The sequence below is a fragment of the Erinaceus europaeus genome, chromosome 12 (assembly GCF_950295315.1).
Source record: "Erinaceus europaeus chromosome 12, mEriEur2.1, whole genome shotgun sequence".
In the NCBI taxonomy this organism is placed as follows: domain Eukaryota; kingdom Metazoa; phylum Chordata; class Mammalia; order Eulipotyphla; family Erinaceidae; genus Erinaceus; species Erinaceus europaeus.
The window spans coordinates 51,425,891-51,554,045 of NC_080173.1; the positions used below are offsets into that span (position 1 = coordinate 51,425,891).

A 128,155-nucleotide genomic window follows, 5' to 3' on the forward strand; every position below is an offset into this window, starting at 1 on the left:
CAGTGGGTAAGCACACATGGCATGAAGCAGAAGGACCGGCTAAGGATCCCGGTTCAAGCTCCTCCTTCACAGGCGGTGAAGCAGGTCTGCAGGTGTCTGTCTTTCTCTCCCCCTCTCTGCCTTCCCCCTCCCCTCTCCATTTCTCTCTGTCCTATCCAACAACGACAACATCAATAATTACAACAGCAATAAAAAACAAGGGCAACAAAAAGGGGGGGAAAAAGAATACAGGAATAGGAACTTGGGACACATGAAGCCCTGGGGACCTCATATTTGTGAGCCAACAATAACTTTAGCCTGGGAATTGGCATAGTGGGTAGGACACTGGGCTCATAAACATGAGGTCCTGGGTTGGATCCCCAGCATCTAATATGCCACAATGATGCTCTGGTTCTCTCTCCCTCTTTTTCTCATTAATAAATAAATCTAAAACAAAACAAACACCACTCACTTTAGTTCATTTGTCAAACAAAAGTAATCTGCAGGGCCGAGGTGAAGGGAGGAGAGAGATTCAATGAGACTGAGCTCTTCCTGGACTCCCTCCCAAGTTGGGTGACCATCAGCTGTTTTTCCATCAGGTGAAGCAACTTGTATGCTGGTAGAAACAACTACAGACATACTAATAGTTAGAAGGCTATAGGAATGGTTGGAAAGGAATAGACGGAAAGGTGTCTTACCCCTGTTCAAGTCCCTGGTTCCCACCTGCAGGGGGGAAGCTGCACAAATGGTGAATCAGTGCTATAGGTATCTTTGTCTCCCTCTCATTTTTTTCCCCCTCCAGCGCTATCCCTGGGCCTTGGTGCTGGTACTATGAATCCACTGCTCCTGGCAGCCATTTTTTCCCCATTTGATAGGACAGAGAGAAATTAAGAAGAGAGGGGGAAAGATAGACACCTGCAGACTTGCTTCACTGCTTGTGAAATGTCCCCACTGCAGGTGGGAGTGGTGGCTCAACCCCAGGTCCTTGGCACAGGTCCTTGCACATACTATGTGCACTTAACCAAGTACACCACTGCCCACCTCCTCTCTCTCCCTTTCTACTTCCTCCTCCCCCCTCAATTTCTCTGTCCTATCAAGTAACAATTAAAAAAAAAAAGGCTGCCAAAAGTGAGTGGTGGAGTCATTGTGCAGACACCAAACATCAGTGACAACTCTGGTAATTAAAAAAAAAGACATCTACCCCACATTGTAAGCTTACACATGCAAATAAGAGAGTAGACAAAAAGCTCCCAATTCTCTCAGGATATTACCTGGGCACAGAGCGCCTACGATGATGGCTGACTAGGATGGGCCTTATCAGTGGCCTTGGCCTGGCCTCTTGTCTGCCAAGCAGCACTTCTCAACCATTCTGGAGGTGCAGGAAAGGCTGAGAAGGAAGGTAATGGTGGCCTTCCCTGGGCTCTGCTGCAATACAGAGCAGTGCATGGGAACCTTCTGTGATGATCAGGGTCAAGTGCCCTCTGATCTCATGTTCTGTGACTGGGTCACCTGTCCTCTCCCAGGCCATCTACAAAGTTAGCAGGAAGTGTAGGTTTGCTTTTGCTTGGCCACACCTGGTCCAGCTCCCAGTGCCCCCTTCAGGCCTTCTCCTCCCTCCAAAACAAGTGAGACAATTGACTCGAGCCTTGAGGAAGTCCGTTTATTTCCAAGATATAGACTATACTTTTAAGACAGGACTTTTCAGAAGCAGGAAATCTTAGTTGTTGCCTAGGGAGGCATGTCAAGGACACAGTGAAAGGAGACATGCGGACTTGGGGTCAGGAGGCTTATTCAACACTGTTACAACACTTTTTTAAATGAGCAAAACATCTTTAAAAATCCTTATAAATTCTTTATAATATGTTACACATTTGGCGACAATATTTACAGTAAGGTGGTAAGGAAGGAGAGAGAAATCTACTTTACAGCAAATCTTTGCATAAACAAGAGGACTGAGTGATGTGAGAGTGGGGCACACAACCCCAGTGGGCTTCCCTGGAATGAGTGAGGATGTGAGGGAAGGCCTGGTGATTGGGGGTCTATTTACAATGTGTAGGAAGGAAGTGGGGCTGGGTCCTGCCCAAGGTAAAGGAACAGCCCAGCTCAGAACTTAAAAGTCAGTGTGTGTGAGAGAGATTGAGAGACAGACAAAAGGAGATGCTTTCCTAGGCCCCTCCTCCCCCAAAAGGGAAGAAAGCAGGGGTGTGTGTGCCCAAGTTACAGAAGGAGCAGGCACCTCTGGAAGAAAGAAAGGAGTAAGAAGAAAGAAGAACAAGGGAGACCTAGCAGAGTGTATCCTGACTTCCCAAGCTGTCTGAGAACCAGGCAGCTCCCCATGGTCAAAGCACTCAAGAGGGGGTGATTTGAAGGCTGCCACAAGGTTGGGGGCGGGAGCGGGTAAGCCTGCTGAGAATCTCAGTCCCGCCTCTGTGCTCCCGCAGCGACCCCCACTACTTCTCTGAATGGGTTGGGGAGGAGCCTTGTGTGCACCGAAGACAGGGGTGTGTGAGGGGAGGGGGCACAGGAATGGCAGAAGTTTTGGGGAAACAGGCCTGGACAGTGACTACACACACAACCCCGCCCCACCCCCGCACTTCCTCTCCCACCCACACTGTCCAGTTCCCGGGTCCCCCCCAATCAGCGCGCTGGGCACCGGGGTCACAGAAGAGGACGTGCAAGCCAGCGTGACACCCAATTCCTCCAGGAGCGGGTGAGGGCCGGTCACAGACACTGGTGGAGGCGGGGGGCGGCGGGGCGGCGCGGGTGCTGGCTCTGCAGGGCCCCGGGGTCCCCGGGCGCGGGAGGCAGCGAAGCCGCGGACGACGGGGCCCGCGCCTTGGTGGACTCCAGGCTGCTGAGGCCCGAGTCCTTGTTGTCACTGTGCGCCCGGGGCCCCGCGGGCTCCGCGACGCCCCCTCCGCCCAGCTCCTTCCACTCGTTGAAGTTGAGGTCGGTGAGCGGGCTCTGCACCACTACCGTGTGGCGCCGCCAGCTGCTCCGGCGCCGCCGCGTCTCGGGCGACAGCGGCCGCCGCAGCCTCACTGCCAGCATGTCGTCGGCGGTGCCGCGGAGGCGCAGGCGCAGAGCCTCCATGCGCGACGGCCGCGAGCTCAGCGCCGCCACCGCCGCGGCCGCCGGGGGGCGCAGCGACTCCTGGCTGCTGGACGACGCCGAGCCCGCGCCGCCCCCGCCGCCGCCGCCCGCGCCCTCGCCCGCGCCGTCGGGGCGGCTCCGGGACAGGCGGCGCCGCGCCAGCGTGTCGCAGGGCATCAGGTGGTGCGAGCTGAAGGACGGCCGCCGCGCCGGCCGCCCCCCGGGCCCCGCGCCGCCCTCCGTGTCCGTCTCCACGTGGCTCAGCTCGCTGCGCTCGTCGTCCGCCTCGTCCCCCGCGCCCGCCCGCCGGGCCCCCGCGCCCGAGCACACGCTGCGGTCCATGGTGGACAGGGTGGAGTAGCCGGAGACGATGGAGCGCGTGTCCGCGGCCGGCCGCTCCTCCCGCGCCGTCGGGGGGCTGAGGCGCCCGGGGGGCTCGGGGGCAGCGGCGCCGGGCAGCTGCCCCTCCGGCGGGTCCAGGGTCCCCGGCGCCGGCGCCACCGCCCCGGGCTTGTGCGCCTCCTGCTCGGAGTCGTCGTCCGTGCTGCTGCCCAGCCCCCGCGCCTCCCGCCGCTTCTTCCGCTTGCGGTTGACCGCGGAGATGAAGGAGATCGCCAGCATCTCCCGGGTGTACGGCTCCTTCTTGGCGGCCCACGAGCCCTGTGAGGGGGACAGGTCAGTATCAGGGGGCGCCCAGCCCCGGCCGAGGCCACACCGAGGTCAGTCTCAGCGGGTCCAATCAAGCCAGATGATCACCGCCTTCCCCGCTGTTAACCACTCTCTCCTCTGGCACCACCCCGTCCCACCACTCAGTCCATTCCCGCTCCCCACCCCAGCCCCTTTTAAATTGTACTTGTTTTTTTAGGAGATCAGAGCACCACTCAGCTGTGGCTTATGGTGCTGCTGGGGACCGAATGTGAGACACCTGGTGCCTCGAGCGGATGTCGTGTTCCAGTATGCTGAACTATCTCCCTGGCCCTCCCTGTACCAGTCACAGAAACAGAGGGAAGGGGCCGGGCGGTGGCACACGGCTTAAGCGCACATAGTATGAAGCGCAAGGACCCGTGCAAGGATCCAGGTCCGAGCCTCTGGTATCTCAAACCTGCTGGGGGAAGCAGGTCTGCAGGTGTCTTTCTCCCTCTCTGTCTCTCCGTTCTCTCTTTCCTATTGAATAAAATGGGGGGAAAACTGGCCGCCTGGAGCAGTGGATTCGTAGTGTCAGCATGAGCCCCAGTGATAACCCTGTAGGCAATAAAAAGAAAGGAAGAAAGAGAAATGAACAGAGAGGGAGAGAGAGAGAGAAAGAGAGAGGGAGACACCACAGCACCACTCCACTGTTTGTGAAGCTTCCTCTCATGCATACTGCTCCCATGTGTTATCAGAGATTTTAACCTAGGTCCTCAGGCATGGTAAAGTATGCACTCTACCCAGTGGGCTAGTTCCTGCCCTTCCCTCACTGTGATCTTAATTTAGACTCTTAGTTCTTTCCTGAGAGATGGGAACTGGTCCCTCACCTTTTCCCCAACTTCCATTCTCCATATGTAGCCCTAGACAAATCCTCTGAGATGCAGCTTTGGCAATGACTGCCCTTCACTAGTGAAGGGCACATGACAGTTGAACCCATGGCAAATTTCTTTCTTTTTTAATTTTATTTTTTTAAATTTTTATTTGTTATTTATTCCCTTTTGTTGTCCTTGTTTTATTGTTTTTAGTTATTATTGATGTCATTGTTGTTGGATAGGACAGAGAGAAATGGAGAGAGGAGGGGAAGACAGAGAGGAGGAGAGAAAGATAGACACCTGCAGACCTGCTTCACCGCCTGTGAAGCGACTCCCCTGCAGGTGGGGAGCCCGGGCTTGAACCGGGATCCTTACACCTGTCCTTGCGCTTTGCACCACCTGCGCTTAACCCGCTGCGCCACCGCCCGACTGCCCCCATGGCAAATTTCTATCCTAAGTTGTAACATCAGCACAAGGTCCAAACCACCTCCCTCTCCACTACCAAGGAGGCTGGGGACACCTCCTGCTCCATCTGCTCAGTGTACAGCAGCCTTTGCAGGTCAGACCTGCCTGAGTTCAGTTCCCTTCCCTATGGCACCTTATATGTCACCAGGCATTCCAGCTGCCCCCAGAATCCCACCCTGACTGACCCCAAGAACCAGCTCTGCTGACCAAAATGGCTCAAGAATCCCATACAATCCAATAGTTTTGGATTGGAGCTGTTTCTAAATCATGCTTTCCAAGCCCAAGTGGGGCAACTTCCCATGGCTATTCTCACTGCTGACCACATGGGTGATTTTCCTCCTGGCTTCCCACTGTCTCCCAGCAGAACCCAAGCTGCCCAGCTCCGCCCCCTCCAACCTGTCTTTTAGTCCTTCCTTCCTGTCTTTCTGGCCTTTATTTGGCCTCTTAGGGGCTCTTTCTTCTCTTCTAATCCATTAGGAAGTCATGTTCCTGAGGCTCTGTGCTCAGCCCTTCTCCCTTCTCTCTGTCCATGTCCCATGGAAAAATGTTCTTCGCCAGGAAGTATCCCCCAAACATTCCTACAACAAACTCTCCATCCAACAATAAACTGTCTCATGAGCACCAGAATATTCTTCCCAGGGGGGAATCCATCTCTACCCAGGAGTCTTCAGGCACCAGGAATTTACCTCTCTGGACCCAGACTATGCCCTGAGGCCCTCCCAGTCTCTTCCCTTGCACCCTCTCCCCTGGCTCCTGGAATGCCTTCCAAGGTCAGCACATCCTCATTCTCTCCTAATAGGACTCCCTACCTCCATCTTCCTTCACTCCAGTTCTGCCTCTTTTGGGAGCAGGCCTAAGGCAAGGCAGGACCTGTCCAACTTTGGACTCTGCACAACCCCATACCACCTGGGCAGAGCATAAGTCCCCTCCCCAATACAAATGCCCTTTATGAGTTGGTCTGAACTCTCCTAGCCTAGGGCCCTACCTACCCTAACCCCAAACCCACACCCAACTGTACTCTGGCAGTGACGCTATAGCAATACTTCCCTTAAGGTGACTTGTATCCTCAACATAAAGGGCAGCCCTGGATTGCTGGGTGAGCTCTAGATCATCCTCCAAGGCCTACCTCAAAAGAAACATGGCAACCTCTGTGCATTCAACCCTTTAGATGTGCTGGGGCCTCCCTGCTCCATTCCTATCACCCTCTGAAAATACCCGCACACCCGCTCTTCTCACATCAGAATAGCTTCACTCCCACCCCCTGGCATCTATATCCAACTCAGTTCATCAAGAGAAAGGGCTGTGACTTATTCGTGCTTGTATCCACGGCTCCTGGCCCTTAGTGCCTGGCATGGAACAGGCGCTCAGTAAAGGTTAAGTGGATGAACAAGTAGGTAGATGAGTCCTCTAGAAGTAGGGGGCCTTGGAGAAGCACAAGCTGGAGCTGGGCCCATGCTGAGCTGGAGTGATCTGCTCCCCACCCTTCCTCCTACGTCACTTTGTTTCCACCACAGTGTCATGATGAATAGAGACAGAGCTGCCTTGCGTGGCTGCCCCAGACTATGATCCAGCCATATTTATCTCGCTCTTTCTTTCTCAGCAGTGGACTCTGAGAGCAGGCTCACGTCAGCAATGCCAGCTTCCCAGCATGTGTCTCCTGAGCTGTGGCTGCCCACGCTGCATGACTCCAAAAGGTGCTCTGGGCTTGTGGGCATGTCAGCACTGCCAGGATCAGAGGAAAGTGGCTGGAGCCCTTTCTATTTTTTGGCCAGCACTCTGAAAGACACTTGTATTAAATTCCCCTCTCGTCCTAGCTAGTCACAGAAGCAAGGAGGTCATTGGTCATCCAGGGGGAGTGGAGGTTAGCCAGTTCAGCAAGAGGTTGGGTGGCTACCTGGGAGAGGCCATAGGAGACCAGGATCAGTGAGTGGAAATGATGAGCTCAATTCAGGTCACAATCACCAACATGCTCCCTGCCTTAGCAGTTCTGTGCTGGATCGAGTGCCCTGCTACTGGCAGTGTGCAGGGAGACCCAGGGAGAGGCTGCAGGGGGCCTCTGCAGTCCTTTCTGCCCAGTGCACTAGGTTCAGTGGAGCATGGCCAGCCAACCAGACACCCAGAAAGGGGCCCAGTCCCATCAGCCAGCTCTGGGGAACTTGAATGTACCTCTAGCGAAATCCACATGTCCAAGCCCTGACTCCCAATGGGACAACACTAACAGATGGAATATTTAGGAAGTGACTAGGTTGAACTAACCAATACACCTGCTCTGGCCATCTAACCTAACAGTAAGACTGGGTCCCCCTGGTCAGGCTCCCCCCCCCGCCACACACACACACACACACCAGATTCTCCCAGAAAGGGAAAGCTTGGTTCCAGAGACTAGCAGGAGCCAGGGTCTTACAGAAGACCCTCCAGCCTGCATGGCCTCGGCTGCAGAGTGAGGGCAGTGCTGTCTCTAGTGCACAAGGCATTTGTGAAAATTGATAGTTCTGAGCATGGTCATGGTTGCATTCACAGCAAACGCTCAATAAATGCTACTGATAATATTACAATATGGTTGGGGAGTGCAGCAGTAGAATGTTCATGCAGGCACTGATGCCCAGCAATGAATCTACCCACTGGGAATGTCCGCCAGCACCCACCACCAGTTGCCTGCAATTATGCCCTGTCTCTTCCCTCTCTTCCTCTCACACCTTAGGAAGAGGCTTCTAGGAGCATGGGATCCTCCTGCCTCATGGGCCCAGGTCCCAGCTCTTCTTCCCACTTCCTCTCTCCTGGATCACTCCTGCTGGCAAATGAGTGTGTGCCAAAGGGATCCAGCTTTTAATAAACACTTCCTTCTTTCCATGTATTTTTCCATCCTTGCTACATCCTTTCATAGTCAGGCTTCTCGGAAGTGTTAGCTACACACGCTTCTCCCCTCCCTTGTCAGGGTGCCAGTTTATTAACTCATTCTGTCTGGCACCTGCCTCCACTGCACACACTCCCCCCACCCCCCACCCCCACACAACAACCTTACAGAGTCTTTCATCTGTTCAGTTGCTCAATGTCTGTCTCCCATTAGATGATGAGCTTTGTGAGGGCAGGAATCCTTCTGTGTGGCTGATCATATCTCCTGTGCCCAGCGTGGGACTGCTGTTGAACACGTGTGTCGTGGCGGGTGGTAGCCCACGGGGTAAAGTACAAGTGTTACCATGGGTGAAAACATAGATTCAGATGCCTAGTTCCCACCTGCAGGGTGGGTAATGCTGCAGAAATCTCTCCTCTCACTCTCTATTTCTTTACTTTTTTAAATATATTAATTTTCCCTTTTGTTGCCCTTGTTTTTTATTGTTGTTGTTGTTGTTAGATAGGACAGAGAGAAATGGAGAGAGGAGGGGAAGACAGAGAGGGGGAGAGAAAGACAGACACTTGTAGACCTGCTTCATCACCTGTGAAGCGACTTCCCTGCAGATGGGGAGCTGGGGGCTCGAACCGAGATCCTTACATCGGTGCTCGCACTTTGCGCTACGTGCGCTTAACCCACTGGGCTACCGCCTGACTGACTCTCTCTCTCTCTCTCTCTCTCTCTCTATATATATATATATATGGTCTTTCACTATAAAAAAGGAAAAGAAAAAAAAGTGGCCACCAAGAACAGTAGAGCCATAGTGCAGTCATTGAACTCTATGAAAACCTTGGTGGCAAAATAAATAAATAAATCAGTAAATGTGTGATGTGGTCAAATGAGTCAAGAAAAAAGAAAGAGAAGGGACATTTTACAGCTTGTTTTATAAGGCCAGCATTACCTGATACCAAAACCTGGCAAGGTCTCTGGGAGCTACTCGCTTCCCTGATCCAGCTCCCCCCCACCCTTTTCCAAGTATGACACCATCTTCCCAGACAATAATCTGGGTCCACCTGCATATCAGATGTCAGGTTCAGGCAAAAATGAGTAAAGTCAATGGGCCCCTTGGAATATACCTAAAATAGACCTACTAGCCTTTTCCAAAACGGAGACCCCAAATCTTCATCTGCAGTATTCCAGTCTTTAGGTTCATCATTAGTCAACAATTTGCTCTGCTTTATAGCTTAATTTTTTTTCAGCCACCAGGTTCCAGATGATACCATGATGCCAAACTGACTTCCCTAGGAAGATGGCCCCGCTTCCCCAGAGCTCTGCCCCACTAGGGAAAGAGAGAGACAGGCTGGGAGTATGGATCGACCTGCCAACACCCATGTTCAGTGGAGAAGCAATTACAGAAGCCAGACCTTCCACCTTCTGCACCCCACAATGATCCTAGGGCCATACTCCTGGAGGGATAAAGAGTAGGAACGCTATCAAGAGAGGGGATTGGATACAGAGTTCTGGGGTTGGGAATTATGTGGAAATGTACCTTTCTTATCCTATGGTCTTGTCAATATTTCCATTTTATAAATAAAAATTAATTAAAAATTTTTTTAAATAAAAAAAAAGAATTGGTCTAGTTCATCTATACTGTGGTGATGATTTTCCTATCTGTGGGGTCTGTGGTCAATGGCCTTTTTTCATCCCTGTTAGAATTTGTATTTGAATTTTTCTTTTTATTCTGTCAGTCTGGCTGGAGGATTTTTTTAAAAAAATATTTATTTATTTCCTTTTGTTGCCTTATTTTGTCGTTATTATTATTGTTATTGATGTTGTCGTCGGTGGATAGGACAGAAAGAAATCGAGAGATTTGTCAGAGAGAAGACAAAGGGAGAGAGAAAGATAGACACCTGCAGATCTGCTTCACCAGCTGTGAAGCGACTCCCCTGCAGGTGGGGAGCTGGGGGCTCGAACCGGGATCCTTACGCAGGTCCTTGCGCTTTGCACCATGTGCGCTTAACCCGCTGCGCTGCCACCCGACTCCCGTTTAGAGGCTTCTTAATTTTACTGATTTTCCCCCCAAAGAAACAACTTTAGTTTAGTTGACTTTTCCAGTTGCCTTGATTTCTACTTTTTATTGTTTCTTCCCTTGTGTTTGCTTGAGGTTCTCCAAATACCTTAAAGAATAATCATCTCTGACATGTTTGTTGTTAATCCTATTTGAGGGCATAAATGGTATGCATCATTCACATATAAGGGAGCTGAGGGCTAAAACAAATAAATGAAAGTAGGACCGGGTGGCGAGCTTAGCCTGTGAACCTAGACCCTCCACGTGTAAGGCCTCAGGCCAGGCTTAGTCTCCGGCACCAACTTATGTCAGACCTGAGCGGTGCTCTGATCCTCTCTCACTGTCTTCTTTTTCATTCTCTGATAATAAATAAATAGATTAACATTTGTTTCTATTTTATTTTATAGAATAAAGAGAAATGAGGGAAAGGGCGGTAAGAGAGGAAGAGGCAAAGACACCTGCAGCACTGCTTTTATCACTTACGAAGCTTTCACCCTGCAGGTGGGGGCCGAGGTAACCATCAGCTCTATCATGTGCATCATCGCCCTGAGCCTTTTATTTATTTGTTTGTTTTTAAATGTTTTGCCAGTTTATTTTATTATTTATTTACTGGAGCACTGCTCAGTTCTGGCTTATGGTAGTGAGGGCAATTGAATCTGGGACTTTAGAGCGTCAGTCATGAGAAGCTCTTTGTATAACCACTATGCTATTTCCTCTACCACACCTGACTTCTTTAAATAGATTCTTTTTTTTAAAGTAAAGTAATAGGCCCAATGTTCTAAAACTACTAGTAAGTGATGGAGCCAGGATGCAAACCTAGGATTACTCGTGCTTCTAGCCACCAGGAGTCACTGCCTCCTGGCTCCCTGACATTATCCTGATACCACACCAGATCCTTCTGCTACACCAGGTCCCTCACCAAACACGGTCATGGTGAGTGACCTCTCAGCTGACCTTAAACACTCAATATTTCTCACTGTCCTTCCCAGTGACCATCAACTTGACTCAGGCCAATAGCAAGTCTCCCAACTCCCTTGCTCAAAAAGCAAACTGGTCTGACTTGCACAGAGATAAAACCTTCAGAATTGCCTTGACACTTACCTTGGACTTGGCTGAACTACAGGCAGTGGAATCTGTTAGTAAGAAACAGGAAGAAAAGTGAAAATTGGGTGAGGGCAGGGCAAGGTTGTGTCTTGTGAACACAATTCCCTCTCAATGGCTTCAGAAACCAGGGAGTTCAAAAATCTGAACTCTTCCCCCAGGGCCCAGAGGTGCTATGGGCCTCTGTCATTTTCTAAGGAACAAGGACTGAGCAAAAAATGCTAATAACCATTTCCTTTTGAGGCCACAAATGACACTGGGCTACCAGTCACTGAACCATTGTTTGCCCATAGTTTGGGGCAAAATGGTGGCACTTCTTGGGGCTTAGTATCCCTCCCCTCTCCTGCTGTCCCTGTTACTCTGAAGCACAGGAGAGGAAATGCCAAATATCAAAGGCACTCCACAGAAACCACAACAGTGAAACACAGCAAATCACAGATGCTCTGGAGAAATGGAGACCACACAGTGCATAGAAGTGGCGCCCTACATCCAGCAAGAGGGACCACATGAGTGACACGAAATGGGCAGGACACAGGAGGCAGACAGCTGATGACTAGATAGGTTCCACCTCCAGATGGGACGTGCTCAAGAGAAAAGGCCCTGCTTGTGAGTAAAGTTCTGAAGGGGACCAACAGCATTAATTACATCTATAGGCCCCAGGTTCCATTCCCTTAGCATCACTGGGGTGGACAAGGTTCCTCTCCAGGGCTGGGGAGGGAGCAGGCTGATCCAGGAACATCCCTGAGTCCAGGGGGCTGTGGGTAGGTGCGGTTAATCCACACTCTCTGGCAAGCACGTTAGATGCTTCCACCCCAGCCCACGCCCCCCACGCGCCCCTGCGCCCCCCACCCCCACCGCACACGGTGAGAACAGCAGATGGGCTGACCACAGAGCAACACACACAGGGCAGGGGGTGGCAGCAGGTGATTAGAAGAGACAGGGGGCTCCTCTCTGCTCTCCCAGCCTCATGTTCCCTGCCCCCCTCCCTCAGTTTGCCTGCTGCAACTAGGGGTGCTGTGGTATGCCTCTGTCAGAGGCAGGAATGCAAGAGACTAATGGGCCTGGCACCCACGGGCTAGAGAGCTAGTGGTGGAGCCAAGAAGGGGCTGGCCTTTCCTCTGTCCTTGAGCTGCTCTGCTCTGAGGCTAAAAAGCTCAGGAAACAGGACTTGGAGGTTAAGTGACAAGGGATTCTGGTTTCAGAAGTCCTTGAAGGGACAGTGGCAGGAGTTCTAGTTAGTAAGAGCGCCTTTGGGGTAACAATACTGGGGCCAACAGGGGCTGGATCAGAGGATAACCAGGAGTAGCTGGTCTCAGAACAGAGATGGTAGCAGAGCGGGGTGGGGGCGGAGGTGGGGGGGCTTTGGGGAGACAGTTGTGGGGCACCTGGATCTCCTAGCAAGAGATCTGGCTCCAGTGAGTACCTCCTTCCTCCTAAGGAGGGGCCTTCAGAAGGAGCTGGAATGGGCTGGGGTTAGGGCGAGCTGCCAGCCAGGGTGGGCAGCTGGCGTGTCAGGTGAGGCCATCACAGCCCCGTGCCTTCCCTGCCTTCTTATAATCACCCGCCACTGTTAGTGACCGAGGCCGCAACAGCACACTGTACCCTTTAAATCTCCAACAGGTCCGCTGGAGGAAGAGAGGGGAGGAGAAGAGAAGGGTCAGGGTCCAGGGGGAGGGAGGAATGCACAGGGAGAAGAGGGATGCAAGGAGAAAAGTAAGACAAATTAAAAAGAGGAACATGCCCAGAAGAACATAGCCCATTAGAAATAAAGAGCTTGGGAGAGAAACCAGTGAAGGAGGGAGAACAACGCTCCTACCCAGCCCCAGGATGGGGGCAGCTGAGCAGCCACGAGAGGGGGTGCGCAGGCAAGCTGGTGCTCCTCAAAAAGGGAGAAAGCCCTGCCTCAGTCAGGTGGTGACGGTGGCTGGGAAGCTGGGCATCTGGGACCCTCAGGAATGCAGAGCCCACCTACCCCCAACCCCTCACAGGCTCTCACTCACCTGAACCTTGGTCACCAGGAGGCACTGTCCTGCCAATGTTGGGCAGGAGGTATTCAATGTTGGGCACTGACTGAGGTTCCTTGTCATCCACAGGGGTCTGCAAACAGAAGGGGGGGAGAGTCAGCATGCCTTTGGATGGCAGGACAAAGACCCCTCAGAATGCGATATCCTGAAGACAGCATGCTGGCTCACTGGGGCAGGGCCTGCCTTCCTGTCAGCCAGGCAGTCAGAGGGCCAGGCCTACACACCTGTGCCACACTGTGGGAACCTTCTCCCACAGCCTTGGTGGAACCCCAAAGGTCAGAGCTCCTCCCTCAGTTGAGGGCTGGAGTCCTGCCCATCACACTGGGCCCAGCAGACTCCGCACTATTCCGGAGGATAGAGACCCTTTTTGTCACTGGACTCAGCTTCCTTATGGCAGAGCCTCTACCTGCCCCTTCAAGTGGGGTAAGGGGCTCGAGGACACAGATGATGCCTCCCACCAGAATGGAGGCTCCTAGGGAGTGAATCCACATTTCCTCCAGTAGACTGGGTATGCTCCCAAACAAGCGCTGTCCCCTGCTGAAGTTTTGCTGGCACCCACGCCCCCGACACACACACCCTCACACACACACTTGGGGCGAAGACCCAGCCTAGGCCAGACTCTGTGCCGCCTGCCCTCTGCATCACTTACCCGCTCTCCCTTGTCCTCCTTGTCACTGAAGAACCAGTCTGACTGCAGGGGAGACAAAAGGAAGTGATGAAATCAGCATGGAGAGGGGCTACCCAACCTTCCCAGTCCATGGAGCAGGGCAGAGGGTCCCAAGAAGAGAGAATTCCCCACCCTAACACCCCTCCAGGCTGGCCTGACTGCTAGAGATGGCTTAAGGGGATGTTGATGGATCCTGGATCTCAATTCCACTGACTATGAGAAGCCCATGGGGAAATGCAGCCTCAGTGAGGAGAGGACCTGTGTGCAGACAGGTGCCTGCTCAGGGACAGCTTCTCTCTGCCTGATTTCACACAGCATTGGTCTTGCACACATCTCCCCACTACAAGTAGGAAGGTGGGGGCAGCAGCACCATCTAGTGCCAGCCAGGTGAACTGCAGGGAGAAGGCCAGTTGTGGCTGCTGGAAGCACATACACACAAGATCACTTACCCTCACCTCCTCGACCCCAGCCCACCCACTCCCCAAAAAGAAAAGACTATATCTGGAGACAGGTTTTAGAAGGCAAGTAAGAGCTTTCTCATAAATGTCAAGTGGAATAGGAAATAAAATAACCCCCTGCCTCCCACCCACACAAATAGGTTTTGTAAAATTTGAGAATCTTGGGACTCGGAATTAGCTCACATGGTAAAGCACATATTTTACCATAAGTGAGGACCTAGACATCACATGGGAGCCCCATGGACTTGGGTGGGGGCAGAAAACCAGAGCATCACTGTGGTATTTGCTGTGTTGGGAATCAAGCTTGGGAGCTTGTAAGTGCTATGTTCTACCACTGCACCACTTCCCACACACCATAAAGACTCTCTTAAGCGAGTATCTAAACAAGCAGAGAAATGAACCCAGGAGAGAGCAACAAGCTCTGAGAAGTAGAGATGAGTAACATAGAAGAGTCCATTGCAGGGAGTCGGGCGGTAGCGCAACAGGTTAAGCACAGGTGGCGCAAAGCACAAGGACCGGCATAAGGATCCCGGTTCAAGCTCCCAGCTCCCCATCTGCAGGGGAATCGCTTCACAGGCGGTGAAGCAGGTCTGCAGGTGTCTATCTTTCCCTCCCCCTCTGTGTCTTCCCCTCCTCTCTCTATTTCTCTCTGTCCTACCCAACAACGACAACATCAATAAAAACAACAATAATATCTACAACAATAAAACAAGGGCAACAAAAGGGAATAAATATTTTTTTAAAAAGAATCCATTGTTATCAAATTAAGCAAACACATACACACACCAACAGACACACATACATTCAGAAAAGTCTGGAGTTCAAATTCAGAGGGAAAAGCCAGAGATAGGAGAAAGCACACTAAGTCACTTAACTTTCAGATGTGGTAGAAACCACGAAAGGATACTAATAAGCTTTGGAAACTGATAGTACAGCTCAGTATCAAAAGGGATTTTATACGTACATGATAAATTTCAGGAGAATTAAACCAGGATGTATACTTTTCATATCATGAAATAAATCATTTTATCAAAAACTGGGTGGGGGGAAAAAAGAACATGAAAATGTTGTGAGCAGGAAATGACATTTCAGATGGTAAGGCAAGTCCCAGAAGTACAGACAGTAGAATAAAGTAAAGGAGCTCTTCTCACTAGTAGGCATTCAGATTACATTTTTTTAAAATAGTAAGTTCTTTTTTAAATTATTTAATTATTTATTTATTCCCTTTTGTTGCCCTTGTTTTATTGTTGTAGTTATTCTTGTTGTCATCGTTGTTGGATAGGACAGAGAGAAATGGAGAGAGGAGGGGAAGACACAGAGGGGGAGAGAAAGATAGACACCTGCAGACCTGCTTCACCTCCTGTGAAGTGACTCCCCTGCAGGTGGGGAGCCGGGGGGGGGGGGGGGCTCGAACCAGGATCCTTAATGCCAGTCCTTGAGCTTTGCGCCATGTGCACTTAACCTGTTGCACTACCGCCCGACTCCCCACATTACATTCTTTAAGTAAAAATCATGGAATCTCATAAAACAACCTTTTAAAAAAATCATAGAATCTGGGAGTGGGCAGTATTTTTATTTTTTTTGTCTTTGTAAATTACTGCTAAGCTTATTGTACCTAAAGGAAACACTGCCTTATGGCTGAGGTAGTGCACAGGGTATGTACCTGCACATAAAGCAGCCCAGATGGCGCAAAGCACAAGGACCGGCATAAGGATCCCGGCTCGAACCCCGGCTCCCCACCTGCAGGGGAGTCGCTTCACAGGCGGTGAAGCAGGTCTGCAGGTGTCTATCTTTCTCTCCCCCTCTCTGTCTTCCCCTCCTCTCTCCGTTTCTCTTTGTCCTATCCAACAACGACGACAACAATAACTACAACAATAAAACAACAAGGGCAACAAAAGGGAATAAATAAATAAAATAAAATAAAAAAATTAAAAAAAAAAAAAAAAACATTATTTCAAAGGTCTCATTCCCAAATCCCCCCAGACCTGCTCAGTTTCATATTTTTCTCCAATGTTTCAAGGACTATGTAATAACTATTTTCACAAGTCATTCTAGGATATAGAGAAAGAGGGAAAGAAAGACATCAAATTCAAATTTTGAGGCTTATAATTAAGGCTAGATGAGAGCAAGTTTAAGAAAGTGAAATTAGAGGTCAATCTGGTGCTTAACGTTAAATATAAAAACCTTCAGAAAGTATAATAATGGGGCTGTTGGTGGCACACCTGGTAGAGCACATTCATTACCATGGGCAAAGACCCAGGTTCAAGCCCCTGGTCCCCACCTGCAGAAGGTATGTTTCATGAGCAGTGGTGTAGTGCTGTAGGTGTCTCTCTCCCTCTCTGTTTCTCCTTGAGGTCAAATAAGGAAAAGGGTAACACTAATCAGGGACTGGAAGTCTCAGCTGACATAATAACACAGGAGAAAGAAATAAAAGTAACAGACTAAGATAAATCAAAATTCAAATAAGAGACTATAATGTTCCAAAGGGAACCCCATGGATAAGGAAGCCATGACTGGTGTTTCTCCCTCTTCCTCCTTTCACTGTCTACCTCTCCCTCTCTCTCTACCCCCTCTAAGTACAGAGAATTTGAAAATTGAGCCTGGGAGACTGCCTGACCATACTGTCTAGAGATGAGGCTCTCATTCATTCTCTGGTGGTATTTTTTTTTTTTAAGTGAATATAGGAGACCACCAGATGGTGAAATTATTCCCTAACAAAGCCCTAAGTGACAAATCAAATGAGACTGGGAAGTAGGTTTGGAAACCAAGAACCCATAAAAGGGATAGTGGCCCAAGGCTCTCTGGAAGAATTCACAGGGAAGAACATTGTAGACAAAGTAACAGGTGACAGACGGGAGAAAAATATTGGAAATCAGCAAGAGATTATTCAGTAGATGTCTATATAGAAGGAAGTCTAAAAAATAGCACTGAAAAGGGCCCCCTTATTCCCCCCTCCACCTCATGTGGAAATAATGGAAATAGATAATTCACAATCTCATTTAATTTACATAGAAATTTAATACTATATAAATTTACAGACACTCATCTATTTAAGATGAGTACCTAGAAGTGGATTGAAAAGACATCAATATTGTGGTCCGGGAGGTGGCACAGTGGATAAAGCACTGGACTCTCAAGCTGGAGGTTCTGAGTTCAATCCATGACAGTGCATGTACCAAAGTGATGTCTGGGGCAGGGGGTAGATAGCATAATGGTTATGCACAGAGACTCTCATGCCTGAGGCTCCAAAGTGATGTCTGGTTCTTCTTTCTCTCTCTCCTCCTATCTTTCTCATTAATAAAATATTTAAAAAGAAGAAAAAAAAAAGTAAAGAAAAGACATCTATTAACCTAGTAGAGTACTTAGGAGAAGGGCCAGGCAGGGTGGAGTCAGGAATGACGGAGAAAGCACGGAGATCTTCAGAGTTGATTATAGCCATGTTCCCTGAACCACAATTATTATCAATAATAGTCAGGCATATGGTTAATTCTAATAAGTGGCACAGAAAATACAGATGAGTAATTAAAAAAGAGAGAGAGAGAGAAATGAGAGGAGAGAGAGAGAAAGAAATGAAAGGAGAGAGAGGATTAGTCAGAAACACAAGATCTGGAACCAGCTGTCTTGAATCCAAGTTCACCTCAGGCACATCACCTCTCTGAGTCCATTTTTTCATCTGCCAAAATGGACAGAATATGAGTATCTATTTCTAGGACTTCTGAGATGAAGAAAATAAAGTGCTTTTGTAAAACAGTACAACGCATCTAAGCGTCTGATAACTATTAGCTATTGTTAGAAGGTGTGGTCCCAGGGATGGGTGAGAGCCCAGGGGTCAGAGTAAAGCCAGCCCTCAGTATGGACCTGAAAATATTCTAAAGAGGGTAGGAGGAAGATAACATAGTGGTTATGCAAAAAGATTTTCCTGAGGTATGAAGGGTCCCAGGTTCAGTCTCAAGGACCACCATAATCCAGAGCTCTGGTTAAACATAAAAAACAGGGAGTTGGGTGGTAGCGCAGCGGGTTAAGCACACGTGGCACAAAGCACAAGGACTGGCCTAAGGACCCTGGTTGGAGCCCCCAGCTCCCCACCTGCAAGGGAGTCGCTTCACAAGCGGTGAAGCAGGTTTGCAGGTGTCTATCTTTCTCTCCCCCTCTCTGTCTTCCCCTCCTCTCTCCATTTCTCTCTGTCCTATCCAACAATGATGACAGCAGCAACAATAATAATAACAACAATGATAAACAACAAGCACAACAAAAGGGGAATAGCCTCCAGGAGCAATGGATTCTTAGGGCAGTCACCAAGACCCAGCGATAATCCTGGAGGTAATAAAATAAATAAATAAATAAATAAATAAATAAATAAACAAACACCAAATTAAAAAAAAAATTATCAAAGAAATACCCCAAAGAGCTCTGATAACCTGGAAGTCTACAGAAAGTGGTTAGGTGTCCCACAGTTCTCTGGAAGAATCACCACTAGCTCATCCTACCCTACCTTTGCCAAGAAGGTGGGGGATGGAAGACCACCAGCTCAGTTCCCAGAAACATATCCCTGAATGCGAGAGCCCAGACTGGCATAACCTCACCATTTCTTCATTCATTCACTCATTTAACAAAGACTGAGTGTTCACTATGTACCAGGCACTAGGCTCATGCTGAGAGAACCTTTGAAAGAGACAGATACCTGCTCCCTCCTTCCTTACTGTCCAGAGGAGGGATCTGAAGTCACAGGAGGACACTCAGGGAGACAGTAAGTAGATGCAGCCTGACCCCTTCTCCTGCCCTGAAGGCTGCTGTTACTGACACCCCAGCTAAGCATAAACCTTAAGCTCCCAGGGCTTTCTCCAGGAGTCAAGCAAGGGAGGAAGGGTTAAGGGGGTGGTAGCCTCCCTCTCTCTCTCTTCCTCATGGACCCTCCCCCCCCACACCCACACAAAGCACACAGTCATGGGGTCTCCAGAGACTACCCATTGAGCTGGGAGATGACCTTTCCCAGGGGAGCTAAGTTTCCCTAGACCAAGACCTCACCAGAACCCCTGGCTCTGGAGTCAGTGTTGGGCTGGCAACCCCCAAAGCTGGAGTGAGAACTGAACTGGCTCCAGTGCTCTCTCCTATGACTCAGAGCCCTGGCGGCACATGGAAGGAAGCAAGCAGGCTGGACCAGTCAGCATGACTCAAGTCTATCTCACCGCCTCACTTTGCTGACCCTGGCCCAGCATCTTGAGCATGCTCTAGCGTGGGCCCAGGAATCTGCCTTCCCACTAGGTAGGCGGGAAAGCACAGGCGTCGTTAGACCACTCTGCGTCATTCTGCAAAATGGAGGTATCGTGACTCAGTTTGCCTTCCCTACAAAGTCTGTGAAGAAGGGAACTTGAGACTTCCCTTCTCTTGGCCAGCTGTCAATCTTCTATCTCAGCAGGAGGGGATCTGGTCCTGTCTTTGTCTTTTGTGGGTTGGACCACATGTCACACCAAGATTTAAAAATGGAAAGTGCAAAAGATAAAATAAATACGTACATCGGTGATCACCCCAGAAGGGGGCATTGCTGCTCTGGCTTTGGAGGACAGGGATGTACTGCTCCCTCTGCTGGCAACAATGTGTTCTCACCAGTCATGGAAAAAAAACCAAGAACCAGAAACACAGGTCTCCTGACTCCAGCCAGCAGCCACCAAAGGGGAGGTGACCAGCCCAGGGCAGCATTCTGATTCAGCACAGTCTCTTCCCTGCCCCTCCCCAAGCCTCACCATTCTCTCCCTAAAACCTCAGTGAGGGCAACAAAGCAGAACTCTGCTCCCACCCCATAGCAGTCTGCTACCTCCTCCCAGGCCACCTCTCTTGGAAGTCACCTCCTGAAGGCGCCCTTACAGTACCACCTGTACTGCTTCCGCTCTCTGCCCAGCAGCCCTGGAGTCAGTGTTGGGCTGTCAGTGTTTGCCTGACCGCCCCCTATTTCCTGTGGTTCTCACACGAATCTTAGCAGCCCAGGGGTCACTTGCTTCTCCTTTGGGGGACTTGAAGATTCACTCCTTTATGCCCTCAAGGGGGCGTCCACTATCTCAGGGTGTTGAGCTAAGCAGGCCCCCTCCCTCCCTGAGCACCCCGCCAGGTGACCAGGAGCAGGGCACCCAGGCAGCTGCTTACATGCTGGATCAGCGTCTCCACGATCTTGTAGCGGTCGGGCATGTGTGTCACCATATCTGCCATGTTGTCCTCAGAGGTCCTGACCAATGTCGGTCCAAAGACCAGGGCCAGGTTGCGAGGTTCCATCTGGGCAGGGGAAGGAGGGAGGGAAACAGGTCAGCGCTGACACCTCTGTGAGCTTGAACATCCAGTCCCCAGGCCTTATACAAGGCTACAGGCCCCATCCCCACCACATTCTAAACTGCTCCTGGCTAAATAGTCAGGCACCCCTTTGGAGGTGCTGGCTAGTAGAGCTCAGGCCAGATTTCTTTTTTTTTTTTTTTTGACTTTCTTTTTATTTTTTATTTTTTATTTCTCTATTGGGGAATTAATGTTTTACATTCAACAGTAAATACAATAGTTTATACATACATAACGTTCCCCAGTTTCCCATTTAACAATACAACCCCCACTATGTCATTTATCATCCTTCATGGACCTGTATTCTACCCACCCACCCACCTCAGAGTCTTTTACTTGGGGGCAATACGCCAATTCTCAGGCCAGATTTCAACTCCACTCACCCCAAACCTGGCAGCCCTGGGCAGTGCACAGACTGCATATCCATACTGCAATAGCCTGTGTGGTTCACACAAGCCAGTGTGTGATTCATTGAAGGGATACAAGGGTATTTTAGCACAGAGAGAAATCCTACAGTGCTCTTAAGTTTCCCCCTTACAAAACTATAAGCTCTGAGATGTCCAATTAGGAGAATACAATGCAAGAGATGTGAGCTAGATCAGAGGGTAGACTTCCATCAGAGCTAGGAGATTGTGGCTTTCTGGCCCTAGAAGACCCTTCAAAACCCAGAAGAGAGTTCTTCTGCAGGGGAGGACCACTGGCTGGCATGCTGGATGGAGTAGGAGGACATGACCCTTAGTGTGGAGAGGTGGTTAGAGAATCCTGGGGTTAGTGAGTCCACGGAGTTGAAAGCTGTCTCTGTGGACGCCCCCCCCCCCTCCTTCCCATGATCCTGGGGCCCCTTGTACCTTGTTTTTCTCCGAGTGGTCAGCAATGGTCTTCAAATGGCCCACAAGGAATTTGAGGGTTTCATAGTAGTGGCCTGGGAGATCCCGGATCTGGGTGTGAGAGGAAAAGGGCAAGGGAGTAGGTTGTGATGGTCCTACCTCCTCCCATCCCCCCCAAGTCTCTGAGAATCTGAATCTATTTTCTAATCGCCTCCCTTGTATAAGTAGAGAAACTGAGGCCCAGAATGGAGGAAGGCCTGTTAGCACTGGCCTCCCCTCTGCCTTCTACCTGGCAGCCCCTCTCCTTCCTTACCAGCTTCCGCAGCGTCTTCATCCGCTCCCTCGAGTCTTCAATGCGATTGGCCTCAATAAAGTCATTGTATTTGTCTAGAGCACAATAACAGCACTTTAGAGAAATAAGTGGCATGGGGGAGTGCCGGGGAGAGGATTCCAGGCTGAAGGCCCACCTGGGCAAAGAAGGCCCCTTGCAGAAGGCAATGTTTGCATCCACTTTAGTCCAGATTAGTAGGCACAGTAACCCAACCCAGCATGCAGCACTATTGTGCACTTGACATGGAGGAGCCAGGTGCATTTGAGAAGAGCTAAGACCTGAGCTGCCTGCTACCACGGAGAAGGGGCTCCTGCCTGCCTCCAGGACAAGGACACCACAAGGTGAGAAGAGAAGGTCACAGAGAAAGAGGAAGGGGCCTTTCAGCCTCCAGACATCCCTCCTCATTTGAGTTAGGATTCCCACAACTTCCTGCCAAAGAAGTCCATGGAGAGACTGGAGGATGGTTCACTAGATGGTGTGCTTGTCTTGTCATGTGAGTGGCCTTGGTTTGAGCCCTGGCTCCACATGGGGAGTGCTCTGGCCCTGGGGAAGCTCTGGTGGTCTCTCCCTCTCATTTGTTTGAAGGAAAAATACAGCTGGGAGCAGTAAAATCACATAGATGTGAGGTCCCAGCACACACACACACACACACACACACACACACAGAATGAGAAAGAGGAGGAGAAGGAGGAGGAGGAGGAGGAGGAATCATCAGTGTCCGTTTGGGAACACTGTGATACTCTGATCCTAAATCTAGCTAAGAATAATTTTTCAAAGGAAGAATAATGGAAGGTTTGCCTTAGCAAGAATAGGAACATAAACATCTTTTTTAGTAGAAAAAAAAATAATAAAACATAGCATAGCAAGATAGTGGGAAATATCGATAGTTCACCTGTGCATGGCCCCTGTCCAAGCCCTGCCCTCACTGCACTGGGAGAGGTTTCAGTGCTGTGGTGGCTTTCTCTCACTCCCTCTATATCTGTCTCTCTGTTTCTATCTAGAAAAGCAGGCCTAGAGCAGTGAAGCCCCAATAGTAACAACAACAACAACAACACACACACACACACACACAAAGAAAGCAAAGATAGCTTAGCTTAGGCAGTATGGAACTAGAAAAGAAAGTTGACCAGTTAAGGGCAGAAAGATGAAAAGCAGGCTATTTATGTTAGACTTTACTATCTGATAAAGACTGCGCTTCAAACCAGTGGGAAGGATGGAGCCATCAGTAGATGCCCCTGGGGGCAATTAACTACCTTGCTGAGGGAAAAAAAAATCCATTTGTAGCTTACATCATACACAAACAAATTTAATTGCATTACAGAATCAAATAGAAAAGTTATTACATCAGAAAAATAAGCAAGCACTTTTATAATCACTAGGACTTCCTAAACAAGAGGTGCAGAATCCATGTAAGGAAAATTAACAGCTTTGACTACCCTGTAAAAATCTGTTTTAGAGCTGGGGAGACAGCATAATGGTTAGACAAAAGACCTTCATGTGGGGAGCTGGTAAGATAACACAGTGATTACAAAAAAAAAACAAAAAAACTTTCATGCCTGAGTCACCAATGGTCCCAGATTCCATACCCAGCACCACCATAAGCCACGCTGAGCAGTACTTTGGTCTCTCTCTCTCTATGAATCTTTTTTTCTGCATCTCTCTTGTTAAAAAGCAAAAAGCAAATTGAAAAAAAAAAACAAACATCTCTTAATTGTTTAAAATTTCCAGACTGAAAAGCTAAAAGGCAAATGGCAACCAAGAGCAAATATTTGCAAAAACTAACAAAGGGTTCACATACATGATATACAAGGATGTGGACTGAAAGGTGGCGCAGTGTCTAAACACACTGGATTCTCAAGCAAGGGGTCCTGGGTTTGATCCCGAGCATCAAGCATGTCAGAGTGATGCTCTGGTTCTCTCTCACTCTTTGACACCTTTTCTCATTAGTAAATAAATAAATATATAAAACAAACATACAGTGGTCTAGAAGGTGGTACAGTAGATATAGCATTGAACTCTCAAGCATGAGGTCCTGAGTTCAATCCCCAGCAGCACATGTACCAGAGTGATGTCTGGTTCTCTCTCTCGCTCTACTTATTTTCTTCATGAATAAACAAATAAAATATTTTTTAAAAAATAATAAAATAAAAAATAAAATATTAAGCATACACTGACATATCTTTAACAAATCAATATAATAATAATAATTCAGTGGAAAAATGGGCACCTAGTCTAAACAGACTACTATAGAAGAAATAGACAAGATCAACAAACTAATAAAAGGATAGTTAAATTATTTTAGTAATGTGGAAAGTTAAAATAAAGACAATAGTGATAGGGCCAGGGAGACTGCAAAATGGTTATACAAGACTCTCATGCTTGAGGCTCCAATGACCCAGGTTCAGTCCTTAGCAGCTCCATATGTCACAGCTCAGCAGTGAAAAAAACAAGAAACAAAACACACTGGCCAGGTGCAGAGTCAAGGAAAGTCACTCGCACTGTGCTTAACAGCAAAAGTCCAAGGCAACCTAAATACCTGTCAATCGGGAAGCAATTAAAGAAATCATCACATTCTATGGTTTATAGATACTGGGTCTCTCAGTGCTGGCACAAGTGAATCTTAAAATTACAAGCCTGCTTTTGGGAAGAGCCCCTGAACCTGGATATGCTGGGGCAGCTTGAGCTGGTGGCTGAGAGACAGCTGTGTTCCTCTCGCCCCAGCTCCACAGCTGTGATGGTGTGTTGGTAGCCTGAAACAAGCCACGGTGCAAACATCTGCACCATAGAAACTAGAAAATATGATTTTCCCCTGAAAAGCCAGGTGCTAAGCATCTGTCAGTGCTGACCTCATCCAGCTCCAAGCCCTCTGAATGCCGATGTGTCTTTGTCATGTGTGTAAGAAGGTCCGCAAGGACCCAGCAGGGTCTGCTACCACACAGCTCAGCACACAGTCAAGACCAGGCCCCGGGGGAATGAGCAGTGGCACACCTGGATAAATGTACTTGTTACCATGTGCAAGAATTCTGGTTCAAGCTCCCATCCCCACCTGCAGGGAGAAAGCTTCACAAATAGTGAAGCAGTGCTGCAGATGTCTCTCTGTCTCTCTCTCTCCTTCTCTATCCCCCTTTCCCTCTCAAGTTCTCTCTGTCCTATCAAACTAAACAAATAAAGCTAAAAAAAAAAAAAAAAAAAAGACTAGACTAATACCTACAGTGTGAGCTGGGGCAAGTCATGTAAGCTCTCTGTGCCTCAGTTCCTCATCTGCAAAGTGGAGGCTAGAGCTCTCTCAAGAGAGCAGTGGTGCTTGGCACACAGGACAGGCTCACCAAGTGTTGGGACATCCTCCAGGGCCAAGGTGGGAGGATGCCAGGGATATTCACATTCATATCTGTACTAAGCTGTTTTTTTTTCTGCATTAAAACAAAATCTCCCAAAGTAAAATCAACCAAGCACATCTTCAGTTGCCAGATGAGCAGCCCAAAAAAGGGGGGGGGGGGTGTAGTCTCAAGCATAAGCTCCTGAGTTCTATCTCTTGGCACTGCATCACTCTGGTTCTCTCTCTTTCCGCTCTCTATATCTTCTCTCTTCTCCCTTCTTCTTAATAAATGATTAATTTGAGTGAATAAATAAAGTTGCCAGTTATACACAGCCCAGGTTTGAGACTGACTGCCATGGCACTAGAGGAAGCCTTGGTGCTGGCCTTTCCTGCACTCTTCTCTCTCCCTCTCCCTCTCCTTCTCCCTCTCCCTCCCCCCACCCTCTATCCCTCTCCCTTTCTCCCTCTCCCTCTCCCTTTCTCCCTCTCCCTCTCTCCTTCTCCCTCTCCTTCATCCTCTCTCTCCCCCTCCCTCCCTTCCTCCCTCTCCCTCTCTCCCTCTTCCTCTCCCTCTCCCTCCCCCTCCCCCTCTCCTTCTCCCTCTCTCCTTTTCCCTCTCCTTCTCCCTTACCCTCTCTCTCTCCTTCCCCCTCTCCCTCCCCCTCTCTATCTGAAAAAGTTGATGTGGAACAGTGAGGCCATGGTGGCAACAAAAGAAGAAACCCTCTTCAAGTCAGCAGACAGGTGTGCCTCTTCCTCTCACCTGCTGACCCCAGTCCCTCTTGCACCCTGACTCACCGTCGGTGAAAAGGGGCTCTGGTAGCTTTCGGAAGAAGGACTTGAGCAGGCTGCTGATCACATTGAGGTCTTGCCAGCGCTGGGGAGGAAGCAAAAGCATCAAAACACAGGCGGTTCTGACCCAGGTGCCCCTTCCCTCTCCCCCCAGGGCAGGAGCGAACCAGCCCAGCCCAGGGGCCACACCTCCGTGTTAGCCCAGCCCAGGCTCTCCATCAAGTATACTCAGTCTCTGTCCAGGCCAGAGATCTCTGAGCTGAGAAGACTCATCAGGGTGTTGGCAGCAGAACAGAGTCCCCAGTTAAGTCCTTGGTCACCTGTCCCCAGCCCCTCCCCGCTCCAGCCAGCCCTGTGTGCTCCAGTGCTGACCCATGTGTCTCCTTTGGTGCGGGCAGCCCCCACCACCAGAGATGTCTGGCAATGTCTAGAGGAAACACTTTGGCTGCCACTGGGTCTAGCAGCCAGAGGACTGGGATGCTGCTAGCCTTTCTCCACTGAGCATAACAACTTCCCACAACAAAGAAATATCCTCCCCAAAACAACAAGACTGAACCAGAGAGAGTGCCAGAGAGAGTGCCAGCGTTGCCTTGGTGCCACGTAACTGGTCCTGTGGCGCCAGAGTTTCAGTGTTGTGGTGTCTCTCCCTCTCTGTCTGTGTGAGAAAGTGACCTGGTGCAGTGAGAATGCACATGCATGAGGCCTCATTACACACATGTGCATATGCACACACACACACACACACACACACACACACACACACACACACACACACACACACGCATGAGTCAAAATTGAAAAGCGCTAATCTAAATAAAATGGGTGTTGACTACAAGAATGAAGCACGCAGGGCCACTGTCCATTTTGTCCACTAGGGGGCACCATCACTCCACACAAAGTCAATGACAACCACCTGCATAGAAACTGCTCAGAACTCTAGGCCCAGAGAGCAAGACTCCCTAACAAAGACAGACAGCTCCAGGACTTTACTGCTCTGAGCTGACATTTTCAGAAATGACAACGAAAGAGACACAGGGCAAGAGGAAAAGATGCCACAGAGCCAAAGCTTCTTCCAGTGCAGTGGACTTAAACCTGGATCATATCCATGACAAAGCCTCCAGGTGAACTAGCTTGCTGTCCCTGAAGCCAGCTCCTGTGCCCCTCCCATTCTCCCCATTCCTGGGGGCACCAAGGCCTCCTGATCCTGGTACCTCCCTCATCCATATCCATATCATTTGTGCCTCCCCAGCTGCAGAGCCAAGGATAGCTTCCTAGTGTCCATAGAATCAAGGTCAACGGTTTCAGCGAAATCATCAGAAGGCCTCTGGCCCCTGCCCTGGACTCCACCCTCACCACCCCCCAAGCCCAGCAGCTGGGTCCATGCTGTCTGTCCTTACACTCAGATTCTCCTGGATAGTGGGCAATGCCACCACTGCCTACTGGGGCTGCCTTCCTGCTCCCTCCTGCTCCTCCTTCAAAGATTCAGACATAAGCTCAGCACCCGCTCTAGCCACGGTGCCCTGTCACACAGTCCAGTCCTGGACAGGAGGTCAACCCTTCCTCCCATCTAGTGCCATGTGTCCCTCTCTGGTCTTCCGTCTTCCCAACAGCAGGAAGACTCTGCCATGTAATACAGGAGGCTTCACAGTCTGTCACTCATGAGACTTCACACTCTCACTTGTGGTTTTCCAAGATTTTTTTTCCTCCCCAGCAGGGCCCCTTTTGTCAAATAGAATCATACACAATTAAGCTGGAGTGACAGAACAGAGTGGGGCTGCCCTCATCCCAGTGCCCTCACAGCCCACCTCTGACCTCCACAGCACCTCTGACAGCACTAGGAGTCTCACAAAGCAGCGCTGGGCTCGATGCTCACTGAAATGAGTGGTGGTGGGCGCCCTTCAGAAGGGGGCTTGTGCCATCTGTTCAGGCTCTTCTATTCCCAAACTCCTCACAGCTACCCACTCTGCGAGCTGGTCTTCAAACCACTGCCCATTAGCTCAATCTAACCAGTAGGATTTCTATATGGCCCTTGAGCTAGGAATGGTTTTCACATGTTTCCGGACTGTGAAGGAACCAGAAGAGGTGGTGTCCCAGCAAGGGGAGAGGCAAGGCAGAAACTAGATGGCAACCAAAGCTACCTGGTCCTCGGCTGCTTCGAGCCTGCACCTGCACCCTCACCTAAGCTGTTCCTTCTCGCTGAACTGCCCTCGCCGGGCTTTCAGTGGCAATGAAAAACTGTTGCGCTTAGCTGGTGAAATAGCTTACTTGGGGGAGTCGGGCTGTAGCGCAGCGGGTTAAGCGCAGGTGGCGCAAAGCACAAGGACCGGCATAAGGATCCCGGTTCGAACCCCGGCTCCCCACCTGCAGGGGAGTCGCTTCACAGGTGGTGAAGCAGGTCTGCAGGTGTCTATCTTTCTCTCCTCCTCTCTGTCTTCCCCTCCTCTCTCCATTTCTCTCTGTCCTATCCAACAACGACAACAACAATAATAACTACAACAACAAAACAACAAGGGCAACAAAAGGGAATAAATAAATAAAATAAATATTAAAAAAAAGAGAAAATTATTTAAAAAAAAAAAAGAAATAGCTTACTTGGGTAGTGCGCTATTTAAATAGCTCACTTGGGTAGTGCTTTGCCGGGTGTGTGACCCAAGGTTAAGCCCAGCCCCCGCTACATCGAGGGAAGCTTTGATGTTGTGGTGTCTCTCTTTATCTCTATCTCTCTGTCTCTCTGCTTCTCTGTCTCAAAAAAAACCCCTGCTACCTGCAAGCTTTTGCTTGGGGCCCCCAGACTATCTTGTGCGGCTCCAGATGGGGCACTGCTTGGCACCCGCACCCAATCGGGCCACATTGCGGGTGCAATGAATACAGCACACTAGGACACACACAACTCTCCCCAGCAAAGCACCCCTTGCCCCTGCCCCCCCGACCCCATGCCACTCAGCTCCCCTTTGACAGAGCCCCGCCCACCTCATCCTGCAGGTTGATGTCACTGGGTCCTCGGTTGAGCTGCTCCTGCAGGCTGGACACGACCGCGTTATTGCCTGGCACTCGGTAAATGCCTGTGGACTCCAGTCCCCGGGTCTCCACAATGCGACAACATGCAGCCACAATCAAGGGGACACGCTGTGGACACAGGCAGGACATGGATGTCACAGAGGTTGAGGGAAAGGATTCACCCCAGTGGGACAGAGGAAGTGGGGAGGTGAGAGGGGAGCAGTGCAAGCCAGAGGGGTCACTAGGATGTCCCTGGTTATGGAGGCGGGGCCTCACTGCTTCCAACCTGGACCCTAGAAATAACTGCCAAGTCTCTGAATGAGGTGGGCAGGGGTTCTGGGGTCTGCCTCGGGAAGACCCAGGGTGGCGGGGGTTTCCCCTCTCTGGGCTGCCTCCTCAGCTGGGTTCTAAGACAACGCACAGAGCTGGTCTCAAAGCCCCTTGTGTCCCTGACTCTGTGCCTCAGCTCCTCCCCTCCCACTTTTTCTCGACTCCAAGGGGTGGGGTGGCTCACCTGGTTCTCAGTGGCCGGCTGGCACTCCTCTAGCCGAACCCCAAATGCCCTGGGGGGTGCCTTTTTGTTCTTTTTGATGATGTTAATGCCCCATGGAGTTCTGTGGGCGGCAGCATTGTCATCTGTAGAGGAGACAGAACTGGGGTGAGTCAGGGGCTAGGTGGCGGTGACAGTCACCCTGGTCACACACACCCACATACCCTAGTCACACATGTTTGGCTATTGAAGGACTCCATCTGAGGACTGACTAGGATGCTGAGGATGGATAGGAAATCCTACCCCAAGAGAGAAAGTCTCAGGGATGAGGGTGTTTAGCTCTGGGGAAAGAGAAGCTAACAACCAAAGGAAGATTCTTTCTTTCCTTTTACTAGAGCACTGCTCAGCTCCAGCTTATGGTTATGCTGGATTGAATCTGGGACTTTTGGTGCCTCAAGCATGAAAGTATTTTTGCGGGAATCGGGTGGTAGTGCAGCAGGTTAAGCACATGTGGCGCAAAGCACAAGGAATAAGAATCCTGGTTCAAGCCCTCGCTCCCCACCTGCAGGGGAGTCGCTTCACAGGTGGTGAAGCCGGTCTGCAGGTGTCTGTCCTTCTCTCCCCCTCTCTGTCTTCCCCTCCTCTCTCCATTTTTCTCTGTCCTATCCAACAATGATGACATCAACAATAATAACTACAACAGTAAAAACAACAAGGGCAACAAAAAGGAAATAAATAAATAAATATTTTTAAAAATCTTTAAAAAAGTATTTTTGCAGAAGTATTATGCTATCTCCCAAACCATCTTTTTTATTTAAAAAATATTTTATTTATTTATTAATGCAAGATAAAGAGGGAGGGAGGGAACCAGAGCATCACTCTGGTACATGGGATGCTGGAGACTGAACTTGGGACCTCATGTTTCCAAGTCCAGAGTCTTATTCACGGCACCATCTCCTGAGCCCAAGAAAGAACTTTCTAATAGTCAAAAGTATGTAAAGATGGAAAAGGGCGGTAGCGCAGCGGGTTAAGCGCAGGTGACGCAAAGCGCAAGGACCAGTGTGAGGATCCTGGTTCAAGCCTCTGGCTCCCCACCTGCAGGGGGTTGCTTCACAGGTGGTGAAGCAGGTCTGCAGGTGTCTGTCTTTCTCTCCCCCTTTCTGTCTTCCCCTCCTCTCTCCATTTCTCTCTGCCCTATCCAACAACAATGACATCAATAACTAGAACAATGAAAAACAGCAAGGGCAGCCAAAAGGAAAAAATAAATAAATATTTTTTAAAAATATGGAAAAGGGCATCTCTAGGAAAGACGAGACTCTTGCAGAGACTGGAAGACTGAATAAGGGATGTTGTGAAGGGAAATCCAGGTTCTGGGACCCTCTATCTCTGAAATACTGAGATCTCCCAGACCCTCACAGGCACACACACAGGTGACAGACACCCAGAGTTACCATGGTTGAAACTCAAAAGCATGCCACACAAATATACACACTCATGTGTGCCCTTTTCTCTCACACATGCCCACAGGGCTGACCCCCCTCACACACACACACACACACAACCTTAGCAGTCACAGTCCTACCCTTGCTCCCTGCAGACTGGTCCTGTGTCCAGAGGCCACGTACTGCGCTCTGTTTGAGGAACTCAGACTTGAGGCCCCCTAGACCACGAGAGCCTTTGGGGGAGGAATCAGCTTTGGGCCCAGAGCTATGGCTGTGAAGAAAAAAGGGGAGAGGAGAAGTCTTCATCTGAAGTGAGCCAGGATCTGGGACCTCCCCTCTATGCCCTTCTGGAGACAGGGGGCCTCAGAGACTCTACTACCTCTCCCAGTCCCCAGCACAGAGCAACCTAGGGAACTGCCTGCAGGCCTGGAGGCAGACCAGAAGACTACGGATGGGAGCACCTGATCGGGCCTCACCTCACTTTGCGGTAATCATTAAGCTTCTTGCTGATCAGAGCTTGGTTGGCATAGCCGGGGTCCTGGAGCAGAAGAAGAGAAGACAGACACCATTAGCACCCACAGCCAGTTCAGCACAGGACTCTCCGCTACACCCTCCCTCTTCTCCTTTCCTCTCTCCTCCACCTAATAGTTGGAGGACACAGACCCTAGAGCAAAAGGGACCAGGGCTCCCAAGGCCCCTCCACCAGCTGTGTGATTTGGATGGTCCACTTAACCTCTATGAGCCTCAGTCTCCTTAGCAATATCACAGGGAGAGAATTTGGGCAGCCTTAGGGTTAGGGTGCAGAACTATGCACACAGCACCTGTCACAGACCTGAGAGGCACAGCTACTGTGATAATAAAAGAGAGCTGGAACCTCCTGACTGGGCCAGAAGCATTACCAGACCTCCCAAGCAAGGGTCCCCAAATTCCTGTTACTCTCCTCCCAGAGCGAGGGAATAGATGTGTCCTCAGCCAGAGGCCCTGATCCAACTAGTCTCCCTCCTCCATGGCTGGTGCAGGCCATGTGTGGCCCAGAGCCCAGGCCACTGTCCTCGTGGTAGAGACCAGCCACAGATAACTTTATGATGCAGGCCTATCAAGAGGAGTTTGTGTGGGCACCTGGCAGAGGAGGAAACTCCAGCCCAGAGCCATGGCAGCAGCTACCCAGGAGGGGGCGCCATTTCTGCACATTCCCCCAAAGTCCCTGCCAAGGAGCCTTGGCTCAGCCAGTCCAGTCAGCTGCCAAAGGCCAAGCTTCCTGGTCGAGCGCCAAGGTCAACATGTTCATGCCCCTGCAGACAGGGCAGTCCTGCCAGAAGGGTCAGGCACAGTGCTGGCACAGGCACCTTTATTCTGTAATACATGCCATAGGAGACACTCCCCCCGCCACAACTGCCCGTTTCCAGCAAGAAGTTGAGGCTGGCCTGGAGCTGACCCCCATGCAGAGTCTACCCAGGACAGCCTCAGCAATAACCACAGCAACAGTCACAATCAGGCTATTGCCTATCACCCAACATGGGGGTGTAGGTGCGTTTTCTATACCCTAACCCTGGGTGGCTGCAGTGGCCAAGTGCCTTCCTGTTAGCCCATCTCCTGGGAGGGAGAACTGAGGCTCAGAGGGTAAAAGGAGGTCAGCAGTGGTGAGAGGGCCCTGGGGCCACTCTGCCCTCCCCAGCCCTGAAGGGATGGCAGACGCCATGAGCACCCAGAGCCAGTTCTGCACAGGACCACCCTCACCTCGCCCTCGGCCCTGCTGTTCTCTCGGATCGCTCTGATCCAGCCCAGCATGTCATCCCGGTCCTCAGCCTGAAAGAGATATTCACAGAAGTCAGCGGTGGTCAGCCGGAACACGTGCCTCCTTTTGGTCTCGCTGTAGGAGATGTCCACCAGGCAGGAGCCGATGCAGACGGGCGCCGCCTCGTCCTCACCTGCCACTGCGGCTGCAGCAGCCCCCGCAGCCGCAGGCCCGGGCTCCCGCCGCTCCTTGCTCAGGGAGAGCGAGCGCGCCCGCAGCGCGGCATACACCCGCTTCCACTGGCGCAGGCCGCCGCCCGCTTTCTGCAGGGAGACAGGAGAGGGGAGACACAGGAAGGAGAGAGTGTGAGAGATCAGGCCTCACCTAGGGCCCCAGAGGCCTATACGCGGCAAGCATTGGGCTGGCTGGAGACCCCACCCCATTGCCAGCCAGGAGCCCCCTAGCTCCATCCCTTTTGGAACCTGGATAGCTTCCAACCCTCAGCCCCACCCCAGCTCTCTCACCACCTCCCCTGGCGGAACTTAAACTCCAGAGGGTGTCTATTTTTCTCACACTCCACTTTCATTTTGGTACCCCAAGACTCACTATGGAACCCAGGCCTCACACCTGTGGAATATGCACTCAAGCATGTGCTCCGCTGCTGAGCTATATCCAAGCTACAGCCCCGGCCATTTATTCATTTGTCTGTTGGTTTATATTTTTATGTGGCACCAGGGATTGATCCAACCACTAAGCCAACTCCTTAGCCTCACTCTTTCTTTTCTCTTTCTTTCTTTCTTTCTTTCTCTCTCTCTCTCTCTTTCTTTCTTTCCTTTCTTCTTTTATTGTCGTAGTTATTGTTGTTATTGATGTCATCTTTGTTGGATAGAACAGAGAGAAATGGAGAGAGGATAGACACCTGCAGACCTGTTTCACCGCTTGTGAAGCGACTCTCCTGCAGGTGAGGAGCCAGAGGCTAAAACCAGGATCCTTACACTGGTCCTTGCCCTTTGTGCCACCTGCACTTAACCCGCTGTGCTACCATCTGACTCCCTTTTTTTAAAAGTTTTTATATATTTATTTATTTTTCTCTTTTGTTGCTCTTGTTGTTTTTTATTGTTGTTGTAGTTATTTTTGTTGTTATTGATGTCATCATTAGGACAGAGAGCATTGGAGAGAGGAGGAGAAGACAGAGAGGGGGAGAGAAAGATAGACACCTGCAGACCTGCCTCACCGCTTGTGAAGCGACTCCCCTGCAGGTGGGGAGCCGGGGGCTCCAACCGGGATCCTTAGCCAGTCTTTGCACTTTGTGCCACGTGTGCTTAACCTGCTGCGCTACCGCCCTAGCCCCCTCGCTTTTACTTGAGAAAGAAGAAGAGAAGTAGTACTACTTCACTATCCACTGGAGTTCCACCTAGTTTTGTTACTTTCTCTCTGACACTTGCCAGTGGTGGCAGGTTTCAAACCTAGGACTTGAGGCAAGGGCTTTATCCACTGAGCCACCTCCCTAGCCCTGTCTCCCATTCAATCAATACTATCATTCACACTCATCTGGTGTTGGCACTGCCTCCAGAGAGTGGTGGAAGTCCTGGGAGGGTAGTCAGGCACCCCAGCATGACCTGCCTAAAAAAACTCCTTGTGAAACTACTCTTGGTCCACTCCCACATGGTACCCCTTCATAGCAAAGCTGCCCAGGGTTGTCACATTGGCTCTCCTGACTTCTTTGTTTAGCACTCAAGTTCCACTCAGCATCTCCTTCCTGGGAAGCAGCTCTCAGGCTCACCAGATCCCTATGTTGCCAAAGCCAGTGGAAGCTTCTGGACTTTTCCCTTAATATCCTGGTGGCATCTGACCCCAGCGAACTGCCCCTTGCCTCTCCAACCCATCTCTTGGCACCTGGCCTCTGGTATCCTCTTAATTCTAATCCCTCCTTTGCAGCGCAGTCCTTCCACCCAACGTCCTTTCACACCAGCTGCTCTCAACTGGGATGAACTGTCTCCCCCCCCCACACACACACACACACACTCCAAGACACTTTTGTCATTTTTGGTTGTCACAGCTGGGGAAATGCTAGGGCATCTAGTGGACAGACATCAAGGATGCCCTTAACTACCCTGCAAAAGTGACCCAGGAGGTAGTACAGTGGTTAAAGTTCTTGACTGAGTTCGATTCCTGGCATCACATGTATCAGAGTAATGTTCTGGTTCTCTCTTTCTCTCCTATCATAAATATATAAAGCCCCCAGAATGCCTTTTAGAGCAGAGGCTGAGGCCCCACCTTACGGGAGCAGGAGCTCCAGAACTTTGTCTCAGGCTCCTCCTCCACCTGTCTCCCTCATGATGTCATCCATACCTTTAAACCACCCATAGGGCCTTTAAATCTCACCTAGTATTTGTGATGACTCCCCAACATATCCCTGGCCGTGGTCCTAAGCCTCCCACTGCCTGCTCAGCACTATCACGGGCACGGCTCACATGCCACTCACTCAATTTTTACCATCAAATCTATTCTCACCCCCAACTTTCCAGCACAGTAAATCAATCATCCAGTTTCCCTCCATGCCTCTGCTTTCCTCATCCTTGACACCTGACCTGCCAGGAGGTCATGACTGGTATGCTGCCCGAGTGTCACCTGTCTCTCCAGCTCCTGCCCTTCAAAGGCCAGGCCATTGGCAGTCCATGCCTGTAAAGCTGCACAGACCTCTGCCTTTCCCCGGGCCCAGAAGCCACAGATTTCTTTTCAATTGGGACAGAGAAACGTCTTGCCCTCAGCAGCTTCTTTTGGGCTTCCAGTGCCCTTGGAATCAAATCCAGTGTCTTTTGTAACCTGGGTCCTGCTCCTCTCCGGCCCCCTCTTCCCGCTCCTCCTTCCTCGCTATTCATACACTGTACCACTGTGACAGTGAATGAGTCAAGCCCTTCCTGCCTCTGGGCCTTTGCACCTGCTGTAGGAGGTGAGGGTTGGGGGTTTCTCTCACCTCCTTCTCACCCTTCAGGTCTGAGCTCAGATGTCACCCACATCACCTCCTCAGCAAGGACTTCTTTGTACTTTCCCCTGCCTGCTCATTTCCCAAAGTGCTTACTGAATTCCAGGGTATGTAGGTGGTGGACTTCTCCAAGAAATGGCACCCCACAGGCAGAGCACTCTGTCCTCTCCCACCCCCAGAGCCTGAAGCCCCCAGGCAGGCAGAGTGCTTATTACTAGCTACTGGATCAATGGATGGAGGTGCTCAGAGCACCCAGCAGCCCCTGCCCACTCCTGGGACTCAGCACACCCCTGAAGGCCCCATCTTCCTTGCTCTGGGGACCTGGGCAGAGATGCTCAGACCATGAGAGAGAATGTCATTATCCAAGAGAGGGAGAGATAAGGATGCCCCTTTGAGACTTGAGCCAGCTTGGTGGCACTAGACACATCAGCCCCCTTCCCCTGGTATCAGTATCCCTAGTGATAAGAAGTGAGCTATGGGTGGCATTCCAGGTTGCAGCCAGTTGCTATAAGGTCCTGTCACACCTACAACATCCCTGCCAGATAGCCAGGGGTTTCTGTCAGCAGTTGAGATTGGACTCACTGAAGCTGTCACCTGGCTGACACCAGGACAGACTAAGGGCCTAATGCTGGTTTCAGGGTTCCTCCTAGTTCCTGAGGGGACAAGTGGAATCAGATTCTGGTCTATGGAAGTCAGAATCTCCATCTTCATGAACAGTGAGCAGGAGGGGTCGGCTTTTCTGGTCCAGGGACTGGACTTTGATAGAGCCCCAGAGCAGAGGACAGGCCACTGCTGACTAGGCTTGGCTGTAATCACCACACCTCCCAGAGGCTCAAAGGCTGGGCTTATCTCCACCTGACTCCCCTTACTCAATTCACACAGCTGGTCTTGCCTCCCCACCCCTACCCCACTAGTCACCCCTTCTTGGGTTTGCTGCAAGCTCTCTGTGGCCCCCTCCCCACCTCCTTTCATGGTTCCTCCCCTGTACCCTGCACCCAAGGCTTCAGATGTGCCTGGTGGGCAAACACATCCTCTGAGGGACACCCTTGAAGTCTGTCCCCACAACACCTCCATCAGAGTGTGTCCAGGGCCTCAGACTTCACAAGGCCCCAAAGGACCCCTTGGAAGAGCTTAGAAGAGCCCCGTACCCAGTCTACAGAAGGAACCCAGGAAACAGCATGGCCTCCTCTATCCTCCCTGACCTCCCAGCCAGTAGCAAGGCCAGGCTTCCCCTTGAATCTCTAAACTGTGCCTCCCCTTGGCCCCGCACCATGGCCTGTTTCACCTCACTAATAGTAGTGGATAGTAATAGTGCTGTTTTTGTCCTACTACAAAAGCAACTCTTCCTCTTGGGCTCACCACCCCCCCCCCAACACACACACACACACACACACACACACACACACACACACACACCCTTTGAAGCCTTCCCTAATGCTCTCCCTGAGAGACAAGGCCCAGCGTGGGCAGTGGGCACCTACCCCAGCTTCATCAGTGGCCCTGGATTCATAGCATTCATCCCCACCACCCTACTTCTTCTTCTAGCCTACTTCTTCTTCCACCCTACTGAGGTCAGGGTCATCCACACCACATGCTGCTGCCCTGAACACCCCCTCTGGAAGAGTCACCTGTTTGTTATAACATGTTTCACTATATTGGTCATGAACAGGGAAGGACCCAACCAGCTCCTGCCTCATTTGTTCAAAGCTTTAACTGAGAGCCGAAGCGGGGCTCCTGGTCACTACCCCTAAAGAAGGTGAGGGCACAGATGAGAGCCAACCATGCCTGCATGACTCACCTTACCTCACCCCAGGCTAGCCCTTGAGCAAAATAACCCTGTCCCCATCTTACAGATCAAAAAAGCGAGCCTCAGAAATGAAGGAGGCTCCCCAAAGCCATATGCTTCAGAGTGACTGGGCAAGAGCTTCAAGTCTGTCTATCTTCAAAGTTTATGGTCTTTCCAGGTACAAGACCCATAGAAGGTAGTTGAAGAGGTGGCTAAGTGGGTAGAGCCATTCCTTACATGTATGAGGTCCCAGGTTCAATGCCCAGTATTGCACATGATGATGGAGGGCTGATCTTAATTAACTTACTTCATCTCTCTTCTCTTCTCTTCTCTCTCTCTCTCTCTCTTTCTCAACATAAATAAATCTTCAGAAGTCAGGGGAGTTGCTTCACAAGAGGTGAAGCAGATCTGCAGGTGTCTATCTTTCTTTCCCCCCTCTGTCTTCCCCTCCTCTCTCCATTTCTCTCTGTCCTATCCAACAATGACAACATCAGTAACAACAACAATAATAACTACAACAATAAAACAACAAGAGCAAGAAAAGGGAATACATAAATATTTTTAAAAATTTTTAAATCTTTAAAAAAAAATTCAGGGAGGTGGGGCAAAGGAGCAGCAGCAGCTGTTTTTCTCTCCTCTCCTCTCCCAGGTCAACTAGGAATACCAAAGGAGAACACAACAAGACAAGACTAGAACGACTTCAAGAACCCACCAAATCACCGGTGAGTGCAGACACGTGAAATGGCACAGAGTAGGAAGATGGATCAGAAAACACAACCCAACAATATGCTGTCTACAGGAAACCCACCTAACTCAACAAGACAAACACAGACTCAAAGTGAAAGGATGGAAAACTATCATACAAGCCAATGGCTCACAAAAAAGGGCAGGAACAGCTATTCTCATATCTATCTGACAATAGACTTTAAAATCAATAAAATTTAAAAATATAGGGATGAATACTATTTAATGCTCAGTGGGTCAGTCAATCAAGAGGACTTAACAATTATATTAACATCTATGCACCCAATGAGAAGCCATATAAATACATTAAACATCTACTGAAAGAGCTACAGCAATATATTAACAGCAACACAGTCATAGTAGGGGACTTAAACACCCCACTCTCTCAACTTGACAGATCATCCAGGCAGAAAATCAATAAAGACACGAGGGAGCTAAATGAAGAGATAAACTAGAACTATTGGACATTTTCAGAGTCATTCATCCCAAGAAACTGGAATACACATTTTACTCAAGTCCACATAGGTCATTCTCAAGGATAGACCATATGTTAGGCCACAAAGACAGCATAGCAAATTCAAGAGCATTGAAATCATCCTAAGCATCTTCTCAGACCACAGTGGAATTAAACTAACACTTAACAATCAACAAAAGATGAGTAATAGTCCCAAAATGTGGAAGCTCAACAATACACTTCTTAACAACTTCTGGGTCAAAGAGGAAATCAAGGAAGAAATCAAAATGTTTCGAGAGTTCAATGAAAATGAAGACACAAGCTATCAAAATATTTGGGACACAGCTAAGGCAGTCCTAAGAGGGAAGTTCATAGCTATACAAGCACACATTAGGAAACAAGAAAAGGCACAAATAAACAGCCTGACTGCACATCTTAAAGACCTAGAAGAAGAAGAAGAACAAAGGAACTCTAAAGCAACCAGAAGGACAGAAATCACTAAAGTTAGGGCAGAAATAAATAACATTGAGAATAAGAAAACCATACAAAAGATCAATGAAAGTAAATGCTGGTTCTCCGAAAGAGTGACCAAAATTGACAAACCTTTAGCCAGACTCACAAAACAAAAAAGGGAGAAGACCCAAATAAATCGGATCATAAATGAAAGAAGAGATATCACAACAGACACCGCAGAAATTCAACATCTCATGCGAGGCTTCTATGAACAACTATATGCCACCAAGCTAGAGAACCTGGAAGAAACGGACAATTTCCTAGATACCTACAAACTTCCAAAATTAAGTAAAGAGGAAGTAGATAACATGAACAGGCCGATCACAGCTAATGAAATTGGAACAGTTATCAAAAATCTTCCCCAAAATAAAAAGTCCTGGACCAGATGGTCTTACAAAACCTTCAAAGAAGAACTAATACCTCTACTTTCAAAAGTCTTCCAGAAGACTAAAGACACTGGAATACTCCCTTCCAGCTTCTATGACACCAACATCACTTTGATACCAAAAGCAGACAGGGACACAACCAGAAAAGAAAACTACAGACCAGTATCTCTGATGAACATAAATGCTAAAATATTGAACAAAATTCTAGCCAACTGGATACAGAAATATATTAAAAATATTGTTCATCATGACCAAGTGGGGTTTATCCCAGGGATGCAAGGTTGGTTTAATATATGTAAATTAGTCAACGTGATCCACTACATCAATAAAAGCAAGACCAAAAACCACATGGTCATATCAATAGATGCAGAGAAAGCCTTTGACAAAATACAACATCCCTTTATGATAAAAACACTACAAAAAATGAGAATAGATGGAAAATTCCTCAAGATAGTGGCGTCTATATATAGCAAACCTACAGCTAACATCATACTCAATGGTGAAAAACTGGAAGCATTTCCCCTCAGATCAGGTACCAGACAGGGCTGCCCACTATCACCATTACTATTCAACATAGTGTTGGAAGTTCTTGCCATAGCAATCAGGCAGGAGCAAGGAATTAAAGGCATACAGATTGGAAGAGAAGAAGTCAAACTCTCCCTATTTGCAGATGACATGATAGTATACATAGAAAACCCTAGGAATCCAGCAAGAAGCTTTTGGAAATCATCAGGCAATACAGTAAGGTGTCAGGCTACAAAATTAACATTCAAAAGTCAGTGGCATTCCTCTATGCAAACACTAAGTTAGAAGAAATTGAGATCCGGAAATCAATTCCTTTTACTATAGCAACAAAAACAATAAAATATCTAGGAGTAAACCTAACCAAAGAAGTGAAAGACTTGTATACTGAAAACTATGAGTCACTACTCAAGGAAATTGAAAAAGACACAAAGAAGTGGAAAGATATTCCATGTTCATGGGTTGGAAGAATTAACATCATCAAAATGAATATACTACCCAGAGCCATCTACAAATTTAATGCTATCCCCATCAAGATCCCAAGCACATTTTTTAGGAGAATAGAAAAAATGCTACAAATGTTTATCTGGAACCAGAAAAAGACCTAGAATTGCCCAAAACAATCTTGAGAAGAAAGAACAGAACCAGAGGCATCACACTCCCAGATCTCAAATTGTATTATAGGGCCGTTGTCATCAAAACTGCTTGGTACTGGAACATGAATAGACACACTGACCAGTGAAATAGAATTGAGAGCCCAGAACTAAGCCCCCACACCTATGGACATCTAATCTTTGACAAAGGTGCCCAGACTATTCAATGGGAGTCTCTTCAACAAGTGGTGTTGGAAAAAAAAAGGTTGAAACATGCAGAAGAATGAAACTGAATCACTATATTTCACCAAATACAAAACTAAATTCCAAGTGGATCAAGGACTTGGATGTTAGACCACAAACTAGCAGATACTTAGAGGAAAATATTGACAGAACTCTTTTCCGCATAAATTTTAAAGACATCTTCAATGGAAGGAATCCAATTACAAAGAAGACTAAGGCAAGCATAAGCCTATGGGACTACATCAAATTAAAAAGCTTCTGCACAGCAAAAGAAACCAATACCCAAACCAAGAGACCCCTCACAGAATGGGAGAAGATCTTTACATGTCATACATCAGACAAGAGGCTAATAACCAAAATATATAAAGAGCTTTCCAAACTCAACAACAAGAAAACAAATAACCCCATCCAAAAATGGGGGGAGGACATGGGCAGAATATTCACCACAGTAGAGATCCAAAGGGCCGAGAAACACATGAAAAAATGCTCCAAGTCTTTGATTGTCAGAGAAATGCAAATAAAGACAACAATGAGATACCACATCATTCCTGTGAGAATGTCATACATCAGAAAAGGTAACAGCAGCAAATGCTGGAGAGGTTGTGGGGTCAAAAGAACCCTCCTGCACTGCACTGTGGAAATGTAAATTGGTTCAACCTCTGTGGAGAACAGTCTGGAGAACTGTCAGAAGGCTAGAAATGGACCTACCCTATGATCCTGCAATTCCTCTCCTGGGGATATATCCTAAGGAACCCAACACACCCATCCAATAAGATCTGTGTACACATATGTTCTGAGCAGCACAATTTGTAATAGCCAAAACCTGGAAGCAACCCAGGTGTCCAACAACAGATGAGTGGCTGAGCAAGTTGTGGTCTATATACACAGTGGAATACTACTCAGCTATATAAAAAAAATGGTGACTTCACCGTTTTCAGCTAACTTTGGAGGACCTTAAAAAATTCATGTTAAGGGCAGGGGTAGATAGCATAATGGTTATGCAAAGAGACTCTCATGCCTGAGGTTCTAAAGTCCCAGGTTCAACCCCCTGCACTACCTTAAGCCAGAGCTGAGCAGTGCTGTGGTAAAAAAAAAAAAAAAAAAAAAAAAAAAAAAAAATGGAAAAAAAAATTCATGTTAAGTGAAAAAAGTCAGAAACAGAAGGATGAATATGGGATGATCTCACTCTCAGGCAGAAGTTGAAAAACAAGATCAGAATAGAAAACACACAAGTAGAACCTGAACTGGAATTGGTGTATTGCACCAAAGTAAAAGACTCTGGGGTGGGTAGGGGGGAGAATACAGGTCCAAAAAGGATGACAGAGGACCTAGTGGGGGTTGTATTGTTATATGGAAAACTGGGAAATGTTATGCATGTACAAACTATTGTATTACTGTCGAATGTAAAACATTAATTCCCCAATAAAGAAATAAAAAAGGGGGAATAAAAAAATCAAACAGTAGCAAGCAGAGGAATGAGGCCCCTTCACCCCCATGTCGGGTAGTGGGCAAATTCTTTACTTAGATCATTTCATTTAATTCTCATCAACAGATGACTGAGGTGTAGATCGTTATTACCCCTGGTTTCAGATAAGTAAACAGACACACCCCAGCTCCCTGTAAATAGTAGTGCAGTCAAGAGCCAAGCTCCGGGCTGCTACTGGCAGTCCTACTCAGCTTGGCTGGGGCTGCTTGGAGGGATCCCAGTGTGCTGTTTACCATCTAGGGGCCCCAACGTTCCCCCTTGGGATTTTGCTTGTTTCCACCAGTCCCCTGGAGTCCCCAGGCCCAAGATCCCTTCAACTCTCACCTGCATCTCAGTGGTGGCTCTTAACTGGTCTTCTTGCCCACTCACCTCCATGACCCCTCTAGAGGCAGGAAAGAGGTCCCCAGGCCTTTCAAGGCTTTTCAAGCCTTTCATGATAAAAACCAAAAGCTTTGCTGACCCTAAAGGCTGACCTTTGCTTTCCTTTGGGTCCTCAGCTCCCCCAAAAGAATCATCCTGGTCTTGTTGCCTCATTTTCCATGTGCTCCCATGACCAGTTTGGGGGATGATCTGCCAAGTGAGGACTGATTCGGAATACAACGTGGTCACATCCACACCCAGCAAAGACCACCGCTCTGGTGGACCTCTTTAGGCCCCCAAGGAAGCTGTACCCAGCCTCTAACTTCTTTCTACCCCTTGTGCCACAGACGCAGCAGGCTCTCTGGCTCCAGACGACGTGGGGAGGTGGGGGGAGTGGAGGAGCCACTAAAGAGTTCCGCCACAGCCAGCTTCCGTCCACCTCCACAGCGTTCCTCCCACCATCTTACCTTCCCCTTCTTGGTGAGGACCTGCTTATAATGCAACCAGCCTTCTCTCCTGATATCGCTGAAGGTTGCATCCGAGAGGTCAGAGGTCGAGTGGCGCTTGGAAGGAGCATCGGCATCTTCAGAAGTGCCCCAGCTATCTAAGGACTGCAGCGAGACAACAGTGGGCAGCTTAGGGTGGCTCCCATAGTGCCAGCATCTAAGGAACCCCATGGGCTACTCACTGCCCCACTGGCCTGGCTCCAGCCTATGCTACTCATGGCTGTGCTGTGTGGCTTCATGAGCCTGGCTCGCCCTCTCTGAGCTGCCAGTGCTAAGGTCATGAGACCTTTGTGATGGGGAAGCCAGAAAAGAGGGAAGGCTATAACCAGCAGACGCATGCCTCACCATCACACTGAAAAAGCCAATCTGGAGCCTCCTACAACTTTTATAGACTTGAAGGAATTAAGGAAATAGGGGAAGTGATTGTGTCAACACGGAGCTAAATAAACAGGGGAAGTGTGAACATCAACAAAGAGCGAGCGAGTGGATCAGGTAGTCATGTCCACAAGGAGCTACACAGAGGAAGCAGCATGTCAACAGGACTCCAGTGACAGAAGTGATAGGTGGAGGGAGAATTAAGTAAACAGAAGAAGTGATAAGGAGCGAGCCAGGTGACAGTGTCATCGAGGTGTTAGACTCACCAAAGACACCCAGAGTTGGAAACCGAGACTGCTTTCACAGTCTATCCATAATCAAAAAAGGTGAAGAGCACCTCACAACAGGAGACTGTGTCTCCCCAGGCCCTGATGCTGCCAACCAGGGAGCTTCTCCGTCACTCCCAGACCCATGCCTCCCCACACCCTGCTCCCCTCTCTTCCCTTTTTAGGTATCCAGGGGACCAGGCAGTGAGCAAAGCCAGTGAAACCTCTGCTCTCAGGGAGCCAGGCAAGCAAAGAGACACAGGCACAAAGAGAACGACCTGAGAGGTACTGAGGAGGGAAGCACAAAGCGGCAAAGGGAGGCAAAAAATGCCAGGGCTGGGGAGGGGGCTGCATTGTCAAGGCAGAAAATGAACATGTGAGTGGTGTGGCTGGGAGAACGAGTGAGCATGCAAAAGGCATTCTAGACTGTGGCAGAAGGTCCTTGGGTGGGTGGGTGCAGCTTCTTTAGAGGGTGGGTCACAGGGTGGATATGAGGGTGGGCAGAAGCTGGGAGGAAGAAGACATCGAAGAAGCCACAAGCTTAGAACCCTCCACCAGGGCTGTGTGCCCCAGCTGAGGTGTTGGCCCTCCCTGGCCCAGCAGACATCCTCACTCTTGCCAGCACACAATGACCACTCACCCCATCGGTGAAGAAGCTTCGAAGCATCCGAAGGCTGGGTACCCGGTTTGGTAGGCGCCTGGGAAAGAAGGTGTGGGGGTCAGGAATGTGAGGAGCATGGCCTGGACCTCACACTCTCATCTCTCCTCCCCCAGAGGCCCCTAGACTCAGAGCTTTTCCAAGGAGGTCCTCATGTCAGAGGACCCAGAACATGAGCCTCGCCAGGTAGCCCAGGGAACAGGGGGCCCCACGTGGTTGTGAGGACCCCAGCCGTCACTCAGACAAGGCCTCACCGCAGAGCCCTGCCCTCGTCCCGGAAGGTGTTGAGCCCATCGTCACAGGACTTGGAGCGCTCCGTGGTAATGGCCAGCAAGTAGGAGGAACGGCGGCTGGCCTTGATGCTGCCTGCAAAGTCGCCACATAGGGCCCAGGGTTAGTAAGGCAGTGAGTAGGGGGGGCTTCCCCAGAGCCCTCCCATCCCAGTAGGCCCAGGAGGTGACTCCCCCAAAGCACCCCAGGAGGAGCAGCAACCACACACAGAGCAGCAGACAGCTGGGGGAAAGAGTTAGGAGGGGTGCAGGCAGCACTCACTGCAGTCCTGGGAGTAATGGCGGCTGAGGGCAAAGGTGAAGGTTGGGGAGGATGGGCTGGTGCCCAGGACAGGGGCTGAGTTCATGGCGCTGGAGACCACGGCAGAGGCAGGGACGTGCTTGGCTTGGAGATCAATGCTGGGGCTGGTGGGCTCATCTGCGCAAGCGGAGTGGGGTGAGGGTGAAGGTGGCAGAAAGCAGGACCTGCCTGCCCTCCCCCCCCCGTCTTGCCACCCCCCCCAACTCCAGACCCAGACAGCAGCCTGAGACTCCCCACCCCTCCTCCCAAGGCCCTCAGACAACATGCCCAGCAACCAGCTGGTGGAGGCACTGGACTGCAAGCACAGAGGCTCCAGCTCTGCCCATCAGAGTCACTCAGAGGCTGCTCCCAAGGACAAGGATAGAGTCATCTCCTCAGACTGAGGAGTCCTCAGTTGTAGGCTCCCTGAGGATGGGTGCTATCTCCCCGTCAGACTAGGAGTACACTGAAAGTGAACACTTCACCCCCTCCCTTTTGACTGTGTCTGTCTGCTTCTAGGCTGGGGGAACCCAGGCCTCACACCCCAGCTCATGACATCAGCTCTACTTCCGGCTTCTCAGGGCCTGGCTCCCAGCCTATATGCTTGAAATCTGGGCTTTCTCACAAGGTCTTGGGTCTCACCTGAAGGACCCTGCCCTTTCATGGGTGCCTCCTATTCAACAAACCCCAAACCTGCTCCCTCTCAACCCTGTACAGATGTGGGGCTGCATCTCCCAACTGAGCCAAAAAGCTGGGATCACCCAATCTCTCCACTATCTTGCCTCTCCTTTACCCATCATCTTTTTTCTTTTCTTTTCTTTTCTTTTCTTTTCTTTTCTTTTCTTTTCTTTTCTTTTTTTCAGATAGAGACAGAGAAGCAATGAGAGAGACCACATCACTGAAGTTTTCTTCAGTGCAGTGGGGGCTGGGCTTGAACCTGAGTCACACACGGCAAAACGATGCACTATCAGAGTCAGCCCTAACCCTGCCCATTCTATTTTTTGCCTCCAGGGTTATTATCGGGAGTCAGTGCCAGCACTAGGAATCCACCACTCTTGGCAGCCATTTTTTCTTTTATTTTTCTTTTCCCCCCTCTCTATTTTATTTGACAGAACGGAAGGAAATTGAGAGAAGTGGGGGAGGAAGAGAGAAAGAGAGATAGTTGCAGGCTTGTTTCACTGCTTGTGAAGCATCCCCACAGTAGGTGGAATGTGAGCTTGAACCTAGGTCCACGTGAGGGTCCTTATGCACAGTACTATGCATGATCAACAGGGTGTGCCACAGCCCAGCCCCCCTCATGCCCACTCAAAAGGCAGCAAATCTTTAGTTTTTCCTCTACTCTTGGGATAAATATAAACTCCCCAGAAATTGACCACGCTGCCTGGATGGATCCAATGATCTGGAAAAACATCCTGTCTCTTGATTTGGGGCTTTACAGTCTTGTCTCTCCCCATGAATAACCCAGCATTATTCTTTCTCTAACTCCTCAGCCTTCATGTCTTAGCTGAAATGCCCTTCCCCCAAGATTACCATTTTGGCCACAATGCCCTTCTAGGCCAGGCCCTTCTCTGTTTCCTAGGGTTCTGTCTTCCTACCACACCCTTCCCACTGAATCACTCTTGTCGGATCCTCTATCACTGAAGCCACATACTCCCACCCATTGGATAATACACTCCAGGAGAAAATGGGCTTACCAAGGGCCTTACACAGACACTTGTTGGATGGTGGGGGGATGGAAGGAACAAAGAGGGAAAGGAACAAAGAAAGGGTAGGAGACAGAATGCAAAGATGGATGAGAAGAAGGAGCAGTGAATTAATTAACAAAGGGAGGAGGGAGGTAGGAAAAGGAAAGAAAGAAAAAAGGAAGGGAAAAAACCAGATAAGTGGAAAGAAAGAGGAAAGTGGGAAGAGACAGCTAGAAGGATAAGTGAATGAGAGAAATGATCGGAGAGAAGACAGAAGAATGGGGGCCAGACAGTGTCGTAACTGGTTAAGTGCACATTACCGTGTGCAAGGACACTAGTTAGAGCCCCCATTCCCCACCTGCAAGGAGGAAGCTTCACAAGCAGTGAATCAAGTACTGCAGGTGTCTGTCTCTCTCCCTCACTATCTTTACCTCCCTTCTCAATTTCTCTCTGTCCTATGAAATAAAGAAAAGGAAAAAAAAAAATAGCTGCCAGGACCAGTGGATTTTTCATGCAGGTACTGAGCTAATAAATTAAACAAAATAGATCTTGAACAAGAGCTAGAAATAGAGAAGACAGAAGAATGAATGGGCAAATGGATACACAGAAAAACAGGCTGAGAGCCAGGTAGTGGCCCGCTTGGTTGAGTGCACATGTTACAGTGCATAAGGAACTGGGTTCAAGCCCCTGGTTCCCACCTACAGGAGGAAAGCTTTGAGAGTGGTGAAGCAGTGCTGCAAGTGTCTCTCTGTCTCTCCCTCTCTATTACCCCTTCCTCTTGATTTCTGGCTGTCTCTACCCAATAAATAAATAAATATAATTTTAAAAATTAAAAAAGAAACAGGCAGGAGGCCAGGCGGTAGCACAGTGGGTTAAGCGCACATGGCATGAAGTGCAAGGACCGACATAAGGATCCTGGTTTGAGCCCCCAGCTCCCCACCTGCAGGGGGGGTCTCTTCATAGGCAGTGAAGCAGGTCTGCAGGTGTCTGTCTTTCCCCATCTTCCCTTCCTCTCTCAATTTCTCTCTGTCCTATCCAACAATGACATCAATAACAACAACAATAATAATAACCACAACAATAATAAAACAAGGGCAACAAAAGGGGGAAAAGATGACTTCCAGGAGCAGTGGATTCATGGTGCAGGCAACAAGCCCCAGCAATAACCCTGGAGGAAAAAAAAAAAAAAAAGAAAGAAAGAAAGAAAAAAGGAAAGAAAAAAAGAAAAAAAGAAATGGGTTGTTCTTGTCAACTCTGAGATTCAAGTTTTGCCCAGGGAAGATGGGTGTGTGGAGAACAGGACACAGACAGGCCAATCTCCTAGACAGTCACCAACACCACCACTCACCAATAAAGGGAATGGAAGCCAGAGAGTCTTCAGTGGTGGCCAGAGGAGCCACCTTCTTGCCCAGGCGTTCTCCTCGCCCACTGGCCTCTGGCTCTGGAGACTCATCACCAAACCCCAGGTTCATCTGTCTTGCAGGGGGCAGTTGCACCTTGCGGCCCGTTGGTGGCTTCTGCCTCAGGACCACCTCCTCACGGCGATCCTCAGAGGGCAGGTCCAGGGCCTGGGTGCTGGGCTCTGGCCGGACAACCCTAGGTGCCTCAGAGGCTTCCGGTGGGAATGGTGCAGAGGACTGGGCCAAGCTGAAGGTTGGCAGCCCCCCAAAGGGTGAGTCCCGGAAGGAGAGTGCATGCAGGAGGCCAGTCCGGCGCTGGAATGATGGGCTGTAGCTCCGGTATCCAATGTACCCAATGTCATCCAGACCCTGAAGGCCAGGTGCAGGTGTGGGCTGGGGCCCGGGCAGGTCCCTTGGTGGGCAGGCAGAGGTTCGGGCTGATGGGTGCTGGGAAGCCCAGCCACAGCGCTCGAAGCGGGGTGACACCAGGGCCCCTGGCCCCAGTGCCTCAGCTGAGCGGGTGGCCCTGCTCAGGTAGTCATCGGAGCGAGCTCGGTGCCAGCCCTCCTGGCCCAGCTGGCTCAAGGCACCCTGAGAGGTGGAGCAGGGCCAGGGCCGGTGGGCAGTCACATCCTCCAAGCGGTCCTGGGAGGCGCTGCGGACCCGGGGTGGCATAGCAGGGCACCGTTTCTCCCCCGCCCTGCGGGGGACCTGGTTTGACAGCCAGTGTGACAAGGCCTGCTGGCACTCCAGTCTGCTGGGGGGCACCCGGCTGCCAGACTCTGGGAAGGCACGGGGTGTCCGGGGCTCCGAGGACAGGTGGGGGAAGGCACCAGGGCTGGGGCGGGGCTGGCTCATCCCCAAGGAGACGCTGTCCAAATGGGTGTGGGTAGTAGCTGGAACTCGAGGCCCTGGGTCGCTCCAGGCAGCAGGACTCCGGGGATCGATGGGTAGTGCTGAGAGGGGCTCAGGGACCATAGTGGCCCAGGTGGAGACCCGTGTTGGAGGGGCGTAGCTCTTCCGAGGGTAGCAAAGTGGGGGTGGCTCTGGGATGCTCCGGGCCTCTCCAGAATAAGGCTCGTTCCCCTTCAGGTAAGCATCCTGGGAGTAGGCCTGGCCAGGGACACAGAGGCAGGTGAGCAGGGCCAGGCAGGTCCTCCAGGACAAGGCTGCTCCAGGACCAAGAGGCCAGTCTGCCCCGAACAACCCCTCCCCCACCAAGAAGGAAGGAGATGGAAGGGAGATAAGAAGCAAAGGAGTCCTGAGGGGGGTGGAAGTGAGCCCACAGAGGACAAAGAAGGAACAAGAAGCCTCTGAGACACACGCATATGACATTCACACCCACCCACACAGACAGACATATTTACACACTCACATACACGCTCACATGCTGGAAAGCAAACCAGAATTTCTTTAAGACTTATGACAAGGACTGCCTTTAGCCACAGATAGTCTAACATCTGTTTTCTGCTCCACCCCCCCAGTGCCCTCCACACACACACACACACACACACACACACACACACACACACACACACACACACACTCCAGGCTGGCCTCAGCCACCTCCCTGCTCCTTTCTGGCAAAGATGTCCACAGGCCCTGGGGTGGAGCTGGGAAACCCCTCCAGAGCCAGTCAGGGTGGCAGATGACAGGGAAGGAAGCCGGCTAAGGGGTGTGTCCAGGGTGGGGTGGGCTGGGGGCGGTGGGCAGGCTGGGCTCTCCCAGCTGTTCCTCCATCTTTTAGAAGAGGGAGCTCAGGGCCTGGCCCTGGGCCACTGGGATGAGGAGGAACCTGCCCACTTCCTACCCCCCATAGCCTAAATGGGGAAGGGTCCAGACCAGGTGAGTGATCTTGGGCCCTCTTCTGCCACCCCAGGCCTGGAATTTGGGGCTGGGAATTAAGGCTGACACTGCATTGCTCAGAACTGACAGGGCTGGTGCCCAGGCCTGGCCAAAAAAGGAGGCAGCCCCCAGGGACAGTGGCCTTGTGGCCCTGGCCTAGTCTGGCCCTTGCTGGGCTGGCCCAGGGGCCTATCTCTGAGTAGAGAATCAAGGCTGTGGGAGTGTTGAACCAAACACACACACACACACACACACACACACACACACACACACACACACACCATGAGACACAACAAAACATAAACCCAGAGAGACAGAGAAACACAATGAGATGCGCTCACAAATTACTACACCTCCGGTCCCAGGCACACACATCATGTGATGAGGACAAACGACACCACACCCCACACACTCAGCCCCCATAGGACCCCGAGCTGAGCCCGGGACACTCACATACCTCTCTCTCCAGCCATCCTGCCAGCTGCCCAGGCTTCACAGCGGTGAGGGCAGCCTCCCGCTGTCCCTGTCCTCCCCACTCGCAGCTAACCCCAACTGGCCGAGCCCCCCACCCCACCCTACCCAAGGCAGCCTGGCCCCGACCAGCGCGCTCTCCCGGCGCCGCCAGGAGGAGGAGGGAGAGGATGGGTGTGGAGGGGCCTCGCTGTGTCAGCGGTGGCGTCAGCAGCTGCTGCGGTCCCATTGGCCTCCAGTCTTGGCTCCCAACCACAGGAATGCCTGGGCCCCACCCTCCAGACGCCGAGATGGAGGGGCCAGTGCCAGCCCCCAGATGCTGACATCTGCCCACCCCAGCCTGAGTAGCAGAGCTGGAGGCTGAGACCCTCCCCACTCCTTGTCCCTTTTCAGCTGGAGAGAGTAGGGACACTAGGTCCCGCCCATTCCTCCCCCACCCCCCAAAACCTGCCTCCCTTTGGCCTCAGAGGAGATGTATGAGCAGGCCTCAGAGATTTAGGGAGGCTCTCTACCTCTCTGGATCCCCATGGTTGCCTCCCCAGCCCCTCTCCCTCCCCAGGATGGGCAGGGGAACAATCGAGGTCAGGGGTGGAGCTTCCCAGGGGGGGCAGGGAGCCAAGCATGGCACTATGATTACAGTGATTACGTGATTACGAGGGCAGGCACATCCAGTGCAGAAGCCAGCACAGTGGGTGCTCCCTCCCAGGGCCTCCTGCTCTTGGCCTTCAGCCTTCCCCTGGGATGGGATAGGGGGCAGTTGCCTTGGGGCCAAGGAGGCTGGCATCTGGCTGGGACCCAGGAGGCCAGGGAGCTGGGCACTGGGCAGTGAGGACTGCCCTAGGTGCTGAGCAGAGCATGGAGGGAATTGAAGAGTGAAAGAGAGAGTTTGTGTGTGTGCGTGCGGACAGTGTGTGCAAGGTAAAAAGTGCACAGCTGTGTGAAGTGTGCTTGCTCTGTGCCCATGTGGCAGGGTGAACAATGGTTTCCAGGTGGGCTGGAGTGCTCGTGCCTCTTGGCTGTTGCCACGTGGGGCTGTAGTGCGATGGGAGCTCACAGAAACGGGTTGGGGAAACAGAGAGCACGTGTGACAGCAGTGAATGTCCACACCATGGCAGTTTCAAGTCTGAGGGTGGGTATTGAGGACCATGGTGGTGTGATATGCTGTGATGCCTGGGTGTCTGTGACATGTGATGTGGGAGAGAGTATGGGGTGGTGGGCACTGTGTGTGCAGGTATGCCGTGTGGTGTGCTGCATGCAATTGGTGTGTTCTGCTTGTGTGTTAGTGAGGTTTGGCGAGCCCTATGAGCAGGCACACAGGAAGTGGAGTGGGCTGGGGGCTGGGTGGTGGTGCACCTGTTTGAGCGCACATGGCTGAGTACACAAGGACCCAAGTTCAAGCCCCCTGGTCCTCACCTACAGGAAGAAAGCTTCACAAGTGGTGAAGCAGGGCTGCAGGTGTCTCTCTGTCTCTCTCCCTTTCTATCTGCCCTTTCTCTCAATTTCTGGCTGTCTCTATCCAATAAATAAATAAAGATTTAAAAAAAACTTTACAAAAAAAAGAAAGTGAGGTGGACTGTGTGTGCTGTGAGTTTATATACATCTGCAGGAGATACACTCTTGGGACAAGGTTGGTGAGAGGAGTGGGGGTTCAGCGAAGAGGCATCTTACTATAGCTAACAAAAACATGCAAAGCAGCAGGGCCCACTGAGCTACTATCCTTCCAGATACCCCAGCAGGAATCTTGCCTGCAAGGGCCAGGGCCTCCCCTCCCCCAGCACAGAGTAGCCTTGAATGAAGTACCCACCAATGCCAACCCAGGGATGGGCCTGGCAGCTCCAGTTGAGCAATGCCAGACTGGCACTATACCCCTACACACACACACACACACACACACACACACACACACACTCTTTACTGCCCAAGAAGGGATGAATCCTGTCCCACAGACCCAGTTGTCCTCCCCATCTGCCAGCAACCAGAACTCACCAGCTGGAGGATGTCCTCATCCTTGGGCATGATGGAAAGCTCCAGGGTGTCATCACTACAGAGACAGGGCAGGGGGTCAGGCCAGGTTGAGGCAACAGCCCCAGGGGCTGGGGCCAGTAGTTGAGGGATGGGGTGTCTGCTGGAGGAAGGGCAGCAGGAGGGGCTCACCTATTCTGGATCAGAGCTATGACCTGGGAGTAGGTCTTCCCAATGACACTCTCTCCATTCACCTTCACCAGTCGGTCTCCTGAGGACAAAGGCAGGGCCACGTGTGAGCAGTCCAAGGGATATCAGTGGCCCCACCCCAGAACCCTTGTCCCAGATACAGATGACACTGGGGGAAGAGGACACTCCCCAGCAACTGTAGCCAAGAACCTCCTCTTAACTCAAAAGTGGGGAAGAGACCACTGAGGGAGCAGAGCTCACCTGTCCGCAGCCCTGCCCTATGGGCAGGGCCATCATCCTTCACGTTCTTGACAAAGATGGTGTCCATGGGCTCCAGCCGGTGCCGGGGGGAAGATCCTGGTGGGCATCAGCCAGGTTAGCTGGGAGTGACTGCTGAAGGTCAAACCCACGCATGGCTACACATACAGGGGATGCACACTCAGGGAATGATCGGACACACACAGATTCAGACCAGATGACACACTGCTGGCAGAATGAAAGGCTATATGGACAAAAGCCTACCGGGACCGAGTGGCACCTGACAGTCTCCTGCATCCTGACTGTGTTAGAATGATGACTTACAGGGACTCAGAGGTGCTCCCTGCCCTTCCTGAGCTCACCATCTATCACACACACACACACACACACACACACACACACACACACCTAGGCAGAGAGGCAGAAAGGCCCTCAAATTCAGCTGTCTTCCACTCACACCTCCCACCCACCCCATTCCCTTTTCTAGAGTTGGGGGGGCGGCTCCAAAGGTCTGGAGATGGGCCCTCATGACATCTTGACATGCCCCAGTGATCTGTGCAGCTAACTGTTTGTATCAGAGAAGACTGCCTGTTCTAAGTCTGCCGGTTCCCCTCATTGTAGGCCTCTGAGATGGGGTTTCATAAAGCTGTATCCCCATGGCTGCCCAGAATAGCTGGAAGGCAGCCTGTTATTTTGAATTATCAGGGGACACCCTGGACTAGCAAGACTGATGGCCTGGGGAGTCAGCCCCCACCCTAAAAAAACTCTAGTGGTCTTCCTCATGCCCACTATCTCATTGTCTCCACCCCTAAGGACAGCCTATGCTCACCTGGACCCCCACGTGCCTCCCCCAGGCCCTGCGGCCTCTGCCTGTGCTAGGTGGGAGTAGCTCCAGGCAGAAGGTCAACCTCAGATGCCCACTGACTTCCTTCCAGAGAGCCAGCCTCAGTGTGGAACTAAGACCTGGGAGACACCAGTGAGCAGAGAACGGAGGGGCCAGAGAGTGAGAAGCACACACAGGATCCATAGTCAAGCGTGGGGGTGCAGAGTGTGGATTAGCTCCAGTCCCTGGGGTCCACCCCGCCCTGCAACTCCTTACCTCCTCCTCCTTGTCCCCTCCCTCCTCCTTGGCCTCCATTCTCTTCCTCCTGCAGGGGACAGAGAGATGGGTGTGGCCCTCAATCAGGCCGGACAGCTCCACCTGGGCGGGCCCCTTCTTGCTGCCCCACCCATCAGACTCCCTTCTTATCTCCCTTCAACTAGCCCAGCAGTATGAGAGGTGTCACAGAGACTCCAAGCTCTCTTTCACATGTACCAACCCCACCAAATCAGCTTCTGAAAGCCTCTCATCCATTGGGGGGGGGAACCTAGGACCCTTCCCCTTGGGGAGCTTGCAACGCTATGGTGGAGGGGCCAGAATGTGACAGAGAGAGACCAGGCAGGCACAGATAAGCACAAGAGGTGAGGGCCAACTGTGACTATCAGCACTTAGAGAAGGGGAAGGGAGAGCCTGATTAGCATGCCTTGGGGGAGGGAAGGTTAAGGCAAGTCTGAAGGTGGATGTATGCACACTCCATGGCAGGAATAAGCAGACACATGTAGGCCTGAGCTGAAGGAGAAAAAGTCCACACCAGCAAGTGACACAAGTCAGATTATGGCATTCAGGTCTGAAGGGAGAGAAAGAGGGAGCCAATTAAGGTTCTTGAGTAGGAGATATTAAATCACATCAAGGTACAGGACTAAGAGACTGAGTCAGGAGGTCCACTCAGGAGGCATCTGGGATCATCTTGGTGAGGGGGTTGGGAGGACACTGGATCTAGAGGAAATAGGAACAAGAGCAAGAACAAGATTTGAGAGATAGGCCAGGCCAGTAGGGTGTGGCATCTGGAAGCCAGACTGGGCTTTTGGTGTCATCTGCCTAACCCTCTCTCCATTGCAGGTGGCAGGGTCACTCAGAGACTCAGTGGCAGAGCCCAGGCTGGAACTCAGGGCTCTCTGGCAGCCCTGCCAAGGGAAGGCCTATGAGCCCTGCTGGATCACAGTGCCCTCTGGTGTGGGGTGCATACCCGCTGATCTGAGCTGACAGCACAGCATGAGGTAGGGCAGAAGTAGACAGATGTGTTTAGATGGCTAAGCTCCCTGCTGGCTTGAGGCCCCAGCAGGTTCTGGAAGGGGATAGAGTTCATCCCAGGCCTGCCCTGCCTAGAGTCTTCCCATTCCCCTTGAAACAAGGTCTCTCTGGAATCAGTCCAGTGCCCAGCTTAAAGCACTCAGACTGCTTCTGTCCTGTCTCCCCTCAGCAAGGCCCCCTGAGGGAAGGCAGCAGCAACAGGAAGGAATAGAATTCTGGGGAAGGGGAGAAAGGAAATGAGGGGAGCTCCAGGGGAGTAGCGGGCTTGACATAAAGGGGATGAGGAAATCTATACTCTCCCACACACCACCAGCCCCTACTTAATAGTCTACAGCAATGAGAAGAGTTTATGCTGGTGCCCCCAGGTTTGGATGTGGGTGTGAGGGCTGACAGTGACACATGTGCCCTGTATCAGAGACCTCTAGGCACATGCCCAGGTAAACATGTGTATGTGCTTGTCCAGCACCCAATGTGTGCACATGTGCACAGACAGACAGAGAAACCCAATGCCTTGGTTCTCTGGCCCAGGCAGGGAGGAATCCAGCTCCTCAGAGAGAGACCCCAACAGCTGTGTAAGGCTGACTGTAGCCCTAGAGGAAGGAAGAAAGAGGCCCTTGACTCCAAAATAAACTTGCTTCCTCCCCTACTTGAAGATAGGTGGGGGAGGGTCAGGGATCTCCTAGGGAGCCCTGGTTTCTGCTTGGGCCCCCTCATATCTTCTCCTATGCCACCTTCACTATCAGGGACTCGCCCCCGCCCCACAGCCCGCATTCCTGAATTTGGTCGAACAGTCCTGGTTCCTGGACCCAAAGAACTTGGCAATTCTATCAGGGCTGGAGGAGGGCCTTCAGGGTCTAGTCAACAAATATCCTCAGGCGACAGAGTAGTGAGGCTACCCTAAACCCACAGTGAGGTAGGATTCATACTAGGACTAGAACCTAGGTTTCTCCATTGCAGCCCAGGGCTTTCCCCACATATGGAGCTGTGACCAGTGAGGGCCTGGGACACTCTAAAAGGCATCCCCAGAAGTGTCTGAGGACTGATATCCCCTTCCTGAGAGCTCAAGCTGTGGAGAGGGTGACAAGCCCAGTTTGGAAGCCAAGTGGACAGTCAGGGAGGGGTGAAGCATCCTGGGTCCCCCACCTCTAGGTATCTTCCCTGGAGCTAAAAGCCCCCCCCCCCATCTTCTGAGAAGAAGCCCAAGTCCAGATTAATGAGGGGACTCAACCATGAGCACACAGGGCGGGAGAGCAGTGGGGTGAGCCTGCCTACCTTCAGGCTGCAGTGCACAGCCGACTCAGGCGGGTACACGATGAAGTGGCGCAGGGTGAAGCCGAAGCCATCCTGCAGACTTTTGTGTAGCAGCAGAGTCCGAGGTCCCTGCCAGGGGAGGAGGCGGCCGGGGTAGCACCCATCTCTAGGGCCCAGTGGCAGCTGTGAGAGCAGAGCGAGACAGGGTTGAGTGATAGGATACCCTCAGCATCCCAGTGCATCTTCCTTCCCTCTTTCCCACCAAGGAAATGGGGGTGGTTCAGTTCAGCTCAGCAGAGACTCATTCAACACCAGCACCGACCATGTACCGCACATTGAACACACAACCATCCTGCCTGGGAAGTACTGGCAGCTGTCATGTGCCCATTCCTACCTGATGCTCATAGCCTCTGACACACAGACACACAGTAGGCACACACACATGCACTAGAGAACAGACACACCAACATGCACATGGCACTGCAGGTCATAGAAGCCTCATGCACAGGTGTCCTTTGAGGACAGTTAGGGGAACAAGAGCCACAAGGGAATGAACTGGATTCAGACAACAGAAGGGACTTGCTGAGGCAGGGAGCCTGCCTAGAGGCCTGGCTGGTTCAGGGGCACTGAGAGGGGAGCAGGAAGGGAAGTGGGAGACACCCTGCAGACCCGTCCACTGGAATACTTGAGATTCCAGAGCAGGACATGACAGAAGGTGTCTGAAGATGTAGGGGAGGGGCCAAGTCCTGTGTCTGGGGCAAGAGGGAGAAGAAGAGAGACAGAACCTGAGAGTGGTCCCTCCAAATCCACTGTTTGAACACAGAAAGAGAGTGGGTGAGTGGAGGGTGTCGGAGAGATGTGTGCATCAGCAGGCAGATGACAAAATGGAGAGGACAGTGCCCCCAGAAGTGATGCAGTGGATAAAGTTTTGGACTCACAGGCACAAGTTCCCAACACTGCATGTGCCAAGGTGAGGTCCTCTCTCCCTCCCTTCCTCTCTCTCTCTCTCTCTCAACATTTAATTTATTTCTTAATGAGAAAGACAGGAGGAGAGAGAAAGAACCAGACGTTACTATTGTACATGTGCTACCAGGGCTTGAACTCAGGACCTCAAGCTTGAGAGTCCAATGTTTTATCCACTGCACCACCTCCCCAGACCACAAGGTGCCCTCTCATAAATTAATTAATCAATTAATTAATTAAGGTGGTCCGGGAGGTGGCACAGTGGATAAAGTACTGGATTCTCAAGCATGAGGTCCTGAGTTCAATCCCCAGCAGTACATGTACCAGAGTAATGTCTGGTTCTTTCTCTCTCCTCCTATCTTTCTCATGAATAAATAAATAAAACCTTTTAAAAAATAAAATTAAGAATTGTAGAGACAATGAGCCCTAAGGAAATGTGGCTTACTGTAAAGCCAGAATACCCTAAACCAACATGAAGCCTGCTCTTTCTGGCACCCCTAATCCAAACCACAGGTGTGTGTGTGGGGGGGGTGAAGGTGAGAAGAGAAGAGGGCTCACTGTGATTACTCTCAACAGTCCTCAAGCCCTTTACTCCTCCCTTATTCCAGCTAGAGGCTTTCAACTGTGGGACTGTGGGTAGGAGAAATAGCATAATGGTTCTGCAAAAGAATTTTCATGCCTGAGGCACTAAGGTCCCAGGTTCAATCTCCAGCGCCACCATATGCAAGAGCTGAACATTCTTCATTTTTTCTTTCTTTTACCTCTGGGAGGGGTTTCATTGCTCCAAACTGACATTCTTTTTCTTTTTCAGACAGAGAGGCAAAGGAGGGAAAGAAAAACAGACAACTTAACACCAAAGTGTCCTCCAGGGAGACTGGGCTTGACCCTGGGTCAAGGGCATGACAGCATAAGTGCACTACTCAGGTGAGCTATCTTGCTGGCCCAGGGGGTAAGGAGTGGCATGAGGGAGGGAAAGAAAGCTGGGCTGTAGAGGAATGAGATTGTGAAGGGAGGATACCATCAGGTCTTGCAAGAGTTATTTTTTTAAGTGTGAGAGGGGCAAGAGGCTTGCTTCACAGGGTCCCTGAGGACATGGCCAGGTGGAAGGTAGAGGAGGTCAAGTGAAGCTCCAGGCAAGGAAGGCCACTCTGATCAGAGACATCTGGAAAACTACCCGGATGAACTTGTGGGCTCTGCCCTGGGAAGGGGCCCCCAAGCCCTGAAGGCCTGAGGAGGATGTCAGCATCCAGTGGGAGGCTCCCAGCTGGCCCCTCCAGTTGTAGGTGATAGCCTGGCCTCTCCCACTGAGCTTCCCACTCCCCTGGGGGTCTGAGGAGCCCCAAGGAGAAAATTATCTGGGAATGCTGCTAAGGTCTGAAATCAAGTGGATTTCCTCTCTCTGTTGACCTGGCAAGGAACTGATGTGGGAGAGGGCCTCAGGGGAATCTCCACTCCCCCCTCCTAGAAGCCCCTTCTCTCTGGTGAGGGTACAGTGCAGGCTGCCTCCCCTCTGCATCCTGCACCAGGCTGGGGCTCAGAGCTGAGGCTGTTTGCAGGGCCCATTGTTTTGCTGGTGTCCTGGATTAAGGTTTAAGCCACCAGCTGCCCCAGTGATGAGAAGTGGTTGGGACAGGTCCCCGCATGCCCCCCATTCCTCCCCAGCACACATCCTGCCTGGAGCTGCCAGCTGCCTGGGGGTGCCACTCCCTGGGGGGCCTGCCTGTGAGCCAAGGCAATAGACAGGCCTGCTCTCAGGCCCCTCCTTGCCCAGGCACTGGTGGACCCCCTCCCTTATCTCTGCTCTCCCTTTCCTCTTTTCCTTCCCTCTAATCTCCCTTCCCCCATGCCTTCCATGTGAATATCAAGGCGGTATTCCCCCAGACTCGGCTACCACAACCCTACCTGAAAAGACAACCCCCTCCCAAGTTCCTATCAGTGGTCAGCTCTGAGGTCTCTGCTGTGGGAAGTTTTTTCTTGAGTTTAACCTTGGTCCTTTGCTATTACACATGCAAGTTTCCTCTCTTCCCCTCTGATATGAGATGACACTGGATCCTGCTCTCCTAGGGGGTTGGGGGTGATGGAGGGAGAAGCAGAGAGAAGCCAGCAGTGACAACTAAGAAGGTGATTATATCTGGAAGGGGTACAGGTCACACACATTCCAAACTCTGCCTCCCTACCTCATGAAACAGACACAGAGACAAGGGAGTGGAGAGGGAGAGACTGGGGGAGTGAGGGGGAGGTGGAGAAGGCAGGGAAAATGGCTGCTCAAAGCACCTCTGCTTCCAAATGCAGGAAAAGAGGCAGCCCAGAAACACTAAATGACAGTGGGAGAAGGGCAGCTGGCCCTAGGGCCACAGATTAGACACAGGTGGACACATGGTAGGTTGGCAACACAATGAACTCGAACCCAGGAATCCCATTCCCTCCCTTCAACCCCCTCCCAGCACAAGAGGTCACTGCAGAGAGCAGAGCACTCATGCTGGGCACGGTGCCCACTGTGACTCACACCCTGCCAGCCTGGTAGATCCCGGACACCAGGAACGCTGTCCCCACCCCCTCCCCCCTCAGTCCTCACTCTAAGATCACTACCTGATGCCTTCACCTCCTTTGCCCCCTAGAACACGGGTGTCCCGTGCCCAGGCCCCGATGGAGGACCCACAGGGTGGTGTGACCCCTCTATTTAGTGGCACCTCCACCTGCCTCTGATTCAGGGTTCTTGCCAACCCAAACTCTCCAGGACCCAGGATGCCCCAGTTTCTCTTCAAACAACCCTGGTCCCTTCCACCCTTCTGTAAACCAGGAGGCTTAAGCCCCGTGGAGGCCACGACCCAGACAGGGATGTCCTCCAGCGCTCCTGGACATGCTCCCAGTCACAGTCCTCCTGCCCACACCCTGCTCTCCCAGTCTTCACGCGGCTCCTCGCTCACTGCACTCAGAACACCGGTTCTGGAGGGCAAGGAGCTCAGGGAGAGGCAGGGCTGGTGGCGCCCACCCTCCGCCCGCTGAAGCCTGCAGGGGCCCCGCCTCTGGCCCGCCAAGCCCGGGCACTCACCCTGGCCGGACGCGGCCCGGCGCGGTGGTCGCAGTGGTCGAGGCAGGGCAGCCAGACGCAGCGCGGCTCCGGGGCGCTGCAGTCCACTCCGACGGCGCGCTCCCAGCGCCAGCCGCCCGCGCCCGCGCGCTCCACTCGCCACAGCGCGCTGCCCACGAGCGCCGCGCCCGGCGGGGGCCCCCGGCTCCGGCCTCCGCCCCGGCCCCAGCGCGCCGCGGACCCGGCTTCCGGAGCAGGGCGCGCCGCGCGGGGGACCGCTCCCTCGCTCCCGGCCGGGGTCGTCCTGAGCCCCCTGGGCTGCAGGCGGGCCCCTAGGGGCCCCACCCGCCCCCCAGAGCCGCGGGCCAGGGGCCCGGGGGCCCCGAGAGGACGGATGGCCCGCGCGGACGGCGGCAGGACGGCTGCGGCGGCTCCGCGCCTCTCCAGCCTCCCGGCTGAAGGCGCCCGAGCCCGGACGAGCCGGCGGGGGTAGCCAGGCAGACGCCTCCCCCTCCGGGGCGGCCCCTGTCCGAGGCCGCCGGGACTTACACACACCCACACTCACGAGAGCCACCGCACAGCGCCCCCGACAGTCACACGCTGCAGGCGCTGTGCAGGCGCAGGCACGCGCCCTCCCTCCCAGTCCACAGAGACTCACTGCATGCAGCCATTCGCGGGGTGCTCCAACAGCACCCACTTCGGCCTCAAAGAAAAGCCACCCACAGGTGTGCACACTTGGTCTTCCATGGATGCACACACCCTCCCTCCCTGTGCCACATGCTCACACCCAGATCCCCACAGCCTCCCTTCTACACACTCTGTGTTTACACTCTATGCACACTCACACACACTCCCCTTAATCCACATTATCTGTAAATGCCCGTGTGCACCCACACTTTGAACACCTCATGCATATATGGTACACACACCACAGAAATACATCTGCAGACCAACTCACTGTGCCCCTAAATGTACAACAGATCCCCCACATATCCAGCACCTAGACGGTCCTCCCCAGGGACACCCACAAGCAACATGGAGGTAGATAGCTGCCTCACTGCCCAGCACACACACTAACTACATGGATGCAAAGCCCCTCTGGACACACACACACACACACATTCTACTCTCTCCTAACACTAGTGCTATGCTATAACTTATGGCTGCAGGTGGAGCGTAGGGACCCTCCACTGTGGGGTACTGTGACCACCTCTTACCCTGGACCCCTGTGTATGAGTACTGCCCAGAGGGGCCACCACCAAGCTGACAATGGGCTCCAGGCTGCCACCCCCACTCCCCAGCATGTGAGTCAGACAGGAAGCCAGTGTTGATGGCAGACCCAGCCCTCCTCCCCTTCCTGATTCTGTCCCCCCAGGCCCTCTCACCACATGCACACACACAGGCACTGGCTACTAGGTTTGTAATGACCACCCCCATTTCTATTGTTTTTAGATTTTATTTATTAATGAGAAAGATAGAAGGAGAGAGAGAAAGAACCAAACATTACACTGGTACATGTGCTGCCAGGGACTGAACTCAGGACCTCATGCTTGAGAATCTAATACTTTATCCACTGCACCACCTCCCAGACCACCCACTCCTATTTCTATCACATCTGATTGCTCACAGTGACTATGCTTCTTGCCACAACCACTCACTGTGGTATAGGGCCACTGTCATGACACAGTTTTCAAAGAAGGAAACAGGCTAAAGATCTCCCAGCTTGTTAGGGCAGCATGGGGACTCCTTAGAGCCCCTCACTCTAAGCTCTCCTACTCTGAGGGGGCAGGATGGGGGTGTGGTGGGGTGAGGGTTGCTTGGATCAGCTCCAGTCTCCCCCCCCCCAAATCTAGGGGGCTCCCGGGGGAAGATTGTGGGGGGGGGGGGTGTCAGGCTCCTGCTAGGCAGACACCAGTAGGGAAGTCTCTCTCCACCAATAACCTGCTGTCCTAGCAAGTACAGCCATGAATGTGGATCAAGAGCAGGAAGAGAGGGAGGTAGAGGGGCAAGGAGAATAGAGGGGACTTGGGGACAGAGGGAAGAGAAAGAAAGAACAGGGACAGGTGGGGGGTGGTGGACAGGGGTGGACAAGAGAGAGGCAGGGAGAAGAATGGGTGAGGGTGAAGCTAGTGGGGCCAGGGAGTGGTTTTGTTCTCCTGTTTCCTGTTTGCTGCTTGCTAGGCCCCCTGTGCAAGAACTAGACCCCCACCCCCACCCTGGCGGAAGTCAGACGGGAAGAGTGGAGCTGCCTCCAGCGCTGAGTCAGGAGGGCTTAAGGGCAGAGCAGGGAAAGGGCCTCGGTCAGGGCAACAGGAAGCATAGTACCTCCACCAGCAACCCCCACCCTAGTCCAGTCACTAAAAATACAATGATTCTGGGTCAGCACCACTTCTTCCTTTGACTGTCCTGCCATATCCCCAAGAGGTCCCCAACCTTGTCAGACTCTGTGGTCTCAAGAGTCTGACAGAGATCTGATCTCCCAGTGAGCACTCAGTAAGTCCTGCCAGCTGTCTAACTTCCTTCCCGCTTACTGCAAGTCCCTGGTTCTGAGAAAGAGAGAAACTTTCTTTTCTCATGTCCCAAGAAGCTTCTCACGGTCAACAGGTGCTGCTGTGTGTCTGGACCAAGAATTACCTCGTTTTAAAAATGCTAAGGGCCCTGGGGGTTGCAGGGGTGGAGGACAAAGGTGGAGAAGCCACAGAGGGTTTCTGTGTCCATGACTGCAGAGGCCTGAGAGACGGCATGCCATAGAAGATGCCCATATCAGGAGTCGGGCAGTAGCGCAGCGGGTTAAGCGCAGGTGGTGCAAAGTGCAAAGGCGTAAGAATCTTGATTTGAGCTCCCAGCTCCCCACCTGCAGGGGAGTCGCTTCACAGGTGGTGAAGTAGGTCTAAAGGTGTCTATCTTTCTCTCCCTCTCTCTGTCTTCCCCATCTCTCTCCATTTCTCTCTGTCTTATCCAACAACAATGACATCAATAACAACATTAATAACCACAACAATAAAACAAGGGCAACAAAAGGGAATAAATAAATAAAATATTTTTTTTAAAAAAAGAAGATGCCCACTTCCTGGCCATAGAGGATGCCCATTTCCTTTTCCTCTAGCCTGGCAGGGTCTGAAAGGCCCAGCAAAGGGGCTAACAGCCTCCTCCAACAGACACCTCCTCCAAGCCAGCTACTTCTCTAGGACTTTAGGAGGAGACTGCACATAGTAAGGCATAAAAGGTTGTACAGAGTTTAAATAACTGATCCTCTAGGCCTGGGGAGCCTTTTGCACCACCACCACCACCACCACCACCCCCCCCACCCCCCGCATTTCCTCTGGGAAAGGAATGTGGGGTGGGCCCCAGATGGCTGTGGGGGAGGGGGCCAAGGGCTGGGAAATACCAGGCGTAGCTGAGATTCTATTCCAAGCCTTCCTGCCTAGTGTGAGTCCTCCTTCCCTACACCCTCCCCAGCTTCCTCCCCCCAAATCAGGAATTACCCCTCTGAGCAGTCCCATCCTCTAGTTTGACCAGCTTGCAAAATTCCATTCAGCCTGATCTTCCTGAGGGTCCCTGAGGCAGGGCTGGAGGCTGTACCCTCAAGGGGTGGGCATTCAGCCTTCCTCACTCCATATGAGATGATCTTCCAGCACTTTCACTTCGTAGTTATATTTAGATTCACTTAACCCTTGCCCTGCAGCACTGGAGACCTAAGGGGAGTTTATTCTATTTTCCAGGTGTAGAAACTGAGGCGCGAAGAGGCCACACAAAACCTTAACCTTTACAAAGCTAGAGTCAGAAAACAGGGCTCTCAGCCCTAATTCAGATCTTTTTCTGCTACCTTCTTGTTTATTCAAAAAACCTTATCTTGAGCTGTGGGCTAGTGGCAGGGATACTTTGAAGAATGACACAAGTGCAACACTGAGGGTATTGACAGTTTCACTGGAGTCCTCGTCCCTGAAACCTTGGTGTGTGCCTGTGTATGGGGAAGGGATGGGAACTCTCCAAGCTCCAGAGTCAGGCCTCAGCCATCTCCTCCATTAAAGGCAGACCCCCCCCCACACACACACACACACCAGGGAAGCCCATGTACAGGGAAGGGACTATTTGACAGTGACCCCAGAGCCTCCCACTTTAACCCTCATAGAAGAGGGTAGCCTGGGCTGGGGAAGTGGAAACTGAGGAGGGGGGCAGCCTGGCAACCAGAAACCAAGGAAAAGGAAGAATGCATCCTGAGGCCCAAAGTCAGAGGATAGGAGAAGAGGGGAAACTGATCAGGCCGAGGGTGTGTGGTTCAGGAAGTGACAGAGAGGAGCTCAGGGTCAATGTGCCTGTTTTTCCTTCCTCTGGCTTGCTTATTAGCACCTCCTCAACTGAGCCTCAGAGACCCCTGAAGGAACAAACAATACTTCTAGCCCAGGAGAATCATCTGGCATTTTTGAGGCCTCAGTGGCTCCTATATACCCATCCCACACCCCCAGACTCAGATCCACAGCTGCAGATACACATGTACTCGTATGACAAATACACCAGCAGCCTCATCCATCTCAGGCATGCGGGTAATGCGATACCCAAGGCATGCCCACTCCGCCCACACCTGGGCCTCTGCCCCCTGCCCCAGTCTCCTTGCCCAAGGGCAGCCACCCCCTCAGTCCTCCTCCACCCTCCTGCCCATTCAGATACTTGGTTCCCAGCACCACTTGTGTGTAGTCCTGACATGCCCCAACAGGCCAAGTCGATGAGCCAGCCAAGCAAGCCTGCTTCTTCCCTCCATGTGAAGAGAGCCCTGCACCACCAGCACCCAGAGCCTGGGGATCCTACATCCTGCAGGTAGGGTTGGCTCAGAGGGTCTCCCCACACCCCCAACTATCACTACTTCAGACTCCATTGTGCCCCAAATTGGGGTTGGTTTCAACACCACTCTCAATCTGGGTTAGCTCCAATGAAGGCTGGGAAGGGAAGAAGAGGAAGGAAAGGGAAGGCACAACCCGTCTGTTTCTATATCTAGGAGGACAGGCAATCCCAAGCAGCACAGACTCTCCTAATTCTTCCAATGGCAGTGTGCCTCGGGAGTTAGCACTTGGGCCCTGGAGTCCTCTAGAGCCCAAGACTGCTGGGCCTCAATCCCGTTCTCTACCACATTCTGGCTGTTAGGCCCTTGTTTGACCTCTGCTCCTCCCTTACCAATAAAGTGGGAATCTCAGGAACTGCCACTTCACAGATTGTTGGGAGAATTTAGTAAATCAAGGGAAGTCCATAGCACCAACTAAGGGATCCAAAAAATGCAAGCTGGCAACCTGGGAGGGGTCGCAGTGGATTAAGCCTTGAACCCTCAAGCATTCTGTTCTTAGTTCAGTCCCCAGAATTGCATGTGCCAAAGTAATGTGTTGGTTCTCACTCTTCCCTCTCTCATAAATAAATAAATAACCTTTATGAGGTATTTTAAAAAATGCAAACTGTTTTTCCCGTTTAGATTGTCTTAAAGTCACACACCCAGTCACATTCACATTCACATTCAAACATGCAGACACTCAGCCACAATGCACACAAAGACATGATGACACAGGTAGACAGACACTTATAAGAGTTGACACAGAGCCAGGTGGACCCACTCATGTGAGCATCAATACCACCTCCATTGCTAGCCCCCTGCAGGCACCTATATGCCCCAGTTCCTCCTAAGCATAGAGGAATCACTTGCCTCTTCATATCAGGACGTTAAAAGGCCCAGTGCCCTTTCTCTCCAATCCTTTGGGGGTGGGGAGGTTTGGATAACAGGAGGCACCAAGAAGAGGACTCCTCCCAAAAAGCAAGGGATGGGGAGTCGGGCGGTAGCACACGTGGCGCAAAGCACAAGGACTGGCATAAGGATCCCAGTTCAAGCCCCCAGCTCCCCCCCTGCAGGGGAGTTGCTTCACAAGTGGTGAAGCAGGTCTGCAGGTGTCTTTCTCTCCCCTTCTCTGTCTTCCCCTCCTCTTTCCTTTTCTCTCTGTCCTATCCAACAACGACATAAGTAACAACAACAATAACTACAGCAATAAAACAACAAGGGCAACAAAAGGGAATGAATATATATGTATATGGAACATGGCAAGAGTGCCAGGCTGGCAGGGTAGGAGAGCCAGTCCCCTTCTCAGGGACAACAGAGGGAGTGGAAACTATAGATGAGCATCTTTTCTCATGGTGGGAAATGAGTACTTGCAGAAAAGGGTGACTCTGGAGCCAGCCACAAAGTAAACATCAGGGCCATTGTCCAGGCAACCAGGCCCTGTGGGCCAGGACCTGCTACAAGCCCTCTCCACCCCAATTTATTCCACTCAGCAGCCTGTCTCAGTGCATACTGTCCACATATAATTCTGGTCTCTGAGCCTGTCTGGGGACTTCCCAAAGAGAAGAGGCTATGTGCAAAAGACCTAGGGACTTCCCCAAACAGAAGCCCAGGAGCTCCTTGAGAACTGGATTTTTTCCCCCATCAGAATTTATTGCCTGTGTCTTTCAGTCTAGAGTTCGTTCAAAGGCACAGCCTGACTCTACTCTACTAGACTAAAAAATTTCCTAAGGACAACAACTACTGGGTCAGGGAGACAGCATAATGGTTATGGAAAAGGGCTTTCATGCCGGAGGATCTGAGGTCTCAGGCTCAATCCCCAGAACACCTTAAGAAAGAGTTGAGCAGTGCTCTAAAAGAAAGAAAGGAAGGGGGAGAAAGAGAGAGAGAAAGAAAGAGAGATGGAGAGAGAGAAACTACTGAACAGAAGGAAGGGAGAGAGAGAAAGAGAAGAACTACTGAACTTTCAGAAATAGATCTATACTATTAGAACACTTTGTATATAGTATGTTGATACCAAGGATATGGAGAAATTGATTGAACCATCAAACATTACAAGTAGGAATGCAAAATGTTGCTATTGTGGAAAGTAGCATGGCAGCTCCTAAAAATAAATAAATAAACATAGAATGGCCACATGATTCAGAAATTCTACTTTGGATATATACATGCCTTTGTTTATAGCAACATTGTTCACAATAGCTGAAAGGTGAAAACAACCTAAATCGTCATCAATTAATGAACAGATAAACAAAATGTACTATATGCATACAATGGGATTTTATTCAGCCTTTAAAAGGCAGGAAATTCTGACACATGCTATAACAAGGTTAAACCTTGAAGACACTAGTGCTGAGTAAAATAAGCCAGACACAAAAGGACAAATATTGGACAATTGCACCCACACAAGAGACCCAGATTCATAGAGACAGAAAGTAGAAGAACTGCTGCCTGAGCCTGGGGGAAAGAAATGGTAAACTACCATTTCATAGGGCAGAGCTTCAGTTTCAGAAGATGAGAAAGTTCCGCCAATAGATGGGTAATGGTGTGAATGTGCTTAATGTCACCGAACTGTACTCTTTGTTTTGATCAGAGCACCACTGAGTTCTGGCTATTGGTGGTGCCAGGGATCAAATCCAGGACCTCTTACATGCAAATCTTGTGTGCTATCTCCATAGCTCCCCAGACTTGAACTGTATACTTTTAAAATGTGTTTATTCATTTTTTATACATTTTATTTGTTCATTTACTGGACAGAGACAGAGAGAGAAACTAAGATGGAAGAGGTATGTAGAGAAGGAGAGAGAAAGACACCTGCAGCACTACTTCACTCTTGAAGCTTCCCCACTACAGGTGAGGACTGGGGGGCTTGAATCCAGGTTCTTGTGTATGGTAACATGTGTGCTCAACCATCCATGACTGAAATATACACTTTAAAGACTTATTTACTGGGCCAGGCTGTGGCACAGCTGGTTAAGCACACATATTACCATGTATAAGGACCTGGGTTTGAGCCTCTGCTTCCCATCTGCAAGGGCGAAGCTTCATAAGCAGTGAAGCAAGTTCTGAAGATGTCTCTCTCTCACTTTTTAAAAATAATTTATTTATTTTATGAGAAAGACAGGCAGAGAGAGAAAGAACCAGACATCACTCTGGTACATGTGCTGCTGGGGATTGAACTCAGGACCTCGTGGTTGAGAATGCAGTGCTTTATCCACTGCGCCAACTCCCAGGAGATGTCTCTTTCTCCCTCATCTCCCTTTCCTCTCTTAAATGATCTCTGTCCTAGCAATTGAAGAAGGAGGAGGAGGAGAAGAAGAAGGAGGAGCTAAAGACTTGTTTATTTATATATGAGAAAGAAAAAGACAGAGAAAGAACCAAAGCATCACTCTGGCATGTGGATTAGTGGAGATCAAGCTTGGAACCTCAAGTTTTCAAGTCCGGGCACTTTATCCACTCTACCACCTCCTACGCCTAAACTGTATACATGCTGACATATTTTATATTATGTATATTACATTATGTATATTTTACCACAAAAAAGGCAAAGTCAGAATTCAATTTTTTTAATTGTTGTTGAAAAAAATAAGAATAAAAGAGTCTCTCTCATTGGTGTCCAGAGCAGCCTTTGCCCAGAGAGGCTGCTCAGGAAGTGCCTTCCTCCCCCTCCATTGTGGTCATCTTTGGGGTACCAGTAGTTCTAGCACAAGGGAAACTCCCAGACTGCTGGGAGTCTGAACCTCACACTTAGTAGGTCTTTGGCATGGGTGAGGACCTACCATCTTTGAGACTGCATTTACAGAAGCACCAGAGTCCTGCTACACCCCAAAGCATTGGGGCCCTGGAAGAATTTTCCCAGCAAAACTCAGATAAAGTGTGGGGTTTCTGCACCATGATGCCCAAACCCACCCAGAGCATGTCTATTCCAAGCCCTCACACACTTACACACCACTGGTGATATACGCTCAAGGGTGTGCACACAGCAGCCAGTCCCTATTCTTGCACATTTGTGCACACACACACTCCAAGGAAGACACACTCACACACTAAAGGGTGTATCCAGTCAGATTTGCAGGCAGGCTGTGTGCAGCAGAGCCCCCTGCTGGCCCAGGTCTGGCACCATTCTCTCCCTGGCAGTCCAGAGCAAGCTGGGAGCCTTCATTCCTTCCACCCTAAGTCCCAGGGCATTCTCCCCTCCCTGTACCCCCTAGTATCTCCAGGGTCATCCCTCCCCATTTCCTATAGAGGACAGATTGACTGTAAGGCCTCAGGAAGGGTCTTCCTTTGGTTAAGGAGTACTGAGGAGAAATCAGAGCCTTTCTTCACATTAGAGAGTGTGTGGGCAGTCACTCTTGGCAGGCAGGGGACCGTCTGCAAGGACTCTTCTCCAAAGATCACTGTACAGTGTATGTCAGAGGAGACTGAGGGAAAATGCTGGGTGTGACCTTCCCTGAAACCCTATACTTTCCTCTCTTGCAGTTCTTGCTGTTGTCTGACCACCTGGGCACACAGCAGGTGCACACACTGGCTTCTTCCAAGGGTGAGCTTAGCCCTTAGGAAGCTGAGACCACATCCCCCAACCTGGGCAGGTCTCAGCAGATTCTGAAAGTCACCCCCAGGGCACACAGGAGAGGTTCTCAGCCCCGCCCCTGAAACCACCCACCCTCTCAGCCCAGGCCCTGCCCAACCAGCTCAGGTCACCCTTACCCCTCTCCCTAATCTGACCCAAGATGCCCCAGAGGCAGGTGGAAGGGTGGTGGGGATAGTGGCTCTGCAGGGACAAACAACTTCAGCTTCAGCTGGCTCCTGCCCAAGTGGGAGCTGGGATGGTTTCTGGGTTGGATTCTATGGTCAAACAAAGACAGATGGCATCATCTCTGGCTCCCTCCTCAGTTTGTTTGTTTCCCTCCTCCTCCTACCCCCACCCCCATCCAGTAGTAGGCATGCAGTAACTGATATTTAGTGAATGCTTACTATTTTCCAGGTCTGCTACCCATGTATTTAAGAGTCAATTATCTTCTTAGGATAAGGGTGAAACCCACCACCACCTTGGCAATCAATGCTGGGATAACCTAAGGGGAACCTGGGGGTGGGGAATAGAAGGCTGAGAGAGGACGATCACAGTCCCAGCACTGAGACAGTTACTATGGCAAAGGGTCTAGTTTGCCACTGGTCCTGGTCATTTTCTGGCCACGTTTCCTCAATGTTGTACAACGTTCCTGATTTTTTCAGCTGACAGAGTTGCCAGGAAAGTAATAATTGGCTCCAGACCTTCATTTCATTTAAAAAAAATTTTTATACTTATTTTCCCTTTTGTTGCCCTTGCTTTTTTATTGTTGTTGTAGTTATTATTGTTGTTGTTATTGATGTTGTTGTTGTCAGATAGGACAGAGAGAAATGGAGAGAGGAGGGGCAGACAGAGAGGGGGAGAGAAAGATAGACACCTGCAGACCTGCTTCACCGCTTGTGAAGAGACTCCCCTGCAGGTGGGGAGCCGGGGGCTCCAACCGGGTTCCTCAACTGGTCCCTGTGCTTTGTGCCACCTGCGCTTAACCTGCTGCGCTACCGCCCGACTCCCCCAGACCTTCATTTCACCCATCAGAGAGTGAACTCTGCTTCCCAAATGTATCCAGAGTCCATTATTCTGCTCTAAGTTACTATCACTCTTCTCACTGGGAAGGTTCAGGCTAATTGTTTTCATATCATGGCCACTAGGCCCCAGGGGACATGGCCCCGGACTCCACACCCATCACACCCCCTTCCTCTGTAACTCTGGTTACCTGATCTCCTCATTCCTTTGAGGACAGGCACCATTCCAGCTGTAGGGCCTTTGCACATGCTGTTTCTGGAATGCTGTTTTCTCTAACTCCTGCCTTCAGCAACCCACACCCTAATCCCTAATTAATTCGTACCCACCCTGCAGTTCTAAAATAAATAAATAAATAAAATTAAATTCAAATGTCTCTTCCCCAGAGAAACCTCCACTGATCCCCAAAGCAGATCAGGCCCAAGAGCACCCTCTCACGGCACTCATGAGTTGGCATCTATGTTTCCTTGAGGTTGTTCTGATCATCTCCCTCTACTACTGTGAGTTCTGGAAAGGGGGACCATATCTACAGAGCTAGCAGTCAAATTTCCAGCTCTTGGCACAGCACCTTCCTGGACTGAGGGCTACCGTGGTTTATGAATATTAAGAACTGAAGGAACGGGAGTCGGGCTGTAGCGCAGCGGGTTAAGCGCAGGTGGCGCAAAGCACAAGGACCGGCATAAGGATCCCGGTTCGAACCCCGGCTCCCCACCTGCAGGGGAGTCGCTTCACAGGCGGTGAAGCAGGTCTGCAGGTGTCTATCTTTCTCTCCTCCTCTCTGTCTTCCCCTCCTCTCCCCATTTCTCTCTGTCCTATCCAACAACGACAACAACAATAATAACTACAACAATAAAACAACAAGGGCAACAAAAGGGAATAAATAAATAAGATAAATATTTTTTTAAAAAAAGAACTGAAGGAACCTAGCATTCTAGCAGTAGCACAACAACGAAAGCATTGAAGTCTCTAGCAAGAGGCCCAGATTTCAACCTTTGGCATCACATATGTCATAATGATGTTGTGGTTCATGTCCTCTCTTCTCTCTCTCTCTCTCTCCTCTCTCCTTTCTCCTCTCTCCTCTCTCTTTCTCACCTTCATCTCCCTCACAAATAAATAAATACTTTAATACAGAAATGAGGTTCAAGAGTTCATGGTGACCAGACCCCTACTCCCAGGAGATGTCTACCTGTGACAGGGGCTGCGAGCTCTGCCCATCTTTTTGCGTCCCCACCCCTTCTTCACTGAGATTAAGATTCAGAAAATGGGAGAGGGGAATGGAATAAAGGACTGAGGGTGGGAAGGAAAAGGGAAACTGCTTTAATGCTCCTAGGTGGTGTCTTCTGTCTCCTTACATGATTGGCCAAATCCTGTCCACTCAGGGATGGCACGTACATCCACAGCCACTTCTCCCTGTAATACAGCACTCTGCCATTTTCCTGGACCTTATCTTTAGCCTCCAGGCCTCAGAATGACAATCTCTGAAAAGCTTCCCTGACTGCAAGCTAAGGAACTTGCCAAGGTCCCACCGCTAGGTCCCATTCAAACCAGGTCTCTCTACCTGAGAGCCCAGGCTCTTAGCCACCTCATAACATGCCTCATTACTACCAATTTCTCCCACTAGGTGCAACAGAAAGACACTCCCCTCAGTTTCCTCCTGCAGATTTGGTCATCTACAAACTAAGGAAACTACGATGGAAGGATAAAGTGGGAGAGGAAATGGAAGGAGGAAAAGGGAGAAGAGGTGAAAGTATAGAGGTGGGTGGGGGGAGGAGTGCAGAGGGGTTGCAGTCATGGCCCTCTAGACGTGAGAAACGCCAAGTATGTGAACCACGCCAGCCCTTGAGCTATGAATAGTGTGGCCAGATGAACTGCCCAGGTCAGCCCTTCATGCCCCACAGCACCCCACTCCAGCTCTCACACCAGAGCTCAGCTTAGGGGGGCCTGGATGGAGGGAGGCAAGCAAGTTGTCAGAGGAGGGGCAGACTAGAGGGGTGTAGTTATGTAAACAAAATGCAAATAGGGAGCAGTGGACATCTCTGATTGGCCTCAGAAGGCCAGGGAATTGCAGAGAAGAAACATTTATCAACACAAGAGTAATGCACAGCCTACTGGCACAACGCGGCGGGCTGCCCAGTTAGGCCCCAAAGACTGGTGGTTACCCGCAGGCCCCAAAGACTGGTGGTCTTGTGGGTCATCCCGTGGCTGAAATCCCATTAGCATTATGCCTCTGGAGGCCTCTCACACTTTCCTGTCAATCCCCTTAACAGGTCTTGCTGGCTTCAGACACCTGACCACCCCAGTGCCAGGTCAACTGCCTTTCCTTGGAACTTACATGTCAGACAGACAGCTGGACAGTTGGAAAATTATGACAGTTCATTTCCTTTCTTCATCACTGATGGCCTTACGAAGCACAATGGGCTGGGGGCAGATAGCCCCATCTGGTCCCTTGTGGGTTCCCCGCCCTCTCAGGGTTGTGTTTGTGCCATATGCACCCTTTCATGATAACCTTTGAAAAATGATCGAAAGAAGCTTCACTAAGGAATCCTCAATGTCAGTGGCCCAGGACATTATGCACTGGTTGAACAAAGGACTTGGCAACATGAGGTCCTGAGTTCCATTCTCAGCACTGAATGTGTCAGACTGGTGCTCTGGTTCTTTCTCTCATAAATAAATAAGTAGGTAAATAAATTGGGGCTGTGATGGTGGCTCAGATGACACAGCAAGTGACCATGCTCAAGCACCTAGGCTTTTGCAGTTCTGACCTGCAATGGATCAGGCTCCAGGTATCTACCTTTCTCTCTACCTCTCTCTTCCCCTCTCTTTCCTGGTTTCTCTCTATCTCTACCAAAAGAATTTAATTATGTAAAAAAGGAAACAATGACCACAGGAGTGGTGGATTCATGATGCAGGCACCAAGCCCCAGTGATAACCTTGGTGGCAAAGAAATAAATTAATGAATTAATAAAATATATTTTAATAACCCACTTTAGAACCCAGCTCCTCATTTGTTTGTTTTGTTTGTTTGTTTTGTTTTTTCATTCTGGCACTATCAGCAGGACCAGTGACATTGGGAAAAGAGGAGTTAAAGGCACCTAAGTGTGCTGTGGATAAAGTGTTGAACCCTCAAATATAAAGTCCTGAGTTCCCCAAGAATGGGGTGAGGACAATGGACAGAATATGCACCACAGAAGAGATCCAAAAGGCCGAGAAACACATGAAAAAATGCTCCAAGTCTTTGATTGTCAGAGAAATGCAAATAAAGACAAGATATACCACTTCATTCCTGTGAGAATGTCATACATCAGAAAAGGGAACAGCAGCAAATGCTGGAGAGGGTGTGGGGCCAAAGGAACCCTCCTGCACTGCTGGTGGGAATGTCAATGGGTCCAACCTCTGTGGAGAACAGTCTAGAGAACTCTCCAGAAGAAATCTCCAGAACTCTCTCTAGAAGGCTAGAAATGGACCTACTCTATGACCCTGCAATTCCTCTCCTGGGGATATATCCTAAGGAACCCAACACACCCATCCAATAAGATCTGTGTACACATATGTTCTTAGCAGCATAATATATAATAGCCAAAACCTGGAAGCAACCCAGGTGTCCAACAACAGATGAGTGGCTGAGCAAGTTGTGGTTTATATACACAATGGAATACTACTCAGCTGTAAAAAAAAAAAACGGTGACTTCACCATTTTCAGCCCATCTTGGATAGACCTTGAAAAACTCATGTTAAGTGAAATAAGTCAGAAACAGAAGGATGAATATGGGATGATCTCACTCTCAGCCAGAAGTTGAAAAACAAGATCAGAAGAGAAAACACAAGTAGAACCTGAACTGGAATTGGTGTATTGCACCAAAGTAAAAGACTCTGGGGTGGGTGGGTGGGGAGAATACAGATCCAAGAAGGATGACAGAGGACCTAGTGGGGGTTGTATTGTTATATGGGAAACTGGGAAATGTTATGCATGTACAAACTATTGTATCTACTGTCAAATGTAGAACATTAATTCCCCAATAAAGAAATTTAAAAATAGAAAATAAAAAATAAATAAATGAGAAAAAAATATAAAAAAAAGTAAAGTCCTGAGTTCCAACCCCCATGCTGTATATATGAGAGTGATGTTTGGGTTTTCTCTCCCTCTCTTTCTCACTAATAATAAGTAAAATAAATATTAAATTTTTTAAAAAGAAAGAAAAAGACACCTAAGTGTGGACCCCAGCTGTGTGTTGCCAAACAAGTCTCTCACCTTTCCAGACCTCAGTCTTCTCAGATATGAATGGAGTCCTTGAGAAGCACTTTGTGACAGGCTTAGGACACAGGAATTATTCAGCAAATTGCATTCAGACATTCCCAAAAGCTTAAAATTTTTTTTTGCATTATCTTTATTTATTTATTGGATAAAGACAGTCAGAAATCAAGAGAGAAGGGGGTGATACAGAGACAGAGACACAGAGAGACACCTGTTAACACTGCTTCACCACTTCAGGTGGGGGCCGTGGGCTCAAACCTGGGTCCTTGCGCATTGTAACATGTGCACTCAACCAGGTGCACCACCACCCGGTCCCTTTTTTAAAAAAATGTATTATTTTTATTATTGGATAAAAATAGAGAGGAATTGAGAGGGGAAGAAGAGGGAGGGAGAGAGAGAGAGAGAGAGAGATGGAGAAATGAAGCCCTGCTTCATCGCTCGTGAAGCTTTCCAACTGCAGGTGTCGACCAGGGGGTTGAACCTGGATCCTTGCACACTGTAATATGTGTGTTTAACCAGGTGGCTCCCAAAAGATTTTTTAACTAATAAGAACAATTCCTAATCTTATAAAGAGACAAATAGTCAACAAATAAAGAGGATGAGTCAAGTTTAAAAGCTTCTAAAAAATTTCAAGAACTCTAGGTTTTGAGCCCCAGCTTGGTCCCACTTCTTAGCTATGTCTTTGGATTAGTCACAAAACTCCCCAGGCTTGTTTCTGCACTAATAAAACAGAGATAATACAAGGTTTGTGGATGTGGCTCAGTGGCAGACCACTGCCTTGCATGCAGGAGGCCCTAGACTTAATTCCTGCCATCCCCACCACCACAGAGATAATCTATTCCTCATGGAGCTGTTGATCAAATTAAAGAGACAGTATATGTAAAGTGATCAATAAATAGTTGCAACCTATATTCCAATAGTATTTATGACTTATTTATATTGCCACCTAGGTTATCACTGGAGCTCAGTGCCTGCATTACAACTCCACTGCTCCTGGCAATTGTGCTGTTGTTTTCGTTTTTTTTTTTTTTTTTAATAGAGGCAGAGAGAAAGTGAGAGGGAAAGGGGAAAGAGAGAGGGAAAGAGAGACACCTGCAGAACTGCTTCAGTGCTTGTGAAGTTTCCCTCCCTGCAGGTGGGGACCAGGGGCTTGAACCCTGTTCCTTGTGTATGGTAACATGTGTGCTCTAGAAAGTGTGCCACCACCTGGAAACTATTCTTTTCTTTTCTACAAAATGGCAGAGAATGAGAACCTGGGTCCTTGTGTGCTATAATGTGCATCCTTAACCAGGTGTGCCAACACCTGCCCCCCCAATTTTACATATATTTTATAAAGAAATAGATCAGATTGTTACACTGGGAGGTGGCACAGTAGCTAGACTGGTCAACTTACAAGCATGAGATCCTGGATTCAGTCCCCGACATTATGTGTGCTGGAGTGATGCTTCATTCTCTCTCTCCTCTCTAACATAAATAAGTAAATCTTTTTGGAGAGAGATAGAGAGAGACAGAGGGAGAGAGGTGGCAGGGAAAGTTATATTGGACAAGGGGAAAAGATGGTATAGCAAGTTGCTGGGAAGGCTGAGGGTGATGCATCCCACTCCTACCCTATCTTCTCCATCTCCAATTTCAGGCCTCAATATCTCTCTGATGCACCTGCTCGCATGACACTCTTCTATGACTCACTGGTATCTCTGGGAGCAAGGCAGGTGGTTCCTTACTGTGTGGTGTGAAGGGTCCATCCTGAGGGAAGAGCAGAGGGGCAGGCTCTGGCCCACCCTGGCTGCGATAACTACATCTCTCTTTACTCCTTATCTTCTGTTCATCTGTCCTATAAAAAGCCAGGCCTTTTCACAACTCATTGCCTTTGCTGGTACTGGGCCCTTTTGACTGAAATGTCTTTCTCTCTCTTTTCTACCACCCCTGTCTTGTCCCAGCAGACATTATTTTATTATCTACCAGGGTTATCACTAGGGCTCAGTGTCTGAATGAATTTACTGCTCCTGGTAGCCATTTCTTCCCCACCCCCTTTTTTCTATAAGATAGAACAGAAAGAAATTCAAGACTGAGAAGATAACATAGTGGTTATGCAGGAAAGTCTTTAGGCCTGTAGCAGCAAAGGGTCCAGGTTCAAACCCTAGTTCTGCCAGAAACCAGAGTTAAGCACACAGGTCTGGTTTAAAAAAAAAAAATTACTCTCCTAGGGATATACCCCAAGGACACCCTAACACTCAACCAAAAAGATATGTGTACACCTATGTTCATAGCAGCACAATTCATAAAACTTGGAAGCAAACCAGGTGCCCAACAACAGATGAATGGCTGAGAAAGCTGTGGTATATATACACAGCTATTAAGAACAATGAACCCACCTTCTCTGACCCATCTTGGATGGAGCTAGAAGGATTATGTTAAGTGAGCTAAATCAGAAAAACAAAGATGAGTATGGGACGATTCCACTCTTAAACAGAAGCTGAGAAGGAAGAACAGAAAGGGAAACTCAAAGCAAGATCTAAGTAGGACACCAAAGTAAAAATCTCTGGATGGAGGGTGAGAGTAGATGTTCAGCTTCAGGGAGTCAGATGGTAGCACAGCGGGTTAAGCACACGTGGTGCAAAGTGCAAGGACCGGCAGAAGGATCCCGGTTTGAGCCCCCGGCTCCCCACCTGCAGGGGAGTCGCTTCACAGGCGGTGAATCATGTCTGCAGGTGTCTGTCTTTCTCTCCTCCTCTCTGTCTTCCCCTCCTCTCTCCATTTCTCTCTGTCTTATCTAACAACAATGACATCAATAACAACAATAATAACTACAACAACAATAAAAAGACAACAAGGGCAACAAAAGGGAAAATAAATAAAAGTTTAAAAAATTTTAAAAAAAAAAGATGTTCAGCTTCACTGGGTGGCAAACAGTCCTTTAGTGGTGGGAATGGTGTTTATATACATTCCTATTAACTTGTAGTTTCATAAATCACTCTTTAATTAATATGAGAGGGGAAAAACTGTTTGAATATCTCAAACTTTTTAATGCACAGTCCATAGGCTGAGTATATGTTCTTTCAATCTAAGCACTTAAGACATCAAATGTGTAATCAGACTGAATTTTAACAGTAGTCTCAAATTGTTAATACATTTCTAATAATGACTTGTTCTTAAAAAAAAATGACTTGTTCTTTGAAATGTTGACTCTTCTAAAAGCTTAGACCAGGGAGAACAGAAGCAACTGGTGGTGTTACTTTATACAACACAGCTATATATAAATAATGTCAAAGGACATAATTTATGATGTCGTATATGACACAGCAAATCCTAACAATAGGATTTTCAAAGTTAATCCAATTGTCAAATAATTTTTTAATTAATTTTATTATAGTCAGCATTTTCTTTAAAAAATTTTTTATATTTATTTATTTTCCCTTTTTGTTGCCCTTGTTGTTTTTCATTATTGTTGTAGTTGTTATTGATATCATTGTTGTTGGACAGGACAGAAAGAAATGGAGAGAGGAGGGGAAGACAGAGAGGGGGAGAGAAAGACAGACACCTGCAGGCCTGCTTCACTGCCTGTGAAGTGACTCCCCTGCAGGTGGGGAGCCAGGGGTTTGAACCAGGATCCTCACGCCGGTCCTTGCTCTTGGTGCCACCTGCGCTTAACCCGCTGCGCTACCACCCAACTCCCTTTGCCAAATAATTTGATTATAACAATAACTATCTATTGCCTTCTTAAACCCTAAGACAGCAAGAACCTCCCACCTCTTCTATAAAGCCTATATTTCCCCCAGTCCTGGAACCTCTAGGGTAGGGCTCACTTTCCTGCATGCTTCTCTCAATTCATACCAAATGATATTGCATCTGCTGATCCCAACTTAATCAATGCAATGCATACCACCTTGGCATGCTTCACTTCAGACTGTGTCCAGAGATGTCAGGCATGGACTGACAACCCTTCAGCCTCATTACTCAGGTGAGACCTTTCCTTTCTCATAGTATTCTCTAATTCCATTCCAGGTGGTTCACTTCCTAACAAAGTCCTGAAACCTAGATATAGACCAGGTGCTATGAGATAGGGCATATGTTCACATGTATCCATAAATTAGGGCAAAATATATACCTGGAAGCAAAAGTGCACAAATGGTCTGCAGTGAGTCAATATATGCAGCAAGCAAGTAGAAAGACCTAAAAAGACACCATAAAGTTCCTAATGAAATAGTTTCTACTTAGATACCCACCTCACCTACTTCCTGTTACACTTCCCTCAGTCACTCCAAAGCTAATCTTATCAATGTAAGGACTGCAAAAGTTGAATAAGAGCAAGAGACTGGCATACTTTAATGATGACTCTTTAGTCACTATCAGGCCAACCCATCAGCTGGGGCCCTAGTCGGGAAGTCCTGAGACTCCCAAACAGACATGATGGGCCTAGACCTCGAATAGATCCTCTCTCCATTGTTACTGGTCATCTCTATCAGAAACAACACAATAGATCCCTTTGTGGGCCCCCAAAGGACCTTGCCCTCAATGTGGATCAACAACAGTAGAGAATGTTCCATCCTCTGAAGGGAGACTGGACAGTATACTCTTTGCTATACCTGAGTAAGATGGGTCCTGATATTGGGGCAACTTGGAATGTTCCTACTCGTGATCACAGAATGTGAGCTCAGATCTACAGGAATGTAGAGGTCACATAGGCTCCTAAGCAGAATATGGGCCCCAGATCAAATCGGTGGGGTTTACAGTCAACAATATTTATATACTTTTCTCATATTTGGGAGCTACTCTCCTCCCTGATCCAGCTTTCTGGTCCTTTCTCCAGCCATGACATCATCTCCCCAGACAATAACTTGGGTCCACCTGCATATCAGATGTCAGGCTCAGAAAAAAAAAAAAAAATTAGTATAGTCATGGGCCCTTTGGAATATAACTAAAATAGACTTATTAACTATCTACAAAACGGAGACCCACCCAACTCTTCATTTGCAATATTCCAGCCTTTAGGTTCATGATTGGTCAACAATTTGTTTGGCTTTATATGTTAACTCTTCTTTCAGCCACCAGGTTCCAGATGCCACTGTGATGCCAACCAGACTTCCCTGGACAGACAACTCCACCAATGTGTCCTGGAACCCCGCTTCCCCAGAGCCCCATCCCACTAGGGAAAGAGAGAGACAGGCTGGGAGTGTGGATCGACCTGTCAACACCCATGTTCAGCAGGGAAGCAATTACAGAAGCCAGACCTTCCATCTTCTGCACCCCACAATGACCTTGAGTCCATACTCCCAGAGGGTTACAGAATAGGGACGCTATCAGGGGGAGGGGATGAGATACGGAGTTCTGGTGGTGGGAATTGTGTGTAGTTGTACCCCTCTTATCCCATGGTTTTTATCAGCATTTCCTTTTTTAAAAATGATTTTCAAATACTTTTTTAAAAGTTTTTTTTATTATCTTTATTTATTGGATAGAGACAGCCAGAAATTGAGATCAGGAAGAGAGCTAGAGAGGGAAAGAGTCAGAGGGACACTTACAAACCTGCTTCACCAAAAGCTTCACAAAGTTACCCCTGTAGGTGGGGACCAGGGTCTCGAACCCCAGGTCCTTGGGCACTGTAACATATGTGCTTGACCAGGTACATCACCACCCAGCCCTATTTATTTATTTATTTATTTATTTATTTATTTATTTATTCCCTTTTGTTGCCCTTGTTGCTTTATTGTTGTAGTTATTATTGTTGTCGTCATTGTTGGATAGGACAGAGAGAAATGGAGGGGGAGGAGAAGACAGAGATGGGGAGAGAAAGATAGATACCTGCAGACCTGCTTCACCGCTTTTGACGTGACTTTCCTGCAGGTGGGGAGCGGGGGGGGGGGGTGCTGGGTGAGAGGGCTCCAACAGGGATCCTTATTCTGGCCGGTCCTTGCGCTTTGTGCCATCTGCACTTAACCCGCTGCGCTACTGCCCGACTCCCATCTACTTTTTTTTTTGTCTCCAGGGTTATTGCTAGGGCTCAGTGCCTGCACCATGAATCCACTGCTCCTGGAGGCTATTTTTTTCCCCGTTTGTTGCCCTGGTTGTTTTACCGTTGTTGTAGTTATTACTATTGTTTTTATTGCTGTTGTTGGATAGGACAGAGAGAAATGGAGAGAGGAGGGGAAGACAGAGAGGGGGAGAGAAAGACAGACACCTGCAGACCTGCTTCACTGCCTGTGAAACAACTCCCCTGCAGGTGGGGAGCCGGGGGCTTGAACCGGGATCCTTAAACCGGTCCTTGCACTTTGCGCCACGTGCACTTAACCCGCTGCACTTAACTTAACCTGACTCCCCCCTACTTTTTTGTTATTTATTTTCCCTTTTGTTGCCATCAGTGTTTCCTTTTTGTAAATAAAAATTTAAAAAATAATAAAGGTGGAAATAGAGCGGGTGAGAGCGACACTCACAGCACTACTTTACTGCTTATGGAGCTTACGCCCTGCAGGTGGTGGCCAGGGGCTTGAACCCAGGTTCTGTAGACTTCTTTCAAGTCTCAGCAAGCCTCACCACCATAGTGAAGCCTTTTCTTGTTTATTAATGGAGCTCACCCCCACACACACACACACACATACATTTCTGCTACTTAGTGCAAACCTCAACCCTGTGCACAGCTGAGTCAGAGAAGCACAACACAACTGTGCTGTCTATATCCACCACCTGACTGTATCCCCCCACCAACATGCCATTTCCTAACTGTGGTTTAAGAATGAGGTAAGGGACCTGGGTGTATGGTGTAATGAAGCTTTGGGCTTACAGGCATGGGGTCCTGAGTTCAGTTTGTGGCAATGTACACATCAGAAGGCTGCTCTGGGCCCTCTCCTCCCTCTCCACTCGTTCCCACAGCTCATGAAATAAACCCTTTTTAATTCTTTTAAATATCTTTATTTATTTATTGTACAGAGACAGCCAGAAATTGAGAGGGGGAAGGAGATAGGGAGAGAGACAGAGAGACACCTGCAGCCTTGCTTCACCACTTGTGAAACTTTCTCCCTACAAGTGGAGACTGGGGGCTTGAACTCAGGTCCTTGCACTTTGTAACATGTACACTCAACCAGATGGGCCACCACTCGTCCCTTAAACAAGTCTTAAAAAAATGAATGAATAACTAAAAGAATGAGCTGGGAGCAGAGGGGAGAGTCACCTTCCCAAGGCCTTCCTTGTCATGGAATGTAGAGAGAAGGTGGGTAGGAGGGAGGAAAACTAGAGCACTGCTCATTTCTGGCATATGCAGAGGCAGGGATTGAACCTGGGACCTCAGACATGCAAGTCCTCTGCAGAGATGTGCTGAGCAGGCTCAAGAGCCAGATTTAAATTCAGATGCTGGGTGACTTTTGGTAGAGGTTTGTATTTGTTTGTTTGTTTTGCCCTCTGACAACTCCGTTCTTATAAATATGCAACTAACTATTTCATGTGGTCCTTGACAACTGATTAAAAGAATTTTCATGGGAGTCAGGTGGTAGCACAGCGGGTTAAGCGCACGTGGTGTGAAGTGCAAGGACAGGCCTAAGTGCAAGGACGGGCCCGGTTCAAGCCCCCAGCTCCCCACCTGCAGGGGGGCTCACTTCACAAGTGGTGAAGCTGGTCTGCAGGTGTCTATCTTTCTCTCCTGTCTTCCCTTCCTCTCTCCATTTCTCCCTATCCTATCTAACAACAAGGATATCAATAACAACAACAATAATACAACAACAATAAAAAAAACAAGGGCAACAAAAGGGAAAATAAATGAATAAATAAATAAAAATGTTTAAAAGAATTTTCACTGCAGAATCCTTAGCATGTGAACTGGTAAAATAGATCACTTGGGAATTATGCTGCTTTGCCATGTGTGTGGCCCAGGATGGAGCCTGGGCCTACCACACTGAAGGCAGCTTTGGTGTTGTGATCTCTGTTTCTAGAAAGAAAGAAAGAAAGAAAGAAAGAAAGAAAGAAAGAAAGAAAGAAAGAAAGAAAGAAAGAAAGAAAGGAAGAAAGGGAGGGAAGGAGAGAGAGAGAAAGAAAGAAAGAAAGAGAGAAAGAAAGAATGAAAGAAAGGAAGAGAGAAAGGAAGGAAGGAAGGAAGGAAGGAAAAAAGGAAGAGAAAAAGGAAGGAAAGAAAGAAGGGAGGAAGAAAGAAAGAAAGAAAGAAAGAAAGGAAGGAAGGAAGGGAAGAAAATCCTCAACTTGGAAATAGATGACATGAGAAGGGAGATTAACTTTATCACCAACTGGTATTTTACTAATCTCTGTGCTAAGTCTACACAGTGACAGTGTGTCTGTCTTTAAATCTTTGTCACCACTTTCATGACCACATACACACTCAAATAATGTCACAGTGAAGACCCTTATATCTTCTAGTCCATCAGTTCTGTCCTCCCAGCTAGACCAGTCCATTGTTGTGTTAATATTTCTGACAAGGGAAAGCAAACAGTGTTCTGGACTGCAGACTGCACAGATGTAAATCTCAGAACCCACGGATACTAAAATCTTATTGGAGCAAACTGGGAGATGATACAGTGGGTAGTGTTGGACCCCTATCAACATACATGCCAGAATCATTTTCTGCTTTTCTCTCTCCCTCTTCCTTATTAATAGATCTCTTTTTTTAATCTTATTTGGAGTTTTGGGGTGGGCTAAGGAAAGCAGACAAGGAACTCCTTGAGGGCAGGACTGTATTTGATTCATCTTGATTCCGAAGCCCACAGAGAGTCTGGAACACAAGGAATCAAATGAACAAAAACTGGTTTGCATTAATATCTGGCTACTGCCTAATTTTCCCAAGCACAAGGCCTCTGGTTTCTGGAGCCAGGTCCTTCTCCTGCCCCAGGCTGAAATCAGGGAGCAGGCTGGAGGGACACTTGATGCAAGCCAGGCCTGGGAATGTCCTTAGTGCCCCTGGACCACACCCAGCCTCTCAGATCCCACTTTCCCAGCACTGGGTAAACCTCCTCAGCATCTGGGGCCCACTGGGGGGAGAAAAGGTCCAGTGGGGAAGGCAAGGGCTGTTCCTCTGTCCCACTGGCCTTGATGAGTGGCCCTGTTTCCTGCCTACCCTCACCCCTTACAGACACACTGTATCCCTCTACTAGGCCCAAACTCAACTGCTCCTTACCCCTTACTCCCACCAGGTGCTGCAGGGCAGAGGAAGGGCACAGTGCCATGGCTCCATTAGAGCTAATGAAGGCTCAGTTCTGCAGATGCCAGTACAAGATATGGGACAGCACTAGACTGCCCAAACCCCCATTGAGATGTCAGGTCCTGGGTTCCCTCCTTCCCATATCTAGGGGAGGGACCAGGAGTCACATTTTGGACAAGGAAAGGGAGATTTAGAAGAATCTTCCCAAGCACAGAGAACACCATGATGTCAAGGGGAGATTGTGGGTGCATGAGCTAGAAAAGGGAGCATTCCCACGACTGACAAGCTCCCCTGTCCACTGCTCAGTGCTCCCCAAATCCCACCCCAAAAACCTACTCTGAACTCTCCCTCTTTTCATGGAATCCCAACAGGTCAGAGCAGAAGAGAATATGGGCTCCACCACCCTCAGATTAAACCTCAGCTGTCTGAGCCCTCTTTTCCTGAGTCACCATCTCCCCCTGCACACACACACACACCGGCCTGTCCTTCCCCCTCTGCTCCTAACCCGTTGGCCTTGGCCTATGACTAGGCTTCAGTGTCCTAAGGAGTCAGAAGTGAGGTGGAAGCTCCAGTAATCACTTCATCTGAGATTCACAAATGTTTCCTCTCTCCTCCTCCCCTGCACTCTTGGGAAACAGTACAGTTTCTTCCACACTGATGATGAGTGAGAAGCTCTAGTGTGTGTGTGTGTGTGTGTGTGTGTGTGTGTGTGTGTCTCCATGTGACATCCCTTTCCAGATTTTCTTTTTTAAAAATTTTTTATATTTATTTATTTTTCTTTTCGTTGTCCTTGATTTGTTGTTGTAGTTATTGTTGTTGTTACTAATGTCATTGTATAGGACAGAGAGAAGTGGAGAGAGGAGGGGAAGACAGAAAGGGGGACAGAAAGAGAGACACCTGCAGACCTGCTTCGCCGCTTGTGAAGCGACTCCCCTGCAGGTGGGGAGCCGGGGGGCTCAAACTGGGACCCTTATGCAGGTCCTTGCACTTTGCGCCACCTGCGCTAAACCCGCTGCGCTACCGCCCGACTCCCTAGATTTTCTTTTCTATTTATTGATTGATTGATTGATTCCATTTGTTGCCCCTGTTGTTATTATTGTTGTTGTTATTGATGTCACCGTTGTTGGATAGGACAGAGAGATATGGAGAGAGGAGGGGAAGACAGAGAGGGGGAGAGAAAGATAGACACCTGTGAAGCAACTCCCTGCAGGTGGGGAGCTGGGGGCTTGAACCGGGATCCTTACGCCACATGCGCTTAACCCACTGTGCTACTGCCCAACTCCCTAGATTTTCTTTTTTAAAGATTTGATGTTGACTCTCAAAGTCCCAGGTTCAGTCCCCTGCCCCACCATCAGCCAAAGCTAAGCAGTGCTCTGATAAAAAATAAATAAATAGCATAAGGATCCCGGTTCGAACCCCGGCTCCCCACCTGCAGGGGAGTCGCTTCACAGGCGGTGAAGCAGGTCTGCAGGTGTCTATCTTTCTCTCCTCCCCTCTGTCTTCCCCTCCTCTCTCCATTTCTCTCTGTCCTATCCAACAACGACAACAACAATAATAACTACAACAATAAAACAACAAGGGCAACAAAAGGGAATAGATAAATAAAATAAATATTAAAAAATAAATAAATAAATAATAAAGATTTGATGTCATTTTATTACATATAAGAATTTCACCAGAGGCAGAGAGAAAGAAAGAGAGCCAGACCAGAGCACTATTCTGCATATGTGGTACTGGGGATTGAACTGGGGTCCTCAGGCATTCAACTCCAATACTCTACCACTTGAGCTATTCCTTCAGCCACACCCTTCCATTCTTTTGAGGAAGGAGGGTGTCCTCTGGAGTAGGAAAGGCTCTGCTAGCCCAGATCTCTACCTGCTAAGGGCTCTGAGTCCTGCATCCACACCCAGTTCCTTCTAAGAACCTCTTGTGCATTTTGAGGCTGTTAGAAAGAAGCAGGTAAGGATTTAGGGGCCTGGAGTCAGACAGAAAACAAGCTGGGAAAGGATAAAAACCGGGCACAAGGACAACATGGACTCTGCCCTTTGCTGTAGTGAGCCACCTGGGAGTCACAACCACTGGAAAGGTGACCTCCCACGTGCCCCCCACCCCACCAGCAATCCACATTCCTCTAGCCCACATACCTCCTGCCAGACTGCCCACCCGCCAGCCTGGAGTCTGCTTCCTTCTTGGCCTGTGGGTTCAGTCATCTCTATGCCCCGCCCTGCACTGTCTCTCCTCCCAGGGCTTGGGACTGAGCCTTGAAAGGGTCACTTCAAAGAGGATCTGCCCGTTGAGGGCCCAGCCAGACCCAAGGCTGACTCCTCGGCCAGATTCCCAATGGCTGGGGACAAAAGCCCCACTGTTTCCCCGACCCCCAGACGCCCCCAAGTGCACTGGGCATAAGAAGTCTTTCTTTCCTCAGTTCTGCTCCTTACAGTCCCCGACTCTGTACCGTGAGGAGAGGTTGGTGAGTGGGAGGACAGGGAGCTCCCAGTGCCCCTGCCACGACCACACAGTCCATGAGCAGACAGAATATGAAGACAGGACCTGTGGCCCAGTCACTGCCTCAGCCATCAGGATATCCCCTCTTCCAGGCCTCCTCCAGGCAGTCTCCCAGGACTTCCTTTCCTCAGAGGAATCTCCTAACCCAAACCCCAGTAGTCAATCTCTCACATTCCCGGGAAGCTAGGCAGCCTCTCTTCCCAAACCCCCATAGGAACCAGGTCCATTGTCCAAGTGGTAGTCCACCTAGTAGATGGCACATGAGGACCTGGGGTCAAGCCCCACTCCCTACCTGCAAGGGGGGGTGGGGGTGGTGAGGGCTTCACAAGTAGTGAAATAGTACTGCAGGTGGATTCATCATGCAGGCACCAAGCCCCAGTAATAACCCTGGTGACAATTTAAAATGGCATATAATTAGGGCTGGAGAGACAGTATAATAGTTATGTGAAAAGATTTTCATGCCTGAGCCTCTGAGGTCCCAGGTTCAATTCCCCAAAGTACCACAAGTCAGAACTGAGCAGTGTTCTGGTAAGGGGGAAAAAAAATCCCATATATTCCTCTAACTTCCTACCATGCGGTCCCCATCCCTGCAGTTCCTGTGTCCTCTCTAGTCCAGCTTGTGCGTGCTTACCTCCCGTGACGGACCTCGTCACCTCCAGGAACAGCTCATTTCCTCTTCAGATCATTCCATTCATAAAACGTTCTCTTTACTGAGTCAAAATTGTGTCATTCTCATTTCCACCACTGATTATTGTTTATTGAATAATCACTGTTGCTAGGGGCCAGAAGACAAACAGCTCACCCAGTAGAGCACATGCCTTACTATACATAAAGCCCTGAGTTTGAGGCCTGGCACCACTTGGAAGCACCATAGGCGGCATCAGCAGATGGTGGAGCAGTGCTGTGGTATCTCTCCTCTTTCACACTCTCCCTCACCCTCTCCAAGTAAGAAATGAAAAGAAAGAGAGGAAGCAGGAGGCAGTTCAGAGAATATCCTGGTTCCTAAATTCACCCCCCAGCACTGTATTACAGCAACAACAATAATAATAGTTGCTGCTAATAGTTGAGATTACCAAATATCAGCCACTTTACTTATATTATCTCACTTAATCCTTTAGGCAATTCGAGGTGTTATTTCAGGGATAAGAAAACTGAGGCTGTGGCCCAGAAGTCAGCACAGTAGATATAGTGTTGGACTCTCAAGCATGAGGTTCCAAGTTTGACCCCCAGAATTTGATATGTCAAAATGGTTCTCTGGCTCTTTCTAATAAATAAATTAATTAATTGGTTCATCTGTATTTTAAAAATAAGGGAAGAGAGGGCCCTGAAGGTGTTACAGTGAATAAAGTTTTGAATTCTCAAGCATGAGATCCTGAGTCCAGCCTCTGGCACTGTATGTGCTACAGTAAAAATGCTTTGGTTCTTTCACTCCGCCTATCTCTCATCAACAACATAAATAAATAAATAAATAAATAAATAAATAAATAAATAAGGAGAAAGAAAGAGAGAATGGAAACTGAGGCTAAGAACAATTAAGAAGCATGTCCAGCGGGGAAGCAATTACAGAAGCCAGACCTTCCACCTTCTGCATCCCACAACGACCCTGGGTCCATGCTCCCAAAGGGACAGAGAATGGGAAAGCTATCAGGGGAGGGGATGGGATATGGAGATCGGGTGGTGGGAATTGTGTGGAGTTGTACCCCTCCTATCCTACAGTTTTGTTAATGTCTCCTTTCTTAAATTAAATAAATAAATAAATAAATAAATAAATAAATAAATAAATAAATAAATAAATAAAAAGAAGCATGTCCAAAGTCACCTGGTGAATAAGGGGTAGGCTCAGCACTTGAAGGCAGGGCCCAGACACTCAACCAGACTTCCCCCCACCCCCCACACACACATACCGTGTGCAGGAGCCATGACAGGCAGAGTCTCCCATCAGCAAGCTTGCGTGCCTGTCTGTATTAGAAGGAAGCTCACCCCCAGACTGGGTCTTCTTTTTCCGTAGTCATCTTCCTGCCAGCCTCAGTCAGCAGATGAAGTGCACAGCCTGACAGTAGTGACTGGCTGATGTTAATTCAAACCAGCAGAGCAGAAGCAGGGGGGCAAGTTGGGGAGGGGCCCCTGTCCAGGGACACAGGGTTTTGAGGACACTGGAAGAGATGGACCCACACCCTAAAATTTAGGACTGGGGGCAAGTGGATGTTCAAAATCTGTCCCATGGGAAATGGAAGACTGACAGCCTCTGCCCCTAGCCAGACACCCTATCTACTCCCCAACTTAAAAGGGACAGGGTCTCCCACCAACAGTGGGCTGAACATTAAGTAGGAACAAATCTCTTTAATCCAACCTATAGTCTATTCATGGGTGCCCGTTGCTCACCCCTGTGGCTTTATAACTCAGGGGAAGTAGGGAAGGAGTCAGAAGAGGGAAGCCAGGGACTAGAGGGCCCCCAGTGACCTCAGCCAGCCCAGCTCAGCATAGCATGCAGGACAGCGTGCGTGCGGGGAGCTTTCTGGGCTCTAGAGCTGGTTCACGCCTCCTGGTGTAGATCACACATGGGTGCACCTTTGGGCTGCCTTCACAAGACCCCACCTCCAGCTACGGCCACTGGGCTAGACAAGAGGGTCTGTGGGTTCCATACACAGTCCTACCCTTCACGAATTCAGTCAGTCAGCAAACAGTCTCTGAGTCCCAGCAGTGTGCCAGGCTCTGTGGATACTAAAACCAACTTCTGGACACTTCTGGAACGGTTTGGAATGAGGAGAAAAGTAAAGCCAACTCCTTAGGTCTGCTGTTCACCAGCTCTGTGGCCTTAGGAAGTCACAGAACTGCTCTGTGCCAGTTTCTGCCTCCATTAAATGAGGTAGTGGTGCACCAACTTCTTGGGCAGCACAACAGAGTTAGCAGTTGCTGTTGTTGTTCTTGCCCTCAAATAACTCTGGGCAGGTGCAGGAGGTTGGTGCATAGATGAGCCATCACAGTGCCAAGGGCAGAGCTGGGCACAGGGTGCCCTCAGAGCCCAGAGGAGGGGCTGCTCTCCAGCCTGCATTACACAAACATTTGTGAAGAGCAACTCTGTACCAGCCACTGTGATGGCCATGGGGGACCCAGAGATGAAGGGGACACATTGTCCACTCATGTCTGCTCCTCCCCTGGTCTCCCCTCTCTTTCTAGGGGCCTGGCACTAAGGCCAGAACACCTGGGTTCACGATCCCCACTGACTTGCGACATGCCCTTGGTTTCCCCTGACCTCAGTTTCCCCACTGTCCCATGACAGAGCTGGACAAGACAACCCTCTGGTCCTGAGCCACTCTGATGGGTGATGAGTGCATCCCAAATCCACTGAGTCCCAAAGTGCAACACTGAAGCCATGCCCACCTGCTGCCACCCCCGGGGCAGTGGGGAGATGCCCGGCTGGTACTGACTAGCACTACCCTGCTGATGATGAGCTGGCACAATTGCACATGAAACAGGGGGCCCTGGATCTAAAGGCGAGTTGTTTGAAGTGTGTGTGTGTGTGGGGGGACAAAGACAGCTCCCTCGAGTGCTATTCATAGGCTCTACAGGGAGGAGAGAGAGCAGGAGCATCAAAACCCAGCTTTGTCTAAATCCCTGACCCAGCCACTGTCTCACCTCTGAACCACTGCAGCCACCAGAGCAGGGCTAATACCCCTGCAGAAACACACATACACCAGTGGACAGAACCCTTGTGCTAGGAGGTAGGGGTCTGGAAGTATGAGCTGATCCCTTCCCTCAAAACTGAATTCCTGAGGCATTGTCGCTCTAAGGACTCTGGTCCCAGCCTCCACCCCCACACCAGCTGAAAGACAAGCAGTCAAACTCCAATCCAGAGGAAAACTGACCTTGATTTGGGGCTATGTCCAAGATGGACCCAGATTTGGGGTGGGAATGACAGCAGGACAAGGCCTGTCCTGAGAAGCAATGGAGCAGGGTGAGAGCATAGACTTGGCAGCTAGATTGCCAGTATTAGTGTTTTTGTTTCTCTGGGTTTTTTCCCAGAGCACTGCTCGATTTTGGCTTACAGTGGTGCTGGCAGTTGAACCTGGGAGCTCAGAGCCTCAGAGATGAAAGTCTTTTCTGTAACCAGCTCTAGATGGCCAGTGTCCTACCCTGATTTCACCCATTGTCAGCAATGTCCAACTGTCAGCTCTTTGGGCTCAGTGTCCCCACAAGGATAATAATGCTGGAAGATAGCTTACCCAGTCAAGCACATGTCATACTGTGCTCGAGGCCCTAGGTTTGAACCAGGGCACCACATGGGAGCACCATGACATCAGAGAGGGGGCAGCGTGCATCCCTCAATGGTGCAGATGTGCTGTAATATCTCTCTCCCTCCTTCTCTATATGAAATTTTAAAATTAAACATGGGGAACAGGAACAGTGGACTCTGCATGCACAAAGTCCCCAGAGCTCCAAAGTAAAGTAAAATGGAGATAATAACAGTCCCCATGTCACAGTGATGGTGGTGTCAGGACTAAATGATGTAATCCACATCAATCCTGGTCCAGAGGAACTGCTGTCTGTTTGAGCTATCAGTTAGACTGTCTGTTTTGCCAGTGCACTGCTCAGCTCATGGTGGTGCGAGGGACTGAGCTGAAGGCTTCAAAGCCTCAAGCATGAAAACCTTTCACAATCTTCCCAACCCCAGCAATATTATTAAAAACACATTTTTTGGGAGTTGGGTGGTAGTGCAGTGGGTTAAGCGAAGGTGGTGCAAAGCACAAGGACCGGCTTAAGGATCCCGGTACGAGTCCCTGGCTCCCCACCTGCAGAGGAGTCACTTCACAAGCGGTGAAGCTGGTCTGCAAGTGTCTTAACTTTCCCCCTCTCTGTCTTCCCCTCCTCTCTCTCTTTCTCTCTGTCCTATTCAACAGCAATGACATCAATAACAACAACAATAATAACTACAACAATAAAACAACAAGGGCAACAAAAGGGAATAAATAAATATTTTTTTAAAATAAAAACACATTTTTTAGGGAGTCAGGTGGTAGCGCAGCAGGTGAAGCATACACGGTGAAGCACAAGGATCCCGGTTCGAGCCCCCAGCTTCCCACCTGCAGGAGTGTCGCTTCACAGGCAGCGAAGCAGGTCTGCAGGTATCTATCTTGAGAAAAAGTGTGATAAAAAGACCTCAGCACTGAAACGTCCTTCAATGTGATGGAAGCTGAGCTCAATCTTGGGTCACACACATGGCAAAGTAATGAACTATCTAAGTGAAGTCATCTCTCTTTTAACCTGATGCATCATGAAGTCCCACCAAGTATGAAAGCTGAAGCAATCAGCGGCTCTGCCCATTCCAACACTCCCTTCCTCTGTCTACTTCCATCCATGCCAAATACGTTCCACCCCTGAGAGGCCAGAGAGGCCTCCTGCTCTCTTTGTGCATCAGGTCAGTGTCAGCCTAACGCAGGGACACAGAGACTCCATCCACGCTACCCAAACATGAGGCCTATTCCCCCTGTCCACTCTCGCTTAACCTACCCTGCTCCCTATAGTATCCCAAAGCCACCTGCCTAATAACATCTTGGTTCCCCCAGCCTCATCCTGTGCCCTGACACCCACCAGGAGACCCAGAGTCTCACCCTGGCATTCTTAGCGTGTAGTCACAGCCCCTAGAACCCATCCTGCCTTTCACAGGGTGGGTAATGCCCTTCAATCCAGTATGGCCTGTCAAGGATTTGCTGCGGTCATCATTCCCAGGGGAAGGTGGGGCCTGGGATGCAGGAACTTGGAGCAGTCAGACACCTAGGAGAGGAATCAATTACCAAGAGACCAAATGCAAGGGAAGGCCGGCGGGCTGGGGGGCCTTTGGGCTATGTCTGGAGGTGAAATGAGTGATTATGTAATTGAGATTCAAGTCGCATGCCAATGAACCCAGTCTGAGAGAGCTGGCCACTTCAGGGTATAGAGCTGTTGCCCTGGCAGAGAGGGAGAGCCACCCAAGATCAAACACCATCCACCCCCAGCTGGGACACGGTTGGGGGGAGGAGCAGGGATGTCAGGGCAGTGGAGATGAAGTAGGTGTTAGTGGGGGGGGGGGGGAAGCACCCAAGGGACTCCTGCTTAATGACCTCCACCCTACCCCCTGTCCATCCTGAAATTCAAGTTTATAATTAGTAAAGACTTTACTTGAAAGGGGGAGGGGGAGTCGGAGGAGAGATACAGACTGAGGGAGAGCTGAGCACACAACTAACTCCGGAAAAGCACACCCCTCTCAGACAGTTTACAGAACATCAGTTTCCAGCTCCCAGAGTTAGGGGGAGTGTCACTTGGCTGCCAGTGCTGTCCAAGGAGGAAGAGGGCTTAGTCCAGGCCTTGACTCCAATTTAGACAATCTCCCCCACCCCACACCCACACACACGGAGAGACGCACAGAGAGACAGACTCCAAGCTCAGAAAGTATTGGCCTAACAGGGTTGAATCCTTCAATTTTGGGGGTTGGGAGGGATTGTCAGCATTGTGGTGTCCCAGCAGGACTGGACAACCAGCTTCCAGGGTAAGGGGCTGGGCCCATGGGAAGGAGGGGGCCCTGCTAGCCCCTCCCCAGCCTCAGCAGCTGGTAGATGAAAGAACCCAAGCACAGCAGCCCAGCGCTGAGTAATGCCCCTGGCACCCCGCGCCCAGACCCACCCACAGCAGCGCCAGGGGGCAGAGGGGAAGCTGCCCAGCTGGCAGGAGCGGCCCCTGGCCTGTTCCTCTTCCCTGGGACCGGGAGGTCCATCCCGGCGGCGGCTCTCGCGGTCCGGCCCGTGGGGGGGGGGGGTGTCGGGGCCGCTGTGGCCGAGGACATCCCGCCCCGGGAACCCCTGCCCCCACCCCCTCTCCCTCCAGCTGGGCCGGGGCCTCGCCAACGGAAAACGAAAACTCGGGCAGAGGAAACTGCGGCAGGCGCCCCGCCTGAAAAACCCGGACAAAAGGCGCGGCCTCCCGCCCCCGCTGCCCCCCTCCGGGGGCCTGGCACCCCGCTCGGTTCGGGCCCCCAGCCCAGCCGCCCCGGGAGATGCCGACCCCGGCCCGCCAGCCCGCTTCCCGCCCGCAGGCACCGCACCCCGGCCCGCCGCCCGCCAGAGCCCGCCGCGCCCTCGGTGACCGCCCGACCCCGGCCCGCTGGTCCTGGCCGCCCAGTGCCCTCACCTGGGGGGGCCGGGGCCCCGGGCGGGGCGGGATCCCGACCAGGCAGAAAGCGACTCCATTCATCGGGCAGCGGCGGCGGCTCTGCGGCCAGGGCACAGCCGGGGGCGCGGGCAGGGGCCCTGGAAGGCGGGCCGGAGAGGCGGGGCCGGAGCGCAGCGGGGGCCCCCTCCCGGTCACCGCGGCTCCTCCTCCGCCCGACGGGGCGCACCGCCCCCTTGCCGGGCTGGGCCGGGCCGGGCCGGGCGCGGGGTTCGAGCTGCCCGCGCTGCTGCACGTGTGAACCCCACCTGGCGGAGGAAGGTGGTCTCCGCGAGGCAACACGGACCCGCCGGGACCGACGGCGACCGGGAACCAGGGCAAGAGGACGACGGCTCGGAACCCAGACCTAGCACAGAGAGACGGAGGGCGTGGAGAAGAGAAGCACAGCCAGAGATGGCTAGAATCAGAGGTCGAGAGACACGGAAGGCACGAGAGAGGCAGAGTCCAGCTAGAAACAGCAGGAAAAGGCAGAGGCAGCTGGGGAGAGCCCAGCGGCAGAGAGGGGAAAGCAGAGAATGGCCCAGAGACTCTTTCATCCAGAGGCTCGTGGAGCTGCAGCTGAGCTGCAGCTGAGCCGATGACAGAGGTGGTGAGGGGGAGGAGGAAGAGGGAGAGATGGGGGTGTTTAAGGGTTCCACACCACTCAGTCGAAAGTCACCCCCAAGCAGAAGCTCAGCCCAGAAGCCCAGGGAAGCACAGGAATGGAAGATGGATTTCACTGGGTTGGGCCCAAAGACTCACAAGTGCTCTTATTCCCGTTGGCCTCCAGCTCATCATGTTCATGCGGGTCCAGGAAGTTTCAAGAACTTAGTTCTTCATTTATGTTGGGAAGCTCTTTCTGCTATTTAACACCTTTCCTACGTCCTATTTTCTACAGCCTGTGTTGACTTCTTTCTCTGGCCTTCCTACAGTTATATGGCTCCTGTATTCCTTCACCCAGATTATAAAGAAAAGGAGGCAGAGGTCAGACATGATTTGATTTGCGCGGTCAAGGATGCTGTAGATCAAGTGTTGGACTCTCCATCACATTTATGAGCGTGATGCTCTGGTTCCCTCCCCCCTGCCACTCCCCAGCTTTTTCTCATTAATAAATATATAAAAAGAAGATCTGACTTGGTTAAGGCAGGCAAGGCAAGTGGGATGGCTGACACTTCCTATGGAATCACCCACCCTTCAGCTGCAGGGAGACCTCATGAAAGCTTTGACCCCCCTCCACACACACACAATTCTGAGAGTTGAGAATCCTAAACCACTGCCCCCCTCCCACAATGTGCCATCACTCCAGACACCAATTAAGCCATTCCACTCCTGTGAGTATGAGGAAGCAAATATTCACTTGTCTCCTTTTTTGCATATTTGTTTTTAATTTCCCCAATTCCCTGGAAGTCAGTAAGTCAATGGAAAGAGATGCTCTTACAACGATGGAGGGGAGGTGTGGTTAGTGAGTCCTCTCCCCCACCCCCTTCAAGGTCAAGTACAACCAGAATTAACGCTGCTCCTGAGAAGTCTTACTGCTGTCTGCTACCCAACAAACTGCTCGGTTCTCTCACTGGCTCTGCCATGGCCTGTCTCAGCATCCCACAGCCTTATAGCTGCAATGACCCAAGATTGGCTACCCCCAGGCCCAGAGGTCCTCTCAGAACAAATAGGTTTTCTCCATGAGAGGATAGCAGGGGCATCTGAGATCCAAACTGAGGCTGTGGGGGGAGGGATGGGGTGGCCCCTGGGATGCCCCAGGCTCACTTTTTCCAGAGCCCCATGCCCTCAGACCCGGCAGGAGGTGGTGAGAGGAAATGAGCTCAGGCCTGCCGGCAGCAGCGAATTCCTCCCTCCACAATGCACAGCGCCTGCCTCCCCCACCCTCTCCCACTTCCCAGAAAGTACGCTTTTTCCCCACCCTTCGCCCTGCACCTTGACCTTCATCACCATCCGGTTCCACCAACTTCTCTAGCCCCTTGTCCTCCTGTAGTTCCACTAAGTCTGGGCTCTCCATCTGCCCTGACTCTTGACATCCCACCATCACCCCCCCCCCCAACTACTCTCCCAGGCACACACACTCCTCTGAGGCTTCCTACAGTACAGCCTCACATGGCACAGAAGATGCCTCTCACTGAGAAACCTCTTACACTACCTTTTTCCCCCTAAATTCCTTCCCCATCCATCTACCTTCTCTCACTCGGATGTCCAAATGTAGGAGAGGATGTTGGGAGTGGGGGAACTAGCCATGGGGACACAGAGATAAGATCTAACTTCTTCCCGGGAGGGGTCCTGGTCTTAAGACTCTAAAGTGAGATGCCAGAAAAATAGCAGTGGGAGGCTGGGGAGCAGTGGCAGACTGCTCCTGAAAGGGGGAAGCCTTGAGCTCTTTGGGATTTTGTTGTATGTGTGTGTGTGTTGGGGGGGGGGGGAGTGAGATGGGAAAAGAGACGCAGCATGCCATGGAGAAAGACCAGAGAGGATCTAGGCAGGGAGGTAGCAGAGAGAGATTCTGACTGTGTCACTGGCGCCAAGCAGAGGGACTGTGGGCAGGAAGTGTGAAGGGCTGAGGAAGGAAGCTGGTGTGGGTGGGACATGGCCTGGGGTGACTGGCTGCACACTTAGAATCCAGCCTGACTTAGAGTGAGAATTTAAGCAGAGATGTGCCTGGCCACTGTGGCTCAAAGTGAAGAAGCACAGAGAGTGCAAGAGATGGTGAGGGGGCTGGGTGTGAGGAATGGGGACATTGCACCAGATCAAAGGCAACAAATCAAAGGAGCCCACCCCTACACACACACACACACACACACACACACACACACACATGGTGACCAACTGGATGTTGGGAGAAGGAGATTGAAAAAGTCTAAGCTCAGAATGTTCTGTTCAGCACTGTGTTAAGTCCTTTGTATGTCTGACTCCAATTACACTTGGCAAAGGGGCTCCAAGATAGATACCATGACCCTCACTTTATAGATAATGGGATTGAGTCCAGAGAGCTTCTCTCTCTCTCTCTCTCTCTCTCTCCATGTGTATGTGTGTGTTTTAAGATTTATTTATTGATGAGAGTGAGAGAGAGGAAAGAGAACACTAGAGTACTGCTCTGGCACATACAATGCCAGAGATCAAACTCAGAAGCTCATGTTTGAGAATCTAGTGCTTTATTCATTGCACCACTTCTTGGGCGGCAAACAATTCAGTAAATGCAATATCTTTTCCAAGTCCACACAGGACTCAAACCCAGGAATCTGGGCTCCAGAGTCCACACATTTGGCTAGCAAACTGTGTTTCTGGTAGAGTTAATATTGGCAGCTAAGTCTACCTCCTAGAGGTGGGAGGCCTGAATAGAGCCCTTGTTCTGGAAGTCACTGGTGAGTCCAGAAGGTGGTTCAGATTCTCCAGGAATAGGGGGGAGCAAGAGGAGACCAGATGTGGGGCAAGACCCTGCGAAGCACCTATCCCTAGAGGCAGTCCAAGGAGGAAGAAGCAGCAAGGAAGAATGGGAGAATAAAGAGGAAGCAGGGGGCTAGAGGAAGTGGCTCTGTAAGGAACAAAAAAGGCACTTTCAGAGGACAGGCAGGGGCACAGGGCAGCTGCACCATGAGAAAAAGTATCAGGGAAAAGGAAGTGGGTGGGGAGCAGGTGGCAGTGCACCTGGTTAAGCACACACATCACAGTGCACTAGAACCCAGGTTCAAGCCCCTGCCTCCCCACCTACAGGGGAAAGTGTCATGAGCGGTGAAGCAGTAGTGCAGGTATCTCTCTGTCTCTCTCCCTGTCTTTCTCCTTCTCTTCTCAATTTCTGTCTCTATGCAATAATAAATAAATAAATAAATAAATAAATAGATAAATTTTTAAAAGAGAGAGAGAGAAAAAGGAAGTGGGCAGGAGACCCCTAAAAGAGATGGCAGGAAGGGGCATGGAGGGCACAGGTGAGCCAACAACAAGATATATTTCATCTTGGGTTGGGGAAACCTGAGCAAGTCTTCTGGTTGAGGATGGAGCAACCAAGGAAAAAAAACCCGAGGGGACATGGGATGTAAAAGTATAGCAGAGAGAAAAAAGTCCTGACACTGGGATCCTGAGGAAGAATCACCTTCCCTGAGGCTGTGCAGTGGGTGGGACACAAGAACATGGGGGGAAGAAAGGGAGCACCAGACCAGAGTTTTCCAGGGTCAGGGTCTGAGTCGGACCTAGTCCAAGAATCCACAAGGGATATATGTTGTCCTCAAGGAGCACTGAAGAGCTGGGAAATAGCTCAGCCAATAGAGCACACACTTTGCTAGGCACTGGGATCCAGGTTCAAGCCCCCAGCACTACATGAGAGCACTGTACCTCAAGGCTTCAAGAGTGGTAGGGCAGTGCTGTGTTGTCTCTCCTCTTTCTGTCTGAAAAATTTTAAAGGGGGAATCGTACAGAAGCAAACATCCCAACAAGTTAAAAAGGAGAAGGAGAAGGAGAAGAATCACTGAACCACAAGTCCAAAACATCATTGAGCCAAAAGTCCAAAGACCCGGGTTAGGGTTCCCATATTGCTTTCCTGAGAACTGTCTCTGGGGAAAGGAACCTCTCTGAACCGCTTAAGATGAAAACAATAGGACTTCTCAGCCTGACTTGGATTCGGGGCTCACATTTGATAAAGGACTTAAAACACTCTGTGAGTTGTAAAAGAAAAACAATGGGTGGAAGGTGACTTCTAGGGCCATAAACCTGGGCCCCTTCCAGTCTCTTCACTTAAAGAAGAAGAGCACCCCCTAGTGGGGAAGAGCAGGAGGGCAGAACTAGAAGGGAAAGTGGAGCTCTTTAAAAACAAAAGAGTCAGTTGCATCCAGGGGGCTAAGGAGCAGCAGCAGCTGTGTTTCTCTCCTCTCCTCTCCCAGGTCAACTAGGAATACCAAAGGAGACCACCTGGGACCACAACAAGACAGGACTAGAACGACTTCAGGAACCCACCAAATCACCGGTGAGTGCAAACACATGTGGCTCATGGACAGAGAGGAGCCTAGGGAGAGATTAAGTGGCTGGTAACAGTCCAGCAGTTTACCAGTTGAGACACCACCTCCAGTGTGTTTCACCAACAAGGGGATGGCTGAAGGGAGGAGAGGACTCCCCCAAGACTCACCAAAGGCAACTGTGAGTCTCCACTGCTGCTGCCCTCAATCTGGAGCAGTGGCAGGGAGGCCCTGTGCTGACACCAGAGGACAGAGAACGGACCAGGAAATGCAGGAGGAGATCTATACCTTGGTGGCCTAGTGGTGAGGCTGTGAGAGTCTCTTTGCATAACCACTAGATTACCTCTGACTCACCCTGCTTTATTTCTTGGTCAGAAGTCAGTGATTAAGCTAAGAAGCCTACTTATAGTTTAAAAGCCCTCAGACTCTCATAGCCTACAGGGAAGATAAAGAATAAAAGAGGCTTTTAAGCCACCGAGCTCCAACTCAGGGATTAAAATACTATTGAAACAACTGTCAATTTCCACAACTGTGAACCCTTTCATTACCTTACTTGGACACAGGTCAATCCAGGCAAGAGTGATCAGTAATTTGAGGGGTACTGAGAGAGGGACCTCATAACATACTCTATAAAATGGCTAAACCAACAAGAAGAAATATTGGAGAAATGAACAAGGACAAGAGTCCAGCTAAAAGCCCCCCAAAGGGTGAAGCAAAAATAATGAGGTCAACATCCAAACACTAGTTAAGGCAATAATCACAGGGGTGAGTAAAGAGTTTGAATGAGGGGGTCAGGCAGTAGTGCAGTGGGTTAAGTGCACATGGCACAAAGCACAAGGACTGGTGTAAGGATCCTGGTTCAAGCCCCCGGGTCCCCACCAGCAGAGTAGTCGCTTCACAGGCGGTAAAGCAGGTCTGTAGGTGTCTATCTTTCTCTCCTCCTCTCTGTCTTCCCCTCCTTTCTCGATTTCTCTCTGTCCTGCCTAACAATGAACAACATCACCAACAACAAAAATAACCACAACAAGGCTACAACAAGGGCAACAAAAGGGGGATTGGCAGGAAATGGCCTCTAGGAGTAGTGGATTCATGGTGCAGGCACTGGGCCCCAGCAATAACCCTGGAGGCAAAAAAAAAAAAAGATTTTGAAAGAATTGTCAACAGAAATGCAGAAACAGCAAATGAGTCCCTGGAAGAAAACACTAATTATCGCAAGGTTATTAGAGAGCTGAAAGCTGAAATAGCTGAGTTAAGAACACAACTAACTGCACAAGCTAAAACAGTATCAGAACAGGGTAACAAAATAGATGAACTCCAGAAAACAGTAAAGGGCAGAGAGAATAGAATAAATAAGGCTGAAGACAGATTTAGTAAGATTGAAGACGAATTAGAGACAACTAAAAAAGAAGTAAGAGATCTCCAAAAGAGGTTAAGAGATACTGAAAACAACAACAGAGACCTAAGGGATGATTTCAAAAGAAATAATACATGCATTATTGGCTTACCAGAAGAAGAAAGGGAGGGGAAGAAAGCATTCTTCAAGGTCATCATAGCTGAGAACTTCTCTAGTCTGGACAACATAAAAGACACAAAGGTTCAAGAAGCCCAGAGGGTCCCAAACAGAATTAACCCAGAATTAAAGACACCCACCAAGACACATCATATTTAGAATGGAAAGGAATAAGGATAAGAAAGGATCCTCAAGGCTGCAAGAGAAAAACAAAGAGTCACCTACAAAGGAAAACCCATAAGATTAGCAGCAGACTTTTCCACACAAACACTACAGACCAGAAGAGAATGGCAAGATATCTATCGAGTGCTCAATGAGAAAGGCTTTCAACCAAGACTACTGTATCCTGCTAGACTGTCAATCAGACTAGATGGAGGCATAAAAACCTTCTCAGACAAGCAACAGTTGAAAGAATCAAGTATTACAAAGCCTGCCCTGAAAGAAGTTCTGAAAGGTCTCCTATAAACAGACCACCATAAATATGCCATATATCAGAACACTCTAAAAATCTACAAGTATGCCGTTAAAATATCTTCAATCTATGATACCAATAAATGTCAGTGGCCTGAATTCACCTATGAAATGGCACAGAGTAGGAAGATGGATCAGAAAACACAACCCAACAACATGCTGTCTACAGGAAACCCACCTAACTCAACAAGACAAACACAGACTCAAAGTGAAAGGATGGAAAACTATCATACAAGTCAATGGCACACAAAAAAAGGGCAGGAACAGCTATTCTCATATCTGACACAATAGACTTTAAAATCAATAAAATTTAAAAAGATAGGGATGGATACTATTTAATGCTCAGTGGATCAGTCAGTCAATAATGAGGACTTAACAATTATTAACATCTATGCACCCAATGAGAAGCCATATAAATACATTAAACATCTACTGAAAGAGCTACAGCAATATATTAACATCAACACAGTCATAGTAGGGGACTTAAACACCCCACTCCCACAACTTGACAGATCATTCAGGCAGAAAATAAAGATGTGAGGGAGCTAAATGAGGAGATAGAAAAACTAGAACTACTGGACATTTTCAGAGTCATTCATCCCAAGAAACTGGAATACACATTTTACTCAAGTCCACATGGGTCATTCTCAAGGATAGACCATATGTTAGGCCACAAAGACAGAATAGCAAATTCAAGAGCATTGACATCATTCCAATCATCTTCTCAAGACCACCGTGGAATTAAACTAATACTTAACAATCAATAAAATATTAGTAATAGTCCCAAAGTGTGGAAGCTCAACAGTACACTACTTAACAACTACTGGGTCAAAGAGGAAATAAAGGAAGAAGTCAAAATGTTTCCAAAGTTCAATGAAAATGAAAACAAAAGCTATCAAAATATTTGGGACACAGCTAAGGCAGTACTGAGAGGGAAGTTCATAGCCATACAAGCACACATTAGGAAACAAGAAAAAGCACAAATAAACAACCTGACTGCACATCTTAAAGACCTAGAAGAAGAAGAACTAACCCTAAAGCAACCAGAAGGACAGAAATCACTAAAGTTAGGGCAGAAATAAATAACATTGAAAACAAGAAAACCATACAAAAGATCAATGAAAGTAAATGTTGGTCCTTCAAAGAGTGAACAAAATCGACAAACCTTTAGCCAGACTCACAAAATAAAAAAGGGAGAAGGCCCAAATAAATTTGATCATAGATGAAAGAGGAGATATTATAACAGACACCGCAGAAATTCAACATCTCATGAGAGGCTTCTATGAACAACTATATGCCACCAAGCTAGAGAACCTGAAGAAATGGACAATTTCCTAGATACCTACAAACTTCCAGAACTAAGTAAAGAGGAACTAGATAACATGAACAGGCCCATCACAGCTAATGAAATTGAAACAGTTATCAAAAATCTTCCCAAAAATAAAAAGCCCTGGACCAGATAGTTTTACAAATGTATTCGACAAAAACTCCAAAGAAGAACTAATACCTCTACTTTTTAAAGTCTTCTAGAAGATTGAAAACACTGGAATACTCCCTGTCAGCTTCTATGAAGCCAACATCACTTTGATGTCAAAAGCAGACAGGGACATAACCAAAAAAGAAAACTACAGACCAATATCTCTGATGAACATAAATGCTAAAATATTGAACAAAATTCTAGCCAACTGAATACAGCAGTATATTAAAAATATTTTTCATCATGACCAAGTGGGGTTTATCCCAGGCATGCAAGGTTGGTTTAATATATATGAATCAATCAACGTGATCCACCACAGCAACAAAAGCAAGACCAAAAACCACATGGTCATATCAATAGATGCAGAGAAAGCCCTTGACAAAATACAACAACACCTTATGATCAAAACACTTCAAAAAATGAGAATAGATGGAAAATTCCTCAAGATAGTGGAGTCTATATATAGCAAAAAAAAAAAAAAAAAAAAAAAAAACAGCCAACATCATACTCAATGGTGAAAAACTGGAAGTATTTCCACTCAGATCAGGTACTAGACAGGGCTGCCCACTATCACCATTACTATTCAACATAGTGTTGGAAGTTCTTGCCATAGCAATCAGGCAGGAGCAAGGAATTAAAGGGATACAGATTGGAAGAGAAGTCACACTCTCCTTATTTGCAGATGACATGATAGTATACATAGAAAACTCTAGGAATCCAGCAAGAAGCTTTTGGAAATCATCAGGCAATACAGTAAGGTGTCAGGCTACAAAATTAACATTCAAAAGTCAGTGGCATTCCTCTATGCAAACACTAAATTAGAAGAAGATGAAATCCAGAACTCAATTCCTTTTACTACAGCAACAAAAACAATAAAATATCTAGGAGTAAACCTAACCAAAGAAGTGAAAGACTTGTATACTGAAAACTATGAGTCACTACTCAAGGAAATTGAAAAAGACACAAAGAAGTGGAAAGATATTCCATGTTCATGGAAATGTTCATGGGTTGGAAGAATTAACATCATCAAAGTGAATATACTACCCAGAGTCATCTACAGATTTAATGCTATCCCCATCAAGACCCCAACCACATTTTTTAGGAGAATAGAACAAATGCTACAAATGTTTATCTGGAACCAGAAAAGACCTAGAATTGCCCAAAACAATCTTGAGAAGAAAGAACAGAACCAGAGGCATCACACTCCCAGATCTCAAATTGTATTATAGGGCCGTTGTCATCAAAACTACTTGGTACTGGAACATGAATAGACACACTGACCAGTGGAATAGAATTGAGAGCCCAGAACTAAGCCCCCACACCTATGGACATCTAATCTTTGACAAAGGTGCCCAGACTATTCAATGGGGAAAGCAGAGTCTCTTCAACAAATGGTGTTGGAAAAAATAGGTTGAAACATGCAGAAGAATGAAACTGAACCACTATATTTCACCAAATACAAAAGCAAATTCCAAGTAGATCAAGGACTTGGATGTTAGACCAGAAACTATCAGATACTTAGAGGAAAATATTGACAGAAGTCTTTTCTGCATAAGTTTTAAAGACATCTTCAATGCAATGAATCCAATTACAAAGAAAACTAGGCAAGCATAAGCCTATGGGACTACATCAAATTAAAAAGCTTCTTCACAGCAAAAGAAATCACTATCCAAACCAAGAGACCCCTCACAGAATGGGAGAAGATCTTTACATGCCATACATCAGATAAGAGTTCAGTAACCAGAATATACAAACAGCTTTCCAAACTCAACAACAAGAAAACAAATAACCCTATCCAAAAATGGGGAGAGGACATAGACAGAATATTCACCACAGAAGAGATCCAAAAGGCTGAGAAATACAAGAAAAAATGCTCCAAGTCTCTGATTGTCAGAGAAATGCAAATAAAGACAACAATGAGATACCACTTCATTCCTGTGAGAATGTCATACATCAGAAAAGGTAACAGCAGCAAATGCTGGAGAGGTGGTGGGGCCAAAGGAACCCTCCTACACTGCTGGTGGGAATGTCATTGGGTCCAACCTCTGTGGAGAACAGTCTGGAGAACTCTCAGAAGGCTAGAAATGGACCTACCCTATGATCCTGCAATTCCTCTCCTGGGGATATATCCTAAGGAACCCAACACACCCATCCAAAAAGATCTGTGTACACATATGTTCTTAATAGCCAAAACCTGGAAGCAACCCAGGTGTCCAACAACAGATGAATGGCTGAGCAAGTTGTGGTATATACACACAATGGAATACTACTCAGAGATAAAAAATGGTGACTTCACCGTTTTCAGCCGATTTTGGATGGACCTTGAAAGATTCATGTTAAGTGAAATAAGTCAGAAACAGAAGGATGGGGAGTCGGGCTGTAGCGCAGCGGGTTAAGCGCAGGTGGCGCAAAGCACAAGGACCGGCATAAGGATCCCGGTTCGAACCCCGGCTCCCCACCTGCAGGGGAGTCGCTTCACAGGCGGTGAAGCAGGTCTGCAGGTGTCTATCTTTCTCTCCCCCTCTCTGTCTTCCCCTCCTCTCTCCATTTCTCTCTGTCCTATCCAACAACGATGACAACAACAATAATAACTACAACAATAAAACAACAAGGGCAACAAAAGGGAATAAATTAATAAAATAAAATATTTTTTAAAAATTTAAAAAAAAAGAAACAGAAGGATGAATATGGGATGATCTCACTCTCAGGCAGAAGTTGAGAAACAAGATCAGAAGAGAAAACACAAGTAGAACCTGAACTGGAATTGGCCTATTGCACCAAAGTAAAAGACTCTGGGGTGGGTGGGTGAGGAGAATACAGGTCCAAAAAGGATGACAGAGGACCTAGTGGGGGTTGTATTGTTATATGAAAAACTGGGAAATGTTATGCATGTACAAACTATTGTATTTATGGTTGAATGTAGAACATTAAAAAACAGGGTGGGGGTATAACATAATGGTTACGCAAAGAGACTTTCATGCCTGAGGCTCTCAAGTCCCAGGTTCAATCCCCCATACTGCCATAAGCCAGAGCTGAGTAGTGCTCTGGTAAAAATAAATAAGTAAACAAACAAACAAATAGAAAATATTTTAAAAACAGAGTTTCTAAGGAACATGTCTGTAAGTCAGGATTCCTGATCCAGAGACAATGGCCCCGATAGGATGGAGCCCGAAGGTGTCATCGAGAGTAACTGGAATGAGATTGTGGACAGCTTTGATGACATGAATCTCTCTGAGTCCCTTCTCCGTTGCATATATCCCTATGCCTTTGAGAACCCATCTGCCACCCAGCAGCGAGCCATTCTTAAGGGTTATGGTATGACCACTCAAGGCCAATCTGGGACTGGGAAAACAGCTACTTTTGCCATATCGATTCTGTAGCAGATAGAATTGGATTTAAAGGCCACCCAGGCCTTGGTGCTAGCACCCACAAGAGAATTGGTTCAACAGATACAAAAGGTGGTCATGGCATTAGGAGATTACATGGGTGCTTCCTGCCATGCCTTTATTGGTGGTACCAATGTCCGTGCAGAAGTGCAGAAGCTGCAGATGGGAGCTTCCCATATAATTATTGGTACTCCAGGCCATGTATTTGATAGCCGTAGATACTCGTCTCCCAAATATATCAAGACGTTCGTGTTGGATGAAGCTGATGAAATGTTAAGCCGAGGATTCAAGGACCAGATTTATGACATATTCCAAAAGCTCAATAGCAATACCCAGGTGGTTTTGCTGTCAGCTACCATGCCTTCTGATGTGCTTGAGGTGACCAAGAAGTTTGTGAAGGACCCCATTTGGATTATTGTCAAGAAAGAAGATCTGACTCTGGAGGGCACCACCAATTCTACATCAATGTGAAACAAGAGGAGTGGAAACTTGACACACTCTGTGACTTGTATGAAACCTTGACCACCACACAAGCCGTCATCTTTATCAATACCCTAAGGAAGGTTGATTGGCTAACTGAGAAGATGCATGCCCGAGACTTCACTGTCTCTGCCATGCGTAGGGACATGGACCAAAAGGAGATTGTTTCCTGAACCTTGTAGACAGCATCAACAGAACCTGAACCAGGCTGGGCCCTGTGGCCGTGACAACCTATAAAACCCAGGGGCCCAGCCCAGTATCCTTGAGGGCTGATAAGAGTTGGGAGGGAGAGACTGCATCTTTCTTGGACTGGCGGCAGAGTGAGCCCTACCCAGCATATAGGACAGGAGGTAGATGAAAGCATCCCACCCCAGCTGCCTACCAAGGTTAGGAAGAGGAAAGAAAGGTTTTGCAAAGGCAGGAGTTTCAGTCCTGTGTGACCCTGGGAAGTGAACCCCACAGCTTGAGTCAGTGTGAAAGCTGACAGGAGATTTATAGGGGCCAGGACATCACTGCTCAGGGGCCTGCAAACACCAAAATGGAGAGGAGAGGAATGAAAACATGGTGACTGGCTACACTGCACAGAACTCTTCAACACCATAAGGCAGGTGTTATTAGTCCTGAGCTATAGGCAGGCTGAGCAGCTAAGTGACTGGCTGCAGTCTGGTGCTAAGCCCGGGCACTTTCTATGAAGCACAGTCCTTTGGAGAGGGCTTAGATTAGGCTAGCCCTTTCAGTTCCAGGACACTAAATCCTGCATGTTCTACATGAGGGCACTTTCATTCTTCCAGCAACTGACCTGAAGCCTTGCTTGTGCACAAGCCCCAGTCCCTGCCCAGCTCTTGTCCAGTCCCCACCTGCACCTCAGTGCTCACAGAAGACCCTGCCCCACTCTCCTTCTCCTTCTGAGAGGTGGGAACAGAGGAGGTGGGAGAGTGAGGGCTGAAGGAAAGGAAGAGGAGAGGAAGAAGGCATACAGGGGAAGGGTAACCGCCACCGCTCTCCCACCCCCCCACACCCTGTCCCCCACCCCCAAGCTCTGGAAATCCCTGCCAGCTGCTTGCCTCCCCTCTGTCTGGCCCTGGGCCAGCCTGGGTGGGAGCAAGGGGAGTTAGATGGGAAGAAAGAGCAGTATGGCACTGACCACAGGGGGCAAGGCCCTCCATCCTGCACCCACCCCACCCTGCCATTCCAGCCTCTGTGAGAGATTCCAGGCATGCTCCCCTTGAAGGGAACCCCACATGCCAAACTCCACACATACCAAACAGACACATCAGGGCAGTTCTTGCACTATAAAAGGATCCTTTGCTTTACAAGAGGGCTCAGCACAAGGGAAACTTAAAATAGGAGCTTGCTCTGGTGCCATGAAAGAAGCTCTGATTTCAGAAGCACCCCATACACACCACACATCCAGCACACAGCCTGGGAACCTGGCAGCATCGCGGGTGATTGCCTTAAGGTGCTGGTATTCCTATGGGCGCCACCACTAACGCGCTTGCTGATTATCAGTCTCCATCCTAGGGGTGTCGGGGTCTCAGTTTGGACTGGCTACTGTGGTCCTCAGTAGAGCTGCCCTAGGATACCTCGACAAGGACCTAGAAAGCCACTACCCAGCACAGCTGTTAGGGATTTTACAGTGGCCCAAAGAGAGGACAGGTGACCAAAGCCTCCCAGTGTCTTAGATGAACAAGGGCAAGAGGCCACCATCTTTTTATTTTAATTTTATTATTTTTTTAATTTTTTTATTTTTTTATTTTTTTAATTTTTTTATTTTTATTTTAATTTTTATTTATAAAAATAAAATAAAGTCGGGAGTCGGGCTGTAGCGCAGCGGGTTAAGCGCAGGTGGCGCAAAGCACAAGGACCGGCATAAGGATCCCGGTTCGAACCCCGGCTCCCCCCCACCTGCAGGGGAGTCGCTTCACAGGCGGTGAAGCAGATCTGCAGGTGTCTATCTCTCTCTCCTCCTCTCTGTCTTCCCCTCGTCTCTCCATTTCTCTCTGTCCTATCCAACAACGACAACAACAATAATAACTACAACGATAAAACAACAAGGGCAACAAAAGGGAATAAATAAATAAAATAAATATTTAAAAAATTTAAAAAAAGGAAACACTGACAAAAACCATAGGATAAGAGGGGTACAACTCCATACAATTGAGGTCACCATCTTGACCCTACACACACCCTTCCTTCCCTCCCATGATGCCAGCGCCCCAAGGGGAGCAGTTCTATCCTCTGGGAAATAATGAGTGATTGACACCATCCCAGTTCCAGAAGTAGGGAAGGAACGAAGGTAACCAAGAAACAAGTGAACTATCTTGAGTAACTCAGACTGAGCTGTGGGCCCAGAAAAATGTATGTAGGGCCCTCTAGGTAGAAAGCAGTGGGCCCTAGTCCTGCCCCCTCCTTCATCTGTTTTAATTGAGATGAAGACCACATAACACAAATTTAATTATTTTGGGCTGGCCAAGTAGCTCACTTGTCCAGTGTACTGCTTTGCCATGTGTACCACCTAAGTTTGAGCCCGGCCCTCAATGCTTTGAAGGAAGTTTCAGTGCTCAAGTCTCCTTCACTCTCTCTACTTCTCTGGCTTCTCTGCCTCTACTTAAAAATTATCTTTGCATTTTTATTTATTTTTAATGATTTTTTTTTATTTCATGAGCTACAGAGAGAGGGGGAAGCAGAGAGAGAGAGGGAGCAGAGCACCACTCTGAGATATGTGGTGCTGGGGATTGAATTCAGGACCACAAACCCACACTACCATTGGACCACCTCCCAGACTGTTATTTAACTGTTGTTGAGAGCAATAGTGAAGGGGGTGGGAGAGAGGGAGGGAGGATATCTGAGATTAAAGCATTGGTTGGCTCTGTCATATGGCAGTGCCAAGGATCAAACCAAGCTCTTTAGGCATGTAAGCTCTGTGTTTAACTATGAGATATCTCCCAAAGTAATTATTTTTATACATTGTTATTATTATTTTTATCTTTATTTATTTATTGGATAGACACAGCCAGAACTTGAGGGGGAAGGGGTGACAGTAAGGGAGAGAGACAGAGACACCTGCAGCCCTGCTTCACCACTAGCAAAGCTTTCCCCTTGCAGGTGGGAACTGAGGGATCAAACCCGGGTCCACGTGCACTGTAATGTGTATCCTCAACCAGGTACACCACCACCTGGCCCCAGTAATTATTATTTTAAAGTTGTTTTATTTATTAAAGAGGTGAAACTAGAGCATCACTCTCATACATGTGATACTGGGGCTTGAACCCAGGACCTCATACTCTTAGGTCCAAGATCAAGCCACATTGTCACCTCCCAGGGCACCCACATTAATTATCAAGTATTTCAGTAGCATATTTAAAACTGTCCCCCACCCTCACTCTTTTTATTCTCAGCATCAAGTTGAAAGTAGAATCAGTCATGCCAACAGATCATGACAATTGAGTTCCTTTCCCTTCACCTGGCCTAGTGCTCTAGGGAGCTGCCACTGGCCATTTAAATTAACAACCAAGATGTCAAACAGGCCTGAGAGGAGGCCAGCCCACAGCCCCACCCCACATTGCCTGCCCAGCTCAGGGAGGATGCCCAGAGCATGTCAGGATTCCCCAGCGCCCTCTCCAAGCCCCAGAATCATCCCATCCCTTGCCTCCACCTCACCTCCTCTCACTCCCCCATCACCATCACAGGCAACCTCCTCACCTCTCTGACAAGAGACTGGGGGCCTGAGCTCAGTGTGCAAGAAGAGGGTCTCACAGCCCAAGATCCCAGGCTGCTAAGGTAGACAGAGCAGTCTTCTGGGTGCCAGTGTGGACACACCCAGGAATAGAACCACCTAGTGCTCCAGACTCCACCCCATATCCAAGTGGGGATCCCAAGGAGCACGCCCCTTGGTCTACTTCATGTCAGGCTTCTCAGAGCAGGGGGGAGGGGGCAAGTCAGAAAAGCCCCCTAGGCTCACTGAAGGGGACTGACCCCACTCATCCAGGATTTGCAGTGGAAGGGAGGGGACTGGAGCTGTGATCCAGGGGCTCTTTGCCCCTACTTCTGTCAATCAACCTGGGTAAGAGACAGTCTTCTGTCCCCTTTGCCCCCCCACCATCCCCCACACTAGACGGGGCTTCAGGACTGTGTGGGTGGAGGGGGGCATAAAGAGAGCGTCCCCAGCCCACCCCATCTTTTCACTGCCATGAAATGGTGGCAGCAGCTGCCGCAGCTGCTGTAACTGGGGAAGGAGGGGGGGGATCTGAGTGGGAGAAGCCCCTTGGTGTCCAGAGGGGAAGAGGGTACGGTTATATCACGAGATCCCACCAGGGGGACCCGGGGTCAGTGGTGTGCCCCCGAAAGCCATCCCGCCTCCTGCCACTCCTCCTTTCTGCAGCGCCTGCTGCCCCCCCACCCCCGCACCCAGGCCTGGGATCCCAGCAGGGGCTGGGCCCTGGCCGAGTGTGGAGGGGGCTTCCCGGGGAGGCGAAGGGAGAGGCCGCGAGTGCGCCCTCTGTGCGCGCCTCCCCAAGAGGTGTGGTGAGGACACGCCAGGTCACCTCAGCCCCGGCCCCTCCCGCGGCGGCGCCCTCGCCTGGGCACCTTCTGTCCCCCGCCCCCCGCGTTTTCCTCTCAGACGCGCCCTGCTCACCTGCTCCATGCTGCCAGCTACGCCGCCCTCTTCGCGCCAGCCCCGGGGGGCGCAGCAGGCGGCGGCCCCTCCATGCCCAGCTCTGGGCAGCTGCACCCAGCTCGCGCAGTGCCTGGTGTCAGCCGCGGACCCCCGCCCCGCCCCTCCCGCAGGCCCCGCCCCGCCCCGCCCCGCAGCGGACAGGGACACACACACACACACACACACACACACACACACACCACACACTCTCACACATACACACACACCACACGCACCGCGCACACACACACACTCTCACACACATACACAGTCACACACATATTCTCACACACACACCACACACACACACCAAACATACACACACACACACACACTCTGACACACACATACACACTCACACCACACATACACACACACTCACACACACCACACACATACACAGCACACACCACACACACACACCTTCCTCACACCTCATTTCCACTGTGCCTGAGGGGGCCTGTCAGTTCAGAGGAGTCCGCTCCAAGGGGAGCCTCTCTGCTCACTGCCCACCCCTTCCCTGTCCCCCAGGTTAACCAGGCAGAATGGCCTCGCCCTTGTTTTACAGGAGCCAGGCCTCACTGCAGTTGGGTGAAGAGGCCTCAAGACCCCAACCCCCCAGGCTTGATCCCTTCCAGGAAATCCCCCTTAGCCTGGACCTATGGGAGCCACTGTGCCACCCCACCCACCCCTGGCCTGCAAGGTTTGCATCCTGTGACCCTGGGTGCAAGCAGGTGCTGGTGGGGAGGGGCCACTCCTCAGCGTCCAGGGCTCAGCCTCCATTCCAGTGTGTTCTGAAGTCCTTGCCTGGGTGTGGGGATCAGGGAGAGAGATTCCTATCGCCCACCGTGTGCCATGCTCCAGGCAAGTGCCAAGCAAGGGGAGAGGCTGAACTCTGTCCACTGCCAGAGAAGGGTCACATGAAGTCCCAAATACCAGCCGGGAACCTGATTTATGGGTGGTGGTGCCACCCTCTGGTGACGATAAAGGAGGTGGCAGGAAAGACTACTACCCCCATTGGGCGTGGCACCTGACTGCCCACCACCCTCTAACAGGGCAGGGCCAAACTGGGGGCATCACATGAGTAGGCTTGTGAGAGGCAGGCACACTGCCCAGGGCAGGGGTGCAGTGTCCTGGAGTAGAGGAAGCTGAAGCGTAAGCTGTCCTTAGGTGGGCAGTGGGGTGGGGGCACTGATGTACAATGTCTGGCTACTCAAGCACCGCACACTGCTGCCCAAGTCCACATGAAGTGGAGTCCACCACTTCTCACTGTGTCTTGGTCTCTTTGTTAGGCACCAGAGGGTGAGAGGCCAGGGGTGGGAAGCTGGGATGGGGCTGGGATCAGTGAAGATCCTGAGAGGGCCCAGACAAAGGGGGCTTTATAGGCTGGGTGTGGGGGACATGGGGGAAGGAAGGAGGCAAGAATGCAGGCTGGGGAGGTCCTGAGCTTCCTGGCAGTCTAGTTGGGGGCTGAGGTTGGGCTCTCCCAGCCCTCCCATGCTTTGGCCCTGTGGGCATTTGCTGCTCTGCTCTGGGGTGGCAGCCAGGAATTCTTGGAGGCCCTCATCCCTGGTGACCCCCTCCCCCCTAGTGCCCACACCCTCCTGGTTGACCCAGCCCAGTTTGCTGCAGCTTCCCTTGGTTTCCCTGCCATTTCCTCTCAGTGTCCTTGTGGCTCCAATCTGCTGCCCAAGTGCTGTACTGGCTGCCTGGGGAGGGGAGGGGAGGGAATGTCTTGGATGGGATCACAAAACTGTGGGGTCAATGGGGCCTTTTGTCCCTTCAGACAGAATCTGTCCTGGGCAAAAGAGACAGGAGACAGAAAAGAATGCCAGCCAGTAAGTATGCTCCCCAGACCTGGGCTAGGCTGTGGCTGAGCTAGACCCCCTAGAATGTGGCAGTCAGGTCTAGTCTTCCCAGCTGGTTTCCCTCCGGTCCTCTTTCAGTGTTGAAGCATCCCCTGGGAAATGAGAACAAGATGCAGGAGGTGGCAGCTGCCCGTTTCTGAAACAGCTGGATGCTGGCCAGGCCTAAGGTCTGGGGTTGGGTTTTGTGAGGTCAGAGACCAGACCGTCTATTCCCAGAAAGGCTCATCTGAACCTGATTCCTACTAGACAGAGTCACAGTTGCTAGATAGTAAACCCTAAAGCTGTGTGGATACATCTGAGAGCCTCTGGAAGTCTCACATGAATGTAGAGGGAAGTAATGATTCTGCTAATGTCTCTGCCTCAGTCTGTGTGGGGTCATATGTACAGCCCCCAGTCTTCCGTCTGTCCTGGCAGGCTGAGCCCCTGACAAGTACCTGCTCTTTGCTTGCTGTTCCTAGACCCCACATGGGTTGGAACCTTCAGCAAATCATTGACCTCAGAGGGGCAGCTGTGGGTTGGGGGCAGCAGCTAATCCTTTAAAAAAAAAATTTATTTTCAGGGGCTGGGTGGTGGCGCACCTCGTTGAGAGCATGTATTACAATGTGCAAGGACCTGGGTTTGAACCCCCGGTCCCCACCTGCAGGGGGAAAGCTTTACAAGTGGTGAAGCAGGGCTGCAGGTGTCTCTATGTTTCTCTCCCTCTCTATCACCCCCTCCCTCTTGATTTCTGGCTGTCTCTATCCAATAAATAAAGATAAAAAAATATTTACTTTATTTACTTCACAAATGGTAGGTAGATTGAGAGAGGAGGAAAGGGGAGAGAGAGAGAGAGAGAGGGAGAGAGAGAGAGAGAGAGAGAGAGAAAGAAACTAAAGCTTGTGATGCCAGGGATCTAATTCAAGATTTCATGCTCCTAAGTCCAAAACTTTATCCACTGCACCACCTCCTGGTCATCCAAATCATTTGTTAAGTTTTTTTTTAATATTTATTTATTCATTTTCCCTTTTTGTTGCCGTTGTTGTTTTATTGTTGTAGTTATTATTGTTGTTGTTATTGGAGAGGACAGAGAGAAATGGAGAGAGGAGGGGGAGACTGAGAGAGGGAGAGAAAGATAGACACCTGCAGACCTGCTTCACCACCTGTAAAGTGACTCCTCTGCAGGTGGGGAGCTGGGCGCTTGAACTAGCATCCTTACTCCAATCCTTGTGCTTTGTGCCACCTGTGCGTAACCACAGTGCTACCGCCCGACTCCCGCTAAGTATTTTTTTTTTTTTTAAGATTTTACTTCTTTATTAATGATAAAGATAGGAGGAGAGAGAAAGAACCAGACATCACTCTGGTACATGTGCTGCTGGGGACTGAACTCAGGACCTCATGCTTGAGAGTCCAATGCTTTATTCACTGAGCCACCTCCCAGACCACACTAAGTATCTTATTTTATCACCTTCCCCACCCCCTTAAGATCAAAAGGCATGCTGGGGAGACAGCATAATGATTCTGCAAAAGCCTTTCAAGCTTGAGGCTCTGAAGTCCTAGGTTCAATCCCCAGCACCACCATAAGCCAGAGCTGAGCAGTGTTCTGGTCTCTTCCTCTCTCTCTCTCTCTCTATCTATCTATCTACTCTTTCTAAGTAAAATAAAAATAAATAAAATAATTATTATAAAAAAAGATCAAAAGGCATTCTTTTAATGAATATCTTGAGCAAAAACTTCCTTTCAGGAGATAAAGAAAAAAGAAGTGTATGTCTGGTCAGCATCTTATTTCCGTTTACCTCTCTCAGAGATTCTGAGTCATGCTAGACAGAGACAAACTGAGATCCAGGTTCCAGGCCTGTCCTTGAGTAGCCATGTGGTCTTGGGAAGCCCTTCTCACCTCTGGGTCCAGTGACCTCATCCTTACACTAGAAATGATAACAGCACCACTCACAGGGTAAATGAGATGTAGTCCACTTATCACAGAGATAAGATCAATAAAAGCTAACTCAGGCTGGGGAGACAGTGTAGTGGTTATGCAAAAGAATTTAATGTCTGAGGCTCTGAGGTCCCAGGTTCAATCCTCAGCACCACCCTAAGTCAGATCATAAAAGTGCTCTGGTGGGGGTCAGGCGGTAGTGCAGCGGGGTTAAGCAAACATGGTGCCAAGCACAAGGACCGGCATAAGGACCAAGCCCCCGGCGCCCCACCTGCGGGGGGGGGGTCGCTTCATAAACGGTGAAGCAGGTCTGCAGGTGTCTGTCTTTCTCTCCCCTTCTCCTTCTCCCCTCCTCTCTCGATTTCTCTCTGTCCTATGCAACAACAGCAATGACAACAACAACAATAATAATAACAACAAGGGCAGCAAAATGGGAAAAATGGCCTCCAGGAGCAGTGGATTCATAGTGCAGGCAAAGAGCCCTAGCGATATCCCTGGAGGCAAGAAAAAAAAAAGTGCTCTGGTAAATACATAAGTGGAAATATTTTAGCTGCCCATATAAAGCTTTGGACTCTCAAGCATGATGTCTTGAGTTTGATCCCCAGCATTAAATGTGCTAGAGTGATATTCTGATTCTCTCTTTTTCTCTCATGAACTTTTTTCTTTTCAGACAGTACACATATTTATCACTGAGTCAGGAAACAGGAAGAGATACAAGGCCAAGTGGGTTCCTAATCAAGTGTGCAGGATAACAGTGCTTCGCTCAAAATATTATCGGTCTATCCCAGCATAAACATGTGTGCATCTTAAAGAAATTCGTATAGACCCAGCTTTGTTCTTCTCCAGTGACTCCTCTTGGAGTTGTACCTGATTTATTTTATTTTATTTTATTTATTTTTACCAGAGAACTCACTGTTCAGCTCTGGCTTATGGATTGAACCTGGGACTTTGGAGCCTCAGGCAGGAGAGTCTGTTTGCATAACCATTGTGCTATCCACCTTCCTGTACCTGATTTTGTTAACAGTTTTCATCTGAACCCATTGGGAAATAGGAAGGTTCTGCTTTTGCTTCTTATCCAGGAAGCTCTTGATTCTGAAAGTCTTGTGGGAAGACAAGGTGAGGACAAGTCAGTCCACCATCATGATGGCAGAGAAAAGGAGAGAAAGTAATGAACATTTTTGAAGTTAACTCTTTTCTATGAGGAGTGGAATTAATTCACTTTAGTTTGATAATTATTTGCTTTATTTCAGCATGTGACAGTTTCTGACATTGTCTTCAAATTCTGGGAAGCCATATCCTGGCTACAACTAGGTATTCCTCTGGGGGATGGAGCCTATTTTCAAGATGAAGAGCTGGTTCCAGCATGTACCACCTACCCCTCACACAGGCCCCTGCACCCATACCCCCAGCCTCCTCCTTCCCATTGCCTCCCCTGGGATAAAGCAGGTGACTCCCAGGGAACCCTAGACCTGAGAAGGGAGGAAGGGGTGCCCAGGAGGGAGTGAAAGGAGTGAGCAGGGAGGGGGGCTATGGGCAGTGCCCTTACTCCTCCACCTGCTGCTCTGAGAACAAAGCAAAGCATGACGCAATCCTAACATGGTGCAGCTGTGACTGTGGAGGCCTGACAGGAAAAGTGAGTGCCAGGCTTGAGGAGGCCAGTGGGCAGTAGGAAGGACACCAGGGGGCTGTGGACCCCTTATCCTGTGTGGCTCCTGGCCTCCTAAAGCCCCTGGCCCAGGGTCAGACACCTCCCCAAGTAGTCATAGCTGCCTTCAAAGCCAGAGTCAGACATGATGCAACTAAGGCATCATCCCAGAAAGCTCCTCAGAGGGGAGGGGGATTCCCCCCTGGGGGAGGTAGGTGATGAGAGACCCAGCCACTAAACTGACTTAGGCCTCCACTGGGCCCTCCACCAACAGGCCTCTGTTTCTGCTGCGACTTCTTTCATCCTGAAGACAGGCTGGAAGCAAAATCCCCTGGAGAAGGCAGAATGGGGAGGCTCAGGAGAACCTTAAGCCAGGATCAGCACAAAGGATAACATGTTTATAAAATTAAAGAACCCAAAAGTCTGGCAGTGGCACACCTAGTAGTGCACACGTTACCAGGTCAAGGACCCAGGTTCAAGTCCCCGATCTCCACCTGAAAGGGGAAGCTTCACAAGCAGTGAAGCAGAGCTGCAAGTGTCTCATTTTATCTCTATGTCTCTATTTCCTCCTTCCTTCTCAATTTGTCTCTGTCTCTACCCAAAAAAAATATGTGAAATATAAAAAAAAAAATTAACCCCCAGGCAGACAAAAACATGGGTCTGAGCCCCAGTGTCAGGAGGCCCTCCACCCCTAGAGTAGAAATACCATCAGCAATCATCAAGCCAATGGAGGCAGAGATGGGGGTTGGGGGCTGTGTGTACCAGTTCCTGAGATGTCTGCCTCAGTGCCCCTCCCTTCTGGGAGCTAAAAGAACAAAGGCCCTCTCTCTCTCTCTCTCTCTCTCTCTCTCTCTCTCTCTCTCTGTGTCTCTCTCCCTCCCTCCCTCCCTCCCTCCACCTGAAGAAAGGGGACTTGCCCCATACCCCATGGCCATGGAGAGGATGTGTCATGGGCCAGTGTACCCCAGGGATCAGGACAGTAAGCTGTAGCAGCAGAAGACTGGTGAGAGACACAGCCTCTCCACATCGATGCCCACACCCAACTGGGATAGCTGGGTGGCCTGGCCCAGAGGAGCCGCTAGGTGGCAGAAAAAGCCCACCATTTACCCATTTCCACCAACACCCACCTTCCCCAGCATATTCCCCTCCCTCTTCCTCCTACCCATTCTCTCTGTGGGCTGGTATCAGGACTCCTAAAGTCTTCATTCTTCCGTGTGCCTCTGGGAAGACAAACAAATTTCAATATCTTTCTTTCTTTCTTTCTTTCTTCCTTTCTTCTTTTCTTACTTATTACTCAGATATTTATTACTTATTAATCAGTTTAAACCCCAATAATACACAGGCATGATTTTGTGTATTTAAAGGGGAGATAATTCCTGGGAAAGTGGAAAATTGTGCAGATGGCTTCTGGAAGACCCTCATTTCTTTCTTTTTTTAAAATTTTATTTATTTATTAATGAGAAAGATAGGAGGAGAGAGAAAGAACCAGACATCACTCTGGCATATGTGCTGCCAGGGATCGAACTCAGGATCTCCTGCTTGAGAGTCCAAAGCTTTATCACTGCACCACCTCCCGGACCACAAGACCTTCATTCTGAGCAGCTCAATCCTGGGTCACACACATAGCAAAGTAGTGAACTATCCAAGTGACGTCATCTCTCTTTTAACCTGATACATCATGAAGTCCCTCAAAGTATGAAAGCTGAAGCAATGAGTCGCTCTGCCCACTTCCATCCATGCCAAATATGTTCCATCCCTGAGAGGCCAGAGAGGATTTGATGGAACATGATTTCAGCAGAGGCCTCGTGCTTGAGATCAAACCTGCAAGGTCTGGGACTGTGTACTCCGACTCTCAATCTTACCTTTCTAAATGCTATTAATTATGATGCGTGGGGGTTGGGCAGTGGTGCACTGGGTTAAGCACACATAGTACAAACTGCAAGGACCTAAACAAGAAAAGATCCCAGTTCAAGCCCCCACCCCCACCTGCAGGGGGGTTGCTTCACGGATGGTGAAGCAGGTCTGCAGGTGTCTATCTTTCTTTCCCCCTCTGTCTTCCCCTCCTCTCTCAATGTCTCTCTGTCCTATCCTATAAAAATAGGAGGAAAAGGGAGAGTTGGGTGGTAGCACAGTGGGTTAAGTGTAGGTGGCGAAAAGCGCAAGGACTGGCTTAAGGATTCCAGTTTGAGCCCCCTGCAGGGGAGTTGCTTCACAGGCGGTGAAGCAGGTCTGCAGGTGTTTATCTTTCTCTCCCCCTCTGTTTTCCTCTCCTCTCTCCATTTCTCTCTGTCCTAACAACAACACCAATAACAACAACAACAACAATAACTACAACAACAATAAAAATCAACAAGGGCCAGTCAACAATATTTATACACCTTTCCCATATTTGGGAGCTACTCTCTTTCCTGATCCAGCTTTCTGGTTCTTTTGCCAGCCATGACATCATCTCCCCAGACAATAACTTTGATCCACCTGCTTATCAGATTTCAGGCTAAGGGGAAAAAAAAAAAACTAGTATAGCCACAGGCCCTTTGGAACATAACTAAAATATGCCTACCAGCTATCTACAAAACGGAGATCCCCCAACTCTTCATCTGTACTATTCCAGCCTTTAGGTTCATGATTGGTCAACAATTTGTTTGGCTTTGTGTGTTAACTCTCTTTTCAGCCACTAGGTTCCAGATGCCACTGTGATGCCAACCAGACTTCCCTGGACAGACAACTCCACCAATGTGTCCTGGAACCCCGCTTCCCCAGAGCCCCATCCACTAGGGAAAGAGACAGGCTGGTAGTATGGATAGACCTGTCAACACTCATGTTCAGCGGGGAAGCAATTACAGAAGCCAGACCTTCCACCTTCTGCACCCCACAATGACCCTGAGTCCATACTCCCAGAGGGATAAAGAATAGGAAAGCTATCAGGGGGAGGGGATCGGATATGGAATTCTGGTGGTGGGAAATGTGTGGAGTTGTATCCCTCTTATTCTATGGTTTTGTCAGTGTTCCCTTTTTATAAATAAAATAAAAGGAGAAGAAGATGGGAAAAAATAAAGAAGATACATTCAAAGATTAGACTCAAAGATTAGATCGCTGTTGGGCTATTTTCATTTCCCTAAGGCAGAAAAGCAACTATTTGCTTTTTTCTTTTTTGCCTTACAGAAAAATTATTTATAAAAGCCAAAAAATAAGGGCCTAGCTGGTGGCGCACCTGGTTGAGCGCACACATTACAATGCACAAGGACCTAGGTTTGAGCCCCACCGCCCATCTGTAGGGGGGAAGGTTCATAAGTGGTGAAACATTGCTGTAGTTGTCTCTCTACTCTATCTTCCCCATCTCTCTCAATTTCTCTGTCTTGGCCAATAAAATAAAAATAAATAAAATTTGAAAAAAAAAGGGCAACAAAAGGGAAAATAAATACATAAATATTAAAACAAAAAAATTAAATGGGAAAAAAATGGCCACAGGAGCAGTGGATTCATAGTGCAGGCACCATGCCCCAGAGATAACTCTGGAGGCAAAAAAAAAGATGATGATGATGATGGAAATGATGATGAGTGTTCCTAGCTATATATTGAGCGCTGAAGTGGTTCACAGGCCTTTCACATGCATTATCCCACTTACTCATGCATGAGGTAAGTAAAAATATTCTCCCTCCTTTCAGGAGGAGACAGGCTGACAAGGCATAAATAGAGTGTCCCAGATCAGTACACTAGCAAGTAGTGGGGCCAATGGACACGATATCAACTCCTGGTTTTGAGTGCAGGTAGGATACTCAAAGAGTTGTTTACAAATATGTGTAGCCATGGGGAGGAGGCAAAGGACACTTCAGAGGCACCTGAGAAGCTTTTGTTTTGAATAGAGCACTGCCCAGCTCTGGCATAAGGTGGTGCTAGGAGTTGAACATAGGACCTCTCTGAGATTTTTTTTTTTCTTTTCTTTTTAACCAGAGCACCCAGCAGTTCTGGCTTATGGTGGTGCAAGGGATTGAGTCTCAGACTTCGGCGCCTCAGGCATGAGTCTGAGAAATTTTGTCCACCATCTTTACCACCCTCTTGAGATTCTAGGAGAATATCTTAGCTTCTGAGTGGTGTGAGGGTTGACGAGTTTATTCAAATGGCTCCTGCCACAAAACTCTTGCCCTGGTGGAGAATCATTGCACCTTGTGGCTGCTTCCTTGTCAGCACTGATGGATTCTCCTTCCAGTACAGTTGTCCTCATTCAGGTTCAAAGGTGACTCCAGCCCAGAGGTTGGAGTCACCCCACTACCTTCCCTCCTGGCCTGGCCATCTTTGGTCTAGTCCACCCATTTCTACAAATACCATGGCATCAATTGGCATCTGGCCTAGAGCAAGGTTGGGAGGTGGAGGGCAGAGCAGCAGATGAACAAAGCATGAACCCACTCTATACATCAAGAATTTAGGGCACATTGAAAGTTGGACCTACAGTGACTTCCACAAAGATAGAGCTCCAGAGCAGGGGTATATAGCATAATGGTTATGCAAACAGACTCTCATGCCTGGGGCTCCAAAGCCCCAGGTTCAATCCCCTACACCACTATAAGCCAGAGCTAAGCAGTGCTCTGGTAAAAATAATTATAATAAAAAAAGAGCTCCACATCCAGGAAAAAAAAAAAAAAAAAACATCTAGTTCTACTGCCATTTTCTACTTTTCGACAGTAACTACAAGTTTGTACATTCATAACACTTCACAGTTTTCCACATAACAATACAACCCCCACTATTTAAAAAAATTATGTATTAATTTCTTTGATAGGACAGAGAGAAATTGAGAGGGGAGAAAGAAACACCTATAGCCCTTCTTCACCACTAGTTACCCCCCTCCACAGGTGGGGACAGAGGGCTTGAGCCCAGGTCCTTGAGCACTGTAACTGTGCATTCTGCCACGGGTGCCAACACCTGGCCCCTTTTATTTTTCTAACTTCAGTATCACTTTGAGAAAATGTGGGTTCACTGGATGGTTGTCACAAGGGTGCATTTCCACATTTTTCCTGATAGGTGTCAGTATATTTTACCTGTCACCAAACCACCATCCACAAGGTCTGCTGCTGTCACCAACAGCGGCACAGAGTAGATGGCAGGGGACCCAGTAGCTGATACTCAACATATAGGAAAACCTCCTGACATCTCATAGCATAGTGACTGCCAGACATACCCATCCCATTCCAAACTTCCTAAAGTAACCCTAACCTTAGTAGTTTCTTATCCCCTCTCTATAAAACAAATCTTAAACAACTTTCTCTATTAGACACTACTGATAATCCGGTTACTGTTCCTTCAAAGGTGGAATCAACTCCCAGCTTCTTACACAAGTACTCTACCACTGTGAGTCACCTCCCCAGCCCAATTTATTTAAAAAATGTATTTTATCTATTTATTTTTATTATGTTTTTTGTCTTTTGTGGTTTATATATTTTTTTGCCTCTAGGGTTATCATAGGGGTTCGGTGCCTGCACTACAAATCCACTGCTCCTAGGGGCCATTTTCCCCAATTTATTGCCCTCGTTGTTGTTATTGTTGTTGCCATTGCTGCTGTCGTTGTTGGATGGGACAGAGAGAAATCAAGAGAGGAGGGGAAGACAGAGAAGGGGAGAGAAAGATAAGACACCTGCAGACCTGCTTCACTGCCTGTGAAGCAACCCCCCTGCAGATGGGGGGGCCAGGGACTTGAACCAGGATCCTTCAGTCCTTGTGTTTTGCACCATGTGTGCTTAACCCACACTACCGCCTGGCTGCCAATTTTTATTATTTTTTATAATTTTATTTTATTATTATTTTTTATCAGAGCACTGCTCATTCCTGGCTTATAGTGGTGCTAGGGATTAAACCTGGGATCTGAGAGCCTCAGGCATAAAAATCATTTAGATAACTGATATGCTGTCTCCCAGCCCTTATTTATTACACGATAGAGAGTTCACATGAGAAAGAGAAGAGAAAGAAGCCAGAGCACCACCCTGGTCCGTGTGATGCCATGGACTGAACTGGAGCCTCAGGCAGGGAAGTGTGATGCTCTACCAGTTGAGGTATTTTCCTAGCCAACTGGGCCATTTGTGTGTGAGAGAAAGGGAGGTTAACTCCAGAATCCTTGGAATTCTTTTTTGTTGCTCTCATGTAATGTCAAGAATCAAAGCCAGGGCTTGTACTTCATGTAAGAGAAGTGTTTTACCTCTAGGCCACCGCCCCCCCCCCCCCCCCCCAGTTCCAGAAGCAAGTCTCTTAAAACAATATACTTGCGGGGAGTCGGGCAGTAGCGCAGTGGGTTAAGTACAGGTGGCACAAAGCACAAGGACAAGGTGTAAGGATCCCGGTTCGAGACCCCGGCTCCCCACCTACAGGGGAGTTGATTCGCAGGTCTGCAGGTGTCTTTCTCTCCCCGTCTTCCTCTCCTCTCACCATTTCTCTCTGTCCTATTCAATAACAACAATAAAACAAGGGCAACAAAAAGGAATAAATAAATAGTTAAAAACCAATATACTTACTTATGTGAGCCAGAGCATGACTCTGGGATATGTAGTGTGTGGAATCAAACTCAGGACCTTATGCTGGCAAGTCCAATGATTTACCCACCGCAGCACATTCCATGCCTTTGGTTGAACATCAGCTGGTTTACATGGGACAAATAGGCACTAGAACCATTATGTATTAGATGCTTATACTATGAGAGCACGAAGGGAAACAAGACCATCTCACCTTCAGTCGGGGTGAACAGTGAGGTAGGGTTGGAAACCTGCATTGCTATTTGATGTGTGCTACTGAAGGTGAGATCGAGCAGTCTTTGTGATGAATGAACATAGTGGCTGCTGACTGGCTACGGAAGAAGGGCAAACGCTAGAAGAAGAAGTGGCTGAAAGTAGTAGACAGGTACCAAGGGATGTGAAATAGGTAGTTTCAGGTTTGGGAGTGGGTGGAAAAGGGGTGAAGGGAGTTTTAGTTTGAACTGTTTCCAAAAGAATGCCCTCCCACTTTTTAAAAAATTGCTACCAGAGTTATTGCTGGGGCTCAATGCCCACACAATGAATCCACTACTTCTGGTCACCATTCCCTCCCACTCCCCTTTTTTCTTTTATTTTCCCTTTTGTTGCCCGTTGTTTATCATTGTTGTTGTTGTTACTGCTGTCGTTGTTGTTGGATAGGACAGAGAGAAATGGAGAGAGGAGGGGAAAACAGAGAGGGGGAGAGAAAGATAGTTGCCTGCCGACCTGCTCCACCGCCTGTGAAGCAACTCCCCTGCAGGTGGGGAGCTGGGGGGCTCGAACTGGGATCCTTATGCCAGTCCTTGCACTTCATGCCATGTGCACTTAACCCGCTGCGCCCCTGCCCGGCTTCCTCGTTTTATATTTGATAGGACAGAGAATTTGAGAGGGGAAGGGAAAAATAGGAAGAGAGACAGACACCTGCAGACCAACTTCATTACTCGTGAAACTTCCCCCCTGTAGGTGGGGTACAGAGGCTTGAACCCAAATCCTTGCACATGGTAACCTGCATGCTTAACTGGATGTGCCTTCTGGTCCCCAAGAATGCCCCCCCTTGCCTCCAGGGTTACTGCTGGGGCTCAGTGCCTGCATTAGGAATCCACGGCTCCTGCAGCCATTTTTTTTTTTTTTTTTTTTTTTTTAGTTTTTTGATAGGAGAGAAACTGAGAGAGGAAGGGGAGATAGTGAGGGAGAAAAATAGACACCTGCAGGCCTGCTTTACCCCTCTGCAGGCGGGAAGCCTGGGGCTTGAACTAGGATCCTCGCAAAAGTCCTATGTACTATGTGCACTTAAATCAGTAGGCCGCCACCTGGTCCCCCAAGAATGCCCCTTTCTATGGGGATTTATCACCCAAGTCAGAGGGAACTAGGACCACCTAAATTTTGTAACACATCTAACCATTACTAATATGAATGCCAAATTTGAAATCACAAAAACTTGTGTTTCTAATTTCAAGAAATGTATTAACAGATTCCTTCTAACAACTTGTGGCCAAATGGTGGTCATTAAGAGAATTTGAAGACCTGATTCTGAGTTAAGCATTTTCTCTTGTGATGTCATTCACACATTATAACTTGGAGTGCCTTTTCTTCCCAAACAGAAGAAAAAAAGTTTTTTGTTTTTTTTTGCCTCAAGTGTTATTGCTGGGGCTTGGTACCTGCACTACGAATCCATTGATCCTGGAGGTCATTTTTTCCCATTTTGTTTGCCCTGTTGTCGTTGTTATTGTTGTCACTGATGTTGTTGTTGGATAAGACAGAGAGAAATCGAGAGGAGAGACAGAGATGGAGAAAGACAGGTGGGGAGCCAGAGGCTCAAGCTAGGATCTTTACGCCTGTCCTTCCACTTTGTGCCATGTACACTTAACCCCCTGCACTACTGCCTGACCACCAGAAGAAAATTTTAACTGGGAGTTAGCACTATCACTGAATGGCTATCAGAACCAATGCTTCATCACAGCACAAACCTTTGACTTGTGAGTTAGAGGACATGAACACGGCTCAAGCCTGAGCCATTTTCAGTTTATTCTATGAAAATGACATTCAAGAGAGCCAGGGTTCAGTCTAACTCAGCGTTCTTCCTGAGGATGGAGAGAAATTGCATGAAATTCCTCAAAATGTGCCAATAACATGAGACATTGGGTGGAAAATGAAGAGAAGAAATCAAAGTGGCTTTGAGTATATACAATCATCAGTCAGACAAAATTTCCAAGTCTTTTTCTCTCCAAATAGTTGAGCTCAGCAGAGAACTGACTGGCAAGACAGGTGGAGCGAAGATTACTCCTAATGAAAAACCTTGATTCCCAACCTAGGTGAATACTAGAACCAACTACTTTGGTAACATGAACCAGGTAAGAGCCCAGCTTCATTGCTTAAAGGCAGTAAGGTGACAGGTACACTCCCACGGCCCCCAAGCTCTCTGGAATTCTTCTGCAGTTCTTGACCATTAGCCTCAGAAATCTTTTAACATTTCTAATAAATTCACAGTTCTCAAGTCCTAGGAGCGGATTATCTGAACCTATTCAGGAAGGAAGAGGGATGAAAATACCTAGGATGAAGAAGCGGGTGGTGGCGCACCTGGTTGAGTGCACATTACAATGCTCAAGGACCCGGGTTTGAGCCCCTGGTCCCCACCTACAAGGGGAAAGCTTTTTGAGTGATGAAGCAGGGCTGCCGGTGTCTTTCTCCCTCTCTCATCTTCCCCTGCCCTCTCGATTTCTGGCTGTCTATCCAATAAAGAAAAAAAAAAAAAAATGAGGTGGCAGAGGGGTTATGAAAAGCATAAACCTGTGGTCCGGGAGGTGGCACAGCAGATAAAGCACTAGACTCTTTTTTAAAATTATCTTTATTGGATAGCGACAGCCATAAATTGAGAGGGTAGAGGGAGAGAAACAGAGACACCTGCAGCCCTGCTTCATCACTCCTGAAGCTTTCCCCCTGCAGGTGGGAACTGGGGGCTAAAACCTGGGTCCTTGTGCACTGTAATATCTGCTCAACCAGGTGCGCCACATCCAGCCCCAAGCATTAGATTCTTAAGCATGAGGTCCTGAGTGCAATCCCTGGCAGCACATGTACCAGAGTGATGTCTGGTTCTCTCTCTCTCTTCTCCTATATTTCTCATGAATAAATAAAATCTTAGAGAGAAACAGAATAGGGAAAAGTATAAACCCAAATAACACAAATCGTTTCTAAACATTTTTATTTCAAATCTCTTTTCACCCCTCCCCAAAAAAGACATGGGTCAGTACAGCAATCATAAAAAGGAGATACAAACACAAGAGTCAAATGTCTCCCGCACTGACACTTACAAAAACTGGGAATTATACATGGGGTTTCCAAACAGGACCTGCAGCAGCTACTAATGTCCCTTTACAAGAGCCAAACATGCCTATTAATACAGTATATACAGACACCCCATTCTGGAACTAATCTACAGGGACATCCCAACACCCACCCCTCTACCCCCAGAAAAATACCAAAACACACCCAAAGTGCATTTGTTTTGTTTATATCAAAACATCTTTCCCTTTCCCACCCCGCCCTCACCCTCCCACCCCATTTGATTGGCCTGCAAGTCTATTTTAACCATTTAGTAATTTTTTATAGTTTATGAAAATAAATTATACAGCAACTATTTTAATAAATTAAGCACAAAAAGGGAGATATAAAGGAGGAAAACTAAATGGGAAGACAAAAGCCAGGCCACGCTTTGGCTTGGAGGAGATTAAGGGTAGTTAAAGAGGACCAAAGTGGTTGCAAGGAGGGGTGTGGCTCCCCTTCTGGTGAAGAACTGGCAGCCACCTGAGCCCAGAATGACACCCCTCTTTATTGAGTGTCTTAAAAACAACCAAAAACTGTACAGCGGTGGCTGTGCCAGGAGCAGCACCAGTTTGGGCATTTCTATAACCAGCCTACCCACAGAGCAATGCCTGGATGACCCTTGTCCCTTGGAAAACATTCTGGGCTTAACAGTGAAGGGCAGGTCCCTGTTCAAGGGAGCACCAGGGCAGAATAGTCAGACTAGCCTCCCTGCCCTACCTGAGCTGGGTAGGGGGCTTAGGCCACAGCTCTTGAGTAGAGAGAGCTGTGTGGTTTGTGAGTATCCTGGGTTCTGACCAGAGTCCTAACTTTTTCTTATACTCTATTTCCAGGAACAACTATGATTGCAGTCCAGCTGCAACCAGAACCAGACATGCATGTCTCCTGCCACGGCTGGCTGCTTTCTTCCTGCCCCTTGATACCTCTTGGCTGAGGAGACGGTAGCGGAGGGGGAGAGAGTAGTTCCAGGTACCCCCTAAACAAGATAAAATGGGCATGAAGGCATGTGACAGACTCAGCACGCAGGACTGGCTTCCTGGGAGGTAGATGGGGCTGGACAGGAATGGGAAATGGGGTAGAGAAGACAGGAAGGGAAACAGGAAAAACCTGGTGGCACCTGCCAGGAAGGTCAAGAAGCAATGAAGAGGACGACATATGGACTCTGCACCTAAAGAAAGGTCTTTCCCTGGCAGGTTAGAAAGTCAGTATTTTAAATCTAACTCATTACTCTAACTGCAGCACCTTAATTCCCAGTGCCTGTCTGACCCACTCCCATCTCCTCCCAAGACTGCTCTCCACCTTAAGGCCTCCTGTTGTTTTGTGGGGAGCATGAAAGCTCCAATGTCAAAGCAGGACAGACCATGAGGAGTGGCAGACTTGACCTGTGAGCTCTGTGGCCCAATAATCCTATAGCTATCATACGGGGAAGAAGGGTCACATTTTTTTTTTCTTTTTTCTTTTCTTTCTTTCTTTCTTTCTTTTTTCTTTTCTTTTTTTTTTTTTTTTTTAGTAAAAAAAGGGTTTACTCCCCAGGAGCAAATAAATCATTTTGAACTACTGATAAACACTGCTGCAGTGAAAAGAAAGGTGGCTACATGTATGCAATAGCACAAATTCAGTGTAAGAACAGCTGTGTTGACAATTCGAGATAAACGTCACTTTATCCACTCACCCCTTTCCCACAAACCAACCCAAGAGGATTCCCATAGGGAAAATGTCTAACTCAAAAAGCCCTCCCTCAGAGACAGGGGGCAAGTCATTCTCTTATAAGTGGAAAACAAACGTCAGGTTTTCCCCCAGTGGAGATGCTCTCAACGCCCTGACTGGTGGCTGAGACTTCTGCAAAGGAAGACACACATGCAGACACACAAACACACTTTCAGACCTCCTTCCAGCAGCCACAGGGCTATACCCTAGTGCCTATTCCTCCAGCCTCAGAGCTCAAAGCCAAGGGAGAGGCCACAGGGACAGGGACGGACCTAACCTAAAGATTCTTCCTATCTCCCTCCCACTTCCTGCAAGTGTCTTGGCCCTGGAGGGCATCTGATTCTCCTTTCCTCACTCACACTGGATCTACAATTTCTTGCCCTTTCCTGCCCCCACACATTCAAGCTGCTCAGGGGATGCTTGCTGTGATCACATACCACCTCAATCTTGATGAGAGGCTTACATAATCAGCTCAAGTGAGAGGTAGGAAAGGAAGAGTGAAAAGCATGGCTCAAGCTCCCCACCAAGTCCTTCCCCTCAGGAGGCTGCTGGTCCAGTCCATGGCTCCTGATCCAGGTTGTTACATTCACTATATCTAGGCACAGGCAGGCCACCACACCAAGGTTATCACCAGTGCCCCCAAACTCCCCGCTATCACCCACTTACCTGTCCCCCCCTTCCTCCATTATTCTTGTGCTCTTGCCACAGCACACAAATTTCCAGTTATAGCAAGGTGTAGCAGTAGTTGT

General features: G+C 49.3%; 1 protein-coding gene and 1 pseudogene across 7 annotated transcripts; one reads left to right on the forward strand and one right to left on the reverse strand.

Annotated features, from left to right (window-relative positions):
- Positions 1-1,624: 1,624 nt before the first annotated feature.
- Positions 1,625-110,573, reverse strand: ARHGAP23 (Rho GTPase activating protein 23). 7 transcript variants are annotated; one of them, XM_060203613.1, is made up of 24 exons: positions 110,442-110,573; positions 56,094-56,255; positions 53,790-53,838; positions 52,694-52,789; positions 52,436-52,514; positions 52,268-52,322; positions 47,914-49,078; positions 44,863-45,018; positions 44,565-44,676; positions 44,293-44,350; positions 42,973-43,116; positions 32,435-32,755; positions 31,174-31,235; positions 30,838-30,968; positions 29,280-29,401; positions 28,739-28,894; positions 25,775-25,853; positions 21,643-21,716; positions 21,351-21,440; positions 20,323-20,448; positions 13,709-13,750; positions 13,036-13,132; positions 11,036-11,067; positions 1,625-3,732 (listed from the first exon to the last, which is right to left on the reverse strand). In XM_060203613.1, the coding sequence occupies exons 1-24, from the start codon at positions 110,448-110,450 to the stop codon at positions 2,701-2,703; spliced, it is 4,449 nt and encodes a 1,482-aa protein (XP_060059596.1). In that variant the 5' UTR covers positions 110,451-110,573; the 3' UTR covers positions 1,625-2,700. The 7 variants fall into 7 exon arrangements, with proteins under 7 accessions (XP_060059596.1, XP_060059599.1, XP_060059595.1 ...); XM_060203616.1 differs by lacking the exon at positions 110,442-110,573 and adding an exon at positions 93,515-93,654 and having other exon boundaries at positions 32,435-32,503; XM_060203612.1 differs by lacking the exon at positions 110,442-110,573 and adding an exon at positions 93,515-93,654.
- LOC103120530 (eukaryotic initiation factor 4A-I-like) lies at positions 105,046-105,978 on the forward strand (annotated as a pseudogene).
- Positions 110,574-128,155: the final 17,582 nt, after the last annotated feature.

Excerpts from the sequence above, each read along its gene's own strand:
- ARHGAP23 (XM_060203612.1), bottom strand. The coding sequence starts at position 93,577 with ATGAATGGAGTCGCTTTCTGCCTGGTCGGGATCCCGCCCCGCCCGGGG. Across the intron at positions 49,079-52,267 it reads ATGAGGACATCCTCCAGCTG|GCCTACTCCCAGGATGCTTA; the intron begins GTGAGTTCTGGT and ends GTCCCTGGCCAG. Across the intron at positions 13,133-13,708 it reads AGGAGGACAAGGGAGAGCGG|ACCCCTGTGGATGACAAGGA; the intron begins GTAAGTGATGCA and ends TTCTGTTTGCAG.